Genomic DNA, 136184 nt, shown 5'->3' with positions numbered 1-136184 from the left:
ACATGCATGTGCATAATGTGACAATGTGTATGAGTTTGAGGGAATATGAGTGTGAGTATGTGTGTGCGCATATGCATGTATGTATGTATGTACTGTAGGCATGTTTGTGTGCATGAGTATGTATGGATGCTGCTAAATAGGTTCCAATGAATGGATTTTACATTAAATTTTATCTAACTCTATTTATTTATAATATAAAACATAAAATTACAATTATTTCAGTGTTTTTTAAATTTTTATTTCAACAACATTTTCTGTATAATTGAACTATCAATGCTTAGGTTGCTTAATTTAGTCAAGTTGCATTTACACTAGTACCACTTATAGGGGCAGAAGTTTCAACTGTTTAATGACATTTAACGTGTTTATCCTTTACTGTAAGCCAACTATTTCTGTCACAGGCAGCAGAAGAATGAGGCTTCAAATGCAGACAATCGAGGCAGGGACAGAGACAGTTCAATGATTCAATAACAAAAATAAAGGTACAACACTCGAGGATGCAGTATAATGGTTATCAAATATATATTAAAGATAAGCATCACGCCAAGGTTGTAGTCTTATTTGGCAGTTTATTTCCCTCCTTAACACGCAGATGTGGATAGATTTTCTTTGAAGATCGAAAACTTTTTTATCATGTTTTAGGTGACTTTATTGAGTTAATTAGTTGAGCTTTCCACATATTCCCCTGACACTGCAGAAGTACATGGGTACATGTACCTCGTGGTGGGAATCACTGTAGAAGATTATTAAGTAAAACCCCACATGTGAGAAAGGGTTTAAAATCTGCATCCACAGATGATTTGTAAAACATGCAGCATAACCAGCTTTATGTGAAATGATTTACTGTCATTGCTAATTACATGATCAAGACCAGGCTTGCTAGGTTGTCACTTAGGCAATTATCAATATCAAAGATTCAAGGAGACTCTATCAATCAATTCAACATCCCTAGGCTCAGGAAATCAAGGTCTTCATCAAGTCGTTAGATATGCTCTCGAGTTGTTAGATATTACTCCTGATATATTTCGTTGTGTAACATCATCATAAATGTGCAACAATACAAACATTGTGTTTGGTGAGATGTAAACTAAGGGCTGCTCACGCACGATGGGAGACAACATACAGCATCCTTTAGATCAGCGCTATAACTGTGTTTTTGCTTCACGCTGGCACTATTGAGGAGGCTATATTTCATGTCACTTTCGATAGCGACCAAGTAAACACTCCAGACTCTGCCTTTTTCACCCTTTTGAGTTCAGATAGCGCAACACACTGTTTGACAGGATGTGAAGTTGTCTCAGGCAGTGTCGGTTTGGTATGGCACTGACTGTCATACCACTTGTGGTCTAATTTTGTGGCTGTTCTACACCTGCAGCCATTTATGCAGTATAGCAAGAAGAAAAAGAGAGACTGCTGTCTGTATTTTCCCATTTTTGTTACTGTGTGACTGTAAGAGGGGAAAACTCATTTTTTCACAACATTTAGGAAAAACAGAAAATCCTGAGCCATAATTGTAGCATGGTTGTATGATCAGTACAGACTTTCACCTGCAGTACTCAATACACACCGAAAAATGCCATAACCAGAACGCTATGGCCTAATGGGCCATCATTCTGGCTTTTCCACCACACTGAAACTTAAAAGCCTATTGAGATAAAGTGTGCTTTAATTCTATTCGAATTTAGAACTTTTCTTGATCTGCTTTCCTTGTCAGCAACAAATCCCATAAAAAGGTCAAAACCATCAAGGAATTGGTTGAACAAGTGTTGTCTGTGTAGCCAAAGGCTGATAAATCTTAATCCTCTGTGCCATAACACCATTGTCCTGGGTGACGTGTTGCTCAAATACAATGAACATAGGCACTGTAGTCTAGCACACAAAATATTTGTCAGAAAATCCGCAATTTATGCACTTTTAATCCTGTTTGAGTGACATTTACTAAGAAAAGTTATTTAGCCGTATAATTAAATGAGATGAAATATTGTGCCACAGACAGGGTTGGGAAGTCAGAAATTATGGAGAACACATTGTTGTTTATTGACAATAACACAAATATGCAAAATCTAAAGGCATTTCCTGGCTAACTAGTGACACAGGGGCTGTCACACTGGGGACAGGGGGATTTGTTGTTAATGATATACTTATCTAACACCCCACATGCATCACTCTCACACTCTTGCTTTTCAACATTGGCTTGTTTTTAAATAAAATACAATAAACTGAACAAAGAAAGATTAGCTGACACAGAGGCAACACGTTTCGTTGAGATACGAAGTGCATTTAGGAAATTATTGCTCTTTGTGATATTGAAAATAAAACATCACCCTCTCTTTGTTGGTGCTTAAGCCTGTTCATCAGAAAGGGATACTGCAGCATTTTGGCTCATGAAAACAAACCCTTTTTTTACAGCATAGTAAAAGTGAATGTAACTGAAACATTAGAGCACAATCATTTGTTGCAGTTGTGTGTAAATGTGCCTCACATTTGGACAGCCACCTGTCTCTTGGTAAACAAGAGCGTGATAGGATATGCATGATGTAAATGGTAGTGATGGCCAAATGAAGCTTCGTGAACCAGCGTGTTTATTTTCTGAGCCCACTATGACGCTCTTGGTTTTAAGAGAAAGGCCTAAGGCATTGCAATTCGGTGTATTCTTAACCCTTCGTTGAACAGAGAGCGCCATCTAGTGGGCGCAGTAAATAAAGAAACTGGTTGACGAAGCTTCATTTGGCCATCACTAGTAATTGGGCATGAGGCTAGCACTCCTGTCAGTTGGCTCTTGTGATTTTCTTTTCTTGAGCTGACGCTTCAAGCAGGGTGAAAGCAGTAGTTTCCAACAAGCAAGTTCCAAGTGTTGGAAATTTAGTTAATAAAAGTTTATACAATATGTCTGACAAGCAGATGGTTGAGGGACATTAGATACATATTTTTTTTTCTAAATGGATATATTTTCATTCAAGGTAAAATATGTCATCTTGAAATCTTCCTGTGCTGATGTTGTTGCTTTATCTGATCAGGTAGCTCGCCTCCATATCAAATGTCTTTTGAAAATGTCAAGGCCCTCCGCTGTGATGTTTCAAATTGAAATTTTTTAATTTCAATAGCATTTTATAATATTGAAACATTTTGTTTGGGGACTCAGTATCCTGGAATTCCCCAAATGAAAAGGTGTCTTGGAAATGTAAAGAATGAAGTGCAAAGTTAATTAAGATGGTGCCTTGCGCTAATTGCTAAAGTCATTGTAACCTTTTACTTGAACTCAGTGTTTATTCCCTCCTGTCCCAGAAGAAATCTTAATTACTTTAGCAATAATTGTTCATATTCAGTGAAATGTAGGTGCCAAACATGTTTAGACAGAAAGGACCATACATGTAACAAAAGCATAACTATGAACACTTTCTACCATAAAAGCACTTCAAACACAGAGGAATAAACATAGTTTTGTCCTTCAAGAGAAATGTATAGTTAATATGAGCACAAGAGCATAGCTCCAGTATAGTGAGTAAACAATCTTGCCACATAATTAACAGACCAACTGGGTATTCTGAGAAGAGTGCAGTGGAGTTTGGTCAAAAGCTGCGAACTAATATGAAACTGGTTTAGCACCTCCCACTCATTTTGCTGTTGTGACTGAATCAGCCTCCTTCGATTAGGAGCTCACCAGTCTCCCTGAGTCTGTTGTGCTCCATTAAATCTCTAATGATCCTCTCTAGTTTGATTTAAGAATCTAATATTACTGTAAAAAAACAGATGTGTATCTGCATGATACTGGATGAACAGAGTGGGAAATGAGCTGATCATTTCTCACCAAAAGCAGCAATAGACAGGAAGGAACATGGAGTCACAGTGGTGAGAATAAGATGGTATACCTCATTATTCCTCGTAGTTTCCCAGTTTCATTTCCCCGGAGTTACCATGTTGCCATGCTGTTATCAGTGATAAAAAGTAATTGCATTTTACTCAAGTACTGTACTTAAGTACTTACACTTTCTAGTTATGCTTATAGTTAATACTTACTGTAATTGATTATATCCATTTTTATGTTACTTTATACTTAACCTCCTCTACATTTCAAAGGGAAATATTTTAATATTTTACTTTTTCACCCCACTACATTTATCTGAGAGCTATAGTTAGCCTACTTTTCACGTCTACATGTTACATAGAAACACATGATAAGTTGATAAATTGCAATTTATATATACATATGCATTTTAAAGATTAAGTCAGCATTTCCAACTCTTTTGGTTTGTGACCTCTTTTATAAAAGTTGGATCTGGTTAGGGCTCCTTAACATGTTTCAGATGTCTATGAATTCTTTAGCTGTTTTACCAAAGAGACATTTCTCCGCAAGGTCAAACCCACTATTTCACAAACAAGTCAAAGATTAGCAAAAAGTCTAAATCATGAATACAAATGTCTGTGTGTCAGAACTCTGTTTTGAGAAGTAGGACTTTTACTTTTAATGTATTTCTATTTAATGTATTGCTTTGGGTAATTTTTCTTAAGTAAAATACTTGAATACGTCTTTCACTGTTGGCTATTATGGCTGAGCATTTTGGTGTAAGATGCTAATTATGGTGCCCAATAGGACATTGTTAGCAAAGTGGTGAGTAAGAAGAACAAGGTGAGATGAGAGTAGTGTTAATTTCGTCAGACGAGACAAGACTAAATATGTTCGCCAACGACCTTTTTTTCCATGACAAAGGCGAGACGAAGACGTGACTTAATGCCAAAAACGCTGACTAAGACTAAATTAACATGCATTATTGTTGAAAAAAAAGACGAGACGAGATGTTATGCATTTATACGTAACATTTTTTACAAAATAAAAACTAAGATGAAATCTGTCTTCATTTTCGTCAACAATCGTCTCTCCTTTTTCATCATGAGACAGGACTAGTGGAACAGTACCGGTTTGGAGCGCCGCGGTTCAATCAGGCGCGGCGCGGCGCGGCGCGGCGCGGATCGGCTCGGCTCATCTAGAGATTCGGCGTGTCTCCTTTAACATCTAGCCGACACACATCCAGGTAGCGATGTGGCCCGGGCGGGGCGGGAGATAGCCCGGTTCAGCGTAGCGATGTGCCCCGGCCCCGGGCAAGGAAAGGAGCAGTGCTGGCGAAGCTGCTCTTAAACAACTTGCAGAGCGGCAGGAGAAATGGAAGCAGCTGCTGGCAACAAAACAACGTGCTGTAGATTGTATTTGCATGAAGGAAGGCATTTAACAAAGTCACATCCAACAAAAACCATTCAACAAGTGTATTTTGTACAAGTGTATTTGGTAACTATGACCATTAACCAATATGTCAGATGTGTGAAACATTATTTGACTGAAATGGTTATCAGAAATAATCTCAGAAATAATTTATTTAAAAAAAGACTAAAATCTTTTGATTAAAACTTGACTAAGATACCTTAGTTCTCTTTTGATTAAAAATAGACTAAAAGGAGGAGACTTTTAGTCGACTAAAATTGGACTAACAAAAAAACATATGTGAATGCCTGAATATGACTAAAACTAGCAAGGACATTTGACTAAATTAAAATTAGGTGATAAAATGAACACTAGATGAGAGGCTCATATTATGTATTATTCTGAAAAAAAAATCCTCATCTACCTCACTTTTATTCTCACTTGACAGTAAGTGACTCCATGCTGAAAGGTAAAACGTATCTTTTGTCTCACTGCATAGCTTCTGCCTCAGTGGAGTCCATTTCCAATTAGCCAATCCATGACTAACAGTTTGCAGTCTTTTAAGTGGACAGACTGCCTCATGTCAGTTATATACAAGTCTTTTGAGGTCAACATCATCATTGCTCCTATGATTATTTAGAGACAAATTCTTTATAGAGAAGAAAGTACCAAAATGATGTACTGCACAAAAGTTGTAGGGAAGTGGTGGTCACGCAGCAGAGCTGATGCCCTATGCAGTGCTGCACTACTGGAACTGGAGCGGTGCAAAGTGCTGATTAAAGACCATTTCATTTGAACCAATTGCTATTTGACCACACTTTACATGAATGTAATAATCCACAAATAGCATGCTGGTCTGCGGTTCCAGAGAATGGTACCATGGGAGGGTACATGAAACCTAAAAAAATCATATAAATTTAAAAAAGGGACTTTTCCATTGTTTTAGTTTAATTTAAAGTCCCTTAAATCTTAATATAACTATTTTCTCTAATGTAAAATGGTGATGGTTAACTAAGAAACAATTACATTTAAGCTGATGTTATCAGTTATTATTCAGCACTCAAAAACTTAATCAGGATTGTGTGGGTGTAGTTTAAATATATTCTGTTGATGGTGGCCTGGCAACATAAGCAAACAACCCCAACTGGATTCATAGGGTTAGGGTTATTTTCTCTTCATTGAACCAGGTCACGGCCACAGTGGAGTGAGAAGACCTGGCAGATATAAGTTATAGTCGTTGTCTAATTCCACCAGGGGGTGTTTTTATTTGGAGTTCAAACCACTTCAGCTGTTTTATCTCAGTGTGGAGGAGCAGTGACTGGATGTCAAGGTCCCCCTGAAATTGCAAATGCCTCATCCTGTCTCTCAGAGTATGACCATCTTCCTTTCAGATGCATCTCATTTGAGGTGCTTGTATAGGTAATGGTCATAACAAGATATTGGTCAGTAAATCAAGATCCTTGATTTGTGGTTCCACTCTTTCTTCACTCACAAGGTCTGATACCAAGGTGCTGGTGCAGCTATCAATCACACAATTCTTCTCGCACTCAATCATGACCCTGTGTGACCCCTCTAACTGTGCCAAATACAACCCAAATGAGCATCCATTAAGGCTCAGCTGCAGTGTTTACTGTAGCAGGAGACAGTTGAAGTGCACAGTTCTGCTTTCTGCAATCTCACAGAGGTGTACACAATACTGACCATCTATCATGGAACCAATACTATGCCTGTGCGCATTGTGCCTGTGTCTTTGCATTCACATGCACACCTGTTTGTGACTTTGTGTGCATATACTGTACATATGCTTGTGGGTGTTCCCCTCATGTTTCTTTTACTAACAGAGTTCATTAGCATTTCAAACAGCATCTAAAAATCTGTCACATCTCTTCTTTCAGAAAAACAAGATCAGAGTTGCTCACCCTGGTGTCGAATGCCACTCGGGTCATTTGTTTTTCATTGAGGATGGCAGAGTGAGAAGCATATTAAATGATTGTTAACGAACTGCGCTCTGCTTTGTTTTTGCTGTTTTGAGTTTTCCCAAATGACTCATCCAAAGTGTCCGAATCTGATTTCTGGGTAATGATCAATCTGTGCATTCTGTCTGCATTCTGCGTAGTTATTGCACTTTGTTTCCTGCATTTTAGGTTCAGTTAAACAGACTGATGACAGCCACTGGTGATGCAATTTTTGGCCAAATTAAAGAATAGGCTACTGGTTACTTGCCCCTTGTTTAATGTAACAAAATGGGAAGGGCTCCAACTGTTTTTATTACTATTGTAATCTATTTCATTGTATAAGCCAGCATTTAGAAACTGTGCAAACAGATAACACAGCAAAAAAAGCAAAGCTAGTTTTAAAACAACATGCTAGAATACTGTATTTGACTACTACATCTTGTTTTATGTAGATAGCCTATTTGTATTCATACATTATGAAAATAGAATCCAGTGGTAAAAGGAATCTAAAAATACAATTCAATTTCACTGGTTAAACAAAAATGAAGACAACAGACCTGATTTGGATATATTAAAGCCTCATGTTTCATTTTTGGCTGCTGTTTGCGTTCAAGTAGAGTCTGCTTCACAAAAGATGCTGCTAATTACAAAATTAGTGCCTGTGACTATCCTCTGCGAATGAAGGAAACTCAAAGGCACATTTCAGTGGTAGATTTGTAAAATATAAATAAAATGTGGGTTGCTGATTATGAAACAGAAATACATCATACGTAACAACATTCGTAAACATTTTCAGAGGCCACAATTAAGTAATTTGAGCATCTTTTACTCATGAAATTGTAACAATAACCCACAGTTGTAAAACGCAAATGCAGTGGGAGTCCCTGACTGAAGTTCAAAGGGAACGATAAAGAGATTGATGACCTAAAAAGGAAAGACTGTTTCACACACAGCTTTTGGTGGTATGTGATTGAATGTGTCGACAAGAGCTGATCTCTGTGTGAACCCTGTGGCTGATACATCCTATCTTCCCTTTTTGTTTCAGAAACACGTTCTGACAAACATGTTCTTGACATAGGCTACAGTATCTTTATTCACTTTCCAATTAGCACAAAATCTTACCTCAGCTGCTTGAAAACATCAACTAACCCAACCAAATCTCCCTCTATTACTGATTCCCCCTACAGAGACTCCTGTCACGCTCGCACTTCTCTGTGCTCCACAGAGTTAAGCTAATGGATCCTCATCTGTTAACATCATTGACTTGATTGATTCATCAGCTGTCACCTGTAAGTCTCCTGTTCACTCTTCTTGCAGCTTTGACATTCAAAAATAGTTGCTTGCTGATTCCCAAGTGGGTGTTATGACAAATGACAACATTAGTTTGACATTTTAAATGAATAGTTTGACAGTTTTGGAAATTAGCTTGTTTGCTTTCTTGCCGAGCATTAGATGAGAAATTTGATATTAAATATGAAGTCACAGCTAGCAGACTGTTAGCTAAATTTAGTATTTGAGCCATGTGCTGGGCTATTTCCTGACTATGAGCAATTGCCAGGGACTCCAGGAAGTTACTGGTCCCAGCCAAGAAATAGTTTGCCACATAACCCACCATTAAATGAGATAGCATGTTAAGAAATGAGGTTTAGAAAGGCAGGTAGGTGGATTTTTTCTTAACCTTTGGACAGAACCATGCTAGCTGTTTTCCTCTGTTTCCAGCATTTAGGCTATGTAAGGCTGAGCTAACATGCTGCTAGCTCCAGCTTCATAGTTACCGACATACAAAGAGTGGTATCAATCTTCCCATCTAACTGTCAAGACAGTGATTGAGCGTATTTGTCAAACATTTCCTTCAAAGCGTAACTCTCGCCAAAATGTAAAGGTCTTTTTGTGAATGTACCCGAGTCAAACTTTCGTTTAAATGCACAATTAGGACAGAAACGCCACTTTTAAGATTTACCGTAGTTTCGTTTTTTGGTCAAATGGCCTTTTGAATGGGAGAGCTAGGGGCACTACTATGACATCATCAAAATCCCTATTTTTAAAACACAAAGAAGGCTCGACACAACATGAAACTTTGCTCGAAGTATCACCGGGGCTCTACACATGAACTTGAGCATTGAGAACATTGTTTGTGTACACAAAGTTTACTAAAAAGAAAGGTTTTGAATGGCTCACTTTAGCAGGTGGTGTTTCCTGGTGCTACCATCTCACCAGTCAAAAACAGTTGATCTCCGAATGCAATGTAACAGGAAGGAGAGTAAAAATGGAAAGCTGCTAAAGCTTAGTTCCATATAAATGCATTCATTACTTATTGTTTTGTCAGTATTGGAAAAACAAATTGACCTTGTAATTGAAAAAGGAGAATGACATAAGAATGACATTTCCTCCTATGGAGTCTATTCATTTGCATTTGGAGATCGACACTTTTTGACTGACAAGATGGCGGATAGCTTAAACAACAACTGCTGTTGAGTCGTCCAAAACTTTTCTTTTTAGTAAACTCTGTGTACACAAACAATGTCCTCAATGCTGGAGTTCATTTGTAGAGCCCCTGGTGATACTTAAAGTTAAGTTTCATGTTGTGTCGATCATAATAGTGCCCCCAGCACAAGGCCATTTGACCGAAAAACGGAAATATTGTAAATCTTAAAAGGGGTGTTTCCATACTAATTATGGGTTTGAATGAAAGTTTGACTCGGGTACGTTCACAAAAAGACCCTAGATTGCATTTTGGCGAGAGTTGCTTTAAGTAGTAACTGTGAGGATCACACATCTCCAAAAATATGTTTTCTTAATGGTTATGCATTATTTTGCCTAGATTTTACTGCTGTAGGCCTTTTCTCAAATTTAACTTCTGTGTTGTCTGCATAATCCAGAGACAACTGGTCAGAGGTTATTGTTTCGTGATTACATTGTGAAGTAAAGTGAGAGGTTCAAAAAGTAAATATAACTTCATTATTCTGGGTTTCAGCATGGAAAGCAATCTATTATCCGAGGCTCTTCTAATTGAGTTCTGTAAGGACATTCAGAAATAGGCTATTGATGGATTTTCTCCTGCAGTGTATATATACAGAGGATTATATCTTATTGTGTGTGTGTGTGTACCCTTGATAAGTTCAGAGTCAGGTGGCCATGAGACCTTTTCCTTCTAAAGCACATACCATTAGATCATTGCTTTCCATCTGCTTGACAGATGTTGTTATGCCAGATATGATTAATTTTGGATCTAGGTCAGCACAAGCTTTGTACATCAAACACACGATAGCATGAAAATGACTTTAAAAAAGGGATTCAAACGGATATAAAGTATTTCTTCTACTTTAGTTGAGCTAATGTTTCAAATGCAGTATTGCTCTTTATGTTATGTTATTTAAATTATGTCTGATTATTCATACTATAGACTGTATGTATATATATATATATTAGAAATGTAGTGGAATGCAAAGTAAATCTTAAAACGTGAGTTGATTGACAGATTGTGGGAGACAGGTGCAGAGAAGCAGTGAATCTTATCTGCGGTCAGGATTTCAGAATAGCACACACATGAAAGTGACAGTCTTTAAGTTTCATGTTAATCCAAAAAACAGATGACACAACAACCCTGATGTCTATAATCTGCATGAAACCCAATTTTTTAATACATAAACTGTGCAGAGCTCTTTGTGTTTACTTAGACAAACTGAAATCTTAGTATAATTCCAGTGGAAGAACAGAAGCAGGATAATCTTCAGCTGCAGAAGCTTTTATGATCAATTTGTGTGTTCCGGAGGATCTTGTATCAAATACAGCTCTGTGCACAGGAGGACAAGAATAGAAATAGAGTTTTGCTTCAATGCTCATATGATGTCTTTCTCAGCAGCGCTGCAGGAGTGGAGAGGCAGAGTCTAAATCCAGATTTCAGTGATTAGACATTGTTGGAGTGTGTCTGTGATGCGAGTTCAGGAACTGCAGCATTTTCTACTCATTTAGAGGAAAGTCTCTGTCTGAAATTCCTCAGGCCAGTGTTGTCAGGGGTGGGCATTGTTAGTGAGGCAGACCTTTGTTGTCACAGCAAAATGGACCATAAATATGTTTGATCGAAACTGATGTAACGTGTGTATGACAAGCCAACACACTTTCACTACCAGCATGTCAAAAAGCTTCTAGCCCTTTGGTGACAAGAACGGATTGGACCACCCTATAAAGTGTAATCTTCAGAATAGGTTTTCTGGCTTTTCTCTGATTAACTTGTGAAGGATCTACTTGCAAAAACAAATTTTGATTGGAGTTTATTTATTGATTTGAAGTCAAATCTATTGATCAGATGTCAAAAATGTGTAGACAGAATTACAGATGGATAGTTGGTAAAACAAAAGACATACAATTAAAAGAAACTTCTAGGTTTCATTCAGAATAAATTATTCAGCAGGTTTGATTCAGTAAAGTAAATCAAGACCCTGATCAGTGACTCAGTAGCATCTGATACCTGCTTCTAAAAGAGGGATTGTATTCACAAAGACTTTCCACAGAGGCAGGCAGATTACCTTCAGTGAGAAGTTACTAATTACTGCAGTCAATACCCATTTTCACAGTTTAATTTATAGACTTGCTTTTGGAGCCATCACTGTCAAAAGCCAGTTAAATTAAAATGGATAAAATGTCACAATATGTAAATCGTCTTACTTACTTATTGAATCTAATAGTAAAGTACAGTGAGATTCCAGCTGCTCAAGTAGTGCGCCGTATAGCTTTATAAAATATGTTTTTGATTCAGTTGACTGGCAGAAAGCTAAACTATGTAATATTAAGGCTCATTGTTTTAATTGCTTAAAACAAAATGAATATTAATGAAAAAAATACCAAGCCTGAAAGATTCATGCAAGGAAATGTTTTTAAGCTGCACAACAGTAATTCATATGTACAATCAATCAAAAGATTATGTGAGATGTGCCATGTATAGTGCTGAACCCACAGAAAATCACCTGACTCTGCAGTTCCCCTCAGCTCTATGCAGCATTTCACCTTCTTTTTAGCTCATTGTTTTGGTTTTCCAACTTGCAACTCAACTGTAGTAAGCAGCATTATTTACGGCCAGAGCAGGCAGCTGTTTTTGAGCAAAAAAGCCCCACAAACCCACTGTACGCTACCTGCCAAGTCCTGAACAGCCAACAGACAAAGTTAGCTACTGGCTGGGGAACACAGTGGAACATTTTGGGCTAATGAGCCAGGTATTTCTCTTATGAGTTGGTGGAGACAAAAACAGAGCTAAAAGAAGAGGAATGTTAATCTTCACAGGTAGCCAGAAACATGAGCTCCCTGACTGCTGGATTCTGAATTTCCAACGTTGAATTAATTATCGTATCTTAACTTTATAAATTAATTACTAATTCATTCAGCAACTTTAAGTGGATTGAACTTGCAAGAAATCAAATTATTACAAACTATTTAGGTCTCTATGTTTTTTTATTGTTTTTTTTTTACTCTTTTATGTCTTCTTAATACCTGTACTTAAAATACTTGTTTATATTGTTAAACTGTATCTTACACCCCAATAAAAAAGAGTGAGAAAAAAGTAGACTATGGTCACAGAATAAAACTGCATTATGTCAGTAGTCAGTAGTTGTGTATCCATTTTTACATTTATTATTGGCATTTCTATGTGAGAGTATTTAATAGTAAATTTATGTGCGTGTGTTTGAAATTATATTCTGGGAATGTTTACACTATATTATTAATACCAGTAACCTGTTTACTTGCAGAACTGTAAGAAATCTCCTGTACTGGAACATGTCTGCCTGGGTGAGATTAGAGATGATTTACCCCTCACTCTCAACCTTTTCATTATGACTTCAGGCCTCCCCATTAGCTTCATTTCCACTACAGCAAATCCCTTATCCACCATTACACCCTTTTACCTCACATACAGCACGGACAGATATGCACAAAAACAAATAGATTTGTCAGCTTGTTCATTTGCATAGGTCAAAGCATTCAAGCATGACATAAAAAGGGCAAAGATTAAAATTACATCTGCATCTGCGGGCAATTACATTCAGTCAGGTCTTTTCAGCTAATGTGCTCACCTATGGCCAGATGCCTGGGGATATCTGAGAATATGCAGATAAGAACTTGTAGCCATGGCAACGCAGTTACAAATTAAATTCACTGTCACAGAAAACAATTGACAGCGATTTCTCCACATGTGAAGCATTTTGGCTTTTTTCACACCCACACACTTTTTTTTTTTTTTTTTTTGTAAATCTTTTAAAGGTTTTGCTTAAAGCCTCTTGCCTATAAAGCTGTTGTCTTTCTGTAGATTGTAAATGAAGAGTCATGTCATCTTTGGCAGGATTTATGTTTAATTTCAACTGTCAAGTATAGCTGCATGGACTATTCCCATGTTTTGTTTCTATGTGTTGTCCCATATGCCCTGCAGGTACTGACAATTTCCCCTCAGCTACCTGTGGCTCACCTGCAGGAGAGGGAAAACTTCCTCTCTGCTGGATCCTGAGGGGCGTTCAGATATTCTCACTTCTCACAAGCTGCTTCCTTTTGCCATATGGTATTCAAATTTCAACTGATTCCCCTGATCACACCAAGATTTTCAGCCAGAAATATATTCCTCTATGTTTTATGTCACTGTGTCAGGGGCAGAAAATAATGACAAGACATGGTAAGTTGCCTCTCAGAGCTTTTTTTCCCCACAAGAGACAAAGAGTCAAAAGTTGAATTATAGAGGTATAGAGAGAAACAGAAACACAGGGGGGAGAGAGAGCAAGAGAGAGATAGGGGGGCAACATTGATTTTATTTTAGGAATAGTTGAACATTTTGAGAAGTACGTGTATTTGATTTCTGTCAAGAGGTAGAGAATATCTATACCACTCTCATATTGATACGCTAATAATGAAGCTACCGTAAGAAACAAGTTGGAAACGTCATCATTGAAGCACTTCATGGAAGTTTCATGGAAAAATAAAACACAGGCATTAAAAAATGTAACACTTGTTTTTTGCATTCTGATGTGTATTTCAATGACAATCTTCTGTTTTATTCTTCACATCAATCTTCATGACAGTTTTGTTTAGCGACAGAGGTTTTCAGTTTCAACTCTGTCATCATTTTGATGTGGAGGGTAGAGGTGTGAAGGGAAAAGGGAGAGGAGAGCGTGATTTCAATATAATCTGCATACTAAGGAGAGAATTTCTCACTTCCTGAATCTGCTGTCTGTTCTGAAACCAAAGCCTTTGGCATTATTAGACAGCAATGACTTCAGTGGGTTCACCTGGAACTCCCAAACCGCAAGTAACGCCAAAAACACACCAAGCAGCGTTGAGTGCTCACCGCCATAAGTAAATAAATTTGTGCTAAGCTAAGCTGACTGACTACGAATGGTATCAATCTTCTCATCCAACTATTGCTTAAGCTCATTAACCGGACTTTAATGCCATACTATGTGAGCTACGGTCAGGCTTTAAATTACAGCCTGTAAATTACATTGTGTAGATACAGAGTACCATTAAAATACCTACTGAGTGGGCGCATGGGTAGCCCACCTGGTAAAGCATGCTCCCATATACAGAGGCTCAGTCATCAATGCAGCGACCACAGGTTTGGTTCTGACCTGTGGCTCTTTGCTGCATGTCATTCCCCCTTTCTTTCCCCTTTCTAAACTGTCCTGTCAGAAATAAAGGCCTAAAAATGCCACACTATAAAAGAAATACATAATGAGTACCTACTAGTTTTATTAGACCTAGTACAATAGCCTATATGTCCTTCAACAATAGCTATGTCATGAGACACACTATGTCTTGCAGTAGATTTAGTTTTAAATTGCCAGATGGATCTTGTGTTGGATTTCAAAACTACATTTAACATTTAAAAATGAAGCACACAAAAATACAGCATTACAAATTGCTCATGTGAATAAGATGTTCAGGCAGAAGATGTACCTGTCAGTCTTTAATTTTCATATCAAAGCAAATGACTGTAATTTTGCTAATGCTAGATCTCAAAATGGAAAACAGACATTATGACCCTGGCTTCATCCAAATCAGGCCAGAACTTTTCTGAGATATTGTATGTGACTGATGTTCACACAGAGACAGTTCCATCACTGTGATACAGTTGGATGTATATTTTTCTGCACATTTACATGGAATTTAATCCCTGCAGTGTACTTTGTGCCAACCTTAAAATATATAAATATTTCAAATTATTTTCTGGCACAAGATGATGTGGTAAATCAACAAGGGTAATACATGTATGTATGATAATAGAATATTAAACAAATGTGTACACACACACACACACACACAGATGTCCTATCTACAGTCATTTTAAAGCTAAAAGCTAATGTTTGGAACGGGTACCAGCAGGCAAACAGGATGAGTGGTCAACTAAAAGAGGATGTAAGTAAAATGCAGGGGAATACTGTTTTGTTGAACTGCTTTCATTCAAATGTTTGAGCATGCAGAGGCGCTTGCATTGCATATATTAAGAAGTGTCAGTGAGGGAGGTCCTTTTGATGAAAGTGGGTTTCCATGTTTATTTAATGCCATGGTTTGCAGAGCTCTGCTTGAATGTGGATGGTAATGAGGAGTGGCATGTTGAAAACAGGCTGTGCAACTCGTCTCCTCCCCAGATGCACACAACAGTCAGATCAGAAAGCAGCCCGTTTCTCAGCTGCGTTCCCTGCATTTATCATTACAAACTGAGGACATCACTTCCATGACTTAGTCATTTCTAAATACTGTGTGCGCATGTAGATCAGTGTTGTTACAAAAAAAGTTCTCCTTTAAAGGCCAAATGTATGCTGGCCCTGAGAGTTCAACACAGAAAAAAACTGTAAAAAACTAAACTAATGCTAAAAAACACACAACTTTCTAATTGTATTTTAGATACTGCACAGCAAATATCTATAGTGTTCGTAGTGTTCAGGCTAATGAAGCCTGTCATGCTAATGACATGTTTACACGAGGCGTTTCAGCTGTTCGGCCAATGTGCTGCTCACGCTACGCCTCCTGTGGAAACACGTATAAGTCACAAGTAACTATGAGCTACAAACCACTACTTATGTGCATGGGTATGTTCATCAGTTTTGAATGTCCCCTGGAAACTTGTTTTATAACTTAGTTCTGTTTAGTTCTCTGCAATTTACTGTGTTGTGTTTTCTGACTTTGCACTGCATTTTGTTATTCTGTATTACAGTTTTTCTCAATTGCTAAAACACAATTTCTGAAACCTTGTTCCATTTTCTGAAAACATTAAACACAAAACTTCATCTTCAAGCACTATTTACAAAACCTCTGACTTCTTGCAAAATGAAAGTTTCGCCTGAAAACAGTTTTACCTGTGTTCAAAATCAAACACGGCTCTCAAATCATAAACAAAGTGATCAAAATAATATACACTATTAAGCAGTCAGTAAACAATACACTAACAAATAGAAAACACATTGTTCAAAACATATAGTTCTCAGGGAGAACTACATTTTTAATCTCAAAACAAATTTTATATGTTTTCCGTCAATGTCTTTTGATGAACGAAAACATGTTATATCATAGTAGCTCTTGATTTATCAGAAACTACAACTCTGCTTTGCAATTTTTTTGTTCTTTTGTTCTTCCTTCTTCTTGTACCCCTTGGTTTACAGTACTGTAACCTGCATCTCACAAACTTGTCTCTGTGATACTGTAATTCTTGCTCTTTGTTGAAATGAACCTGCAACCAGTTAATCTGTTGAGGAGTCAGTACTGTTACGTAACAAATGGAAAGCACAATGTTCAGGGCCATACCATTTGGTCATTGTACAGTATACAGCCTACAGTGCACTGTACTACAGTATACAATACTACAAGGGACAAAAATCAAAGGAGTAAACACGTGATCAATGTGCTTCTTCTTGTCTGTGGGCTGGGTCAGGTCACAGTACTTTGTCGACATCACAAGCAATATTTTCCCATCTGAGGCCACGGTATATTGGTTATGTCACATCATTTAAAACAAATTAAATAAATTTTGAGTGGTTGTGTTCAATCAATGACATGTGTTCTCTATTTGTATTTGATTGTTGCCACTTGTGTTTACCATTATGGATGACATGTGCATTAGAGTGCAGAATGTGTTTTAAGAATGAGAATGTGATGAGAATGGGTTTTAGTACTTTAGCAATTGAGAAAAACTGTATGTGTTTCAAAATGGTGAAAAGGTTTTGCACATTTGCTTGTGTTTTGTCTATTTGCGTGTATTTTTGTTTTCTTTAGTCAATGCATTGAACTCTCAGCGCCACTGCACTCACAAAAAATCTATTTGGCATTGATAGCAGATTCAAGTACTTTTGAATTTAAATGATAGGGCAACCCTTGATTAAAGATTTGAATCACCAAATGTGCCACATCAAAAGAAAAAAAAGCACATGCACTCAGTAGTTTACATCAGTTATTTTACTGTTATATATTACAAATAATCAAAATATTTACATTTAGAAAATAATCTATAATCTTTTAGATTTATTCCAACCTTTCCCAACAACTGTACAGTATAATAAACCTACAAACCTGAGACACTAAAATAAAATAATTACAGCAGGGACAGGTTTTGGAAAGCTTGCTACACAGTAGCAATTATGAACAAAGTACAAAAACATGTTGGACCCATTACATCTTTTAAGTCAACGAAAATCTGACTGTACTGTATTTACCACAAAATATACTAAATATACTACCTTGTCAAATCTGCAAAATATCCGCCAACTATGGCTGATCATGTAGGCAAATAAAATGTTTAACATTTACGATGTGATGTCGACTCCAGCTAACCAGAGGACATCGTGGTGCTCAAAATGATGGTGTTCAACCACGCACTGCTCTTCTGTTGGACTCCTGCTACTTATCCTTTCACACACATGAACACAAAAGAAACAACTCCATCTATTCACTCCAGTGTTACCTTCAGCAATCAATCATAAGGTGCTGCTAAACATCACGTTTGTGATGAACCATTTTTGTCCAGTGCATTTCTGCAGAGCCAGTTGGTATCCAAACTCATTGTCGCTGCTCGCTACAAGCTCTAGGCATCTCTTTGATTTCCTGTTCTGAATGGATCCTCCCTGAAAAGATAAAAAAGCAGGCTGGTGAAAATTGTGCTAGGCTCCAGAAGAACAATTTGTGTGTGCAATATAACTGGCCTCCTTTAAACCCACACTGCTGTGAATGGATACGGATGTGTGCTGCTGAAGCGCCCTGAAGGTTTTGGCTGAATCACACTACCATTCTCATTGGGCCCACCAGATAGCATCAACATGGTTTCAAGGCAAAAACAACATTGCAATTGCCAGTGTAGTCATTAGTGTTCTTCCAAGCAAGGGCCAAGATTTTGAAAGAATAATAGAAAAGAAATACACAAAGACAATACAGACAAAAACACCTGGTATAGAGGTGGAAGAGAAATTTAAAAAAAGCATAAAAGACATGGAAATCTTGTAGTTTCAGAACCATCACAATATTGTTTAAATCAATCATTTAATTTATTGGCAGGTGAGAAATCTGCCTGCAGGATTAGCAAAATCTTTAGTGCAAAACAATTCTAGTCCAACAATTTACAAACTTTAATAAGACAGCTATTTACAGAGCTGAGCACATCAGCTCTTCTAAAATACTACAGCAGGATTTTCTCATTACAGTGTCAGGGCAGACAAAGGCAAGTGACTGAAGAAGAGGCCTTCAACAGTCAATACAGTGTGGAGAGAGCTGCAAAGGAAAAGCTCTTGTCAATACTATTATCAGTTTGGCCTGTGTGTGTTCCAAGAGACATTTTATTTTATAGATAACAGATTGGTATTAACTGCTAAAAGTGGGCATTTATGGACCACTATGTAGTAGTGTCCTGAGCCAGCCCATAAAAGCAGTAAATGGGGCAATCAAGGCTTTTTGTAAACTTAAAGGTGCACTATGAGTTCCTGTATGTTTTCAGTGCAATTTAATTTTTGTCTGAAATTGTAGGCATCTCTCCTTGATCCACTAACTCCCTGACCCCTGAATACCATGTGAAGAAGCCCAATCTCGGGAGACAACACAGGGGTCGTAAACGTCAAACACTAGGGGTACAGGAAAGGCAACAAAAACCAACAAACCACATTCCAGCCAATCACTCTCAGATACAGATTCAGAAACAGCCTCATACTCTTGGGTTGGTGCATACTTGGATCCCAGCATAACTCCTTGTGTTTTAGTTATTACTGTTGTTGTTGATGTGAAATACTGTTTTGTAAAATGTAAGTTTTCAACGTGACCAGGACACTTCATGGGTGGTGTCACGGACTGAGTGACCCACAACAGCTAATGTATATGATACAATGAAATAAACTATAGTATATATAAAACACTAGACAAGACCAAGTATCATAGAATAGTCTTATGCTACAATATGTTTCAAATACAGAATGACTGCAGAATCCAAAAGGCACTTTTGATTAGATTATTTCATTTAGAGCAAAAGTTCTTTTTTAGACAAAGAAGCTTCAGTAGCAGCTGCTAAGAGCAGTTAACATTAGTTAGTTTTGTAGTTTGACTTGACTTGAACCTGTACAGCTGGAAGTTCTCTATATAGCATCTTCATGCTGCTTATAAACTCAGCGTCCAGGAGTTGCCTAATGAATGTATATGTTGACAGTGAGCGTGTAACATGTGGGAAGGTTGTTATTCGGTTTAGGGTGCTATGGTTTGCAATATTCATATTCTACTCTGCTTTATAGCCCTACAGAACATTTGGTATTTGTTACAGAACAATAAAAAAGCACCACCCACACATATCCACAAAACACGAAAGTAGAACAAACCATACAGTCCCACACCCACCAAACATGTGCTTGTTTTTCTAAACAGCACCAACACATGAAGAATCTTTACATGCAAGCATGTGTATCATTTCTTTCAGAAATCAAGGCTCATCAAGATCACTCCTTCGTGGATAAAGGAGGGTTTTACAGTGGATGAGGTTATAGCTTTAGTAAATTAGGTTTTCTGCAACATTTGAAATAAGATAAAACAAAAACAACATCACAAGATGGACTTGTGCCATATCCAAATTGCATACTTGTTCAAGGCAAAATATGTGTTAAAGCAACATTCTGAATAAGTAGCATGGTTCTGGCCCAAATATCATATTCTACAGAATTAAGTCAATGAAATTGAGAATAAAGACGCAAAAATTATCACTCCCTCCTATATCTTGACTCATATCACAACTGCAATATCAGTCAAAAATAATTGCAATTAGATACTTACTCTAAATGATTGCTAGGTCACTAGTGTACTGTTCTCCAAAGTTGCCATGGCTGCATCAAAGCAAGTCTATTTCAGTTTGAGATTGACACTTTACATTTGTGCAGTCAAAACTGTGTCAATAATTGATGCCGTATTTCAGAGACTTGATACTCTCCAACCTTGCTAATATGTCCCCATCCTGCTTACTAATTTATACAAAAGGTAACTAAAGTAACCACTTAAAACTTGTGAGAGCTATGTGACGTAGGAGCTTAAGCAAATAAAAGCTCTTCCCACTTTGTGTCAACTGCTTTGTAAAACCAAACAGATACACCTGTAGCAGCAGTCCAGCACTGAACATTTGTACTCTGTGTTATAACAAAGGTCTGATATAAAGCACATTTGAGATTGTATACATATTTGGCTGTAACGCAACAAAGTGGAACACAATCTATAATTAGCACTGGACTCACAGCATGGCAGACTTCAATATGAGGTCTTTTGAGCCCAAATCAAAGCATACATTAAATCCATTTCACCCACTGTCATGGGCCATGTTGAGCAGGTGGCTGCTTGTTCTGTTAAAACACAGTTTGCAAGCTCAGCTAATGAAGAAAGACAATCATTAAGTTTCAATGACTCATCCAAATGAACTGAGTCAAACAATAAATTAAACCACTGGCATGGTTAAAAGCTACCACATTCACAGTCACAGTCAACAAGATACCTTAAATGAGGCTGAATAGAAACTGAAAACTGAATGTTGTGCTTTCTGACGATGTGTGGCAGCTGTGTTCATGGGTTGTCACCTGAGTGAAGAGCCAGTTGAGCTTCATGCGTTTGGCTGCGGCATAGCTGCACTCAATGAGGCGCGGCCTGCTATTCACGTCAACCAGGCACTTGTTGTCGTCATCATCAACGGTGGGACTGAGAAGCCCAATATGGAGCTGCTGAGTACTGGTGTAGTACACATTCTGCAAGAAACAACACATAAAACATAATGTAATGTAGGTTGAGACTGCTGTGGTTGGCAGTTAGATAATGGTCCCTCTAGATATGTATATGACTATACAGGTAATAAACTATGCAGCAAATGAGGCTTGCTCTTGGGTTGTCTTTGGGTCTGAAAGAGACATTTACATACACTAAATATGTAATTTTATACAGCTATCCTGAATAAATGGTGGACAAGGAAAGACAAGGCAAGGCCCAAAAGAAGCTCATTATTAATTCAGGAATAGGGAGAAAACGCAAATAATTTTAGTTTCTCTGATAGCCTTTTTCACAGCAGCCTTTTTGCTCATATTCAGCTGACAAAAACTGAAAATCCCTAAACCTAACCCCCAGGAATAAAGCAAGAGAAGAATGCTCAGATAAGAGTAAAAGGCATAGTGGTATAAGCATGAGAGAGCAAGAAAGAGTAAAAAGAGAGGCAAATTATGGATTGCATTTATAGATAGAAATGAATATACCCCAGTGCTGTACTTAAGTACAATTCAGCTACCATTTATTTTACATATTTTCCGTAAAATATATATTATAAGCTTATGAAAACAATGCACTGTTAAAGATGGCTTCCAACCTGTTTGGATTATGTTATTAAAACTTTGTTTCCCCTATTCATTTTCTAATGACCCCTCAGATTATATTTGGGCCCAACCCCTTGGTTGGTTGGAAGTATCACACTATATACTGTTTAATATTGTCAAAATTCGCTCCACCTTGACCAGCAAAATAGTAAAATGCTGCTAACAAAGAATAAGTATTAATCTAATAAATTTATTTATAATAATTCATCAGTGGAGGTGCCTTGACTTATGCTTACTTATGAGTTACTTATGAGTTTTTTAAATTCTGATATTTGATGTACATTTAGCCAATAATGTGCTTTTATTTAAGTAGAATTTTGTTTAGTTTTAACATTCTTGTACTGGTACTTTTGCTTAAAGCTACATTGTATAAGAATTTCTCCCAACTAGCGTTGAGTTTATATATCGCGCCATGCAGTTCAAAGTAGGTATTGCAGTTCCGGTAGCCATCACGCTTCAAAAAGCGGGAGTGTACAAAAGGCCGTCTATTAACCGTGGTTGTTGGAGTGCATGTCAGAGATTGGCGCGGATGCACCCTTCAAATCACAAGCGGGCACGTGCACCACCCAACGGAAAGGAGAGAAAAAGAAAAAGAGAGCTGCGGTCCAGAAGATAATTAACTTGTTGGAATTTGGTGTGTGCGTCCAAAGCCGTTCTCTCTTCTTTCTGATCACTCCACTCTCTTGCTCTTTTCATTATCCAATTTTCTGTGCGAAGAAGAAGAATCCTGTTCCTAAAATTTGGATTTTGAATATGTGTGGTCCTTGTGTTTCCTTTTTCAAACTTGCTGGGCCGGGAAGCGATGATACCCATACCCATACGTGAAAGGCTGAGCAGTATAGCCTGTATTTCCCTTACTGGCTAACATATTTCAAGATGGTGCATGACTATGGAGAGTCTACCCCAGTTAATGCAAGTGCAAATGCAACATTTCAAGCCAATAGGAATACTTCAAATTGATGGTGGTGGTCAATATTCTTAAAAAGGACAAGTTTGTGAACGTGCAACACAGATTTTGATAATTAACAACAAGAAACGTTACACAATGTAGCTTTAAGTAAAGGATCTGAGTCCTCATTCTACTAGCAACTTAAAACAAACAAATGAACAAAAACTAAATGGAAGGGAGGCAACATCATTTTGTTAGCAGAATTCATATTACAAAGATGCGTAACAAGAGAACAAGGGAGTTAGATCCATATCAGAGCAGACAATTCCTGTAAACGGTGACTCTGTCTGTGAAAGTCTATACCTTTCATAAGTGGGCTCAGGCTCTGACTCAGCACCTTCATTAGCTGTCAAAGATATTGTCTTTTTCTGTTAAACAAAATAACCAGGGCCATTTTTGCTTATTCTGCAGCTTGTCTTAACTTTTACTCTGATGCTTCTTTTAATCTAGTCTTATTTGTCTCATATTGCCCAAACAGCCTCCTCCACACCAGATGTTAAACAGTCTGACGAATGTGAATTCTTTATTTGTGGTGTTATTTTTGGAGCATTGCAGCCTGCCAGGGCCGTACGGGGCTGTGCTTTCTATTGTTGCTGTGCTTAAGTCAGTATGTTTTGTTATTGCTTAAGCTGAAGCGCTGCACTCCATGTTTGCTGACAACATGCTCTTGTAAAGTAGGTCACGTGTTGGATTGTTAGCTTTGTAATACCCTTTCCTTTCATGTATGGCTGTGCAATTTTTTTTTTTAGCACGTTGATGTACTGCATTTACTGCAGCACCTCAGATGCAAAATCTAAGCGAATCATTTTGACTGACTACAGCAAACATTTGCTATGTATATGTGCTATTATAGAGGCAATCCAGGGTCTAAGTCCTCTCGAGGATGTAACACTGAAACATTAAAATAGAGCAAACTAGATTTGTCTTGCAGAGGAGATGCCTAATCTGATTACTGTAGGAATGCTGGTGCTACTGCAATCCTTTGTTTGAAATGCCTGGATTCATGAGAGATTTATAACATATCGGTATAACACATTTATAATGAGCAGGTTTTAAAGTTATCTAGGTCTCAGAAAGGGCTGTAGAAGTTTTAAAGGGAACAACATTGTTACGATTACACAAGATAACACAGATTTCTTCTGAATCAGTATTCATTTGCACTGCGGTGCAAATATCACTATAAGGCGTAATGAGTGTGAAATGTCCAACAGAAAGAATAGAATGTGAGATCAAGTCTGTGTCTGTGTTTTAGTGTGTAGTTAGCCTGATGAGGGGGTCAGGACTGACGTATACACAAGGGGTGTGGTGTTGTTGATCTGATTTTACCCAAACCACTGGCACGTGGGTGTGATGAGATTCATTCAGGGGATTCATTCAGAAAAGAAGCAGGATGCGGCAGACTGACGGCTGAAAACCACACGCTACCACATGAAGAACACTATTGAAGACAAAGATGCTGAAAGACTATTCTCCTTTTCCCACAACACAACTTTGTAAATACACCTTTTAAAACCTGAACTACAACAAAGATAGCGGGGGTCTGGCCCGGTGACAACAAAGGAGAGGGCGCTGGAGAGCGGATGCTGAGCGAGTGGCTTCCAGACTGCTGGAGAGTTCGATGCCAGCAATCATCTTCAGACGTGAACTGAAACAGCCCCTGGGTGAGTCAGTTTAACACAGCACAACCCCTCTTAGGTAGTAAAGTATACACTCCTTCAGGCCAGTTAGTCCCATTTTCATGTTTAGCACAACACACAGGGAACAGTAGACGGGGGATTAAGACTAGCCTTTAGTAGCTGGGTTCCTTCATTCAACCAGCCAGGGTGAGCTAAACCTTGTAATGTCAAGCCTCACTTTATAAGAAAAGTTTACAACTGTCACGGCAAGGTTAAACAATCTCTGAAAACAATCTTCTCAGACATTATAGGATCGAGGAATCAATAGGACCTGGAAGAGGCTGGAGAAAGTAAATGATAATCAATCTATGCTAACATTTGAAGACACTTGAACTCACTAGTATTTGGGCTGAGATGTGACCTGAACAAGTAGTCCACAGATATGGTTTTAAAGACATTGACTGATGAAAAACAGAAGCAAGCGGTTCAAGTAAACCAGAAGTCTATCAGGCTGTGTAAAAAAGTAAACTGTTAGCATTAAAGTGAAGAAAGAGACAAATGTTCAAGTACAAGTTAAATTAATCAAAAAACAGGACTTTGTACTGTGTTTCAGCTATAATGGGGTATTTCATTCTGAGCTGGACTCAGTTAGGACATGTCAACCCTAAATGCAGAGATGTGAAACATTGGGGAACAGTTTACTATGTATTTAAAAACACCAAAGAGTGTTTCTGTAAAGGGCGAAATAAAAAAACCTAATCCTGTTTATGAGGTAAAGCTACTGAGTTTGATCCAATCTGAAAGCAAATGGAAAGTTATTTTCTTCAAGATAGAACAGGTTCTATTGAGTAAGAAAAACCCAAGATGGACACAAAATATAGGAGGTGATATATTAAATCTGGCTTTATGCTGCACGCTGCATGAAACAGTGGTGTGGAGATAGAGGGCTCTCACCTGAGGTGTCATCCCGTGACAGAGATACAGTATGGGGACATTGTCATTGTCGGGCCCCTGGTCCAGACACAGATCATTCTTCAGAGAGTTTTTCAGCTGGCAGACAAAGAAAACACACACACAGTTACAAACGCACATACACACACGCATGCACACACATCTTTGGCATATTCATGTGTGCTTTGATACTCTGTGACCCTGGTATGCCATTTCCTTTGTTATATCTGCATGTGTGTGATGTTAATGTACCGTTTCAGGAAGAGCACAGTAAATGTTGTACAATATGCAGGGACAATATGCCATCCTATTCTATTTTCTGAGTATTTGTGCTATGAATGTTTTCTAAATTTGAAAATGCACACCGAGCAAGGTACAGACCAGTGTGAGCTTAAATTCAAGTCCATCACAATTAAAACATGTTGTTTAACTCTTCTCCTGTACACTTTATCAAACAAAAGGTGGACCTCTTTCAAAGAATTCTGTGTCTGATAGATTATGTTTACTCTATTATTTTTTTGAATCAGCTTACTGTAAATGCTGAGGTCCTACAGTAACTAACCTAACACTGTTTTGTGATTAAGTTGTAACAGTTTGGGTTAGTTCACATGATAGTCACACCCACACTGCGTTTTTGATTCTTAAACTCTTACTCAATAATACCTAACAATTGTTTTTAATCTTTCCTCGCTGCTTATTTACTCATGAATATATAATGTTTTAAGATTTCATAACAAATTTTTGAGGGGCTGTAAGATAGACTTTGAAATTATCTAGTTATCCACACATTTTAAGAGATGAAAGAGATTTGGGTATACTGTGTTTGAAAATTCGTGAGGTTAAAAGTGCAAGTTTTTGCTTTGATTTGAAAAATGGATATTCAGCTTTTTACCAATTGAGGGGTTAAGATAAAAAACAGTATTTACTAAAGATTATCCTGAAAGGATGATATGACGTACATTAGCTTTAACAAACTACAAGAGCCATATGAAAGTGCAGCTTCAAGAAATACATACATTGTATATACTTGTATTTATACTGTGTGTGTATATATATATAATATTTTTTTAATAGACTCCATATTTTGAAAAAAACTGAAAACAAACCTTCCTGATGAAGGAAAAATAGCTGTTTGGTGAGGTTAATTAAATGAATGAATAATGTTGATAATTTCTGTGTGGTGTCCAGTCCACAGATAAAATCCTCTTCTGCCAAAACACAGTGAGACTGAGGAAGCTACATCTACCAACTGCTCTTTTCAACTCTGCAGTACATCATTTCCTCTACAGGGAAAACTGTTATTCAAACATTAAGCATTGCCTGCTGCGGTGCTGGCTGTTGATATGAAAATGTATCCACATGGTTGTGTGAGTTGAGACAGGCATTAAAAACCAAAAAAGGGAAAGGAGAAATATCTTTCTATCCCACAGTGACCATCTACGCTGTAGATATAGCTGTAGATTCTACAGCTACATAACAGCATCAGCGCAGCATATTCTTTGAGATTCACAAAAAGAGAATATAAATATTAAAAGGACATTTACAGAAAAATACAGAACAAGCCTGAGCGGGCTGAAACATCTAACACGTGATTCATACACTGAGTCCTCTTACGTTTTTATTTTGTTTTGTAAAATTGTTAATTTAGAAGCGTTACGCTTGATGAACATGACTTAGACTTTGAGGCCCAGAAAGTTATTCATGCGCATCATTACAAAGGTCTGCCTGATTGTGAGATACAAACTGCACTGCAGGGAGCTCGAGGGATGGTGGTTTGCGTCGGGAATGAATGAGGTAAAGATGTCAGATCAGAAGAATATAGCTAGGGGATGATTCATCTCCACATGGGCTGAGGAGATGTCTACTTCTATCTGATAATGAGTAAATTCACAGGCACTGGTAAAAACTAAATATGCAACAGTGACACCTGTGGGGACAACATTAGCTTAGAGTGAAATAGCATTTAGAGCATTTTTAGGTTCTTTCATTGTGACATACTGTATGTCTGAATGAAACATAATATCCTTCAGATTTGATCGTACCACTCTAACATGGCTCAGCGAAAACGTTGCCATACAGAGCTGGAGAAGACAGTTGGTCTCCACCTGCATCTCCCTTCACCCATATTTTTAGATCAGGAGGAGGGTGAGGGAGAAATTAATCATTTAAACCTCAAACACATTCTTTATAAATGTCAACAAGGTTTTTGCAAACAAAAAATATTTTGGCACGGCATGTGACGACCCCTCTAACCACAACTAACTAGCCCGTCAAATGCATGTCACAAATACAGAATAATAAGGTCAAGTAACTTGGAGAAATGAATGTAATGAATTAATGTAATGAGGTTGGCCTACTTCCTTAATATATCCTTTCACCGTTTGTCAGATTGTAATAAAAACATCCTCCATACCACATAAAGCGATATGTGTGTCACTGTGTATTAGGCTGTACCGCAGTGATGTGAGGTGGGAGGACCGTGGAAATAAAGCTGTTTGAGAACAACTCGGAATGGGCAAATAGAGAACACTGCCAGCCCTGTTGGCTGTCACTTTTTCTGGCTTCTCTCACTAATAAAATTCTGCTGCAAAGCCCTCAAGTGGGAAATACTACATCTGTATTTAAAGTAAGCTTCAACTCATCTGTAGATGTATCTAATTCCATCACATTAATCTAACAGGAAATTATTTGTATGTAACTTCTGAAGTGAGAAGGAAAGAGTCAAAGTTTCTGCAGCAAACCTCTTCTTTGTGAACTGTTTGTGCTCCTGACAGCAGCCATCCGAATCCCAACACAAGGGATTAAAATGATTTGCTCAGGAAAGGTTTAAACTTGTTTTGGCTTTTGCAGAGGCTGGATTGCATTTGGGATGAACAGGGAGGCGGCTTACTACTCCATATGCGATGGTGTCGCTGTACATCCTCATCTCAGGGTAGATGTTGACCAGGTACCATCGGAAAGTTTTACACTGCAGCCTCTTCCTCAGAGCCTTCCTCTCAGAGATATCGCCAATATCAATCCCTGGATCCTGGATTGAAGCAAACAGCCACACATAAAGACAGAGAGAGAGAGAGAGAAAGAAGAGAGAGAGAGAGAGAGAGAGAGAGAGAGAGAGAGAGAGAAGCAACCAGATGCACATAAAGCACAACATCGATTAACCACAGCTAGTGCAAAAGCAAATCTGATAATGGGCCATTTAGGAAAATTGTGCAGCCATTTGTTGTGTGTTTGAATAGCATGTTCTTTTTTCCTGAAACCAACAACTGTTCCATTTCAGCTGCTACATCACAGTTAAACCCAGGGCCAGTCTCATGTTACAGGTGATGGAAAGTATTAGAGTACATTTACTCAAGCACTGCCCTTAAATTGTAAGTGAAGGCTATTTTGCTTTTTGTATTTTGTAAGTATTTCCATTTTATATTACTTAATACTTCTACTTCATTGCATTTAAGAGGAAAATGTTGTACTTTTTACTCCACTACATTTATCTGATGACTGTAGTTACTGGTTAAAGCAGTATTTTTCACCTACAACCTTCTCACATGGTTTCATTTACATAACTTTTTCTGGACCAAAGAATCACATGATCCAATATTTGACAAATAAAAATTAGAATCTTTTTCTAACTACCATTGATCATTGACCAAACTAGGTTGGAAAGTACTGGACCAAACCAAACATATCTAAAGTAGATAAACACCACTAGCAGCTACAGCAGTAAAATGTGTCATGCGGCACCAAAACAATCAAGTAATAACATAATATAAGTTGTCAGTCATAGGGGCACATTTAATGCAGAATGAGTAAATTGCTAATGTCTTTTACTTAAAAGGTTCCATGGCATGAAAATCTCACTTTATGAAGTTTTAAAAAATTTATATGAGTTCCCCCAGCCTGCCTATGGTCCCTCAGTGGCTAGAAATGGCAAAAGGTGTAAACCGAGCCTTGGGTATCCTGCTCTGCCTTTCAGAAAATTAAAAGCTCAGATGGGCCGATCTGGAATCTTGCCCCTTATGAGGTCACAAGGGACAAGGTTAGCTCCCCTTTCTCTGCTTTGCCCGCCCAGAGAATCTGGCCCAACAATGAGGGAGAGACATCATGGCTTTCAAATGAGCAAAGTGCCAGTTAGTGAATACCACACCCCCAGCCTCCACCTTGCCCCCCCCCCCTCTCCTCCTCAAAAGCTACAGACTAAGAAATGGCACATTCTAAGAGAAGCTCATTGTGGGACTGGCTCTAGTGGCTGTAATTCTGCACCAAGGCGGAATTTCGGGAAAGAGACTTCAGATATGGTCCACTAAGGTCTGTATTAAAAGCATCCAAAAAGTACCATGTCACTGGACCTTTAAAAGGATACTTTGCAGATTTTAAACCAGCTCTTCGTCATCTTTGCGTGGGCATTGTTTAAATGAACAATGTTTGGCTTCCCTCCATGGCGCCAGTGCACAGAGGAGAGCAGCAGTGGAGGTCTGCAGAGATCTGCCAGATGATGCAAAACGAGCTCCATGCACTGGTGCCACAGAGAGAAGCCAGTTTATCTAAACACACTTCCCACACTGCCATGACACAGAGCTGGGTTTAAATTTCAAAATATCTCTTTAGGTAGGAATTTAAAATCTGTATTTTCACAGTGTGATATTAGTAGTTACTGCCCCATGTTACAAGCTGTATCTTATGTGACGTCACTGATGCCGCTCTTGAAAGTGAGTGCAGATGTTGCAGAAATGGCTTTCTGTTACTCAAAAACAGCAAAAATTCTAACTCAAATGGACTTCATATGAACACTGGTACAGTGTTGATTTTTACACTCTGAGAGGTAAAATTAACAATGACTATATTGCTGTGTAGTTAATTCAGGGGGCTAAAGCTGGGGCAACATTTTATGCTTCTTGAGTACAGACTCTGTTAAACGCCTCATTATTGACTGAATGAATTGCCTGCAGATGTTCATCTATTCATAACGTGGATTTACATATTTAAACAGATTATGCAGGAGAAGAAAAAAAAAGCTTCAGTGAACAAACATTTGACTTAGCCTTTGAGGGATGCTGCATTTAACATAAGACAATGTAGTGAGGTTATTTACTTTAATTTGCTGAATCCAGGTTAAGATCAATTGAAAATCATCACAAATACAACCGTAAAAAAGGCAGCTTGCAGTATATATGTTTTGTCAGTTAGATTAATGTGATTCTGCAAACTGGGGAGGCATTTTGTACTTTCTAAGTTGTTGTCAACACAGCAGATCTCATTGTTCAATCAGTTCAAGCCAAATAAAAGCGATTCAAAAGAATGAACTGTGCGCATTTCTGCCGAAAAATACATAATTGAATAAAATTATGTACATCTCATTTTTCTGTTCACTTCAGTTTTTCTTTCTGTATAATTATTTTTGCTTCATCCAGAGTTTCTTTAATACATCTTTTAAAATGTTATTGTCGTCCTTTTTATCAATTTTCTAAATGTCAGCCTTTAGACCATTTTATTGAATCATATTAAGTATTTATTTACTCTATGGCACATAATTACTTCACACCATTTTGTAAGTAACAGTAAGGCTTCTGAAGGTGTCATCAGCCGGATTCAACTAAACATCTAGGGTAGTAGGAGTACCGCTGATAACACCCAATCTTTGAATTAAGTGGCTGAAGAATGGCGCTGCCTGTTGTAGCTGTATATTTATGATGGTATCATCTGTCTATCATCTATCATTCATGTTTGTGGGTTTGTGCATGCACATCTGACTTGGACTTCTGTAGGAATGCTCCCTTGGATTATGATGCTAAAGGCTGCAACAGCAAATCATGCATATAGGTAACTGTAATGAAGGTCCTCTTCATCACTAATATTTTGCAGCATTAGTACATTATAGCTCATTATGTTATGGGTACATAAAATGAGGCACAACGGTTTTGAATGTTTACTTGAAAATATTAACTGTTCTGTTTTGTGAAGGTTGCAGCCGGTGTTGATTTGAGGCCAGATCTGTCATGAGAAACACATGTACTCAGTTTTCTAGTTTGGTTACCTACACATGTGCAGCATAGCATAGTCTTTGCCTGATTAGTAGAATGCAGGTTAACGTTTGCCGTTTGTACAATAGTAAAGTTTGTGTGCAAGTAAGTCACCTCTGTTGTGTGTCCTTTCCAGAGTGTTCAGCCTAAATGAGTGCCCCAGCGTATCACACACAGGTTGAGGTTTTTTTTTTTTTTTTTTTTTTTTTTTTTTTTTAAAAGGAACAGACTAGTTTAATCTAATGAACTGATTTTTTAAAACCCAGATTGAATGTTCCAACATGTCCAAATATGTTGTACTCCCGGAAGAGACTGCAGTAAAAAAGTCCTTTAATACTGAGCACAGCTCAGAATACTCTTCCAATATAATAGCCTAATGGGCAAAAAGACATTTATCTATAGTGCAGTGGCTCTGCTGCAAAAAATACTGTTTCTAAGTGTTCAAATATTTCATCAGATTTGCACCTGTTTGTTTTCAAAACAAACTCAATACGAAAAATATGGAAAAGCATAGTGTGTCCCCTTTAATACATGGGATCTGGAACTTGCATTTGTTAGAAAAACAACATAATTAACTTACCTCCACAGGAATATTCCAGGCCATGTACACATGGCTTTTAAACTCATCCATCCAAACTTCTGCCACTCTGAGGGCGTTTCGCCGCACATGAGACGTCAGATCCTCGGTATAGGGTTTATGAGCACGCTCTATGTGGGCGATTCGAGAACAAGGCAGGACCTCAACACTGCCGCCACATTGCCACACCTGGTTTTTAGACATTACAAATACAAAGAAAATAGAAAATCAAAGTTAGACAACACACACATCTTTCAAGACTTTAAACTACGGGAGTACCCGTGGTGGGAAACGTTAATGTCCAAATGCCTAAAAGGAGCAGCCTGAGTCCTTGATGACTAAAAGCCTGTGACACTAAATCCTCACATTATTTAGACCTCTGGGAGCCTCGAGACCCTTGTGCAGGGATCTCTGTAAACTTTTCCCCTGACTGTGATACCTCTATCCAGCAATAAAACAATGTGTGACAATAAAAGACTCCTCTGTGAAGTAGTATTAGTATATTTTTATTGCAAGCAATGACACTTTCTGTAGGTTTGCAGCAAAATATGTATGTGTTTTAGTTTTATGTTTTCATGTAACTCAAATCTTTGCATACACTTCATGCAGCAAAGAACAAAGAAACCAGTGCAAGTTGCCTTTTTCATACTGTGCATATTGACAATCGCTGCTCATACACTTAATTACATAACAAGCCTTTTCTATACTCACCACCATAAATTCACATTAGTCAACATGTAATTAAGTATTAAATGTATGACATATTTATTGTTATTCAGCCCTAATTGCCCATATCAGTCATTAACATTTCAATGTTTTTGTCATCTTTTGATTAACATTTATATATAAAAAAGGATGTGAATGTCTGAGTTACAAAACGTTTGAAGAGAACTATACAGAAATAAAGGTTGGAAGGAAATGAATTAGGAAATGAATAAACCCGTATAATGCTGCTGATTAGTATCTGAAGAATTTAAATGGTATCGCAAAGCAATTCAAAGACTCAGTAGAAGAAATGAAGAATGATCTTCAGTTTACATGCCCACATTTGTATGGAGTCACCAAAGGAGATGTCAGAGTTCAGTTTGTAGAGGATCCTCAAAAACCACTTATATGTCTTGAGCTCAACATTAGTCTAGGACACCCGGCGCTTTAGTGTGAAGAAGGTTGAAATCATCACACTGTGATGTTTTGTGAAGATCAAATAGTGCAGCTGACATCCTTCCTGTGTTAGTATACTGGCGGTTAAAAAGCAGATGTGGCAATGGCCTACTGGTGTGTTTTTACTGAGTTATTCAAGAGAAATTTGCCTTTTCAGTCTTAAAAAAAAAGTCTACTTCAAAAAGTGCTTTTCAATATATTCTGCCACAGTAAACCTTGACCCCATTGGAGGTCTCACGGTTAGAATACACAGCTGGTAATTAGCTGAGCAGCTGATGTACATAATGATCAAGCATGCCATGTATTTACACACATACACACACTTAATTCAAGGGGTTGTGTTGTTAACAGGCAGCAAGACAAGACTGAACATGTTCAGTATTTCTACAGTGAGATTTCTCTGGGAGGTCATTAATCAAAATGAATCAATATAACAACTTAGACTGTGAAGCTATATGAGGAACATCTTGTATAATTTATTTCTCCAATTTTAAGATGGACAAATAATGGAGCTAGTCATCTCAGCAAATGTGGCTATTCTGTAAGTAACACTTAATTAGAGCATTATGTGATGGTTAAATTCAATGCCTCAAGATAAACTGGGTAGTTGTGGCAGCTGCGGTGGTGTCCTGGCATCACAGTCAAACTTCAGATTACTGACTGATATTCTTATTTTTGTGCGTTTCCAAAAGCAGATCAATAAAACAGTTTTAACATGGATATATGTGTTACAGCAATTAAAACAAAAAAGCAAGCAGCAACCTCTGGTGCTGAAAAATAAAAGCCAATGCAGATGTGCAAAAAACTGCAGTTCGAGACTTTGACCACTTGAGTCTGGTTCCAAAAGACAGTCAATCATATTTTTTAAACCTGATGATGGCACTAGATGAAAAGCTAAGAGCTCACTAAAGTTAAAACAATTGATTCTGAGGGGAACATAAATGTGTGTACCAAAACTTTCATGGCAATCATTTCAACAGTTAAGTCTTAACCAAAATGGTGGACTGACCCATTCTGCCATTCCTAGAGCAGTACTGCCAGCTTGCTAAAAATGAACAAGTAATTGACAATTAAAATAATCTGTTAGTCTTATCCCTATACGAACCCAACTAAACACATGACTTTGAAGATTTGTTCAAGCTGAAACGCTACAGTGAAACATTGGAACAATTGTGCCATCACTTTCTAAAAGCCACAATCAATTACAGCTTGTATGGAACCTCGGCCCCCAAAATAAAAGTCCTTCCATTCTTCATTGTTCAACTTTCTGACAATGAAACAAATTTTGAATCTATTTTTTCGCCTGTGGGGTGGCCCACTAAGCACTAGCCTGCTGGCTTTTTCTCAATTAATCACAAGAAATGGGTCATTACTGTAAGTCTGCGTACTCCATTACTATGGAGGGCTGTATTGTTATTCCACTGTTGTATATCTATGGTTATACTATTCAAAATACAACAATTTTATACGGTTGGCTATTCCTAATTGTACACTCCCAATGCAAGAAACCATCTAAATTGCATGCATGACTCATGCAATCTGTTTACCAGTGCACTGCCAAAGTGAAAAGCATGGATGAAAAACTAAAAACTACACCACACGTTACTCCTGGTGGCATGATCTTGGATGAGAGGCTCCATGTCTATGCTGTCAAAAAAGTTGTATAATAGCAAATTAGGATTACAAAACTTCTGATACTTTGTCCATGTCATTTTAGGGGTCAGTATCATACTTTACCAACACTGCATGTATAAAAAATCCAATCCCCACTTTTTTGTGTTATTAAGAGTCAGGCCCATACTCCACTCAGTCTCCCTGACTCCCTGGAACAATCTTAGTCCGGACAGCACAACCACTCCCTTCCCTTATAAACTTAAAAACTCATCTCCTCAAGAATGCCTCACGTCCCCTTCTCCCACTTGTATTACACTTATTTTTGTGGCACATTCTCCCGCAAATTTGATCCTGTCTAAATCTGATCTAGCTGTTCTTCCTAATTTCTTTTTGTAGAACTTTTCTGGCAGGCAAAAGGTCTCACATTACAGCAGTGTTTGCTTTGATCTATTATCAGGGCACCGTTAGCCTGAGCCTAAGCTAATTTTTACTGCTGCCCTCATCATAATTTGCTTTGGATAAAAGCAAGAGCTAAATACCTTTAATGGAGAGGAAATGCAAATGGAAGTGCTTTATTCATTGTTCTGTCTATTGAGGAGCCAGTTACCATGCAGAGCATCTAGTGGCATAAAGTGGATTTTGATGGGAGTTCACAAAATGGACATGAAGCATACTACTGATGCAGTTTTATGGTGCAGCAATATTAAATTATAAAAAAAAACAATTTCAAACTTAATGATTAGATTGTCAATCTACTTTAATAATTTCATGAACTTTTTGCAACCTTTTGTTTGTGTATGGTTTGCTGCCTGTGCTCAACACAACATCTATCTTTAGAGTGTGAAGCACCCACCCCCTGCAGGTTTGAAAGGCGGCTGCAACATGTTTGTGTTTTTATTTTTCCCGAGGAACAGCAGCAGCTTTAAGTCGTATCAATTACAACGGATTCCAAACCTTTAGCAGCCAAAAAAGGTCTACATAAAAATGTCTAAAATCACTCCTGCAGCACGACACATTTTATTCATATCCTCAGTATTGTTCTACTGGCTAAACACAAATCTTCTCTAGCTTTTTTCAACAGAAGAAGTGTATTTACACATTTTACAATAATATCCCGCCATTATTTATATAGTAGATTATTATGAAGATACTATGATTGTCAAATCACAGCTTAGCAACTTTAACTAGGCACAGCAGGTGCATGAAGCTTTGGATTTCTCTCCATGTTAAAGCAGTGTGCATGAGTCTGTTGTAAGAGCTATTATTGCTTTACCAAAACCAAAACCAATACAACAGCCAAATTGTAAGAAATGGATTGTTTAAGTTGCAAACATTAGAATTACTTGACTAATCATCTTACTACCTACAGTAGTAAACTTGAGTTACATCCAAGAAAAGAATTAATTCATTTAATTTATAAATTATTATTTTTTCAATTTATTCAGTTTCTGCTCCTAAAATCTGGTATACTGTGCCTTTGGGTTGCCAGGCCAGCTGTGATTAGTCCAGATGTGTGCCATCTCACCAGGGGGGCAGATACCGGCAAATTTTGAGCCACTATAATGCTTCTTTAACCTCTGTGCTATCTATTATTGTAACCATAAAAAATTAATTAAATGTCTCTTTCCTTCTTTCCCCGCGAAATTACGTTAGTGGCTCCCAGAAAATGAGGGCCAAACATTACTGGGCCTTGGGACAAAAAGTTAGAGGCATAAGGCTGCTATAAAATGATGCCAGTATATAACATCCTGGCTGTTTTAAATGTTTTTTTTATTGTTTTTTTTTTCTTAAATGAGTTGGTTGAAAAATACAAGCTGGCTAAAGCTGATAAAATCTGCTAGTGACAGTTAAAAAACATTATTAATATTGAGTGTTAAATCTGCCACTTTTATCATTGTAAACTGCATAATGCTGTTCGCAAGAATGTCAAGTTCAACAAGGCGTAGCAACAGTAACTAAGGTGGGTGGAATCAATTTGTTACCCCCTCATTTCCACACTATTCATTCGTTACCCCATTATAACCATGGGATATTTTTGCTCATCGTTACCATTTTACAGATATTAAACCCTAATTTTATCAAGTTACAGTGATTCCCTCTGTATATATTATCTCATTAACTCATTATCAAGCTTTAGCTGTAAGTGCTGCTCTCACAAATGCATTCCTCAAAAAGTGTTTTACAGTCTCTTTTATAGTCCCTATTTACAATGAACAGTAAGAGTACAGTATACATTAGTTTCCAGCCCTTCTCTGATAGAGTGCTATGGGATGCTGCGTCTTAATCAGGCTTGTGAACTTGACAAACCAGAGGATTCAAAAAAGACGATAGGGTCTCGTTTAAAGCTGGGCGGACTGATATCTGGAGAGAGTTTATGCATCAGTCATGCCATGAGTCACTGCATGCTGGAGGTAGGGATATGATGAGGTAGCGTGCATTTTCATGATACAGACTGTGCCCCTTTATAAAAGCTGATTGACATTTGAATGCAACCAGATGTAAGGATAGAAGCACCGCATCTTTTTTACGATTTTTAGCACGATACCATAAGGAAAAGGACAAAAAGGTTTCAATTTTTTAATAGTCTGCTCAGTCACTACATCTAAAACCAGGTCAGTATCTTTGGGATAAGGCAATTAAGCAATAGCTCCCAACAGGCTGTGGTATGTTGTTTTTATATCACAGCTAAGGGGAGTTGTTCGACCCGGCCGATTTTCAGCCAGCTCTGTTTCATGGCAGTGTGTTTGTGAGTTGTTTTTTTATGTTTTTTTCTCAGATGTGGAGTGATAAAAAAGTAGAAATGAAATGAAATGAAAATGAAAAATAATAATGAAAAATGGCTGCAAAACGGGAGTCTAAAAAGTTGATGCATGTATGACCAACACCTCCTTTGGTACTGAAGTATGAAATGTGTGTAGCAATTATGTTACAAGCATACCATGCCACATCTAGTTGATGATAATTGTCAAACTTGAAAAGAAATGCAACAGAAAAAGAAACCTGACAGAATGAGCAGAACCTGAGGAAATCTTTGCAACATACTGTATTTTCCTGTGATTTATGCAGCTATTGGAAATTTCTGTTTTCATTTCATACCTGTCTGTGCATCTGAAGGTTTCTTCTTTCATCTCCCTGCACCACCTCTCCTGTCCACAAGACGCCCTAAGTGACTTTATAAAAAAAAAACACCCTAATATTTCCCAATGCCTTCATTTCACATTTCCTCAGTATTTTGCGATGATAAAACCCCTCACATCAAAGCAAAAACTTACTTTTAAGGTAAAGCTAAGCTTTCGTTTTTGCTGCCTAGAGCTAAGAGTTGAAGCAGTGCAGACAATTGGCATTGAGTTCCCATTGTATGTGTATCAACTCACTCTGTCTGCTGTCTGAAAAGGAGGAGTACCTTTCCATCCTCTCTACAAAAATGCTGACTCATTTACAGACAATCCTAAATCAACTTGTAGAGGAAGGAAGACATCGTACATCTCCACCACTGTCCTTCAGTCTCTGGAAACACAGTCAGGATGGTACAGAGTTAAACAAGTAAAGTATTTCTAGTATGAGGGATTTGTTTTTTAACTTGACAACATCCACAACCAAATATTGATCTGAGTTATTTCCCATTATGAGCTGCTAATTTTACATATTAGTCTCAGGTTTGAACTAACAGAGCTCTCTGAGAGACTGGACCTCCGTTGAGGCATTCCCTATTTCCCTGTGTATAAAGTGTTAATTTTCTAAATTGGGATCTCATTTTTTCCAATTATTCCAACACCACATCAATGCAGCACAAATGCCCTCTCGCAATGTTAACAAAAGTGAAAAGTAATTTGTGTATCTGCTCTGTGAATTGGATTCTCTTCAAAATGTCTAACCTCCGCTGAGTTTCATGAAAATCAGACCATTTGTTTTTTCGTAATCCTTCTCACAGACAAGTAAACAAACAAACCAACAAACAAACAAATCAAGCTAAAAACATGATCTCCTTGGCAGAGGTAAAAAAAAAAAAAAATGTCATGGCAATCTGATCCAAGAAAACTACAATAGTCATCAGACTGCAAGTCTAGCTAAACATCCAACTTCCTGCAGTGTTAATACCCGACAAGGCTACTAAATGCAACAGAGCACTGTATGCCAAAACAACCAGACAAAAGTTTCTTTCCACTTCTCACAAACAGTTGAGTTTAACATGTGATGTTAGAAAACAATACCTACAGTAACAAAAACCATGGGACAAATTATATTTATTACCGTTGAATATACCCATTAACATTTTATTGACATATTACCATATTATCCCTTATTCTGAATGTAAAACTAAACCGTAGGGTGACGTGTATATGTACATGTAAATACAGTACAGTATACAACTGCCTATTGTATGTATCCAACATAAAGTACCTTATTTCCCATAAAATATTTATTCCATAAAATGTTCTCTTTACACTCCTACGCAGTCTTGCCCTTTTTGAGACCCGGTATGAATACAGAAGTTCTAAGTAGCATTTTGACTTGCAGACATTATATGTTGTCCATTTGTTGTTTATGTATATATACAGTATATTCTCCTACATGTCTGTACATAATATCTATTTCTTTATGTATGCTTATTTCTCTCTTTCTGTGGTGCTTGTTTTAGCTGCATGTCTATGTGTGCATCTTCTTGTACTTTGCTCTTAGCACTGTGTGTGCATTCATTACATTAAGAGCTACTGGAGTCAGATTCCTTAAATGCCTCACCATACTACATGGCCAAAAAAAAGATGATTCTGAACAGAGCTGAAAAAGCTTCACATATAGCACAAGAGCTAATTCCTAAGGTCATATTATTTGTATTTATACTGTTAGACTGTAAGCAATAACATTTTCAACATCATTTTATATTCTATCTAATAAATTATGACATTGATGAGAAAATTCTTCTGGCTTGAAAGACTGTAAGAAGTGCAGACACGCAGACAAACAGTCATTCAACTGCAACGTGAATTTTGAAATCCACTCGCTCATTCACTGATGCAGCATGTGTGTCAACTGAAAATTCTCTTCTTCCTTGATATCATTATTTCTATGACTCACAGCACTCCTTATCACTCACGAGGTGCCAAATATTGCAAATATACATGTTTTAGTTTTTATGGAAAAAAAAGCAAGGCATTCACTGATTTCAGCTTCTCAAATTTAACAATTTGATGCTTTGCTTTGTCTTATATGATAGTAAACTTAATAGGTTGGGGTTGAAAGGGTTGGTTGGACAAAACAAAAACAAATTGAAGAGACTTTGGGCTTTGGCATCTTGTAAAAAGCAGTTTTTACTTTTTTTAATAGGCCGAACGAGTAATCTATTAATAAAAAAAATAGCAGATTATTATCAAATGTCAGATTATTAGCAGATATCAGATAATTATCAGATATCAGATTAATGGATAATGAAAATAATTGTTAGTTGCTGCCCAACAATAAACCTATTTAGAAAACTCAATCCTTCTGTACACCACTTTATTACAACAGAAAATAGCTTGACAATCAGTCAAGCCCTACAATTTATTTCTATTGTATGTGGGTTGAGGCAGAAGTCTTAGAGACAGATCAATCAAACCAAAACTATTAGCATGGCTTGTTACCTTGAGAAGTGAGAAGAAGATATGTTTTTTGTAATTTGGTAACTGACCCTGTAAAGCCTTTTTGTTAAATTGAAATTAAAGTGTACATGCCCATCCAACAGCCTTTTTATTTTTGCTGACCCTCTCTTGGCTCTGAATGTTGCCCTTGAACATAAATCACTAATGAAGAATAAATGCATATAAATGTAATTTGTAGGAGACAGAGCTGCAGTAATCCATGCAGACAGCCATGTGAAGAGTCGTAGCCTTGAATTATTAATGTACCACTTACCATCACATCCCATCTAACTAAAAACATGGAGTTTTCTAGAAGGGTAGAGATGCATATGAGTTTCTTGATTGGCTGTTTGTGTTGTTTAATTATCCAGGGACTGTTATATTAGCCTAACTAGCCTCATTCTTGTTGTGTTATTCTTATTTTTGCATCGTATAATTAAAATGCTTTAGCCTTCAGGACAACCATAGTTTTACAAGCTACTGTCTGATTGATATAATCACAAATTTTAAACTATATATATTAAAAGAACAATACAATATCTGTGATGTAAAGTTCAAGATTGGATATTTTATATAAATGTCCAATATTCTAAATCTAGCCTAAAACTCCAGAGAGGAGTGTGTAATTTTTTTCTGAGTCTATCTTCAGAAGGAACACTTTTTTATTTTATTTTATTTAATGTATCTCTCACGCATCTAAACTGGGGAAATCCCGCCGGTTGCAAACCGGTTGTTGCCAACAAATTTAACGCCTGCAGTTTGAACACACACTAGCTCAAGTTTGCTGTCTTGATGTGAAACTGAACCCACTGAGAACAAAACGTCTTTTAGACTCGGGACTTGATTTATTTTTCAATCTAAGCAGCTTCCTTCCTTCTCACAAGTGTTATCATCAGCACAGAGAAGTGTGAATCTGAGACAAATATTCAAACAGGTTGGTAAATTATACACACCTTCCTGCACACAGGGTAACACTTTCCAGGGTGAAACATTTCACACAATCATTAAGCAAGTTCTCTATCAATAACCTTTATAAGCATCTCATACATAAGAACATGAGATATTTTTATTTATTTGTGAAAACACTAGATTTTGTTCATGATAGCAAAGAGACCAATTTGGAGCTACATTTTTATACTTGAACTTAAATATTCCCCTGGAGCTGTGTGAGGTTGCAGAGGCCTTCCGCAAGATGTTTATTTGAGCTGGTGAATATGTACTCTAAATGCATATCCACTTTCATATGACAATACAATAAAGATAACTGTATGCAGGGTAGAACAAACCCATTAATAATAAATTATTAGAGGGAGATGGCTAAAGAAAGATTGCCCAATGATAAATATAAATTCAGAGATATTGGACAAAAAGCCCAGAAAGAAATGTGAAAAACAAAATATTAACAGGGTTAATATTGCACAAAACTCATACTGTACCCAAAACCTGATCCAGCTGCTTCTTTGCCATCTACCAAATCTGTCAAATCTGATCCATCCACTCTATGGGTATCCATGTTTGAGTTTTAGTATTCGCTCTGTGCTACTGAATCTCCCATCCACAAGGTGTCTTGAAAAACTCTGCTGCAGCCACACTGTGTTCACCCTCATCTAGTCCTCCAATATGACACCCTTCCTGCCCACGGCAATAAGACCGTAAAGGAAACCATAATCCTTCTTTACTCTTCCTTTCCTCGGTTTTCTCTAGCCAGTCTTAACGTTTCTCCACAATGGTGAAATTATTTCCCCAGGCCAATTAGAAACAGCTGAGCTCCCAACATCAGCTCCATCTTTTCAATAAAAGTGTTCTATGACTATACGGTGTAATTTGGCCTGGTTTTAAATTGAGTTAAAAAAAGCCAAAGAAAATTTGCTGGTATGGTCAAATATAATAATACAGTAGGCCTAGGGAATTATAATGTACCTAAAATAAACCATTGTACCCATATTTTAGTCTCTTTTGTTTAGTTACTTGTGCTAAACTGTAACTGACTCAGGACAAACAAGGAAAGGTAAAAACATAATTTGGTCAAATCAATCAAGGGTAGTATGGTTTAAAAAGTTAAGTTATAAGTTCAACAATATACTCAGGAGCTCTGCATCTGAAGCCAGGTAGGAAATTAAAACAATCACTTCTAAAACTAAGCCAAAATGAGCCAGAGTAATAAAGCTCATTAGAGTCAAGTTTGTGGTGGTTTGTTAGACGTCTGGACGCTCACAGCCATTTACTGTTAATAGGATTCTTAATACAATATTGATTCTATTCAGGACATTTGAGCAAACATTGTCATTTTACAAGCATAATTCTGGTTACTGTAAACCATTGTTATTTTTAGGATTAGGAATGGTTCAAAATCAGCACAGTTAAATATAGTCATTCTATTTATCTATTTATGCTGATTTTTGCTGATTTTATATTGAACAAAGTGGTGGCATTTCTTTTTGGGCTACATTACCATTCACATTACCTCTGTTGGACGAAAGACTTTCTCATTGACTGTCCTGTTGGTCTGAAATTATGCAGCAGGGTTCTATAGATTTTCAGCAGCACACGAGTCATGAAACTCAATCAGTTCTCATCTATAATTACAGACTCAGAGTCAGTATGGAAAAACCTTTGTCCTGTATAATGAATTTGCGTGATCCTAGCCAATCTTCTTAGGTACACCCACACAACAAACAATGATCTTGTTTTATGTACTCTGTTCTAATAAAATTGCAAAGTGGGAGAAGTTGCTGGTTCCAGATTACAAACGAAGGAAATCAACAAATCTCCACCCCCAAAAACAGGGATCGGGATCAATCTTCTTTCTCATGTTTCTACATTGCGTTATATTTTCATTTTTTTTTATTTCACTCCATTCTCTCATATCCCAAATCCTTCTAATTTTTCTCATAACATTTGTGCAAACTTGCCACGTACGTGATTTTGGAAAAAAAGATAACTAAGAAAACTGTTGTTTTTACTGTAAACATGGCAATTATTTCTGTTTCTCTACTCACTTTTATGAACATTTTGTACACTGACACGTACAATGTATTTTTGATTTTTATACGTCTACATCAGTGTCAGTACTATGGTTGTGGTTTTTACAGGTTTCTACCACATTCTCACATGTATTTTTGTATTTCTTCAATGTAATTTGTTTTTAGGTTCTGTAAAACAAATAAACTAAACTAAACGTATACTTTCACACACAATCCTCATTTTCATATATGTAAGTATAGCGTGCTATATTATATTTACTGTATGTCTTCCCATCTTCTCTTACATATTATTGTCATTTTATCTCAGCTTGCTTATTGCTGAGCTTACATGTTTTTTTGAACATAAAATTTCATTGTGACCCTGTCCTAACCTACATGTTAGGACACGAATTATACTTGAAACTTGAACTTGAAAATGTTGTGTGTCCTGCTGGACCACACCAACCCTAGACCTTTTGGAGCCTACCGAACCTTTAGGCCGCTCGAAGTTCCAATGGTGCAAGGCGGCTAAAACCAAAATCAGGGTTGGGGTAGAGAAAGATCTCTAATCCCCCTCAATAAACAATAGAACACTGGTCCCACATGTCTAAAAGGTTGTAATAGAAACTAGTGGAGTAATAAATTATTCAATCAACGGTGTAAGGTTTGAAACAATTATCTTCTCAAGTAACTACACTTTCAGAATCCAGCTTAAAATCATTGCAAATACTACCTTGCTTGGTCTACATAATGATCTGATACAAAAACTTGCCTTCATTTTTTAAAGGTCAATAAAGCAGCATATTCTTTACAACACTTTCTATCAAATTTGAAAGGTGCAAAAAACATAATTAATTTGTTCAGAGCAACAGATCATCAACTTTTAATGTATGGATGAATTGATTTTAATTGGTTGTTGATCAAGTTGCACAATTTAGCAAGGTCTGATGAATGAAAATGTGTCAATGTGAGGTCTTTTATTTTTCTGTGCTATCTGTGATTTTCACATGGCTTTTGAATATACAGACAATAATACACGTTTGCAAACATTGCATGCTAAATATTTGGGTCAAATCTGATGCGTAAATCATTACTTTGACGGTAATGGTGTATTATTGCCACAAATTTTGTGCACAATGCCCATCTCATAATTGTTTTTCATAGCACTAAATGATCCCCATTTCTCAACACAACCTTCTTGGCACTGGTTGATGACGATGATGTCTGTTTTTGTGTTTTTGTGATGCATTGTTTCACGCCGGCTTCCCTGGCACAACACCCAATATTCACAGGTGTTTTGGGAAATCATTTGTATTATAATTCTGTTTCAGGGTCCTGTCCAATTTGCTGTCTTTTCCACTGTACAGTCTGACTTGAATGATCACTTCACAAAAACTGTACCTTAGGTTTGCTGCACGTCCATCTCAGAAACACAAATCTTCACATTGCGACTTGATGCTCAAAACAGACAGCTGGTACTTTAACTATGCTGGGTTTTACAGTGGACAAGGATCACGCTTCCCAGGATTATCTTCCAGCAATTTAGTGATGGCACAGATGGCATCATCATAAACTCCCTATATTCACAAGGTTGGATAGATTCTCAGGATTAAAACATGAAGTAAGGCTAGTGGAAGTGCAAATTCTCCTTTGATGACGAATCCGCCAGCTGATTTATGTGTTGTGCTCCCTCACGCTGCCTCTTATACTGCTGTGGTAGAATCAAACAAAGGCATTCACTGTCAGTGAAACCTTAAATATTTGGGTTAATCAATTTACAACTGCTCCCTTTCTGACAGATGTAAATGTGAAGCTTTTCAAGTCTCAAATCAATTGGTTATGACAGCTTTTGTCGACCTCCACAGACTGCAGCCCTTCACCCAGATTCATCTATGAAAGTGTACATATTCTACATTCATACACATTTACTTTATACCCATAAAATATAGTGACATCACGCATAGGGAAAATAACACTGAAACTTCTGTGTTGATGTGTAACCTTGAAAATAAAAGGTCTCTGCTTAATTCACATATCATTTTACAGGATTTTCTAATGCCCTGTTAATAATTTAGTGCAACAACACATGCACCAATACAGTTGCATAAAAGGATGCAAAGGACACAAGGACACGGACACATAAAATTAAATAAATAAAATGTGTGACATCATGACTAATTTGAATAATAATTTCTGTACGTTGTGATAGAAGTAGTCAGCTTCCACTTTGTGACCAAATGTGAGCAGAGAGCAGCGGTTCATTTCACCCTGACACTACCCAGGACATCACTTTCAAGACTCAGCCAAAGCCTGTAGCTGTTGGCCTGGTTTGAGTGTGTCTCTGAGGATCCGTCAGCAGCCAGTCTGTGTGCTGGCAGGTGGTCTGGAGGCATGACCAATACGCTGCAGACAGACAGACAGACCCTGCTGGGGCTCTATGGGACTGCTAATCTGGGGCCAAGTCAGGGTCCTCCAGTCTTGTAGCTCTAAGCTCATTGTGTCACCCTCTGTTTCAAAAGCATTACTAACCTCTAAACTACATTAACCTTCAGGCAAAGGCGAGTTCCTTAAGTCAACACCCAGCAAGTAAACAACATGAGTGTAACACTGAACACATAACTAAAATACAGAACAATGAAGCAAAAGCAAAAATCATTAGGCTAGGACCCTGGTTTATAATATATGTGATAAAATCATTATAGTGTCCAGCTATAAAGCAATCAGTAGGGCTATTATCAGGCCCAGGATTTCTAAAAGCATGTAATTTCTGGAGGAAAATGACTTATGGGGCTAATCTCCCTTCTTTATTGATGATTACATCTCTGTCATTAGCGATGATGGATATTTCCACATTGGGCACACTGTCATAAGCTTATCTCCATTTCCTTCTCACAGTGCAATCTAGTGAGAGTGGAGCTGAGGAGGAGTTGTCTCTTGCTTCTTGCTGTTATTGTTACAGGTTGATAGCTGCATTAATGATCTTTGTACAGTAAATGCATGCTATTATTAGGTATCCTGTTCTTTCGCTGGCCCATCTGCTTGTGGTACTGCTGGACTGAACACAACAACAAATGATTTTTATCCAAGTCAGAGCTGGTGATGGTGTACAAATTAAGTACAGCACTGTGAGATGAATGCAACATAAGTACTGACACAACACATCTATCTGCTCTGAACAATGTTGGTATTCTCTTCACACATCACTGCTAACAATAACAATGAATTTTAGTCCTACAACTCTCACATGTGCTTCAGTGGAATCACCGGGGGAGGAAGGTGATCATTCAGACTTCAGAATTAATTAGTAGAGATTATTTATTCTAGCTGACACTACACAAGAGAGAGCATGTCACAGTGTGTTCTGGATACATTTGCTTAAGGATCATTTCCTCCACTGTGTTCACTTGTTCCTGTCAAAGCATGTACAATAAGTATGGCATTACATAAGTTACCCTTGTGTTAATATTCTATATTTTTCTTATTGTCAACAAATCTTATTAAGAGACCAAAAAGATCCTAGTAACATATATTGCCTGTGTACCCAAAGCCTCTGCGCCATTTTGACCTCAATTCTTGTAAAAAAAATAAAAAAAAAAAAAAAAAAATATATATATATAATATATTATAATAATATTATAATATTATATTATTAGATTGACTATTTAGGGTTTGAGTAACTTAAGCCCTTACAGAAATGAAAACCTCAAGAAATCTAGTCATTTCCTGGCGGAGCCGTACAGTATATGAGAAAGAACATGTCCGAATCAGTTGGATCAGACATCAACCCTGCTAGCTCCCTAGTACAAAATGTTCAAATTCACACAGAGCATGGGCGTGTTGATGACATTTATTGCCGCTCATGCACAACCGGAAAGAAACAAACAATAGGTGATTTACATGAAGACGGCAACCAAAATTTCTAAATGGATAGACGAGATTCGGAAACTTCTGCTGGTAAGAGCCGATATCTGAGTTGTCAGACAAATTCAAGGTATGTCTGTGAAGCAGCGTAATCCATCATCATCTCCTGTCTCCTGTCCCTCGTCTAAACAACAGTATTTCCAGTAGGAGAAAACGCATCTGATGTGATCTCCTGTACTCCAGACTATGTTGGTACCTAATTCCTCAGACATAGTTCAGAGTTCAAATGCAAAAAGGACTATAGATTGAGCTTATACTTTACGATTAAATCTACATTAAAGTACACATGGTTGGTATTTCATAGGCTGATTCAAGTCTCTCTCAATCTCTGGACTCAGTATATTATAAATTGACAATTTTAAGTCAACAAAGAAGAATACATACAGTATATGTCACTCCACCTGTACACCATTTTTAAATGCACAGATCTCATTGCTTGCAGCTAAATGACACTTTCTCAATATTTTACATAAAAAGTAGACAATGAGGCTCTCAGTGACCTTGCCCCTTGCTAACAGCCATCAAGTGTCATTATCATAGTTAATTTCCCACACATTACCTGGATGAACAATAGCCCATGGCCTCAGGGGGTGAGTGTATTACTCACCCTAATGCCCAGCTCCACATTTTCTCCCCCGTACACCTCCATCCCCTCATCCAGCAAACCAATCTCCTCAAAGTACAGCCTATCCACCACAAAGCAGCCAATCAGGGCCGGGCTCCTGGAGGGATGAAAGATGATAAACATCAGTTTTGTTTGTCTTTTGTAGGTTAGCTAAGTTAGCTTGGCACAGTTGCTATAGTAACAGCAGGGAAAAGAAGAGAAATGTGACCTTGCAAAACATAGCCTATAATTTGTTCATGAATGCTGTATTAATTACCCTTTTAGCAGGGTTGACATTTGTAATTTAATTCCAGATAAAAATATCATATAATCATATTATTTGATTTAGGCTATCAAGACATGTTGTGTTCACTTACTGGATTGGTGCACTCTTGTTGCCCTTGTGCCACCAGGACCTTGGTGGGTTGAGGTAGCGGCACCACAGCTCCCAGTCAAAGCCCTGGGCAGACAGCGGATACTCTTCAATCTCAAACGTGTCGTACTTGATGTTATCAAACGATGGGGAGATTATGCGGGTTCTGTCTTCTTTAATTCGCTGCAGAATGGGTTCAGCCCTTTAAATATGAAAGAAAAAGTCATTTTACAGAGTATTTGTTTTGACAGGATTTTCTCCATTCCCTTTGTGATCATGCCTGTCATGTAAAGGCCCTTAAAAAAACAGAGAAAAACTTTTTCATTAAAAATTCCATCCAATGTACTAGTCTCCCAAACCAATATTTCCCATCTAATAAATTGATAGCATCTTTCTTAATCAAAATATGAACCAATAAAACATTTAAACACTACAAAAATATACCCAATACATTTAAAAGGTAATTCAATGTACATGTGGAAAAAACAATCAAAGGGATTCATGATCCCCCTCTAAACACATGGCAGACATGTATGACAAGGCAGTGTGTGATGTTTTTGCCATGAGGTAATTCATTTAAAAGAATGCAATAGTAAGTTGTGAAGCAGTAGTTCTACATTCTGGGATATACAGTGATTTAGTTACTTGTTGGGAGTTAAATAAGAAAATTCACTGATATCACAGTTAAATAAGAGCCATGCTAGCTCTTCTCCCAGTTTCCAGTCTTTATGCTAAGATACTTGGCTGCATGCTATATCCTTAGTTTTGGCAATACAGCAAATAAGCAAATTCCCCAAAAAATATTAAATTATTGCTTGAATAAGTTGATGTCTGGAACAAGAAAGCAGATTGCAGCAGTTTACACATTTAAAATTAGATAATTGTAAAATGAGGAATTAAACCTGGCTCAATAATAGTAAAAGTTTCTCATTACAGACTTGTGCAGTTCTCTAGTGGAGTATGAATATGGTAGATAAGTGTACTCAAGGGGATGTCAAATCACACTGTTGTTGATGTATTCACATGATGTATTTACAGTATCCATACTGTAAATGCCCATTTTAAAATGAAAAAGAAAGAAAGACTGTAGCCAGGCTACAGTCTTCTTCTTCTTTTAAAATGAGTAATTTTTTGATACCCACACAGTGATATGACTCAATTGCGTATGTTGAGCTGTGCCATCGTCATGCTGCACTTGTTGCGAGTGACTCACCAGCCACGTTGAACTCCACGTGGGCATCAAACAGGGCAACAACTGGGGCAGTGGCAACCCTCCACCCACTCACTCTGGACCGGATCAGACCCTCCTGCTTGGCATGACGCACCATCTTGATGAATCCTGGATGCTGGCTGTTAGTCTCCGACACAAAATTCTGCAGCTTCCTCCTTAGCTCATCTGTTCCCCACACCACACCACACACACACACACACACACACCACACACACCCCACACACCACACACACACACACACACACACACACACACCCCACAACACACACACACCACACACACACACCACACACACACACCACACACAACACACCACACACACCACACACACACACACACACACACCACACACACACACACCACACACACACACACACACACAAAATCAGTAAGAGTTTTTTAAGATCCCGTATGAGACAGGTGTGCAAATTTCCACCCACAAGACGTCGTCATGTCCTCCTCCAGTGTGCAGTATTTCATGGTAGGAGGCCAAAAGTACTCGCTGCTTCACTGCTTTGATCACTGGACCAAAGAGACAGCAGCTTGAGCCAGCACTGCAAAACTCCATGGGGCTTACGAGTCATAACGGAATTTTGCAATTTACCACCGTTATTACCTGAGGTATATATTTTATAATGAGTCATACCCTGTTGGATGAAAGAGTCAGTGCTACTATATGAAAATAATCATAGTTCTCCCGACAAGTTATGAGTGGTAGCATGAACTGAATAAACATGGAAGGAGTCTCTGTCTGTCTGTATGTACAGAATGTATGCATGTATGTCTGTCCTTTAGTTTTCTCAACAACCATCTGATTGACTTCACACTTAAAAGGTGTATTGCTGAGGACCCAAGGAAGTGCAGTGTTGAGTGCCAGCTCTTGAGATCTACGGGTCATATTTATTAGATGTGGGTAATATAGTGGGTAGTGGGTACATGTACTGTAGTGTATTGAGAGGGGACCCCTATTAACTGTTACATCGGCAAATGGCATGCTGGGTACAGCTCGCTCTCTGTCACTCGCTAAAGTACATTCAAAAACAGATGAAGAAAGAGAGACCGGAGATGTTACATAGAAGCAACGCACACATACACACAAAGGTGCTTTTCTCTTGACAATTGTGCATAAAGTTGGCTTTTTGTGGGTTGAGTTGGGTTTGTGTGGTTGATTAGTGGAACGGCTCAAACACGCATGCCTCATGCCTCTTTTGCTCCTGGAATGCCGGCATGCTATGTGAGATCACACACGGGGCAACATTATGCCACCTTTGCTTGGTTCTGCGTTAAGAAACCAAGCCAAGCTAAGCTTTCACTTCTAACTGCCGGTACCTTTTGAGTCTGAAGGGAATGGGGAGCGGCTGCAAGCAGACAGAAAGCGGCTGCCGTGAAGTCATGCTGTGTCTGGCTTCTTTCTTGCAGGATGAGTCAATTTTAAAAGTTGAAAAACACTTTGATTTTCCAAACCAACAAAACTTTAAAAAAGAACTTCTGTTGAAGTAGTTCATCTGATCATTTAGTTTTCAAAAGGCATTGGCTGTATTTTTTAGGTATATATTTGTATCTCTCAACTGCACAAAATATGCAGCACTTTTTTGACAAACACCGACACATTCTGTACAGTCCCATTACAAACTTGGCACAGGAACATCCTGCTTGAGCAATTTATTTGTTTACTGAAGTTTTTTAAATATTTTTTGGCAGCTTTATTTTCTCTTTCTTTGCAAACACCTGACAACTATTCGCTGTAAAAAGGCCTCACAGCACATTTTAATTGGTGCCTCCACTACAGTGAATATCAATATAAAATTCCCAAAAAATTATAGGAATTATGTCACCCTCATTTCAGCAATCCCTTAAGAGGTTAGGAAAGTAGTAATTATCTTCACCCTTATGTGGAATGTCAGGTTAGTTCACAGCTCTTGCTAATGTTTTGTTTATAATCTTTTCTTCTAACATCCACACTGACTAAAAACACATCTTTTTAAAATGGCTTATTCTCTTTGATCACTGTATGTATGTTGACATCAATAGCTGGTCAGATTTCTTTTTCCTTTTAGGAAATATTATTATATCTTTTTTAATTAGTACATTGTTTTTGTCTTGTAAGGTGACACGGTTTTTGTCTTTGAAATGTGTCTATAAATAAAACGTATTATTAATATTATTATTATTAACGTACAGGTATGAACAAGCAACAGCATTGCCAGAGGAGACAAGCTGTACTTTACGTCACATTCCCATATAAAAGCATGTACTGTAAATATAGATAAACTGCCTACGGTATCCTGATTCAATAAAACGTTTGTAAAGTTATGTTTTTTTTCCTGGAATATGAAAAAAATAGCAACACAAAGCAACTCAATTAAAAATCAAAATAGTACTGCCCACTATGAATGAGTCATGTGTAATTACATTATCGAATGAACACCATTTAGATTTTGTATGTCAACGACTATAATCAACGATTATTATTATGTTTCATTGTGTGTCTCCCTTAGTCGGGACAAATGTGTTGAATGCATCTACTTGCAGCAATACAAACAAAATGAAGACCCACTTATAAAAGCATTGCTCCACAGAGCTACTAAAGCCGCCTACACACGATCAGAAGTAAACACGCGAGCTAGGGTGCAAAGCATATTGCAGGCACAGAGGCAAAGTGCAGAGCAGGTACACGTCATCATTGCTTCTGGCTTTGGTTGCGCCTTGAAAGGTCAGCGGCAATATGGACAAAGTTGAAATTATTTTAACTTTGAGTGCAATGCCGAGCGAAGATTTTGAGCAGTGTGCCACGCCAAGGTTAGCGCTTCCTCCACGTTGTCTTCACCGCTCTTCCCATAGGAAAACAGAGGTTTTACAGCGGATCATGTGTAAGCTGCTTAATGGTCAAACATTCCACACGGTATCTTTAAATTATAGCAAAGTCTTACTTTTGCCCAAAGCACCGCAGATACCAAAAGTTTTGAATTTGTTAAATTACCTCAATTTGTTTAAACTGTTCCTCAGGCAAGAATTGACCTCATAAGTCAGCTGGGGAAATTAATGCAGACATTTATAAAAAATAAATTAGGGTCTTAGTGTTTCACTCATCCTTATAGTGGATGCAGCTGGTCCATATAACTTAGAGAGATGCTGATATCTTTTACCAGGAGCAGAATATTACTCACACTATACACACCACATGTAACATGAAATTATATGGTACATTTGAAGTATGATAATATCTTATTCAGCAGAGCCTATGGGGGTCGTCTGTTTTTTTCCTGGTTCATCGCAATCAGCAGAACAGAATCGTTTGGGCTGTGTGAAGTGTGTGACACAAGGCCTCGCCCCCTTGCCAACAGAAATCAGCTGATGATTGATGGCCAACAGTCATCAATCTTTCAGGATACTAAAACTCTGCCTGAAAGCAATAGGCTTTGGGATGAACTTGGACTGTAACAACAAGCAAACAGGTTTCTAACATCAACATATTAAAAATGTTCAAAGGTTTTTCTCAAAAAATAAAAAGCAAAGCTAAAGATGAGCTGCTAAAAAGTAAATATGCCATTTTGCTCATCTCTATTCTATCCTCAGTACTAAAAAAAAGTAACAATACTATAGACATACTCCATTACAAGTAAAAGTCCTGCATTTAACATTGTACTGTAGTAAAAGTAGAAAAGAATCAGCATCAAAATAGACATAAAGTACCAAACGTAAAAGCATTAAATCATGCAGAAATGCACATTTAAGAATAAGGTGTATTATATTACTGCAGCTGGTAAAGGTGGGGCTAATTTAAATTACTTTCAATTAATTTAAACACATATACATATATGAATATAAATATATATAACAAATATATTTATCTGTTATTGAATATTGTACGTTCTCTTCATGCATGTTCAAACTAAACACCATTTACTACACATGCGTTATTGCTTGCACAGCAGATGGCAAATTGGCATGGATACAGGACTCACAGTAGCTGTGTAGTTTGCACTACACCACTTGGCAATTTCTCACTACACAACTCTGTGGTTGTTAAAATCTCTGTTTGAAATATCCAACTGATACTCGCTCTTTCTCCAAGTTTTCACCAGTCTTTTATCCAATCTTGGGTTCAATCCTTCGCCCTCACATACTGTATATGCAAGACTCCTTGGTATTATGATTTAAGTTAAAGTATGGAATCATAAGTCTTCTGACAGCTTCTCTGATAAGTGAGCCCTCCTCAAAAGCCCACTCGTAGAAAGACAAGCCTTTCTCGGGCCACAGCTTGGGACATTATCCAATTAAGGAGGAATCAGCTAGGTCAATTTGCCCTTCTCTCCCTTGAGGGCAACACACCCTTCTGCATGCTAATGTCTCTCGGAGGTGAGCTGTGACAGTGGCAGATGACTAATGTAAAGCTTGGATGCCTAGGAGGGGATCTGTGGAAGATGACCCCTTCAACAATCTTAGCAGAATCATGGGTCAACAGACTAACGACATTCAACACAGATAAGATTCACAGCCATGGTGATAATGATAACACCGGGCCTATCAGACAGTGTGACAGACTGCTCAGGCAAACAGGGTAAAATGCCATCAGTAAAATGTCAATGCGTGACTTGGGTCCCTGAAGGAGCTAAAGGCAACGGCTCCCTAGCTCTCATTTACGTGATGAAATATGAATGTTTATGGGGTCTTTATGAGAAGCAAACTTTTGGGTTTTCAACTTTACATTTTTTAACAGATAACTTTGGATATAGTCAACTTTCTGGTCAACATTAACCAGGGGGAGAGTCACAATCTTATTGCAGTGTGTTGAGATAAGTTCCCATGCCAAATTATAGTGATCAGGCTTTAGTTAAGGCAATGCTACATGTTTTGCATTATTGACTTTGGTAAACATATTCTTCCCAATGCCAGTGTTTCCTGTGTTGATTGCCCCTAATAGCTGTCCTTGTTTCCAGCAGCACAGTCCATTTAAAAGTGTATTGCCCATAAATGACCTTGGCACAGTATCATTACCTTTTTATAGCCTGCTTTCTTCCTTTGTAATGTAGTTAACTCTTACACTGTTACACAAATTACCACGTCCACTTTTCACAAGCTACTTTAAGTCTATTGCTCGTGCCTTACATGGCCGACTCAAGTAACCCATCAGTGATCTCACATATCAGTCATCTCAGTAATAAGTGAACAGAGCTCAGTAGTTTAGTTATACATGGTCATCATGTAATGGATATCTTCCCTACCTGATACTGTTTGCACTACATCAAATGCATGCAGATGTAAGAATTAGGGTTTCAAATGCAGACAAGATATACAAACACTTTATCACCTTGCTGGATTGTTATCTGCTTCGGGGCATGTTTTCTTGCTTTGCAGCTAATCAGTGTTATTCATTTAAATCCAGTGAACACAACACTTTATTAAAAACATGAAAGGAAGCCAGAGTAGCAGTTAAAATCAAAGACACAGATTTCTTCACAAATGAGGCCTCTTTCAAAGCTATAGTTTTTATTAATACTGTTTTGTCACAGTGTCACTATATACTAACAAACATAAATAAAAAATTGAAATAAAACAAAAACATGTCCCTCTGCCTCATCCTGGTGCTGTTAAAGGCATAAGGAAAACCACCAATCAGAGCCGAGGAGTCTCTAACGCAGTTTTAACGGCTGCTCCTGAACTGCAATCAAACTGAAAAACTATGACGCACTGCATGTGATACAAGAATTTGTTACGGCATTAGTATGATCGCAGTTCCCGAGCAGTCATTGACACTGCGTTAGAAACTCCTCAGCTTTGATTTTTTTTTTTTTTATCTTAATCCCTTTCACTCTTGTTTTTGGTTTTGTAAAAGCTAAACAAAGACACCACCCCCAAAACTCTTTAAATGCAGAGTATCACTCGCACTGCAGCCCCATGCACACCACCATATCATGTTAGAAAAACCAAAGCCTGACATGCCCGCTGTGCCTAGTTATGGTTGCTAAGCTACCATAACTCGCTGTTTAGGGGAGGGGTTTAACAAGAGGTCAATTGCTGTAATATATAATGATGCTGCTTACTGTTATTGCTGTTGTCGTCCACCAGGATGATCTCTTTGAGAAGGTAGGAGGGCGTTCTGTTGATGGCAGAGTGAATTGACCGCAGGATGACGGAAAAGGCTTCATTCACAAAAATGAACACAATGCTCACTTGAGGGAGGTTTAAAGGATAAGTGAGGTTTCTGCACCTGTGGAGGACAAATAAGAAAACCCTTGGTGAGGCAATGTTTTGACCTGTCCAAAGGATTACCAGATATATTTGGCATTGATTCCTAAAGAGCAGAGTAATGGCAGACCTCATGCCCACCCAGCTACTTTGCTGACAATTTCAGGACCCTATTTTCATGAATCAAGGTATAAATGTAGGAACTAGCACCAACAACCATTAAAGTACAACTGCAATAGTGGTGCACCTGCAATGCAGTTTGAGCCGTATAAGAAGAAAAAATAATTGGTTGTGTGGTAAGGTGTGACATCAATCTAGCCTATCTCTTTTCCTATTAAAATATTGTTATCTGCCACCATATGCTGACATTTTAACTGTGAATAAGAAGTCAAGCCTCTTCTCCCAAAAGAAACTGAAACGGATGACTGTTTCCAGGAAGCTGTAAAAATATGACTATACTGTTACAGTTAATATCCCTTTTAGTTTAATCAAGGTTTTTAAAATTAAAATCTAAATCATTATGTTTTCTGTGTGTAATGACACAAATGCGTAAGAAGGCATTTATGACCTCAATAACAGTATGTAGTTTATTGTAACATTATATTTGGCAAGCTCTCCTCTCAATCATTTAGGTGAATTGTGTCATCTTACCTGTTTCAAATTTTCAATTTGACAAAATCCCATCATCGTTACCACATCACGCTGCCAAAAGCCTGTTTTATCACAGAATGGCGTAGCTCGGGCAATGCTTTTGTGTGTAATTTATTCCCCAAAACAGTTTTGGATGAGTGTACAGAGCCAGTAGGAGTGGGAATGCTCTCGAGGGAGTCTATTGATGTGCAGTGGAGAAAATGCCCTGAAGGTCTTTTAGCTGTGTAAACTTTCACACCAGGACGTCACCTTGTGCACTCCTGTCACATGTAAACATAAAAGCTGTGCTGAAAACAGAGTCACAGCCAACCAATGGGGTGTGAGTACATTCCTGGAAAGATGATGTGTTTGCAGGATTCCTTTTTGTCCAGCACTTAATCAAAGTGACCACAGTGCACACATACTGTAACTGCACAAGGCTTTGTAAATGTATTTGTCCCTTAATTTACATGTTGCATATGGAAACATGTACTTTGTCCTGCCGCCTTCAGATGGCCATAGGGGTTTGAGACAGATATTGATACACTAAGAGTCACCCCTTAATCAAGCCTATGACGTGTAAGAGCTTTCTAAGCGGCAGCATTGGGCTGAATGCTGTAGGCAGATTGGTTTTCAATTATAGGCAATTAGGTGTTAGGAGTGGAAACAACAATGTGTTTTTCACTGTGGCAAGTGCCTGAGGAATTCCTTTGTTTATTACTGAAAATAAAAGAAAGAAAAGGAAACCCAATCTTTTTTTTTTGGACTGTTGGTCAGACAAAACAAGCTATTTGAACATGAAACCTTGGTCTCTGGTAAATAAAATAAGGTAAGTTTTTACAATTCTAAAAAACTATTCTTTGCCATTTTAAAAACAAAATCGATTAACAGTGAAAAAACAGGCAGATTAATCTATAACTGTAATTGCTAGTTGCAGCACTGAGACGATGCAAATTTGTTAGCTGTCAGAGATTTTGCCATACTGTTTACACTGTGGTGGCTCAATGGGTTTGGCCACCATGGGCAATGTTGCAAATTACTGAGCAGAACTGATGTTTGTCAATACTGGATTTTTACAAGATTTCTACTGATGACAATTTCAAAGTATGTTGACTACTTTGGACCAGCCTGAAATGTCTCAACAGCTGACGTTAGCATTTAGCTTAAAGCACAGCCTCACAGTGCTTCTAGCATGGCTATAGATTCTTACGATTATTTATCAATGTTATGTAGTACCTTGATTGTTCCGGTTTAAATTTGCTGCATTATCATAATCTATTGCTATCACATTGCAACATGGCATACTGTTATGGAGGAATTAACCTTATTGCTGAGTACTATGTGGAGGCACACACATATTAGTTGATACCACTGTGTTTTAACGCTGTCATAATACAATAGTACTGAAAAGAACTATTTCTTTGCAAAAGTTGCAAGTATTGAGAAAGGTCTGTTTGCAAACAACTGCCACTTTTACAGCAAAATATGTGGACAAAATACAAGAAAACAACAGCAACATAAAGAATATAGTCAGACATGGGATACTTTATAAATCTATATCAACAAGTAGCACCTAGTGTGTAGGGTGATAGTATGTAAAAATGTTTTGTTGTTTTGCTTGAGCACAATTCTACCTGCTGTCTTACCCATCAGGCCTGAGGTCTGGTATTGGTCTGTCTAAAGAGAGACGATCACTGAGGTAGCCGTTATATCCATAGTACTGGAACATCTTCAATGCCACACGCCGGTTGTCCGGGCCGAGCTCCTGACCCCAGTGAGCGAACAGCGATGAGTCAGAGAATGATGTGTCCGTCTGACCGTCCTTTCCCCTCCCTGGAGTCTCTAGGAGGTACAGGAGGACAAATAGCATGGGTATTTGTCTAGGCCACAGCTTGTGAGCAGTGGGATGAGGTTGTGCATAAGGTGATGTTTAAGAAATGTAGAAAAATGATAGCGCTAATATAATCACTGTGATAAATGCTACTTTCCCTTGTGATGTGATGTATGTTAGCAGGTGAAGGTTGGGCTGTTATTTCCAGAGACAGATTGGTCATCCTTCAAAAGAAACACCGGGAGTTAAAACTGTCCACATAATAAGGAGGTCTGGTGTCCTTAAAAAGAGATTCAATCCCTACCAGCCAAGAAGTTTGGTAGCTAACCTTGCTCTTTGACCTATGCAGTGAGGAGAAAGTGAAACTAATTTCCCTACAGTATTGCTAGAGCAACACACATAAGCTTCCTTTAATAATTCATCAAGTTGTAATGTGTGATAATCTTTGGAGTAAGTGAACTTTCTCTGGGAGTGTTTTTTGCACAACAGAAGATTGCAGTAGAACGACTTTGTGTTTGAAGGGCTGAAACCTGAGGGGTTCAAAATGATTGCTGTCCTGACTCATTTTATAACTGAGCAGCACTGACAGTACTGAGAGTAGAAAGACATCTAACAAACACACATTTAGTGTGACAAACAGTATATTACTGCTTGTGGTCCTTGTTGACAGACTAAGTTCACGTCCAGACTCCATAAAACAGTGGTGGCATCTGTTAAATATTCTGTCCTGCTTCCAAGAGATTTTAATGCACTTCAGAGGCAAACTTCTGAATGTGCTTAACAGTCAGGGGGCTTTACCCACAGCCGAGTGATTTAAATGCAAAAACTAAGTAAAATAAATAAATAAATAAATAAATACAGTATATAAAGGGAATTGAAATGAAGTGATATCATCTTAAATAATATACAATACATTTCCCAACTGCACTTGTATGATTGCAGTATGTAGATTTAAAATCTCAGTGATTACATCTTCTTTTGCACCGTAATTAAAAACGTGTACAAAACATACTGTATGTTTCAGGTTTGTCATTTAAAGCTGGAGTGTGGAACATTTGTCTCCCCTTTCTTACAGCGAGAGTAATTACACTAACACTGTTGATGCATGCTTATGACCGTATGCCTGCATGTGATCTCTCAAACCGTCCTTGTCGTGAATTGCAGTTTTTTGTTGTTGTTCTCTTTACTTTAATCCGTCCTCTGATCACAGAGTTTATAGAACATCCACTCCAGAAACTTTTCTTGGATGATTCTTAATTAGGATTGTTCACCATACTAAAGCTGCTTCCTTTTTTAAACTTATTTGAGACATTTATACAACACCTTTACAATGCCTACAACTTGTTAGATTGTGATAACAATTTAAAAAAAAAAAAAAAAAGTCAAAGTGCTCGTTATGATTTTGGCTTTTACCCCTTTCCTTTATTGTCTTATACATCTTTTCTGTGCATGTTTATAAAGTGAAAAAGCACAAAGTCCATCTCCAACAGAAAACAATGTTCTCAAACTGCTCCAAACAGCTCTATTGTAGCCCAGCCTTTACTTCCATAACAAAGGTGTGTCACTTTGTAACACATGATATAGTGCTTGCATAGCTGCTAGAGTGGCATGCCCTCATACTCTGCTTCTGAGTAGTTAGTAGTCCTTACCTAGCTACTGCGCATCTGCGACTCCCAACAAAGATGGAACAGAAAAGAGATGTCTCACTTTGAAGCTAAAACAGAGTTCAACACAGAGGAGGAAAGAGGAGCTGCAGCAATGAGAAGAATTCCAGTCGATTCCTACACATAGCTATGTTTGTAAATTTGGAGTGCTGTCAGTAGAGAGAAAAACGAAAACATTCGGTGCTACCTACACCGTGTTATCCTCCTGCTAGAGTAAGCCCCCAACAGGCTTAAACAGGGCAAGTTTTAAACATGTTTTTAGCCTCTTAACATGTTCAAAATTTCATTAAAAGTGCCTACGCGTGCAAAGTGATTCCTTCCGAGTGAAAACAGTGAGACTGACTGCTGCACATGTGACAGAAATGCATGAAAGTTGGGCTAATTCAGATATGTTTAGTTCCTGTGTTGAGACGGCAGTTAGTGCTAAGGGACCGTCTACAAACAACACAGAAAAGAGATGAAAAATATGCAAATATGTAGGCTACCAATTTAATGATTAAATAAGGTAGTGTCTCCAAACTTACCTCATTTATAACTTGTCTCCTGCTAGTTGTACTACAGCACTTACTTTACAAAAATAAGCATATCTTTTTTTTTTGAAAATGTGTTTGTATCTCTTTTCTGTGTTGTAGTTTGTAGACAGTACCAAACCACTCCATACAGTATCAACACCGGAACTAAACAGAGCTGAAAAACTTTCATGCATTTCTGTCACATCTACAGCAGTCAGATTCACTGTGTTCACTTGTAAGGAATCACTTTACATGGGTAGGCACCTTTAATGACATTTTGAACATGTTAATAGGCTAAAAACATGTTTAAAACTTGCCCTGTTGGTTGCCTACTCTAGCAGGAGGATGACACGGTGTAGGGAGCACCGATTGTTTTTGTTTTTCTCTCTACTGACAACACTTCAAATTTACAAACAACAGAGCTACGTGTTGAACTCAAATGGAATTCTCCTTTAACATGACATGATTCTTTTTTTTAAATTATTATTTATTATTTTGGAAGAAACGAGGGTCTGCGTTTAAAAACGTTGGCTCGCAGCTGCAGATTCCGCTGCATATCTCTTCAAGTTTAGCCTAACTGAACATCCAGTTTAACTGCGACAAGTTGCTCTTCTTTTAATAAAGATCTCATCAAGGAAAAACATGCTGTATTTTTGTATGTTCATTGCATTTTTAATTTATAAAAAGTTAAATAAATAATTAATTTTAATATAAAAATATTAATGATTAATTGATAGTCAATGGTTAATTCTCCCCACGATCGACTAAGAAAATGTATTCAAATGCCCATCCCTAATATGAGCATTTTAAATAAAAGAGTTGTGGGTATACGTTTAAAAAAAAAATGTTGTTTGTACACATTTATAGACATCCCTCCCCTTCCCGCCCCCTTTGGTTTTGGCTGGTTGACTTAAAACGCATCACTTCCAGTGTGCTAGCGCAGGAATGTCTCCACAACCACAACAACTTGAGTATACTGAGGAATACAGAGAGCTTTCCCTGCATCAATAGTTTAGATCAGCATTGGGTGAACTCGTTTGCCAAGGGCTTGAATGGAACAGATGTTACATTCTCCAGCTTTAATACAGCCATTTCATTCACTTCTAGTACCTGTTTGAACAATATGCAAAGGCTCCAAAGTGTGCTGCAGTCAGGTCTGAATATTGCAAAGCTTATTTAACAGCACAGTGATATCTATGATCTGTGAAAATATGAGGGGGGGTTGGGGGTTGGGGGTTGAGTAGCTGGTGGTGGCAACCCAGTGAATACGACAAATCTGGAATATAATTTACATGATAATAATGTCCTTAATCGAAAAGGACTAAATTCCATGTCATGGACAATAACTGCATATTGTTAATTAAAATGTTCTAATTCGCAGGAAATGAAAGCTAATGAAAATTGGTGCTAGTATCATACTGTATGTTAATAATTTCATTAAGAAAGAAGGCAGCAGATTTAAGGCTATACAACAATACAAAAGAGACATTTCATTAGAAAGCTTCAGTATTTCAGCTTACAGAGGACAGGTATTGGAAAGGTTTTTTTTTCTTTTTCAGAGAAAAATGAAATGCAAGTCAGGACAGGAGTGATGAAGATTGGTTTCTCCTTTTAATTAATACTATTTGTCATAGCTGTGTTTTCTGCTGTTTTTGTTGAAGCTATTTTAAATTAATGTCTCAAGTTTTATGACATGATGAAGTCTAACAAATGCATACTGATATCTTTTTGGAGGAATAAACATAAAGCAAGAAGCCTTAAAGACCAAAGAAAAAAAAACAGACAAGTGTGTGTGTGTGTGTGTGTAAGATGCATGTGTTTGAAGCAGATTGCTGAAGGTAAATATTCATGAGCAAATTGTTTTAACATACAAGTGACAAACAGTCAGCCACAGACAACAATATGGAGGCAGGTGTGAAGGGATTACATAATTACAAAAACAAAAAGAACTGCTTCTGAAAAGGCACAAGCTTACAGTAAATGTCTTTGGAAGGTGAAAGAAATATGGCTTTTATCTTATTTAGTATAGGAAAACCGTAAATCTGCTATTTGCTTAGGCCCTCGAGTAGCCCATATGTTAATTGTATATTTGTTTTTTAATTGTTTTTTAACCCTGTGCTTGTCGTTGTGTCTGTAACTCTTACAGCTAAGTTGCTCAGTGTCCAATGCAAATTTCTCCTTAGGGAGACCAATAAAAGTATTTTGACTTTGACTTTGAAACTAGTGTGCCAGTAGTTACAGAGTTTGCATCCTGTTAAATGAAAACATGCAGTACCTCTCTTACGCATGCGATTATTAAGGGATTGTTTGTTTATTACTGAAGGGGCTATTGGAGGAGTTTTGGGGTCTTTAGTCAAAAATTGACTAAAGTAAACTAGTCTTCACATGAAATAAAACAATACATTGAAACCATTCGACAAAGCACACTGGGTAATAACAAATTAAACATGTGAACTGGTTGCTATGGACTCGTCACTAGGCTTCCTCAGTCATTGTATATTTTAACATAGGTAAAGCTGCCGAAGCTGACAATTATTCAAAACTCCATTTCTCAGACAAGCGTCAATTTGGGGGCTTGCATGCTACCACTCCTTCCTTCTCAAATGCCTTGAAAAAGCTGTAATTTTCACAATTTCACAAATAATCCCAAGGGCCAAAATAATATTTGAGTCGGGTCTGGCTCCAGCCTGGAGAATTCCTGTTATGTCCTCCTAGTTGTGTGCTGTCCGCGAGTATTGACTTTTCCGCTGCGATTTTGTACGCTGGTGTTTTTGTACGCTGGTGTTTTTGTACGCTGATGTTTTTGTACGCTGGTGTTTTTGTACGCTGGTGTTTTTGTACGCTGGTGTTTTTGTACGCTGGTGTTTTTGTACGCTAGTATTTTTGTACGCTAGTGTTTGATGTTTTTGAACTAAACAGTACGGCAATCATGCTAATGAATACAATTATTTTTTCAGCAGATGTCTTAGTTACAACACAATGGAACTAGCAAAGCAGTTTTGTGTTTAAATGTGCAAGCAGGATTTATTCAGTTTGGGAAATCGCATGGTCTATACAAAGCTACAGCTTTTTGTCTGTCTTTTTGTCTCAAATTGTCAGGGAGGGCCCTGTTTAATCAGCCAGACAGTTTGAGCTAACATCAGCTAGCAATGAAGGGCCGAGACGGAGAGAGCAACATGGAGCTACATAGAAAAATATGCACCAAGCAAGCCACTTTGAAATTCTGCTGTTTCCGTGAATACAAAAGGTGGACAACCCTCCTCTCAACAAAGAATAAAAAGACATGACCCTTCCCTAATTTCCTCCCGTGGTCCATTCCATAAATACCAAACGGTCCCTAAGATAACATGTTTAAATTGATATCGACACTGAGTCTGACCTTCACACAGGCATCAAAAGAAAATATTCTTCCATACTTTAGAATATTAAGCCTTAAATCAGCCCCAAATTAGCTTAGCACAAAGACTGAAAATGAGGGAAACAGCTAGTCTGGCTCTGTCCAAAGGTAAGAAAATATGCCTACCTGCAAATCAAACTCTGCCTACCATCCATCTCTAGGCAAAAAGCAAATACCGGTAAGTGTAGTGGTATCAATCAAATAGGATTTATTGCAGGCCAACTTCACGGCTTAACTTTGGCCCTGAGTGGACAGTAAGTTAGATTATTACCAGTTTATGGTTGGCCCTGTGTCGGCTCTAAACTGTTCAGCTGTAAATGGTGAGGTAATGTATATTGCTAAAGCCTTGTTTCCTCATGATAATGTATGCTAATGTATGTTAGTTGTTATGACAGCTTTAGTGGCTACTGTAAGTGATGATGATAATTAAAAACTACCTGAGTGACGAAGGTGTCTCTTACATTTGTAATACCAATTGTGGTAGCTTAATGTATTGGACACACACCGTTTTCTTTCGCACCACAATGACATAGCTATATTTAATTTAAAAAAAAATCCTAACCAATCAAAAAGTTAACCAGCATCCAAGCGCCCAGTGCACAGCCAACAGTATGAGCCTGAGGCGGAATAACTTCAACACACATTTGTTAAAGTTTCACTGCTGTGAAGCAGAGAGGAAGTGTCTCAGCTCTTCAACACTGTGATTAGACTAAGGACAGGAAAAAGTTCTAAAAGTCTTTCAATCGTGGCAAGTACGCCTGAAGGCCTATTCATTTCCCTGCTCGTGGTGGTGATTAATTAATCCCACAGAGACAGTTTCCTATGCAGTGAATCCCTAAAGTAGAGGTTAGGGCAGACTCGTGTTGTTTGGACAGGGTTACCTTGGCTACGTGGTGTGTTGTTTTAGTGGTATACACAGTAGATGACTGACAAACAGGCACTAACCTTGGTGGTAACTCAAGTAAACCACAGCCAAATACCTGAGGCATAAACCAATGTGTACTGTGTGTGTGTGTGTGTGTGTGTGTGTGTGTGTGTGTGTGTGTGTGTGTGTGTGTGTGTGTGTGTGTGTGTGTGTGTGTGTGTGGACTGGTAAAGTAGGGTAGTCTCTTTACTTCCCAGCAGCACTCCAGGCGTGTTTGGAACGTGTGCTACGACAGCAATTCAACTTGAGTTATAGCTGTCTGCTCGCACAGTCACAGAGGAGGGGCAGCAGAAAGGATAACCACATGCAACATGCACATGCTGAAAAAACAAAATTGCTGGAGACCACACTTGGACAGTTAACAAGGAAGTCACTGAAAGAGACCAATAAACCCCAGGTTAAATACGAACTTACTTTTTAGAGGCACAGCAGCACAAGTTAAATTATTCAATTTGATCCCATAAAAGATTTTTCCACATAATTAAACTGCCCCACGATGCACAAAGATTTTTATCAAATTATATTTATTCACCCTCTCCTGTTTGTGGAGAGGAAAATGTTTTGAATTTCAAATGCAAATTGTTATCACTTTAACTACCTTAGAGATAACTCTCTTCCATGCAATGCTAACTGACGGCAGTACAGATGTAGACTTTTGATAAAACTGCTGTAGGCCTAAATTTTTGCCTAAACCAGCCTAGTCATACTCTAAACCCTATTAAGCAGAGGAAAAGAAAGCATTTGGTGGTTGTAACTATTTTAGTGAAAATCCATAAAAGGGTAGAATCTTGGTTGATAGAATTTTACTTTTTAACAAATGCAGCCAACTGTCAAATGGACAACCAACATCAATTCAGGAGTAGTTCATTCTTAAATGCCTCAGGTCGGGTCAAACTTTAATCTGTTTTTTTTGTTTTTATCCGATTCCCTGGGTTTAGATTGTGTTTAAACTTGTTTTTATTTTAATGTTGTTTAATTTCCACATCTATGCACAGGTCTTTATGCTTGTATGTGTATACATACTGTATACATCTGTCTTTGTGGAGCATGTTGGTGCAAAACCTGTTTGTACCAAAATGCTATATAATTTAAATAATCTAGAAAATCTTTGTTTTATGTTATCTGTATATATATATTTATGGTTTTGTTAGGGACCTGAGATATGAATGAAAGTTGCTTTTTCATAGCAAGTAGCTGATTATAACATGTTGCCCATGTGTACGGAAGTGTAATGCATTTACATGAGAAAAAAGAATTAGCCCTGGTTTTTTATGAGATATTTTATATTATATTAAAAATAGAATGTAGCACTAGCAGAGGGCTAAGTATATTTAGAATTTCTCTAAACTATTCTCTGTCAATCAGCAGAGTGAGGCAAGTAGAAGCTGTTACAGACAGACAAAAAGAACACGTTATGTAGTTCCTTTTTGAGGCTGTAGCCTGGTTAAGTCAATGAATTTTAGGAAAAGAAGAGGAGAAAAATACTTTTGGCAGCTAATGCAGAAGTCACAGGTATTTAACTACAAACTAAATCTGACAAGCAAATATTGTTTTAATCACATGAAGATCCCTGTCTGACCTTAACACCCAAACATTTTAAAAACTAGTCTGTAGTTCTTTGTTGCACATATTTCACGTTTAGTAAACACCCTCCAATTACAGCAGACTGTTTGCAATTCAGCCTCATCGTCATTGTCATTTAACATCCAAAATAATGAGAGGGGAGCATGAAGCCACAACATCAAACGCTGCGACAGTCAAAATCTTCATTGTATATTCAGCCTGACACCTACAAAGAAGGAGGAGACAAACTTGATGTAGACTTCCCACAGTAAAAAAAAAGAAAAAAAAAAAAATCAGGTCTCATCATCCACATGAAAAATTTCAAGACACACCGGTGTTTCTACAACCTAATATCAAAGATGCCGTCAGCTAAAAGAGATTTTTTCTTTTTTACATTTAGGGCGGTTTTGACAATGGTGCAGAAAACCCCCTTCATGCTGCCACAGTCACATTTACCATTTTTCCAAATGCATTTCCTGCAGAGCAGCTCAAAACTACACATCTGAATAACAGCTTCAGCTGTTCATATTTGAGCTTCTTTTCTTGAAAGAAGAGGGTCGTCGGTTCAAGTCCCTGTATGGACCAAAGTACGGAGTGTGGATTTGTAGCTGAGAGATGCCACTTCTCCTGGGCCCTTGAGCAAGGCATCGTACCCCCCCAACCGGTCAAGGCGCTGGTCCAGCTGGCAGCCCACTCACTCTGACATCTCTCCATTTGTGCATGAATAGATCCTGAGCATGTGTGTGTATTTCAGACCTGTGTGTAGTGATTACTAACAAACAGAGTGTAAATTGTAATTTCCCCACTGGGGATCAATAAACAGTATAAATTAATTGTTGTCTTCTCATTTCAAAGTAAGTTATAAGTAGCTTGTTATCATACTCGAATAATACTATAATTGAATACATTGTTTAAGTGTTCCGATAATCCAATTTTATTCGCACATGACGCAGATGTGTGAAATGCAGACCAAGTAGATTACTCAAATTTAGTCCCCCACCATTGTGATGCAGACTTTGACAGCAAAGATCTTAATGTTCGCTAATTCAATATTATTTTTAATGTACACACACTTTAAGTGGAATAATACTGTGATGACACATTAACACATTGTGTGACTGTTTTACAGTGATTCTTAGCACATTTTAATCTAAAACAATCAAACAGTCAAATCACGTGCAAGAGCTAGGACACAGTACATGGACTGGTAAGCACTAGACATGACCTTCTCTATCACCTAGCTCCTCAGTCTCCACAGCACATGTTATATGTACATTTCACTGAGGTGTACAACATTTTTCATTGTGTAAATAGTCACCCTTGGTCTAATACGTAAGTAAAAAGTGTTTACAAATGACAGTAATTATAAATTATAAATGTGCAAGCTTGAATAGTTAAAATGGTCTTCTAAACACTACTGTATTAGTTCACTCAAAAATAAGCGGCATAATAAGAAACACACTTGGACTAAAATCCAGTACCAGTTAATTAAAGGCAACAGGACTTCCTGGTAAGTCACCATTCCTGAATGGAGGAAAAACAACATCCCTAATATCTGCCACCATAACTCATTCCAAACCACCATCCTGAAACCTTAAACACAGGACAGCTGATATCACTTATTAAAGGCATAAAACTCAAATGAGTGGAGGTGTGAACTGTTGTGAAATACCCAAGGTAAATATTTTAATTAGGTAAATTTCCATCCATATGCATATTTGGAATCTGAACCAGGACAGCAAATTTATTTATATAATGCCTTAACACTGAAAAACCATCCTGTGAAAACAGCCTTGCATTAAAAGCATACAAAGCAGCAAACAGCAACTCACAGTTTCCCCTTCATCATGTTGCGTTCTCAACAGCTTAACAAAGATGACTCCCCTCCGACCACACTCAAATGCACTTGTCTAAATGTGTAGCTTGTTATGTTTTTCTAACTTGATATGTTTGCAGGTTAAGGTTTCAGTTCAGAAATACTGTTGTGTTGAAAAAAAATGCTCTTATCTTACTGCGACATCGAGATGGTGAAACATGCTTTCATCTTGTTTTTTTCCTGCCATTTTAGCTGCAGGTAGTTGGAAATATTGCTGATAGGCTCCAGAACAGACACACAGAAGCTACTGTAAACAACATATTATATCATATCATTCCTGTTTTATCATCCCTGCCCTTGCTGCCCTTGAGCTGGTTTCGTCTGGTTCCAAATAATTTCTCAGGTCTATGAAGGTAAACACACTGCAAAATGTTAGAGCTTGTAGAACAAAGTCTGAACTTTTATGTTAAAATGTTCCCTTGTATAAAATATTCACAAATATGAGAGCTGAATCTGAAGTCCCAGCTTAAAACATTCACAAATGTGTAGATTAATATTTGCATAAATAAAATGACAGCTGCAAACTTGTATTCATGTCTTGAGTCCATAGTCTGGTACAACTAGAAACTCGGTGTTACAACCTCTCTTATCAGTCATTGTAATTTCCCAAATGTGCTCTTGCATCATAAAGTGATGATTCCGCGCGTCTTGACTTTTAAAACACTTCTTGCGATAAATGTGTTGCAAAACTTGCAATTCTAGCTGTGGAAGTGAGAGAGCAGAGTGGAGGAGGGTGCACTAATCAGAAGTCATCTTTCCAACATACTGTACCTTGGATGAAATCACGCACACTTTTGTATGGCAAAAAAGCCTCAACTGCTGCGTTTGATGAATTTACTGTTTGTCAGTCCACAAACGAGTCAGCTAGCTAGTGCACTCCGCTGTCCCTCTGCGCTGGCTGAATTTGAGTTGCTACAATGCTAACTGAAGGTTTCCGGAACTTCCGTCCGCTATCCTCTTGGCAGTCGTTTTCTAGCATGAGTACAAAATTTCAAAATTTGGAACATATTTAGCTTGATGCAGGTTTGCGAGAAAATAACCTGCAGTCTACAGGGAAACTGGTCCTTCAGTGCTTTTTTTTAAAACACAATCATATAACTGTCTTTCATCTGGGTATGCTGCAACTGTATTGTTTATGCACTCTCTAGAGTTGGATAATCAATTACGTAATTTGTTGATATGGTGTGAGCATACTTGGATGAAAGTATTCCTAAACAGAATGAGTTTAAACACAGAGGGGAAAAGGGATAATAACCTGTGAGTGAGGTAGGAGTACTGTATGTTAGGGTTACTTACAAAATTACTCAACACAAATGCTAATGTTGATCTATGCCTGTTTCTTGATGTGCTGCCCCCAAGAAGCCATAACAAATCAATTAATACAGGTTTGATAAACTTAAAAACCTGCTCGCAAAATAGTCAACAATCGGGAAAAAAGGATAATATCTTGGGAGTAAGGTAGAAGTATGTAAGGCTTACTTACAAAATGATTCAACACTTAAAACAATTTTGTCCAACCACTGACAGTAGAATGTTGTCAAGATGTCAAGAGTGCTGTGCTGTGCACTCTTGACATCCCGAGCGCCACCAGTCTGCCTACGCACTCACGAAAAAGTGTATAATGAAGAAGATTCTTTTTTGCAGAACACGCAGCTCTTACACACTGACTGTGACCTGTGGTATGCATGCTTATAGAGCACAGTTACAGTTTACCCTGTGTTATTAATCCTCTCTCACAGTACTCTCAACTCTGTGACAGGAAATACAGCTAATAACCAATTAGACTGTTTACTGGATGGGAGGCTGAGTCTACCACTGTTTAGGTAATGTATGGGCCTCTGTGACTGGCTCTGGAGGAGAGGGGAATTCTCTCATTAGGACGCATCAGCAGCTGGCACGTCACACTGGCATTTCCTCTTGAAAGAGAGGAGGGGTGTGTGGCTTTGTCTTTGTTTATTTCCATGAGGGGATATGCAGTGGCAGAATTTAGGAGGAGGGTCATGTTTACTCGCAGCGGCCTTTGTCATCTCTAACCCTTTTGTTCATTTCTCCTCATTAAAGCGTTGAGATCACTTGTGCCCTTCAGGAGGGTACAAAGGCTTTCTTTGTGTTTTTTACTCCTTTAGGAGAAGAATTCTCCTCTAGAAATTCAATGGCATTATCGCTAGTTGCAATACTTTCCTTCTTTTGAATAACAGCAACATATTATGAGACAGCACTGACGTTATTTGATATCAAGCTCCGGACGTTTTGCTCCTGCGCTACATTTCTCATTCCCACTGTTCAACTTGAAAAGCTGGATTTGTTATTCCATTAAATTCAGTCATCTGAGATGCTTTTTCTTTAACGTCCGATCAGATCTGACTTCCTCAGCACTCAGCCTGTGAAATAAGTGCTTCTTCACTGTATCTTTTCACTTTTTATCTCGCAAGCCTTATCTATGACTCACACTTAACATAATTTGTCATTCACGGTTGTTTTCTTTATAAAGTGGGTTATGGGATGTAGTCTCCTCTTAGAGAAGTACACATTAGTGTAGGATAAATTAGGTTAGTGTTTGGATGGATCTGTGTTACACAGCAAGAACTCTGGAAACCATAAAATGTTTGTCTTTTGTCTTTTTTTCTTTTTTTAATTTGCTCAAAATGGCAATCAGATTTAAATTTAGAATGAGACAGTTTTCTCTCCTTATCCATCAGATTAAACTACAGGCTTTAACAAATAAACACTTACATGAAGAATAGTTTATGAATCAAAATCAAAGCAGGCTTGGCAGCCACTTCATCAGATCAAATGATATAACATATTGTTCACGGATCGTGACTAACATTAAGGTCTATCTGTGATTGTTATATCATTATCTTTAATTATTTGGCCTTTGGTGAAAGAACTAGACGTATTCCACAGAGGGTCTGCTGAGTTCTCAGAGAATTTCTTTTCTTCCATATTTAACTATTCTTTCTAGCAATGTAAATAATTCCAGCCGAGCTGTACAAAAATGTTCACCTACTGTACAATGGCACCACTCTATTAAGACATTTTTTTTATGAAAAGAAAAAGATCTTAAGAAGTGTGAAAGTTTCTGACATACAGTGTTTAATATTTCACTGGCAAGTAGTAACAGAATCTTTGAAAACACTTTGGAGTTTGTCTTGTTCTACCCGCTGCATAGAAACAGAAGTCTCTGCTCTATATTAATGAAGTCTACATGGATTTGGAGTTTTGTTTTTGATCATGGCCTCTGTAGACGGCTGGTATGGGGCATATATAAATTATTCAGGTGGAGAGCTGCTTGATTTTGCACTCAGAGTTTTGAGTGAAAATATGGCGCAGGTCACTTAACAACCAGAGCGATTGTGAGAGTCTCTATTCAAAAGGCTGCTAGTCTCCCGGGGTTTGTGCTGATGGAAAACCTGACAAACAGTGCACAGCATACGGAAATGTACCATTCATATTGTTACATGTGTGGTACCTCAGTCTGGTACAATTACTTAACTGCTCTAAGTTGGTGTGTTTACATGCACTAAAAGAGATATTTTGCCGATTTAAATCCAGCTCTGTGTCCTTTTTATGTGTACAGTGTGTTTAGATGAACAGTGCATATGCTTAACTCGGACTGTTCTTGTTAACCAATAGTACATATAGCTACAAAAAGTGATGCACTGTATCCTACATATTAGGGGTGCAAGTTCGAGGGGCTGAAGCCTGCGTTTGCAGCTCCCAGTACCAGTGGTGCTGGGAACCCTATTGTAATCACAGAGATTTGTATCATTTTTCGTTGCTAACAGTGTTGCTACAGCCTGGACCGTACATGGTGGGGCGGTGCAATTTTCCGGACAGGCCCAGTCCCCTGCAGGGAACTCAGGCACACAAATTATCACACTTCTGCCAGCAGGGGACACTACAAAAAAAAATAAGGTGCTTTACCCTATACAGGGCACTGCCCCCATTTACGTCTAGACTGTTTTTTGCAAAATCGCAGAATGTGCAAAAAAATTGCAGAATGTGCAAAAGCTACTTTTTCCAACTCTTCCTTGGGTTTTCGTCCAATTTTCATCTTCAAATGGACCTGACAAAAAGTAATAAAAAGAATTTAGCTTGGTTCCAAAATGTCCAAATTGCAAACAAATGTTTGTAGCTAACGACCACAACGCAAATTTCTTCATATCTCATCCAAAGTAAATGCTATCAACACAAAACTTATGATTCTTGTTTGCAATGCCATTCTGAGGCTCTGGACCAAATTTGGCAAACAGTGCCCATTATGGGGCGCTACAAATATGAAAAGTACAGTATATATCTTATGCAATTTTTATGAAATATGGAGGGTATGATCTAGGGCCACTCCTGAGGCCAAGCCTACCAAGTTGTACTGACTGGTCAAAATGGGTGTGGCCTATTACACCCAAAACAATTTGCATTGATGCTTTTAGTACGGATGTATAAAATGATTGTGAATGGGAAGTTCCATTTTCACTTTACCACAGAACATGCAGTTCAAATGTTTCAACATTTCTAATCTTAGTTGTTTTGGTGTCTTGACTGTAACGGTCGCTGAAATGACCAGGTCCTCAATGCACCGTGCCTGGCTCCCAGTAAATTTTTCTCTGCTAAACTTAACTGTAAAAACTGCTAAATTTAACTGTCATGTGACATGTGTAACCAAATTATAGTTGCCTTTCTGCAGAAACCAGATCTTTGAAACATCATGTACTATATATGAGAAACCCGACTTCTGTAACCAGGTTAGGGGATCAAAGAAACATGATTTCCCTGGATATAATTCTTCTAGCCACCTATACGCATAACCAGGTTTCTAATTGGCTTTTTAATGTATATGCCCATGACTTTATACAGCAGTGTTGCAAACAAATGTGTTGCACCCTCCTTACTTGAAAAAAAATTAAACAATGCCACTGGACATAAAATCCAGGCAGCAATTATGTTTCCTATCAAAACTTAAACGTGTAAAAGTCACAAATCAGATAGCAGCATTTTGTGTCATTACTACACTTACTGTGAAATAGGTAAGGAATGCATCTAAAAATAAATGTGGTCGGAGGTTAGGGGAAAAAACTGATAACCGACCTGCTGCATGTATAGACTGATTTACAGTAACTAGATTACTACACTGCAAGCAAATGCTATGTCCAAAATAGTATCCTCGTTTCTGGTGTGCACGTGAACATACAAAAGTTTAAAGAATGTTCTTGAGAAACAACTGAATGCTTAAACTGGTGGTTTCATCTGTTGGCAAGTTGGATCTTTTGTTAGCCACTTTATAATCTTAAATTGAATGCAGGAACTATCCGTTTCTAAACTAAAATAAGATGAAATTTTACTGATCTTGCAGAGGACATTATGAAATATGTATTGCTTGCCACGAATCAACTGCACTTTCCTGCTTGATGGTTGCCTTTGACACAAGTATCAGTGTCTTAAAAAGCTCTCTATCAAAAAGATGAAACTAAAGATTTCTCTCTCACCTGCTGCAAAATTAGGACTTCAATTGACACAAAACCCTTAAGACACATGAAACATTTTCTTAGCAAGTGTTTAGCGAGTGTTTTTTTGAATTTCACTGGAAACCTTAGCTGTAAAAAGACACCTCTATTACAAAGAAGAATGAGATGTGTTAGTCAATCTTGGGGCTTTAAACCAGCTAAAAGTAACATTATTGTGGCTGAGAAGCTCACGAGAAAGTGAAGCAAGAGAAAGTGAGACAAATGCTAGGGTGTAGAAAATGGACTCATGGGGTAGATAGACTCAGACGGATAGTGGTTGAAGCTCTTAAGGTTTGATAACCGACTATCCATTCTCAACATCTGCAAGTTTAGCTGAAGGCCCAGACAATGATATCAATCAAGATTCCTCCATTTCTGGTCAGAGGAGGAGAAATGACCTGTGGGTCACACTGCAGAGCTGCCTTTGGAGGATGGGTAAAATCAGTCTGATATGTGATAAAGTTGTTGTCAAACCCAAGAGCCACTAAATCCTTTCAAAACTAAATGCATTCATCCATTTGATTGGTCATAGACTTAACTGAGATTTTGTCTTAGTTTCTATGTCCTACTGTTGATAAATTGTTGAAATTAGAAGTGTCATATCTTTATGGAGAAGTGGATCACTTAGCCTATATCACCTGTTTTCAACAAGGGCCAAATGTAGTCAGGTTTCCACTCCAAACAATCATAAACTACATCAACTAGTGCTGGAATACATTGATGTTTATCTTATCAAAGATCTTTCACTTCTGTGCCGGCCAATTCCTACTACACTGATCTGAAACAAGATACAAATCACTTTACATGCAGCATAGATATCAGCTCTATTTGTATCTACTTGCTAACTTTATTGCGTCTGTTATTTTACTGGTCATTTCTCCATCTTGACATCTGCCACACCTGATTTTCAGCACAGCTACTGTCCTTATTTGTTGTTTTCCCTTCCTTGCCTTTAATATAGAGACTTTTAATAAGACCTTTGAGGTTTCTTTTTATCTCCTCTGAGCTTCTTATTTTCTCCCCTTCCCTATGTTCTTTCACTTTCATGTAGAAACAAACATGGCAGCCTGTGAGTTAAGAGCTGTAAAAACCAAAGAAAGACTGATGATAGACTGAAGGTTCAGAAACAGAATCAAAATATTAAGCAGGAATTAAACATTAAACAGGAAAAAAATGCTTCTCGTAATAGATAGAGTTTAAAGTATGTTGAATGTTTTAAATGTGACAGTATTGGTAACTCTGGAAAAGCACAACAGTAGACAGCTTTTTATTTCAACCGGTTACTACACTGGCTACACTTACTTACTGACAATGCACATATCAATAAATCAGATGGTGCAGTGATTTGCTGGGGAAAAATCTTGACACTTGATTGAGAACAGCTCCCCTGTCGATGACAATGTCTGTTTAACCATGACCTTCTGACTGTTGGTGAGGAACGGCAAGAAAAACAAAAACAGAGAAACTCTGCACTTGCTATAAATCATAGAGGACAAGGTAATTCAGCGTTTTTTGTAGTTATTACATTTTTGAGTGTAAATTATAACAGTTTGTAATCTAAATCCATCCTAAGTATAAAAAGTAGGGATAAAACACAGTAAAAAAAACAACATTAGTCTTGAATGCAAAATAAAGAAACTAGGAAAATATAATAAAATTTGATGCAAAATAAAATACATTTTATAATCCTTGGTGTCAGTCATACAAAACCTTACAGCCTAGGTGCAAGTGTGAACTGGCATGTTCAATCATGAGGAAATGGTAAAAAATAGCCTCAGGCAGTCTCCATTTGCAAAAGCAGCTGGCTAAATGTGCACCTCTCACATCATCCGTTAAAAGGTGAAGAAACAAGCTTAAGGCCAGTAATGAGGCTTATCAAGCCTCAAGTGAAAAGACACTGCCAGTGATAAACAAACTAGTGAAAGACCAGAGACATCACAGCAGTAGTGAGTCTGCAACAAAAAAGTTTTATCATATTTTAGAGAGGGATTATTCTGGATCAATGGTAGTACATTTCCAGGATAATTGCCTCTTAAAATCCCTTCGCTAGCAAGCTACATGTTGAAAATGGAAAGTTATAAAGATAATTTTGTGCAACAAGGCAGGCCTGCTTGGTTCTTTCAAGGAATTATTGGAAAGATTTACAAAGAACATGTTTGTTTACAAAGAATATTTGTTGTCTATTTTGTTATTTTAGTGTATGGAAATTATGGTTATTACTTAATCTTGTCTCTCAAATTTTGTATAGGGAGGCAGTGGTGGCAAGTGGGGGGTTAGATGGGGAGGGGATGTGTTAAAGTTTTGTTTTAAAAGAAAAAATACAAAAAAAATGTAAATCATAAAAAAAGAAAAGAATATGTTAATCCAACTGGGACGTTTTGGGACCGATTGGCGGGATTGCTGGTGACGAAGTAACGTCACAAAAGGCGATAAATAGTTAAGAGCAAATTCAATTTAACCATGTATCCAGCTAATTTAAATAGCTCATGTTGCTATATTGTGTGAACAGTGAACTTTATTTATTATTTATGCTGTGTTTTCTTTTGCAGGTGCAAATGTTCCACCAAAACAAGTTACTTACGAGACTACTTTGACCTCTGGAGTTTAACCGCCGCCCAAGACGACTGTGATTGGTTTAAAGAAATGCTAACAACCCAGAATATTTTTTTTCTCCTATAATAAACTGTATCTGTGGATGAGCTAGAACCTTATTCCACAGGGCTATGGAGATAAGACTGGCAATGCGAGACTAGGCAGTAACATACCAAGAAAACTAATGTACAGGGTGCTATCGCTGCAGAAAGATAAGACAAAAGTCAAAGCAAACACCAAGGATATATAAACAGGTTTTTGGTGATGCCTTACTCTTCACAACACAGAAAAGGTAGCTGAATTTTTTGGCAGTGTGCACCTCCAGGCAATGTACTGTTTGTAAGCTGTTTCAGCCACCACCCAAAATGGACAAACCTACCAACAGTAAATGTTCTTTCCAGGAGGCAACAATAAGCAGCATTTCAGCCTGTAGAGCCACAGCGATCCCTAAGTAGTCCAGTGAGTGTTGATGTGATGAACCTGAGGCGGCTGATTCAGAGGCACTGGCAAAAAAGCTCTAAGCGCAGAAATATAAAAGTTCAGTTGCTCTATGTTTCAGTTCTGTAATCGGAGCAGAGCAGATGCGTTTCAGCGTTTCATTTTTCATCACTTTGAAAAAAAGGCTTTGTTTTACATCCTGCTGCATTCACACTATAATGACTCATGACATATAGGTTGAGGGAGAATTTTATCTAACATGAACTCCTAGAACAATATAACGAGATATGTATATAATTAGCTCAAAAACTCTGTTCTGTTGCAAAAGTGAAACAGCCAAATCCTTATCACTGCACAGCAGATGTCCCACAAAAGCACAACATAGTTTTTGCAGTGTTGGTTTGCACCTCGGAACAGGCCGATTGAATTGCTGCTGGCTGGTTGCTGATGGCAGCCGCTGCCCTCTGTACCAGACTGACAAAGCACTGCCTGACGGCTGTATCCCCCTATCATGTTTTGTCAGAAGATCCGGAAGATTCTAAAGAGTGCAGTCTTGTGAAAAAAGGGGACATTGAGGCATTTTTTTTAATTTTAATATCAACATTTATGTGAAATATTATACACCTTGTGTTCTTCCAACTCAAGACCACGTTTTGTTAAGTTTATGGATTTGTTAATTAGAAAATTAAAATGTGGATAATATTCTTATTACAAGATAATGTGACCAATAGCCTCGAGAAGAGGCAAATTAACCTGTAACCACAAACTGAAGACAACAAATGCACCAGATCTACCTTTAACGGGCTGTTGATGGTAACTAAAAGTGTTGTAAAGAAATAATTCTGGAGCTGTGATGTTCCGACTGTTCATCAGAGTGCAATGCAGCGGAGACATCCCCGTGCAAATACAAACCAAGCTCTCTGCAATGAATTGGATCTAGTTTTATGCAAAGCTTTTGCATTCTAGAGGCATTTATGAATATTTGATTACTTACACAAGGAAGAGGCACAGACTTGAAATGGGGATGCTGCTGCAGAACTTTAGGCAGCAACTGTTCCACAATACGACCGAAATCAGTTGTGTGCTGCTCACTGTATCGTAGATTTAATGGAAAATGGAGTTCAGATACCAACACCAATCAATACCAATAGTAGCACAGGTTTATTTGGAAGTAGCTTTTTCCATCCTTCATTATTTTCATTTAATACTTATCATTAGATCAGATTTTTAGGAGAGGCCTTTGAATAAGCTTTTAGATATCTGCCCCTACTGTGTAAGCGGTTACTCTAAATTAATTTATATTTGTATATACAGTATGTGAATGTCTTTAAGTACATATTATAATTGAATTTTTTTAATACGCAATAAATCAATAAAAAAGAATTCATCACCTTTTCAGAACTACAATGATGCATTGATGTATTGTATGTATCAGAAGAAGCATTTTAGTAGGAAAATGTAGAAACCACAACGATTAATGTGTGCAGTTTTTAGGTGCTGCAGCAGAAAAAGACTACTGTTTTTACAACAAAAAGTTGTTAAAACTATAGTCCGTAGTTTTTGTTACCCCCATGAAGAATTCTAAGTAATGACAACAACACTGGATGGTGGATTAAAAACATGGACTCTTCATTAGAGGTCCATTGTAGTTTTTATGTCCTCTTTGTCTCCAAAGTTAACCGTTGCTGTTGTTCTTCCTCAGTGGTGACGTAAAACTTATCACTCAAGGTTTTTTGCGTGAAAGTTGGCAGACAGCACCATTTTGTAAGCATAACCATACTGGGAAATACAGAGAGAGTTTTGTGGAGCTGATAGTCTTAATTAACTTTGTATCCACTCATTTGGCAATGGCTTGAATGTAAGGGATGTTCATTAATATAAAATAGTTTTGCACTCTAGCTTTAAAGTCAATTGTTTTCTCTAGAATATATCAGAAACTAGGGCTGTGTCTCAAATCGCGCACTTCTGTACTAAATACTAACTATTTGAGTACATAGTGCGTTCACATTGTCGAAGTGCGGTCAAATGAAGTGTACTTAAAATACCCGGATGGTGCACTCAAACCGGTCACAAAGTTAAGTGTAGATGGATGGACACTTTCCACACTCAACGGTCGCCATCTTGGCTACGTAGCGGAAGGGGCGGAGCTAACAACCGTTGAAAAACTTTTGACGGCGGCGGCCGAAGACGCGATAGCGAGACCGACGGAGCAATACAAAGTTGAACGTGAGTCTTTTTGCTATACATATAAGCCACTTGTAAATATATATTTGGTTAATTTTACAGTCGATAATCATTTTTGTACCACGAATTATAACGTTTATTAGTACCGTAATTTGACGTGCTAGCAAGCCAACCTTAGTTAGCTAACAGCGGCAGATTAACCATATTGGCAAATAAGTTATAAGCTAACGTTACATGTGTTGTAGTAGTATACTGTTGTTTGTGTTAAACTTTTGTCCCATTGTAGACGATTTTAGTGTTAGATGTATGATCTTAACAAGTTGTACATAATCCGACGTGAGCGTTAGCTCAGCGAAATAGCGATCAGCTGATTGCCAGTAACGTTAACAGTAGCGTAATGTTAAAACGTATCCACTGTTACTGCCTCCACCTGATGTATATCCTGTATATACTGCCTCCCCCTGATGATTATCCTGCATAACCCGTCTCTTCAGGGACAAACGAGGAATAGAGGTCCGTCATTTAGGGGTGACGATGGCCATCAGACCGTAGAAGGATCCCCTGGAGAGTCTGGAATCCCCCTCATGTCCCTGTCCCCATCAGACTAGCTACGGCCTGGGGGGGAGCCTGCAGAACTACAAGCACATTTTTAAATAAAATTATATTAAAAGTATTTAACTTTGTTATCTTTTGTATTACACGTTGCATGACTGTAGCAAACATATAATGAATATGAAGGAATGGGTCTATTTAAATGTCAATTCTGTTACCTCTGCTTTCACTATTGTATTGTCACTGTATGAAGACCATTTAGAACAAAAATACAACTTATATAAAAGATGTAATGATGGTTTGTCTATTAGGTAAGTTGTAAGGGGTAATGCTTCATAACAACAGTCTATCTATGGGCAACAGTGTCCTCATGAAACCGTTGAGCATTAAAATGAACAGTAACGTAATGAATGAATATTTACTTATTTTTAGAGCAGAAACATAAGTATATACTTAAAAGAGTGGACTGCAAAGAATGGGTATAATTAATGAATTAAGAGAGCAGTAACAAGAACGAATAATACGATACAGTTGTGTGTACTGTTTGAAGCTAATGGGGGGGTGACATGACGGCGGTGTCGCAATCGTCATCCTGGCGTGACACGGAGCAAATAAATATATCACATTTATTGTTGTTAAAATATCAAAAACAAAGCAGGAATTATTTTTCGCGAAACACAGCAGCAGACTGGAATGCTCTCCCTGGTGAAATTCCCAATTGTACAGAAGAAGAAGGGATGAAATGTGATCGTCATTTCCGGTAAGTGCACATGGAAGTGCGCGATTTGAGACAACACTCCTCTGTCCAAATTTACGCACTATGCAAGACAGTATGTAGTGCACGAAGTGTACTTCTGTAAGTGCACTAAGGGAAGTGCGCGATTTGAGACACAGCCTAGTTTAAGATGCCCAACACAAGTTCCTAGCGCTAAACATTAGTTAGCTCTGTGTGTGTGTGTGTGTGTGTGTGTGTGTGTGTGTGTACACACACACACACACACACACACACACACACACACACACACACACACACACACACACACACACACACCACACATATATACACACAACACACACACACACACACACACACACACACACACACACACACACCACACACACACACACACACACACACACACACACCACACACCACACACACAGTTTGTTGCAAACAGTCAACAATCAAAAGAAATTGACTTTACTATAATGCAGGACAAACAAAAATAATGTGAAATCTTCATCTTCACAGAGGAAGGAAGCAGCATTTTTTTCATGAAAAATTACTTTAATTGTTAATCAATTTCAAAATGTTAAATTCCTGTATAAGGACTAATCAACCAATCAATAAACCAATCAATCGACTAATTGTTACAACTGTAAATAACACATCTTCCATCATAGCAAAAGCAAGTTCTTAAAAGGTAAAAAGAGTCAGGCCCCTAATACAGTAGCTTCACTCAGTTTGTCATGACTATGAGGCATCTGACACTGAGTCAGAAACAGCAGAGGACATCGGAGTCATGGAGAAACGTGATCTCACAGTTAATAGATACTAAAGATGCTCTTTGACAGCAACTGTACAGATTGTTAAATTTGATCCTGTGTGGAAAAGGTTGAGTAGTTTGAAAACTTGGGGAATAAAACACTTTAACACTTTATTTCACAAACATGACCTAAGGTTTTTCTCAATGGTTTAAAGGTGCCCTGCCAGACGTATTTCATTACTTTGTGGTAATTTATGAAGTTCTACCATGGAAAAAATGCCTTGTTTACTTTGTTTCAAGCCATTCTACTTTGGTATAGAAAGCCCAGCGCAACTGGGCGAGCTCATGATTAGTAATTAGCTCAAACAACATGACTTCAGACTGACCAGCTTTTGTAATTGGCCTAAAGAAATATGTGGCTTTCTCTAATTATTTCTTTCAGTGACTAGAGCTGACAGCGGAGGTAACAGTTCATTTTCATAATTAAGACATAACACTAGGGCTGCACAATTAATCGAATTTTAATCGCAATCACGATTTTGACTTCCCACGATCAAATTTGCGTGATCGAGGGATTATTTTTTTTAAAGCGTCATTTGATTGAACGTTGAGGTTTTTTGCATGGCCCATCTACCGCTACTACCGTCTGATCATGAACCAGTCAGAGTTGTTCCCTGCACCGTGCAGCTTAGTTTCTAGATGTAGACAGTCACAGAGGACAGAGTAACGGAAAGAAAACTCAACAGATAGCAGTTGGATATACATCAGTCTTAAGGTTTACCAGTTTAACAGTGAACGCAACACTTTGTCCCGTCTGTTGTTTTTCAGACAACAGCAGTGACAGGTGTTAGTCGGTGCTAGTTAGCGTCTGTTAGCTGTTAGCTCCTCTAGGACGCACCGGTGCTAATGTCCTCGCATCCGCTGTAATGCTGTTTTTACGGATATGGTTTAATTTTGCGTTACATGACCCATTTCTTCTGTAAAGCCGTGCCTGTGTTGGATCTCTCCTCTACTCTCTCTCCTTACTCTCTTACTGTCCGCGCCCGGCCACACAGCGCCGGTCCACACTTCTGACGTTTGTCCACAGTTTTAATTTTGTATTAACACAGCTGTATATTGTTAAGTATGAAGGGCAAACCTGTATTTTTACCAGTGTTTCCATGGTAACTGCTATCGCGGCCGCCACGGCGAAGAACACAGAAGAAGTTATTGAATGCAACTAACTTCAGTTGGTAGAGTAACAGCGTGTGAGACGGAGCTGCTGGACCAAGACCAGGACCTGGACCTGGGCCAGAGATGTGACCCATTGACAAAATATCATAGTTCATAAAAATGCAGCGCAGTGAAGATACAGATGTTTCATACACACGACGTGTGTGTCCGCCATTCGACCCGTGCTGGACCCGTTCATAATGAGTCAGCCGTCTCTCGGTGAGTAGCGTCCATCACACTCCCTCTCGCAGTTATAAACAGCCTATGTGACGATAAAATTTGTTTTGGTTAAAATCAACAAATAATCGTGAGAATAATCGCGATCAAAATTTTGATCAAAATAATCGTGATTATCATTTTGGCCATAATCGTGCAGCCCTACATTACACATATGGATCGAACGTATTTCAAAAAATGTAAAAAGTTAAAACGGTTTTGTGTGGCAGGGCACCTTTAAACCCAAACAGAGTAATAAAAACTTCCAAAGGACAGGAGGTGGATCTCACTTTGGATGCTTATGAGAACGTATTGAATGTTTTTAGATGGAAAGTCTAAAAAGAAATCGTTATAATTATCATACAATATCTGCCCAAAGCCCAACTCAAACTTAAATAAAATTAGCCGGGGAATTTATGTGATTAACAACCAGATTTACCAAGTCTTCTGCACCATGTTTGTGTTCTGAGGCACACTCTGCCTCTCAGCAGTGCTTTTGTCTTTATTGCAAATGTATTTTGATTAAGGAAATATGTGTGACTGGATTTCTAAGTATAAGTGTCAAGTAATTTGTTGGGGCCAAATTAGTTTTTTTGTGTATCAAAAGTGCAGTCGTATAACAGCAAACCCTGTAGTGAGGGAGAGAGACTTGGATCTCTGTGAGTGCGTGGAAGTTTGCATCCACCAGTTTTCATGAGCATTTTTACTAATTTGCGCATTAAAATACCTGATTGGAAAAGTCAAAATATCATAAAAAAGTTGATACGCTCAGCAGAAGTAGAAAAGTTGGTGTATCGATAACAGCATAATGCGACAAAGTACAATGTGCAACAGACTAAGTGAATAACTCATAACGTACATGATGAAAACGAAAGAGGAAAACATCAGATCTGTGTGGAGCGATTAGTAGACTAATTAATACAATACATACAAAAACAGAAATGCCATATTTCCATCATGTTTTTTTTTAACATTTTCTCTTTCTATGAGGTTTGACTGTGCTCTTTTAAATACATAACCTTGTTGTGCTGCAACCAACTCCTTATGTATTAATTATTATTTTCTTTTTCAGTTTTTCTGGAAATTCTGAAAAGAACATGCTTGTTAGGTTGTTGGCATTTCTTTAAACCAATCACAATCATCTTGGCTGGCGCTAAACTCCGGACCCAGAGGTGGTGGCTCTGCTAAATAGTCCCGGCAAGTAACTTGTTTTGGTGGAACATTTGCACCCGCAAATGAAAACACCCCATACAATACTAAATAAAGTTAACTGTTTACACAATAGATGGCCAGTTAGATAGTAAATTACATGAATGTAAATGAAAACGGAGTTTGAGAAAGGAAACACACTAAGAGTGGAAGGTGAGGGATATGCAATTATCCTGGAAATGCACTTCTGTTAATCAAGACTAGACCATGAGAAAACCAACTAATTCACTGCATGGAAAAGTAATAAATAGGGACTGTAATTATTCAATAGGGTCGTGCATGGGTTAGTGCAATAAATATCAAACACATATGCATATGCAGCCTTAAAATTGCTCTCCAGTTCATGTAATATTAAAATCACCCAACCTCTTTGAGAGACATAAATCCTGTTCTGTTAAATTTTTATTTAAGAGATTACTAACCCAGCAGATTAACATGGAATGAAGAACACTGACAACCTTATTACAAATCGCAAGAGGACCCCAAGTAATACTTGTCCTGAGTGACCGGTGCTTCAGTGTGATGAACTGTAGAGATTAAAATTGGTGGTGTGTTCAAGGACGCTCAAACATTTAAGGTTTGAAAGTCCTTCAACAGCAACCTCTGTAATGGAAGAAACATACTGTAACATCCATGCCTCCTGGGTTTTTTCTTAATTTGAAATGCAATGCTTTGTGGCAGATAACTACAGTTGAAGTTTCTTCTACATCAGCGATGAATTAATGAGGAGTGAAGGTTGGGAAAATGTATTGTGATAGAAGATCTCAATTAAAGTTAGCAATGATGAATCTCGTTTTGAGGCCACGATAATTCACTTCTGTCTCATCGAGTCTCATCCTGTAATCCATCTCCACCCTCCTCCCCCATCATAACCTCACCTCAGCACCAGCTGACTCAATAAAGACAAATGGAATACTGACAGCTGAAGTCCACTGTCTTATGGATAGAAGGAACTGTGGAGTGGAAAACACGCGACTTCAATCTACTGCATGAAAATGTTCCTTTTAACGCAATTGATTAGACCTGCACGATTAAGTGTTATATATTTGCAACCTCGATTCACCCGGTTCACAAATTAATTTTTAAATACCTTTGACTCTCATTTAATTTTAAGAGCCGACTGCATCACAAACGTTACTACTTTCTTCTGTGAGTTTTAAACATAGACTATATAACAAAGGTTTTAAAGCACTCACAATCACTGCAATGATCTCCCTTCTCTTCATTGAAGCCTCTATGTTTACAAGCCTGTGATGATGCAAAAGGCCTACAACTGATGTCGTCACATATAAGAGGTTAGTTAACAGTAGGACTGCCCCCTCTTAGTCGATTAGTCTACTAATCGGTCATTTTGGTCTGGACTAAGAATTCTTTAGTTGATTAGTCTTTTCGTATTGTTCATTAAATCATGTTTTATGCTTTTTCATTCTGAATTACATATTTACAAGAACCTTATCAGCACATCTTTGGTAAACGCAAGATTTAAAGTGGTCAAACTTAAGGAAGCTTAAAGAAGCTGTTAACAGCATGTGAGCACTCGCTCGTAAGTGCTGCTTTGAAAAAGGTGTGCGGCTATCTGTGATTGTTTCACTGCTTTTTATTGTTGATTCTATTTTCAATGCTTTTATTCTTAATGTCTGTTAACTATTGCGTACCCAGGGTCTACAGATGAAAAGTAGCCTTTCTGGCTAACTCTGGCATGTTTTCAGAAATCTTGTATTAATGCACTTTATATGCACGTCTAATAGTGGGTTTTTACGAACTAATGAAATACATACAGTATACATACAGTATTTTGAAAAATAGGATATATGTATACACTCACCTAAAAGATTATTAGGAACACCTGTTCAATTTCTCATTAATGCAATTATCTAATCAACCAATCACATAACAGTTGCTTCAATGCATCTAGGGGTGTGGTCCTGGTCAGGACAATCTCATGAACTCCAAACTGAATGTCAGAATGGGAAAGAAAGGTAATTTAAGCAATTTTGTCTGCTCAGTTACTGGGATTTTCACGCACAACCATTTCTAGGGTTTACAAAGAATGGTGTGTAAAGGGAAAAACATCCAGTGTGCGGCAGTCCTGTGGGCGAAAATGCCTTGTTGATGCTAGAGGTCAGAGGAGAATGGGCCAACTGATTCAAGCTGATAGAAGAGCAACTTTGACTGAAATAACCATTCGTTACAACTGAGGTTTTTAGCAAAGCATTTTTGAAACCACAACACGCACAACCTTGAGGCGGATGGGCTACAACAGCAGAAGACCCCACCGGGTACCACTCATCTCCACTACAAATAGGAAAAAGAGGCTACAATTTGCAAGAGCTCACCAACATTGGACAGTTGAAGACTTAAAAAATGTTTCCTGGTCTGATGAGTCTCAAATTCTGTTGAGACATTCAGATTGTAGAGTCAGAATTTGGCGTGAACAGAATGAGAACATGGATCCATCATGCCTTGTTACCACTGTGCAGGCTGGTGGTGGTGGTGTAATGGTGTGGGGGATGTTTTCTTGGCACTCTTTTGGCCCCTTAGTGCCAGTTGGGCATCGTTTAAATGCCACGGCCTACCTGAGCATTGTTTCTGACCATGTCCATCCCTTTATGGCCACCATGTACCCATCCTCTGATGGCTACCTCCAGCAGGATAATGCACCATGTCACAGAGCTCAAATCATTTCAAATTGGTTTCTTGAACATGACAATGAGTCCACTGTACTAAAATGGCCCCCACAGTCACCAGATCTCAACCCAATAGAGCATCTTTGGGATGTGGTGAAACGGGAGCTTTGTGCCCTGGATGTGCCTCCCACAAATCTCCATCAACTGCAAGATGCTATCCAATCAATATGGGCCAACATTTCTAAAGAATGCTTTCAGCAACTTGTTGAATCAATGCTACGTAGAATTAAGGCAGTTCTGAAGGCGAAAGGTGGTCAAACACAGTATTAGTATGGTGTTCCTAATAATCCTTTAGGTGAGTGTATGTATGTATGTATATATATATATATATATATATATATATATATATATATCACACACATATATACATACATACACACACACACACACACACACACACACACACACACACACAGTATATATTATAAATTGTGTTTATGAATTTGTTTGCATGTTTCATTCACTCATTTAGCTGCTGAGTTTTAATATTAAAAAGTCAATTTGATTAAACACTCTTTCAGACATAAATGTTTAACAGTATTTACTGTTTGTTCCTTTGTTTTTTGGCATACAAGTGGGCACATTTACAGATTTTGAAGTATTGTCTATTTGCAGCTTCACCCCCAAAAAGAGGAAAAGGACTTTTGCAATCAAAAATGTTTCAATAGATTTGAAAAGGTGTGCTGACAGATCATGATCATGTAGTCAGAAAGGGTTTTAACACATAAAAAAGAAACTACTGTGCTCTACTCCTGCGTGATTAAATGTCAACACTATACAGTAGATGAAAAGACTTTGTACATTATGGCATGGGCGTGTTTTAACCAGAGCTCACTTCCTCACTTAATGCCATTAAATATGAAAAAGAAAGAGTAAAAAACAACTGACAAATCTAGAAAGCATGAAGCAACAAAGCACTTCCATTTGTCCCTTCTGTTGCTGGCTTTACTGAAGCGTTATGAGATTTCTCTACTAGTTAACAAGCATTTAACTCATTTGTAAGTTCCTCCCAAAAACATGTAACGTTTTTTTAACCAACTCTGAGCAGTGAAGTTCATATCAGTACATCATTGTTTATGAATGTGTGAAGTTAAATGGATTGTTGTCAGCTTGAACTGTGATATAAATCTCAGTCTCAACTAAACCAAATTTTAGGGTTGTTTTCATTTTTTCTAGTGGCTACAGAAACTCAGTAGGGGGAAAAATTACACTGAGAACATTTGCAATAGTAAACTGATCTGTTTAGTAGAAATTGTCAGGGGACGACCTTTGAATCGACACTCTTGTAAGAGGCTTTTAAACGTCTAATTTATTCTCTTCGTGATGACTTTGCCCTCTGGAGGCAGAATAATTAATTGTGTTCATTACCAAACATTCTCTTGTGCATTCATATCCCTGTATTTCAATAACTTCACGATTTATTGGAATTACCACCCAGAATACCTCTCTCTCTCTCTCTCATGCACACACCATCTGCATCCCTGCCTACAGGCTGCAGCCTGCGAGTGCTGACAGATGAGACAGACTTGTAATAAATCTACAACAGAATGTTTATAGAGACCGTGGTTACATTTATTTCTTATTTATCAGTTATGAAGAACAGTATAGTCTCTTCTCTTTACTCTATTTCAACAGATGCCAAGCCCCGATAATCACTATCTCCGTACAGTGATGAATTCACAAAAACTTTTAAAAAGGAGGTTGGTCTATAATAAAATTAAAATATATTTGTGTCCGCCTGTCTAGCGCTCTACATGTGCCCAGAGTCCTACCTTGCTGCTTCCTGAATAAGTCATGAAATCTGCCAACATAGCAAGATGGAAATATTCCCTCAACAATTTTTTAATGAAATCACATAATCTTTAACAGTGGAGCCCGACTGATAAATCAACTAGCCAATACCTACCTATCTTGTATGCGTGAGAGCACAGACAAGTTTATTTTTAAACTGTAAAATACCCCACATAAAATTTTAAATTGAGGCAACATTTATGACGATCCCATGTACTTTTTGTGATAATTAACATGTTAGCATGTTAGGGGAACTGAGAGTTTTCTTGTTATGTTTATAATCAGTGTTACTTAACCAAAATGCATTATGTGTATCCTTGAGATCCAAATTGTGCTAAGTGCATTTCCTTCTTCATAAAACATTTTGGAAGCCAATTTTTCAAGTATTTTACATTTTGAATTGTTTACATTGGTGTTAATTAGCTTGCAGCATATCTTAGTGTGTTACCACCACCTGTTGATCAGCGAATAGGTGTGAAAGCATTGGTAGGATTGTGTATTGCGTCACCTTTATACACAAGTATGTGCATCCTAAACATTAGCATGTTAGCATCGTTGTTATGAGGCATATTAGCGTGCTGACATTATCCTTTAGATTAAACTACCACTGGGCCTCAGTGCAGCCTCACAGAGCCGCTAGCATGGCTGTGTACTCGTTGCATGGTTTTAATTCTTAAATATCAATATTGATATTGTGCTAAAATAAAATCTTCTATCTGGCAGGCTCTGTAATAGACCATTTTCTATTTTTTGTTCATCAAAAAGAGCTGTCTAAGTTCCATATTAAAGTTGCTTGAGAACATCTGATATCAGAAAGTTGCAATGTAGTTTTATTCTACTGAAAAAAAGACTGGAACCATTGCCTAAATCCTATATTTATTAAAAATATGCACTCCCATATACACTTAATCTATACAATCTAATCCAGGTCATAGTGCTGCATTATAGTTAAATCCACTTCAAATATTCTTCCTCCCTCATGTTTGTTAATACAGTAAAACACAATCCAGTTTACACCACCACAAACAGCAACAACAACAACAACCTCTGAAAGGCACATCAAAACTGAACAATAGGATCTTTTTAAAGGTAGAATTCATGGCTGAACTGTTGGATTGCATTAAATGTTAAAGGTGTACTAATGAATTGGCCACTGAGTGTATATTTCTGGAAATTAGTGCCCGACCGATATTAACAGCCGATATTAGGCATTTCTTAAACTATCTGTATTTATAATGGCTGATAGATTATATATATATAAATAAATGAAAAAAAAAATCAGACTGTCAACCATGTTATGAGTGTTGGCGTTGCATAGTTTGTCCACCGGAGCACACTCTACAACGTAGAGCAACACTGATTTTGTTTTGGTTATTGTGTTTTTGTTCAAAGGACTTTAAGTTTCATATTATTTTAGTGAGAACTCATAACTAACTAAAAATAAGTAATGTTAGGAAAATCGGTTTAAGTTTTGTTACGCAATTCTGGATTTTTTAAAAATGTTTAATATATATGGGCCGATACATCGGCATATCGGATTTTTTATTAGCCAAATATCTGTATTGTATCGGCCTTAAAAAAAATGTATTGGTCATGCTCTACTGGAAATTATACTTCGGGGTTTTTCACTTGCGGCCCTGCTTTCACTCTGCATTAGTCCTCAGCTGCTCCTGCCGTTCCCCAATCACCTGCCAGCACACCTGTCCCTCATTAACTTTAATTAGCCACCCAGTTTAAACTCACTAACACTAGAGTCTGGCTGATTTAATTGTGCCACTGTAGGAGTAAGACCCAATCAAATAACTACTAAGAAAGATATCCTTAATTTATTTTGGTAAACATCCCCTGTCAACACAAGCATCATGCTGCATCTGTAAAAAAAGGGGAGACAAAATAGAAAATGAACTCTAGCTGCCAGATAAAAATGTGTTGCAGAAGAAGTCACGTGACATGAAGTAGCACAATCAACACTGACTGCAAATACTGTGGCTGTCTGCACCCAAAGCCCATTTTAAAAACATAGATGTTCTCCTATTTCTGTCAGCAGTGGATATAAACAGATTAAATATATACTCATTGTGCCCTTATAATGTTGTATTTAATATATTTTTATATCGGCTTTAGAACCATTTGGACATCTTATTTCTAATAACATTAAAGTAGTAAAAGAAACCAAGAATATTATAGAAAAGGGTATTCTATAATATTTTCTTCTGACTACTTACATGTTATTAGAAATAATTCTGATGGTTCTAAATTCGATATTAAAATATATTAAACTGACAGTTCCACTCCACTGCTGACAGAAATAGGAGAACATCTGTTTTTAAAGAAACAAAGTTGCCTTCATCAGTCTTTTGATGGTTCTTTCTCCCAAAGGAATGAGCACTTTAAAATGAACTGAAGTATGCACGGGTGTAACTGGTACTTTTCCGAGCTGCATACCACAGCCTGCATGCACAAGCATGCACACAAACACCTGGGCACATCACATGTGCTTTCACCTCTCTTACATTTCACTTATTTATTCTACAGCTGCACTTGTTGCTCTGGAAAATCACATCAGATAAATATCCAAATGTAACTGTCCTCTGAGCGTCAAACTCTGAATTACTGAGCTTCTCAATTGACTTGACGGGTGGATTAGCTTAAAGCCATCTTGGGAACTGTCAGCATCATTTGCAGCTAAATCAGCACAGCGTTAATGACTGCCTCTCGAAGGCCTCGTGGTCGGTCAATCAGACTACAGGCTTGTAATACACATCTTCAAAAGGTCAAAGAACCCATAAAAACAAACTGCTTTTTCATGAACAACATCCTTATAAAACAGCATGTTTGACACACCATAAATTCATACACACATCTTACTCTGTTTTCTTAGACTAACAATGTAAACCTTGCATTGGAAATTTAATTATCAGAATTACACAGTTTTGATTGGTTTAGCTTTTTTATACATAAACACTAATCACAATGCAACTGAGGCATTGACTGTATCTAATTAAATTCTTATGCTGCAATAATTAGTCGATTAATCGATTAGTTGACTTGAGGTAAATGAATCGATATACATTTTGGTCTAATTGTTTGAGTAATCTTTCAAGCACAGGTGCCAGACAGACAGGGGCTTTTTTCACATACAACAGTAAATTGAATATCTTTAGGTTTTGGACTGTCGGACAATACAACTAAACAAATTAGAAGGCATCACAGTGTGCTCTGAATAGTAGTAGATGCAATTTCATAGATTAATGAATAATCAAGACAATGATCGACAGTTTGTGAAATAATGAAAATAATTGTTACTTGCGGGATTCACTTATATTCAATACTGCTTAATGCATCCCTGCAAGAGTTAGTGTACGCAACAGCTAATAACTCAGGTCAACAAATCAAAGTGTTACAGTAAAACAAAGCAAAAACAAACAAAACTATACATGGAATTCTAACAGTATGTAAATTGATAAAAAAATGTAATATCCACAACTGTGTAAACATTTGCACAATTATGTGTCTGTGCATAATATATTAGAGTACTTAATGTACTGTATATACAACAAATGTACAAACATTAAGTACTTTAATGATTTGTATTTTAATGTAAAAGCTGGAAAGGTCTTCTATAGATGGTCACTTAGTGCAATAGCATGTAAAGAGCACAGCAATCAGCCCTCATGGTGGGCGTGTGTGAACCTGCTCAGTCCAACTTGCCAATAAATTCTCCTCGGCTGACTGTACTTATTACAACAAAGAGCTCAGCCACGTTTATGTGCAGTTGCCGCGTTACTTTATTCTGATAACAGGCCACTTAACTTCATCACACAGTTAGAGAAGTGGAATATTTTTGCGCATCCCTGAGTGAGACCCTGACACCAGATACATCTCTTCTGTCTGTCCACAGTGAGTCAGCTGCAGTTAATGTTTCATTCTCAGTAATGCTTTGTGGTGCAGGAGCTCATGTTGGTCTTGTAGTGCACTAAACAAAGTACATGTGGCTGAGTGAATAGTGCAGCAGGACCCTTTAGAGTAAGTGTGCAAGTCCCCGTGCTAAACTACAGAATGCAAGAGCCAGAATTTACAATTTCGGCACTTGTCTCACAACGTGATATAGGAGAAAGATGTATTTTTAGAGATGTCGTAAGTGCACTAATGACTCTCTGGCTCTGCCCAAAGCTCTCTGACTGTTGACGCCGTCGGCCACTAACAGACTCAGATTATGGGTCTCTATTTGCAGGGGATGCATTCAAAGCAATTATCAGGGAATTCCAGACAATATAGCTCGTACTTAAAGTGAAAGGTCATTTTGTTAAAATGTATGACAAGCATTACTTCTTTTCTTTTCTTTTTTAAAACTGGCATAAAAATACAGTGAGCCACAGCTAGTTCTTAAAGGATGACTTCGACATTTTGGAAAATTGATCAATGACTAAATTGATGCTATTCATATGTCTTTACAGTAAACATGAAGATACTGTATGGCCAAATGCAGGTTAGCTTAGCTTAGCATAAAAACTGGATCAGGGGGAAACAGCTAGGATAAAATAGCCACCTACCAGCACCTCTAAAGCTCCTTAATGAACCCGTTATATCCTGTTTGTAATCTATTCAACACCAAAGTGTCAAAAGGACAAGATGGGGTTATGCGTGGGACTATGTCTTGGACCAGCCTGGTCTCACAGAACTCTGTGAAATGATCACAAACTGTTAACACCACATTACGTGGTGGTGGCATGGAATGTGTGAAAAGTCTGTGTGGCCACCACGGAAAACAATGCCGATGTAAAGTCAATGAGAACATGACGTAGCATAAGAAGTGACAATGGTAGCGAGTAGTATGAAAGCCCGAAAATCCGCAAAAGAAGTTTGATTGTGGTGGTGGATGGGTCAAGCACAGGACTTTCATCTGGGAGACTGGGGATCTGTCTCCCATAATGTTTTCTAAAGTCGCTTTCTACTTTTTCTAAACCCATCCGTACCGTTCTTCCCGCGTGTCACAGAACCGTAAGCCCACCCACGACCTTTTTCTGAACTTAAGGGGCCGTGTTTATTTCACGGAATTCTTCAGATTTTGAGATAAGGGACCTTGTTCTAGTAAAATGTTCTAGACCTTGTATCTTGTAAAGTTCTGTGAGATCAGGTTGTCTTGGACAGGTGCAGTAACTTCTGAGATATGACTTGTTAATTAGTGCGCTTTAAAAAGGTGTTCCAGGCATAGTTTTTTTTAAGCAAAGTTATCTGTTTTATAATTATTTTAAATGTTAGATGAAGGACTTCTAAACAGTGTTGGGCAAGTTATTTTTTTAAAGTAATTAGTTACAGTTACTTCTTCCAAAAAGTAACTAAATTAGATACTCTGTTACAAATTATAAAATTTACTTCAGAAAGTAACTGATGTGTTACTTTCAAGTACATTTTTAAATGCTCCAATGTGAACCCACCTCCACTCCTCTTTAACGGAACATAAAATACATGTGGATGTTCAATTATTTACGGTGAATCTGAATATTTTAATGAAATGGACACTTAATACAATACATTATTAACAGAAACTGTACACAAATCTAAACTCTTAGATGTTGCTGTGTGACAAAGTGAGACTAGCCTCCAATCAGATGCCATGTATGTAGATATTATGTCTAGTAGATCGATACAAATAACAACAGCGATGTTTTGGAACTTTTGATATTTGTTGCCCCTCAACAGGCCACAACTGGGCAAAATTAAATAATGCTCGTTAAGCACTATAGCAAAATAAATAACAAATATATACACTCTTTGTAGTGCAAATAACATAAGTGGCCTGATGTTTATACTTTTGCGTCGAGCTGGCATATGTGTGTGTGGGGTGTGTGTGTGTGTGTGTGTGTGTGTGTGTGTGTGTGTGTGTGGTGTGTGTGTGTGTATATGAGGCTGACAGAGCGAGGGAGAAGTGAGAAAGTGACCGTGATTAGCTTCGGAGCGAGTAGCCGCTCTAGAGTCATAGTGCCTAAGTTTTCTGACCACGGTGGGAAATCTTTAGCAGGAAAAGTTTCCCCTCTCCTAGATTTCATAACAACATACATGTCTCTCGTTGACTGACTCGCCTGTGTTGTTTGTTATGTGTCCGACTATGCGTGTTTATGAACACCAACTCAACCTCTGATTGGCTTACCATGAAATTTGACTCTACCTCAGCCAATTGTTAGCATTTATGCGCTTGTCTCGTGCACTGCCCACTAACCAAGGAAGAAAAAAAGTCTTTTCCTCTCAGCTCAGAGTTGAAGTAGGTCTGATGAAAAAAACAGCTTCAATTATAGTAACGCGCAGCATTTTTCTGCAGTAACAGTAACGGCGTTATTAAGATGGGAAGAGTAAACAATTAGATCACTCGTTACTGAAAAAAGTAATATAAGTAATATAATTCCCATCACTGCTTCTAAAGTGGAAAATCCCTGAAGAAAGGTTACCAGACAATGCAGATGTTTTAAAGCACAAATCTATTATGACATTATCTTTCCTGTCAAAGTATTAGAACTAGTTGAACTAGTTTGGTGGTAAGTCACGTGAACAAAGCTTTGTTCAGCAGATGCCTATGGGTGCCAAGCTGAAACGCAGACCTGTCTCCAGGAGGAATGTTTACCCGAGCTTAGCACAAAGCCCTTATTGCTCAAAGCAGCATGAGCAGATTTCTGTCTGCATTTCACTTCTACACCAGCTATGTGCCATTTCAGATTGGGACCTGCCCAAAGTGAGCCCCTGTGATGACAAGAATAGCTCTTTTAAAGACACAGAGGGGAGAGAAATTAACTGTGTGTGATCAAGGGTAAAGTAACTTAACACCAGAGGAGAAGCTTGAAGGAATTTGAGAAAAAGGATTCCTGACATTCCTCAAAGTACGGAACACTTTGGAGTTAAATAATAAAGAAGGAGCAGTGTTTTATAAATATGCCCAATTGACTTTTCTAAAATATAAAGTAAGTGAAGGATGAATGGAAAATTATCTTAGGAACTCATCAGCAGTCATAATCAGACTCCAGCGTGGAATCTGAACAAAAAAGTTGAGTTGTACCTATATTTTAGTGTAGCACTTAGATTGTAGATTCTGGCTCTCAATAAGGATGCAATATGTTGTGTCACACTACATTTTCAAGTGAGTGGAGTTCAAGATATAAGAAGCTTAATTTTGTGTACTTTTGTTAAAGAATGTTCAATATTGAAATTAACCATAATAAAAAGACACAATCATGTATTTGACAGTATTTAACAGACATTAGACTATTTCAATGTCTTTAAATTAGGACAACACTGTTAAATAGCGTGCTTTAAACTGCGCTCAACGACAGTAAGACTCAAAGGAGAATTCTGTTTGATTCCAACTCTAGCTCTGTTGTTTGTAAATTTGGAGTGCTGTCAGTAGCAAGAAAAACTAAAACAATCGGTGCTACCTACACCGTGTTATCCTCCTGCTAGAGTTAGCACCCAACAGGCTTTAACAAGGCAAGTTTTAAACATGTTTTTAGCACCTAAACATGTTCAAAATGTCATTAAAAGTGCCTACCCATGTGAAGCCATTCCTTCTGAGTGAACACAGTGAATCTGACTGCTGTAGATGTGACAGAAATGCATGAAAGTTCTGCTAATTCAGCTCTGTTTAGGTCCGGTGTTGAAACTGCAAGGAGTGCTTTGGGACCTTCTACAAACTACAACACAGAAAAGAGATAAAACATATTTTTAAAAATAAGCATATGCTTATTTTTTATTTTTAAGTAAGTTCTGTAGTACATCTACCAAGAGACAAGTTATAATTGAGGTAAGTTTGGAGACACTACCTTATTTAATCATTAAATTGATAGCCTACATATTTTTGTTTCATCTCTGTGTTGTACTTTGTAGACGGTCCCTAAGCTCTCTAACTGTCGTCTCAACACAGAAACTGAACACAGCTTTATTATCAGAACTTTCATGCATTTGGGTCACATCTACAGCAGTCAGTTTCACTGTGTTCACTCGGAAGGAATCACTTTACATGGGTAGGCACTTTCAATGACATTTTGAACATATTAAGAGGCTAAAGACATGTTTAAAACTTGCCCTGTTTAAGCCTGTTGGGTGCTAACCCTAGCAGGAGGATAACACGGTGTAGGCAGCACCAATTGTTTTCATTTTTCTCTGTACTGACAGCACTCCAAATTTACAAACAACAGAGCTACGTGTAGAAATGACCGGATTTCTCCTTTAATCTAATGTGTCTCTATTTATGGCATATAAGATTTACAGTATATAGGCTTATAGGCTATTGCAGCCTAATTATAACAAATTATTTTGCTCTTGTGTAGTGTCATTCTTAAATATGTTGCCTCACTGAACTAATCCTTTCCATGAGGAAATGCTACTTTTCTTTCAGTCCTTTGTCTTTATCACACTCTCCAATGATCTTACCAGACAGAAGATGTTCCTGCTGTATTAATTTCCCGAAACAGACAATACAAATGCACCTTGTTGAAAAATCACATTAAAAGCAAAGCAATTTGCCTATTCAAACTTCATTCTAATGGAGCCAAGATGGTGAAGGTGCAGGTGAAGTAATGAAGGAGGCTTTACCTTGTATGTGCTGGTTGACCACATTCTCCAGCCGATCAAGCCTCTCCATGATCCGGAGAGTGTCCCCTCTTTTGTCACCCTCTAACTTTCTCTCCGGTAAAGGCATCGGAACTTTGATGTAAATATTGGCGATGTAATTAGTTACCCATCCGACATAGAGCAGGCAAACAATGTTGGTCATGCCGCTCAGTATCACGCATGTGGACACCAAAGTTTTGGTTCTCCTGGTGCAAGCCATGCCGACATCCCTCCATACAGCCTGCAGTATACCGTCAAACCTGAGGACAGGGCGACAGACGCCCTCAAAAAACTGGAAAATTGAAGTTATTTCCAGCGACTGTGCAGCGATGCAATATCCGAAGCGCGGAGCCTTCACTTCAAAAGTGCCGTGTGGGTTTTTGTCCCTGGTTAGACACAGGTTAATGTCAAATATCTACAGGTGAAGGTTCGCCCTCTTGCTCCACTGCGAACCTCCGACGGCTCCAGTTGAATGTGAGGATCAAGGAAACAGGAGACACACCGAGCATCCTGCTGCAGCCAATGGGAGGGTTGGTGAGGACTGACAGCCTCCGTGCTGCACGCGTCCCCGCTGCGCACTGATTCACTGTGAAAGTGGATCTGACCGGACTATTTCCAAAGACCTATTTCTGTCCGAAGAGCGACATATTTGCCCCCACACCGACCTTAAACTGCTCATTTGATGTGTAATGCTCTTTCCTCGAGCAGTGAGACAAATCCAGCTGAACATCTGACAGTTTTTCTTTCACAGTGCCACGCAAGAGTAGAAAACACTTTTGGAGTTATTGCGATGAAATACAAACGAACATGAAAGAGTAGATGTCTTGCTGCAATTCAGGATCAAGCCACAAGATAGAGACAACGGAGTCTCCGTGAGGAATCAAGGTGTGGTGGGGTCATGTTGGGCTCTATGTCTGGCTCGGGTCCAACTCACCATATGAGGAGGATGCAGAGAAGAGGCTGCACTCACGCGCTGCTGTAATTAGACCAGTGCAGGGAAATATAATTACTGCAGACCTGCTCAAAGGGCGCAAATGCTGTAGATACAGTGAGCATGAAGACCTGCAACACCTGCATGGTGAGCCTGGTGAGACAATGGCATGGTTATTGCTTCTGTAGCCTATAGATATTGTTTTTCTGGAATGAGACAATTTTTGGATGTTAAATAGTGGAATTTCCTGTTTAGAGTTGTATATACCTAATTGGATATTTCTCTAGCCAATGAAAGATCATTAAATGGCACAACGAAAAAATTAAGCTCAGAATGTAGCAATTGAAAAGGTCTTGTGTATGTTCACTTTCAAAATACCATGCACTGATACTCATATACCGGTATGAAGGAGTCTGATATGTTTACTGAAGTACCTCTGGATTCTGTGTCTGACAGTTGTTTCTTTTTTTTTCTTTTGAGGCTGGTTGACTTGTCATTTCTTGCAAGCCGTCCTCCTACTCTTTAAGAACATCCGATTATATTATTAATTTAAGGACATCTTGCATTTGTCCGTAACTGAAGAACCTTTGAATGAACATGGAAACTGAAAGATCCAGTACTGAATGATCTTTCACTATATTTTTATCAAAATTCTTGATTGATGGTAATTTCCAATATCATCTTTGCCAGATGATTATTTGCTAATAACAACCTTTTTCATCCAATCTGTCAGACAGCTAACACACCAGAATGCCAGAGTGAAAGCATGTTATGATGGGAAAAATAAATGTTACATCAATATAATACATCTTTAATAGAATAAACAGCATTATTATTAGACTTGATTTCCCGTACAGTATTCTTCCTCGACAACTACAGGATCACTCCCTTTTCAGAGCAAAATGCAACTAAATCATCATCTTTGCTGCTAAATATAATACACCTCGAACAAAGTAACAATATGAAACAGCTGTGAATATGCTGTCATTTAAAAAAAACACTTTAAACCTGATTATTGTCAACGCAAGTGCATATCAATGTGGCTTCATTATTTAAAACATGCTTTGGCATCAATAATTGTCTCATTTTTTTCTCAGTCAAAGAGCATCAGTGTTACCTAATTTACCCTTTCATCGGCAGACCTTATGAGAGACCACCTCCTCTGTCCTGCCTGCTCAGCAGCAGCCATTTATGGCTGTGAGATGATCAATGCAGGAGCATGCTGCCCATTCATCTCAGCTAACTGACCTGCCAGAGTGCAAAAAAGTATTTTCTTCTGTTTGCAACATGACGGGTTTTTCTTTTTTGCTATTAACACTGATGTGACAAAAAAGTATTTATTGCCTTTTTCTGCTCATTTCATCTTATCTTCACCCACAAGATTATATTGAAAGTCAATAAACTGTTTTTAGGATTTTGAGCCCTCCAGTTGCAATTTATGGAACAAGTCTTTTACTGAAAGTACATTATTTAAGGTTGAAATGCTGACTTTGGATAGGATGTAAATTACACTTATGCAAGTCTGCTAGAGCTGAAACAATTAGTCAATTCATTCAGTTAATTGACAGAAAAGCCATCTGCAATCTTATGTTTCAATAGAATAAAAAAATATATATATATTTTTTAGTCAAACATTTTCTAGTTTCACCTTCTCAATCATGAGGATTTTCTGCTTTTGTCTGTTTTAAATCTCTGTAAATTGAATAGTTTTGGGTTTTGGTCTGATGGTTGGACAATGCAAAGAATTTGAAGACGTCAGCTTGGTGTGATCAATTATTCTGCCAGTTATTTTCTCATTTAGTAGATTAGTCGCTTGGGCTATAAACATCAGAAAATAGTCAGAAATGTCCATTACTCTTTGTCAAAACCCAATGTGATATATCAGTGGTCGTAGACATATTCAGTTGTTAACAAAATAAAACATAGAAAAGCAGCAAATCTTTACATTTAAAGCTATGGTGCGCGACTATGTATTATCCGTTATATTCTAGCCAATATAAAATAAGTTGATACAAAGTTAATTAAGCCTCTCAGCTCCACAACTCTCTCTGTATTTCTCAGTATGGCTACGTTTACAAAATTGTGTAGTCGTGCAGCAGCTCAAGACTACATTTAAACGTGGGTGGCTAGTTTTGTAAACGGACATTTCAACCTCTCAATCTCACCTCTCTCACTTCCTTGGCTACTTAAACCTCTGTTTGTCTCAGTTTACATGCAAACGCGCAAACGAAGATTAAAAAAATCTCCACTCTTGCCCGAGTATTAGAAAGACTCGTTTTCAGAGGCGAATTCTTCGTTTGCCTGTAAACGAAGGGCACAAACGAAGGGAAATGTCTCCATTTGTCAAAATAACCACGTCTGTGTAAAAAGGGCCCAAGTGATGTGTTTTCCATCACCACTGAGAAAGAACAACAGCACCAGTCAACTTTGGAGACAAAGAGGACATAACAACTACAAGATATTTCTTTGGTGTTGTCCTTGATTTGACGGGATAAACACTACTAGCGCTGCATAGAGGAGGGGAGTGGTGCGTGATCACCAAAGATTTGCGTCATGTGGATGCAACAACAGTGTTGTTGTCATTACTTAGAATTCCTCATGGGGCCAACAGAAACTACGCACTACGGCTTTAAGAAGCTGGAACCAGAGAGTGTTTGTCATTTTTGAAAAATGACTTAAATAATTAATAGTTCATCAAAATATTTGGCTATTGGGCGCCTGGGTAGCTCACCTGGTAAGGTGCGTTCCCATATAAAGAAGCTTAGGCCTTGATGCAGAGGCTGAGGGTTCAACTCTGACCTGTGGCCCTTTGCTGCATCCTGTTCCCCCTCTCTCCCCTTTCAAGTCTAAGCTGTCCTGTCAAAAATGAAGGCCTCAACATGCCCAAAAAACAAACAATAATAATTGGCCATACCTTTCATGTCGACTGACTAATGGATCAATCGACTAATCATTTTGCTCTAGAATATTGTGATGGGGATTTTCCCAAAGTATAATGACAATTAATCAAGAAAATGTTCGCATTCTAGCATGTTAGTAGCATCGTAGAAAAAAATCTAACAAACCAATATTCAACCACCAGTTACCTCACATTAAGGGTCTTTGTGGGCCATTTCCACTTTCAGATCACCTAAAATTTGCTTTTGACATGAGAGCTAGAGAAACATTTCATTGCAATCTGAGGAACATTTAATTACTCTCATCAAATATCCTTCCACTGACTTCAAATGGCCTGCTTGATGTTTCTCAGACTGCAAACTGTGCACTGTGTAGAGATGAACACAATTTAAGTGGATTGAAATCATAATGAGAAAATTCTATCTCGGGCTAAGTCACCAGACAGTTACATTGAAGGACCAATTCAAAGATTAGCTTGTTTTCTAACTTACAGTGTGATGATGTATGAGTAGTTTCAGCCCTTGTTGCACTTCATGTTCATGTTATTTACGACCCTCTTCTATGTTTAATGGGCATACTAAAAAACGAAACCTGTCCTTGTGCTCACAGTCACTGCATGTTGTCGTGATGACAACCTCAAAGCCATGTACGCATTTAATGGACAAGCCAGTAATACCTGCAGGTGTAAGAAGTGCAACTTCTATTGATTTCTTTTGAACTGGAGCCAGCCGCAGGGACTGAGGTTGGTATTAGGGATCTGCCATCCTCTCACTGAGTGATCCACCCGTCCGAGCAGCTGTCACATTCAGTCTGAACAAATGCTCTTCTTGTGGGCTGATGAATTACTGTGTGTAAGAGGTTATCCTGTAATCATCACTGCGAGGTCCCAGAGACAAAGGCACTACCACAGTAAGTTCCTCAGCTGTGGAGACAGTGGCCATTAATCAACAAACCACACACTCAACATGTAAGGATTAGTCCTTGACGATGAAGATAAGTAAATAATTGTGATATATTTTACAACAACCACTTCTGAAGTGATGCCTTTAATTAACTGCTATAAATTATAGAACATGTCCACATTGGGGCAGAGAAAAGACATTGAACCAGCTTGAAAAGGTGCAGTTCTGAGGATTACCCTCTGATTGCCTCACAATCCACCCATTAAACGGTAGAAATGGTCGACACAAATCCACCTTTCATATGGTGTGGGAGGCTGACCCTTTACTCTGAACTCTCCGAGGGCGGGAGGACCGATAAGAAAAAGGAAATTTCCCCCGAGACACAGGATCCATTTCAATTAATTCATGTTTAACTGCCACACACTGCCGATTGCACAGGAGCCTAAGAGAAGTCAATTATTTTGAGTTTCAAAAAATCTTTATAGCCTTGAAATAAATATAGTTACTTTGGTGCCAGGTGTAATGCTGTTCTCCAGGGGTTTCTTTTTGATTTATAACAGTATCTGTTCAGTTTCAGCATCAGTTTAACCTACAGGTAGATACACAGGAATGTATTTCATCATGCTATATTACACGACTACTTACACGTCTACGGCGTTCTATGGTCTGTTGTCCCTTTTTTGAAATGTGTTTTTTATTTATATTTTAACATGATTATGTAGGGGGAGGGGTTAAAAATTAGAAAAAAGGATGAATATTATCAGAAATGTCCATGCATTAATCAGCACAAAATTGGCCAGCAATCATGAAAGGAAAACAAAAATAGAAAAAGATACGAGCATTTGTGTTGCCAGCTAGCCATGTCTCTGCTTTATACAGAGTTCCAAGTTTGAACTGTCATTAAGTAATATTACTTCTGGCATGTTAGGAATGGCTTTGGACAGTATGTTTGATAGGATTTCTGAAATCCTCCAGAACACTGTAACCCTTGGGCAGTCCCACACCATATAACACAAGGTGTGCATAGGGTGCAGTTTGGTGATGGTGAAGCTTTCATTTTATGCAATGTGCAGGGAGTAAAATATGTTCTGTGTGTGAAATTAGAATGAAATAGCGTGATGGGGTTCCTGAAGATAGTTGAATGTTCTGCTAGATTAGTTTCCAATTGAGTTTGAGCTATTTGGTGAGAGGTCCCCCTTTCAGTCTGTCAATAGAAAAGGGCTTACAGGAGGTCTTATGCAAGATGGAATATATTGTCAGGACCAATCTGTCTGTTATTTTTGAAAAAGCTTTGCTATGGATGCCATTCTGATCATAGACTTATACAGACATATTCATATATGTCATGATAGAAAAAAAACTTTCTTTCTGCTTAAAACTGTTCACATGGAAAATTGCAATACCTGTGCTGATATTCTTCTAATTATTGTACTCTTTATGGAGATTACACCTGAGCTATCAGTCTCCATCTGACGTTTCATCACCTGCACCTTGTTAAGAAACAGCTGGAGGGCAAAAAATCTCATTAAAATAGTCCTTTTTTTACTTTACACTGAAGTGTTTTGAATATTTGTACTTTTAAATAAGCCAACGTATTAAGGTGAATCACTGCAATGTGGACATTGGAATTGTGAGATGAGAATCACATTGAGTTTGAGCTCATTTATTTATAGAGCCTTTCATCACATTATGTCTCAGAGGACTTAGGGAGAGGGCAAAAAGAAACGTATCTAGATCTGTCTAATCATAATCATACACATGACAAAATGAAGTGCTGTAATACATGATGAAACAAGTGAAATGCCAGCCAGCAAACAACGCACAAGACTCAGAATAGCCTCCCACATCTAATTAATGTGGACACAATATCACATGTACCTGTACAATCTAATGCAATCTAGTTCAACAAGTCTGCATTAAATGCTAGCATTTTGAATCTTACAGTATATTGTACAATACTGTACAACTCCTCACTAGGGGGGAGGAGGAAATAGGGCAGAGAGGACAATACATACATACATACATACAGTACACATACATACATACATACATACATACATACATACATACAGTGGGTACGGAAAGTATTCAGACCCCTTTAAATTTTTCACTCTTTGTTTCATTGCAGCCATTTTCCAAAAATCAAAAAAGTTCATTTTATTTCTCAGTAATGTACACTCAGCACCCCATCTTGGACAGAAAAAAACAGAAATGTAGAAATTTTTGCAAATTTATTAAAAAAGAAAAACTGAAATATCACATGGTCATAAGTATTCAGACCCTTTGCCGTGACCCTCATATGTAACTCAGGTGCTGTCTATTTCTTCTGATCATCCTTGAGATGGTTCTACACCTTCATTGGAGTCCAGCTGTGTTTGATTATACTGATTGGACTTGATTAGGAAAGCCACACACCTGTCTATATAAGACCTTACAGCTTACAGTGCATGTCAGAGCAAATGACAATCATGAGGTCAAAGGAACTGCCTGAAGAGCTCAGAGACAGAATTGTGGCAAGGCACAGATCTGGTCAAGGTTACAAAAAAATTTCTGCTGCACTTAAGGTTCCTAAGAGCACAGTGGCCTCCATAATCCTCAAATGGAAGACGTTTGGGACGACCAGAACCCTTCCTAGAGCTGGCCGTCCGGCCAAACTGAGCTATCGGGGGAGAAGAGCCTTGGTGAGAGAGGCAAAGAAGAACCCAATGGTCACTGTGGCTGAGCTCCAGAGATGCAGTCGGGAGATGGGAGAAAGTTGTAGTAAGTCAACCATCACTGCAGCAATCCACCAGTCGGGGCTTTATGGCAGAGTGGCCCGACGGAAGCCTCTCCTCAGTGCAAGACACATGAAAGCCCGCATGGAGTTTGCTAAAAAACACCTGAAGGACTCCAAGATGGTGATAAATAAAATCCTCTGGTCTGATGAGACCAAGATAGAACTTTTGGCCTTAATTCTAAGCGGTATGTGTGGAGAAAACCAGGCACTGCTCATCACCTGTCCAATACAGTCTCAACAGTGAAGCATGGTGGTGGCAGCATCATGCTGTGGGGGTGTTTTTCAGCTGCAGGGACAGGACGACTGGTTGCAATCGAGGGAAAGATGAATGCGGCCAAGTACAGGGATATCCTGGACGAAAACCTTTTCCAGAGTGCTCTGGACCTCAGACTGGGCCGAAGGTTTACCTTCCAACAAGACAATGACCCTAAGCACACCGCTAAAATAACGAAGGAGTGGCTTCACAACAACTCCGTGGCTGTTCTTGAATGGCCCAGCCAGAGCCCTGACTTAAACCCAATTGAGCATCTCTGGAGAGACCTGAAAATGACTGTCCACCAACGTTTACCATCCAACTGACAGAACTGGAGAGGATCTGCAAGGAGGAATGGCAGAGGATACCCAAATCCAGATGTGAAAAACTTGTTGCATCTTTCCCAAAACGACTCATGGCTGTATTAGATCAAAAGGGTGCTTCTACTAAATACTGAACAAAGGGTCTGAATACTTATGACCATGTGATATTTCAGTTTTTGTTTTTTAATAAATATGCAAAAATTTCTAAATTTCTGTTTTTTTCTGTCAAGATGGGTTGCTGAGTGTACATTACTGAGAAATAAAATGAACTTTTTTGATTTTTGGAAAAAGGCTGCAATGAAACAAAGAGTGAAAAATTTAAAGGGGTCTGAATACTTTCCGTACCCACTGTACATTCATTCATACATGCATACATGCATACATACAGTACACATACAGACATACATACATGCACACCTGGACTTAAATTCACACCTGGTCACTTAATCACTTTAACACTGGACTCAACACTGACACTTTAATAATAATTTATGGTCTTTTCTTTGTTTATTGACAAATTGTTGTTATTATTATCATTATTGTTATTTTGTTGTCTTTATACTGTCTTTTCTATCTATTTTTTTTATTTATTTTTTCTTGCTAAAACTGCTGCTGGAACTTTCAATGTCCTCGCGGGAGTCATCCCAAAAGGATTAATAAAGATAAGTCTACGTCTAAGTCTAAGTCTCAGTCTATTGTTACTTCTGTATATGTGGATTGGCATATATTATACAGTGTTCAGTGGAGCTGGTGGGGACAAAACACAATGAACACAATTTCATACATATGCTGGTAGTTTTTAATTTATATATTAATTTATTGTGTCATGCACACATGGTTAGCCCACATGGATTTAAAAGACATGAAAAAATACTGTTGCAGTTGTGAAACATTTGTCAAATATGAACATAACAACATACCTGTCTTTTGTCTCATGGTGTACAAATAAAATCAGCCACAAAAAAAGTACCCATCCTGAAACACAGTTCAAGTTCTCATTATCATTCATCCAGAGAAAATAATCAGAAATGAATCACATTTTACATAAAAGAATAGCCTTTATATCATCAAATAACAAGCCCTAAAACATGAAATGGGTATCTTCATGGTAATGACTTTTGGCTAAATTCTTCTTCACTTAAGACTCTTCCTTGTAGTAAATGTTTCAGGACTGTACAAGATTAAGTTAGGCTGTGCAGGTTATGATATTGATATTAATATGATTTGATATTGTGTCTAGCACATACTTAAGCCGAGCCTTGTCTACCTGACACCCACAACCTTGAACCTGCAAGGAAAACCTCTTTTTTGCTTTGTGTCAGTTAAAGCCCTGTCCACCTGGTGAAATCTCATTTGAAGTACAGCATTCCCTCACTAAGAAAAATTTTTATTATCTCATCTCTCTGTTCATTTTCACATCCGTGTGTTAATAACATGTGCTCAGCAGGGGGCCTGTGAAGTGCAGCAGCTCATCTTTTCAAACAAAACCACCAAAAATAAAAAGCCACAGATTGGTAGGCACAATGCCTGGACCAAATAAGCAGTAAGTGTGTGTCTTTAATTTGGTTGTATTATAAAGTAAATGAGCTTAGGGTTGAACATGGAAAGCTAACCCCAGAGGTAACCAAAGAGGGGAGTGGTTTTAACTTTCTCAGGTGGGGAGAAACAATTCTGCAAGATGATTGGCACTCTGATTGACAAGTGTTTTTTTAATGTAGAAAAATGACCAGAAAGTGATGACAGGGGGTTTGTGGAGAAGCAGCACTCAGGTTTGGCAGACTATTTAAGCAGAAATGTAAAGGAGATAGAGTTTACAAGCTCCATTTGGTCCTCCAAATACACACTACACTCCCCTGTAGACATCCTTTTGTCTGAGAAAAACTGAAAAATAGTCTTAACGAATTATTTATTGTTATGCTGTGATGACTCTACCTCACTTTAAACTATAAAAAACATAACAATACACCTTGTGACAGGTTGAATAGAATGTGAAAAGTACAGTGTAAACATGTTATACAACAAGGCCTCTTGATATCTGATATTTTTATACAGACAGAGACACTCTCTTTACGTGCCAACCCGTTGTCACTCCCAACTCATAAAATACTGACACTTGGTCAGTGGCTCTCAGCGTCGGAGACCAACGCAAAAATCACCATTTAGCATCTGGGTGGAACGCAGCAGCTATAATAGCCGCAGCTTGACTGTGCCGTAAGATGATGTAGTGTCAAGAGCTATAACAGTAGTGCATAGTATGAAAGACCAAACATCTGGGTAAAGAGGATGGTTGGATTGGTGGATGGGTCAAGCAACACAGGACTTTCACCCAAGAGACCCAAGGTCGTGGCCCGTTTGTGTCTCTCTTCTTGTACCGCGTGTCACTGAAACATACATTTTGTAACCCACCCACAATCTTAAACATGTCAGTTTAACGTATGTCCTGACCCAGAGCGTCAAAAAGTAACGCCACGAGTCTCGGCCCAGCTCGTCTACATATGATGCCAAAGGGCTAGATGAGAGTCTTGAGAGCGTAAAATAGTGATGCCAAAAGTCCCACCCCCAGAGCATCAGAAGGTAATGCCAGTCTTGACCAAGCGCATCTAAACACTTTGACTTTTAGCGTCAAGAACAAAGCCAAAGGCACCTGACCAAGCATCGCTTTTAGAAGGGATGTGAGTGTGTGTTGCGTGTGTATATGTGAATCCGCAGACTATAAGAAATACGAATCCATATGTGATTGGGGTGACTCTCCCTGGAATACCTCGCCACATTCTTTGACCCCCTCATCTCCCTTGGTGCTGCAGTTCTGATAAGGTTTTCCCTCTCCCCAATTTAGATCTGGATGAATGTGTTTTGAAGTGGATTTTAATCCCTTGTATTTTGTAATGAACTTCACCCACCTGAACAAACTTAACCACATCTCTGGCTTATTATATAAAAAACCTGCATGCCTTTATATTAGTGATACAGTTAAAAATAAAACAAGTCCCTGGGTGAAATTCCCAAGGGGGCATGTTTTTGGGTCGAATTTTCATCTAGACCCTTACTTACTCTCTTTTCTCCATCTGTCGTGTTATTCACGCCACACTACATTTCAGCAGACTGACACACAGTTTATTCAGCTCCTTTCACTCTTACAGTTGTGTTTTTGTGTTTTTGGAAAAGCAATAAAAAATGTGGAAAAATCATAAGCTTGACAGGCTTACTTTGCCTAGTTATGGTTGCTGCTAATCTGTGACTGGACAATAGCAATGAGGGGTAGGAGTTTACGAAGAGTTAATGGAACAGATTATTTGAGCATCATTACATGATTGCAAATACATTTCTTTTTCAAGTCATATTGTAGTTGTCAAATAGTAAACTTTTACATTTATATGTTCTATGCAGTATTTTTGCAGTTAGATGCATTTCTGATCAAACTGCAGAATTTGATAAAGATTTTCAGTCTGGTGGCCTTTTACTCAGTGGCAGAGGATCAGAAATGAACTCATCATCACTGACCATTATATTAGCAGAAACTAATGCCCAGCATAAAATCTCTTTTATTTGTCCTACTTTCACAATTTTTGTTTTAGATTCTTTTCATCTCTCATGCAGGCCAAACTCAGTAAAGTAAAGGAAACTGTCCTCCCCCACAAAACACTCCCATAGGTAGTTTGTTCAGGCAGCAATTAAGACCTATATTTACGTTTATAGTGACGTTACCCACTAGTGGTCAAAATAATTGTGACGGTAGCAAAGCAGAAAGTAAAGTGACATAGTGAGTGCTAAATTTCCACATAAGGAGGAAGTTTGAGTTGGTGGATGGGTCAAAGAAACACAAGCCTTTCATTTAAGAGATCAGGGTTTGACTCTTGTTTCAGAATTACAGTAAATTAATTTTCCATTTCATTCAATTTTGCCTAAACATAAAACTGTGATTCTTTCACAACATTAAAGACGTGTTTAAAACCAAGATCTTTACGTTCAACACCGCAACTAACATTCTTTGGTTTAGAGATGCAAAGTCCTTCCACTTCCGGTTTACCTTATTTTGGAAAACATATGTATGATAGTGAATGGGGAAAGACAAATTATTTTAGGATCCTCTTTGAATTGAGCAAAAGATTACACATATGATTTTCGTCAATTCAAAAGATTGTTTTGCTAGTTAAGAAAGTTGCAGTTTGTTGTAAAACTGTTGAATTAAGACTGAAATTATTGTGTTAGAAAGACTACTCACACCAAAGTCGCATGAGTGACATCTCGCTGAAACTACGATGCTGTGTGTTTTGTTTACAAGGTAGTACTACGCAAACCTACAACAAACTGAAGCTTTCTTTAGTTGCAAAATTATCTTTTAAATTGATGAACATCATATTTGTAATTCATGACTCAATTCCAACAGGATAAAAAAATAATGTTGGACTAAAGCAGTAGCTAGTTTTTGACATCTTGCATTGAGATATATAACCCAAAATGAGAAAGCCTCTGCAGCATGTTTAGTCCGTGGGTGAAGATGAGTAAATCCTTTCATGCTCATGGCAAAAGGCATTGTGTGGCATAATGGGGACTAAGATCATTTCTTTAGTCAATTAAGGCTTTTTTTTTGGTGTAAAATGAACATTCTTTGTATATTTGATTTTAATAGTATGATATTCAGAATGGTTTCCTTTTGTCATTACCACAGTAAATTAACAAAGTAAGTCGCTTTATCCCTGAACACTTATTTCTCTTAAAATAGTGTGTCCTTTTTCTTATTGTACTCACCCTTGGGCGCTTCAAGTTAATCTCGATCAAAATCAGATTTAAATCCCTCTTTTTATAAATGTAAATGGACTGTTCTCATGTAGCACTTATATAGCAATATTCTAGTCTTAACAACTACACAAAGTGCTTTTACATTGTACGGGAACCATTCACACACATTCATACACTGTGGCCGAGGCTGCCGTACAAGGTGCCACCTGCTCATCAGATAAACACTCACACACATTTACACTCCAATGGTGCAGCATCGGGGGCAACTCTTGCCCAAGGATACTTCGACATGGAACCAACAACCTTCCAATTGGCAGACGACCGCTCTACCACTGAGCCACAGCCGTCCCATTTATAAGCCTTTTTATATAAGCCTTTATAAGCCTTTAATCCAGGAATGACAAGCCTAAACATGTCATGCTGAACCTCAATTTGTCCAAATAAAAACCCTCCTTAAATACAAGGTGTAACAAGCAGAAAATCATGCAGCAAATCCACTTAAACAATTTTGACTTATATTAAAGATGACATGTCTGTGGCTGTGGGTGACTTACTTAATAATGAGTTCAACACTTTTGAGTCAGAAAAGTCTTTTAGCAGTTGAGACCCGACATGTTCATGGTTGTGTGTTGTTGTAATGAGAGAAAAAAAGGAAAATCTGTCTTGAAGGATTAAAAAAAAGAATGTGATATGAAAACACAATACAAATGAGGTCACAATCAAAGTCATCCAGCAAAGAACTGGCGCCGTATGTTAAACAAGTGTGGAGTTTAATCGTCAGGTGCTGCTCATGAATATATAATGATCCTCTATTGTATTGAACTTACCCAACTTTGTGTTCGTCCATTGTGTTGAGAGGAAATCTTTAAAACTCTGCACAAGTGCTGAATCACAACAAAAGCAAAGATACAGCATGCGCTAATATAGAATGAGAGTGATGAGTCTTTGAAAAATGATCGGTTGCTGGCATGGCCATATGCAGCTCATACTGCTGACTGCACAGCTAATGATAATACATCAAAGTCTTTCATACTGTAAAGGCATGTGGTTGAATACGTCTGATGCATGTTAAACAATCAATGCTGAAACTAAACTGACAGCTTGAAATAATACATTACAGTCAAATATAAGTTTATCTATAAAAGTACAGCCTGTCCATCTTTATAAGAGTCAGGTGCAAATGCGAGTTTTTATTAACATGTTACAAGCTGTAATGTGACAGCTGTGCAATAAACATTACCCAGTACTTTAAACAAATGGCAGCAGTGTAATGAGGCAAGTGTCATGAACAGTAAATGTAGCCTAATAGATTGAAACCTTTATTGTTTATTACTGTTGATTATAGAGAATAGCATAAGTAGCATTATGTTTAGTGTTTTCACTTTCATGTGTGTAGTCATTTTTTAGTTTTCTGTCAAATGTTCGTTCGTCTGTGGCTGTCATTGCTGCCAATATTGGTGAGAACTACCATGAATAATACTATTTTAGGTATGGTTTAATTAAAGATTCAATAAAAGTGAAGACAAAAATAGCACATTTCACCATGTAGTTGTAGCATTAGTTGAATAAAGATGCATTCACTCACTCACATTGAGATTAGTTTGACAGTGTGGTTCCGCTCATCTAAATGCACACGCCATATGGTTTGTTACACAGAACCATATATAATAGGAAACCTTCATAACTGTTTGGGAAAGGGTAGGCACTTCACGCAAATACCTGGCAGGTGATTGGACGAACCTGACAAGAGGGATTTTCTTGATATGTGATCCTGCGTTTCTCACGTGATCTGGTTGTTAAGGAAAAATTCAGAAGCAGCACAACTCATTTCACGTACATAAAGAAGGTTTGGGAGACTTTGATGACTTACACAGGAGCATTTCATGAATTCCCCATTGATGAGAGAATTAAGCGGGCAGTGCAGTTTAACCATGACAATGTGTTATTGTCTGCAGGACAAGATGTCTGTTCATGTTGCTAGATGTGAAGGAGACTATTACATGACAATAGCTCATGGGATTGGCTCACAATGTTAGTAGTACAGCATTCAGTAATTGAGTCACCAAAAACAGTCATACCAAGTAGCTCTCACTGCAACCGTTCTTCTACAACTATTCAACAACTCTTTTGGTCCAATCGTGCTGCACGAGGTAGCCCATTTCCTGATTGATTCTACCAACACTCCAGTGGAGGCAATAATGAGCTAGATTACTACACACATAGTAGCAGAAGTAGAACAGCTATCTATTCTAGATAGATAGATGTTTATTGATCCCAAGAAAAATGGGAAATTCCTGTGTTACAGCAGCAAAATCAGTCACAAAGCACAAAATGTAAATATAAATGAAATACTAGTAAAAATATACATACATACAATATACATGAAATAATAATACGAATAAGTAAAAAGAACAAATATTTGAACATGTACATATCTTTCTATCTATCTATCTAGATAGATAGATAGATGTTTATTGATCCCAAGAAAAATGGGAAATTCCTGTGTTACAGCAGCAAAATCAGTCACAAAGCACAAAATGTAAATATAAATGAAATACTAGTAAAAATATACATACAATAATAATACGAATAAGTAAAAAGAACAAACATTTGAACATGTACATATCTTTCTATCTATCTATCTAGATAGATAGATACAGTGGTGTGAAAAAGTGTTTGCCCCCTTCCTCATTTCCTGTTCCTTTGCATGTTTGTCACGCTTAAGTGTTTCGGAACATCAAACCAATTTAAACAATAGTCAAGGACAACACAAGTAAACACAAAATGCAATTTGTAAATGAAGGTGTTATTAAAGGTGAAAAAAATCCAAACCATCATGGCCCTGTGTGAAAAAGTGATTGCCCCTAAACCTAATAACTGGTTGGGCCACCCTTAGCAGCAACAACTGCAACCAAGCGTTTGCGATAACGTGCAATGAGGCTTTTACAGCGCCTGGAGGAATTTTGGCCCCCTCATCTTTGCAGAATTGTCCTAATTCAGTTACATTAGAGGGTTTTCGAGCATGAACGGCCTTTTAAGGTCATACCACAACATCTCAATAGGATTCAGGTCAGGACTTGGCTAGGCCACTCCAAAGTCTTCATTTGTTTTTCTTCAGCCATTTCGGTGGTGGACTTGCTGGTGTGTTTAGGATCATTGTCCTGCTGCAGAACCCAAGTTCGTTTCAGCTTGAGTACACGAACAGATGGTCGGACATTCTCCTTCAGGATCTCTTGGTAGACAGCAGAATTCATAGTTCCTTTTATCACGGCAAGTCTTCCAGGTCCTGAAGCAGCAAACAGCCCCAGACCATCACACTACCACCACCATATTTTACTGATGGTATAATGTTCTTTTTATGAAATGCAGTGTTCCTTTTACGCCAGATATACTTGGACACACACCTTCCAAAGAGTTCCACTTTTGTCTCATCGGTCCACAGAATGTTGTCCCAAAAGTCTTGGGGATCATCAAGATGTGTTGTGGAGAAATTGAGACGAGCATTGATGTTCTTTTCGCTCAGCAGTGGTTTTCTCCTTGGAACTCTGCCATGCAGGCCATTTTTGCCCAGTCTTTTCCTGATGGTGGAGGCATGAACGCTGACCTTAACTGAGGCAAGTGAGGCCTGCAGTTCTTTGGACGTTGTTGTGGGGTCTTTTGTGACCTCTTGGATGAGTCGTCGCTGCGCTTTTGGGGTAATTTTGGGCGGCCGGCCACTCCTGGGAAGGTTCACCACTGTTCCATGTCTTCGCCATTTGTGGATTATGGCTCTCACTGTGGTTCGCTGGATTCCCAAAGCTTTGGAAATGGCTTTATAACCCTTTCCAGACTGATAGATCTCAATTACTTTCTTTCTCAATTGTTCCTGAATTTCTTTGGGTCTCGGCATGATGTGTAGCTTTTAAGGATCTTCTGGTGGACCTTACTGTGTCAAGCAGCTCCTATTTAAGTGATGCCTTGATTGTGAACAGGTGTGGCAATAATTAGGCCTGGGTGTGGCTAGAGAATTTGAACTCAGGTGTGGACAACCACAGTTATAGTATGTTTTAACAAGGGGGGCAATCACTTTTTCACACAGGGCCATGATGGTTTGGATTTTTTTTCACCTTTAATAATAAACACCTTCATTTACAAATTGCATTTTGTGTTTACTTGTGTTGTCCTTGACTATTGTTTAAATTGGTTTGATGTTCCAAAACACTTAAGTGTGACAAACATGCAAAGGAACAGGAAATGAGGAAGGGGGCAAACACTTTTTCACACCACTGTAGATAGATAGATAGATAGATAGATAGATAGATAGATAGATAGATAGATAGATGTTTATTGATCCCAAGAAAAATGGGAAATTCCTGTGTTACAGCAGCAAAATCAGTCACAAAGCACAAAATGTAAATATAAATGAAATACTAGTAAAAATATTCATACATACAATATACATGAAATTATAATATGAATAAGTAAAAAGAACAAATATTTGAATATGTACATATCTTTCTATCTATCTATCTATCTATCTATCTATCTATCTATATATATATACGCGACTGATTGAGTGACTCATGAGTCCTGGAGTGAGTCCCATGGTCCATGAGCTTGCAATGTTGGGGAAGTTCCTATAACCTGTCTCAGACTGTCTCTCTGCTCACTCAGTCATTTGAGTTGACTTGTGGAGTTTTGGTTGCCTAAAATTGTAAGTTTAAAAGCTTTTGGCAGCTAAGATGGCTAGACCTAGTAGTACCTAATGTTGCAAGAGGTTTGTGTGTGGTGCTGTTATCATTTTAGATTGAATTTTAGTAGGGCTCAACTGATCCAAGTTAATGATACTAGAGACTCGCGACTCATGATTTAATCTAGAGACACTGGTGAAAATTGAGAGTGAGTCCCGAATGAAACAGGTTTACAATGGAGCATACACCAATCGCACTCAGCTTGAGCGAAGCAATGAGGTAAGAAAACAGGAGTGAGTCGGTTCATTGACGTATGGCACTCGACTCGACACTATGACATGACTGGGGTTAATTAACCGGCTCTTCAGTCAGTTCGTCAACACTAATGCAGAGTTCAATCAGTATAATGGTTTATATCCTATAAAATGGTTTATGTAGCCTCATGAATGTTCCTAAGGTAAGTAGCTGTTGACACACACACACACACACACACACACACACACACACACACACACACACACACACGGTAAAGCATTATTGACCTATACATTTCATGAAAACATCTGGTTACACCCTGCATGCCCTCAGTGCTGTGAAATGGTTTCTGGTGTACAGTCTGCTCTTTCATACATCAGTAGAATCTGATTTACACTTCAAAGCAACCCAGCGAGGGACAGGGGGGAGGTAGAAAAGAGAGAGAGAGAGGAAGAGGGAAAGAGAAAGAAAGAGAGACTGAGTGGCTGCTGGCTTAGTTTTGATTTGATTTTCATTAAGGAAGAGAACATAAAAGCAAAATCAATTAAAGTGTGAATCTATGTTCCCTGTGGTCACTGCAGGTTAGTTTATCTCTGCCATCAGGGCAAGCAGAGAGGAACTCTCCACACCCAGCTGGTAGGGTTACAGATCCAGGCGCAGCTTTGATAAGCGTCTCTAGCTTCCAATTACACAACTACTTCTGTTTCTTTACTTTGTTTCCTTTGTTGCTTGGAAAAGGCATGAGCAACTAACATCTGCCTCTGCTGAAAACGCACTGCTTCCTTGTATTAGAAGCTGCTATAAAGTTAGGACAGTGAACTGTCTTTTTTGTTGATATATATTTGTAAATGGGCTGTATATGCTTATATAGCATCTTTTTAGTCTCAACGACTACTCAAAGCACTTTTACATAGTACAGGAACCATTTACCATTCACACACTATGGCCGAGGTGCCACCTGCTCATCAGATAAACACTCACACACATTTACACTCCGATGGCACACTTCAACGGTTCAGTGTCTTGCCCAAGGACACTTTGACATGGGACTGCAGGGTCAGGAAACCACCAACCTTTCGATTGGCAGGCGACCACTCTACCACTGAGCCAGAGCCGCATGGTTGCATGGTTTCAGATTAAAATCTACATTAATGATCTAATAATGAATTGTTTTTTTGTGGGTTTTTTTTTTTAGCAATACACAAATGACCATACTGATAAAAAAAAGTCTAATTGTTATGAGGCAATGCATAATGATTTCTTGGACTTTTCAAATGTAGTTCTGTAACACGAGATCCTGCAGAAAACAGCTTTACTCCATAAATCACATACAGACCCTTTAGAAGGCCTTGGAATAAGCTTTATTGCCAGACACTGACTTTGTTCTTTTATTCGCTAATTCAGCATCATATCAGCATCTAATATACAGTAAACCATTTATGCCTGACAAACAATATGGGACCATATGTTGCTTGACAGATGTTCAGCAAAAATGAGATGACAAGACAAAAGTGCTCATTTGGTTTAAGTGTAATTTGGAGAGAAACTTTCCTGACTCAAGTCATCCTTTAAACCATCAAAGGAAACAGGGAGACAACAAAGAGCTATTTATAGGGAAACAAACAGGTTATCTATCCTCCCTACATTGCAATTATTGTTGTGTTTTGAATTTATGATCAGAGAGGTTGAAACAGTGACCCAACAGGAACATTAAATAACAAGCCTTGCTCTTTGTTTGTCTTAATTATGGGGTTTAAACAAGAGAAAAAGATGAGTCTTCATGCAAAGTTATTTCTGACCTGTTTAGGCATGAAGGGTTTTATACAGTTTTGGTCTTCTATTCTTATACCCACAGCATCTCCATGCCAACAGTTGTCACAGTTTTGCATGACAGAGGAATTACTCCCAAATTAGGGATGTAATTATATTTTAGTTATACATACAATAAATGACCACTACCATAGCAAAATCATAATCTTAATTTAACAAATGCTCTACATATATACCTACTTCATATATCATATTGTGTTTGAAAGAATACCATAAAATGTCAAGTCATGGACAGAACAACGACAGCATAAGTTGTTTTAACAATGGTATGGTCCAAAGGAGGGGATTGTTAGTACATTGTATATACAGACCTTATCTGAAATTAAATTGTTATTTTTAACGTCATCTGTCTGTCCACTTCTTTGCACCTTTTCTGAAGATACTAAATTATCAAAAATCTAAAAACATTTGGACAAAAACATTTGCACACAGTATAGAATAATTATCACATGTAAAAGCAAAGTATAATGTGAATGTCTTGTAATGAAGCCAACTGTGTTATTGTAGATGTCCTCAGAGTCACTGCTTTACTTTGCAGATAATTATGAAGTTGTGTAACATCAACCGTGGCAGGAAATGGAAGTAATCCAACTTTACTGGTGTTTAACGTAAAAGTCCTTGTGAATTATTTTGATAGTGTGAAGACATACAAGTGCTGCTGCAAGCTTCAGTAACATGCATTTCTAGGGACATCTAAAGTCAATGTCTGAACCTGTGAGATCCCATGACTCACAGCTTTAAGTGTTGTAGGAACATCTGCAGTGTCAAAACAGCCTTCTTTTTTATTTCTGCCACTAGATGCTAGAGAAAAAGAACACCTTTCCTGCTGCAAACACTCTTCTCCTCTATTTCAGGGTGTTATCTGCTGTTAATGTTAGCATGTATATGTTATCTGAAATCTCTGTTCACCTGTGAATGTCAGTCTTGTAGTCTTCAAACTAATTCTTCTCGGGTAATGCACAACCATGTGTAGTAATGATGTACCTAAAATCTGTTTTTCAAATTTTTTTGTGGGGGAAAACTTAATCGCAGAGGCAACGCTTTTTTTGATTGAATGAAGTAACATATTTATGCACTGCGCTGGAGAATCTGGGAGGTAGGTGTAAAAAGTGCAAGACTTTGACACCAGAGACCAAGGTTCAGAAGCTGAGTCCTGTCTGTTTAGGCAACAAAAGCTCTTTGGTTAAGGTTAGGGAAAAGTTGTGATTTTTGTTAAACATTAAAGGTACTTTATAATATGCAAATCTTAAAATTGACACAAAAATAATCCCTCTCAATCATCACTTGTGAGCTACTAGAAGTGTGTGGCAGTGTCTGCATCTGCAGAGACCCTAACCCTCTGGAGCCTTTGGGCCCCACGTGTTTGTGTAACCCCCAGCCAATAACATAGAGCAGGTTGTGCCGCCAGTTCACATCCCAAGTACTGACGCACAAGTTTAACCGACACATAGACGGGATGAAGCTTTGCAGTCATACAAAATCCAGCATTATGGCACCTTCCTGCCAAAGTGTGGGTGTGTTTATTTGTGCTTTAGAACGTAAATGTCATGAAATAAACTTTTTAATTTTTAAAACAATGTTTAATTTGTTTGGCGCTGGTGCTCTTCATTTGCTTTCTAGCTGGCTCGACCACTGCTTCTGTCTCTCTTTTTCTCTCTGTCTCTCTCTCTCTCTCTCTCTCGCAATGTCTCTGTCTGTCTCTCTCTCTTCCACTCGCTGACTCAATGATCAGGGCAGAAGGGGCCAACTTTTAACATTGTGGGGTTACAAACAGTAAGTGACATATTATTATTACATATTATATTTTTAATAAAGTTAACACGCTGTGTCTCTTCCCTTTTGACTTGCTTTTTAATTTTAAACCAAGACGATGATCTTACCCTGACCTTAACCAAAGTGCTGCGAGTGCCTAATCATGAATTGCAGAAGTCATATTGCAAGAGCGCCAATCAAGCAACTTGAACATATCAGAGAAAATTTTTGGGATTCGCTCTGATCTGATAAAAAACATAAATCAGGTGCAATTCTTTTTCTCCCCAAACATATTATCTGTTTTAAATTAGTAGTATATGCATATCATTTCCATAGGAGACAGTGTTATAATACATTTAAATGGATTTTTTGTCAACTGTAAGAGCTGTGATACAGTAAAATGACACACAGGGGAACCCAACACATATTGTTGTAGTGTGGTGTTTTCAGTAGGTAATGTATTTTTTAAGTGTGCTGTTACAGCCCGTAGCAGGCATGCACAACAAATTGCTTCAGATACAATTTTCAAGCAAGGAGGAGTTCTATAAACCAATCTAACTTTGTAATCTACAATATATCCAATTCCTGGCTGAGAATTTCATCACAAAGATTATTATAGTTTCATGCCATGAGTGAATTTAGGATTGGTCCAGTTTGAAGGACTCTAGAAACGAGCTTTGGAATTATTCACACTCTAACATGCTGCAATATCAGATTGCCGCTTTCCCAAATGATCAACTTTTTTCTTTAAGTTCCTAGGAGCTGTTACTGGAGAAATCGCTGTCACGTTATGGCTCCAAAAAAATCAAATAAAGGACAAAATAAAATTGCATGACATTACAGAAACAGATGCAGGAGCACCACAAAGGCATTCATGTCAGACAAACTAACTAATGCCGTCCTTGAGGCAAACTGTGCAGTAAAATTAAATTGGCTCCCTCAAACAACAGCATTGAATCTTAATGCCTATTTGCAAATGGGATGTAATGGTGCCTGCTTGGTATACACGCTGAGCTGGCTAAATAGTTTCTCCCCCTGAGCTCCCCGCTGGGTCACTACGGGTGTTTCACACAGCATGAGCACGTTCAGTAGCATCATCAATGAAAGCAGCAATCCACATGCCGGCTCTATTTAACAGCCTGTCTGCCTGTACTATTTCTGATCAGAGAGTTAATGGCCTCTGCAGGAAAGAGTCAAAGGCATTTTGCTGAGCAAAGTGGAAGTTCTTAGTTTCCTGTGACCAATCAATGGTATCTCTACAGTCGCTGGTGCCGCCGTTAAACTAAAAGAAATCGGTGGTAAGTAGGCCTACATGTGACGTATTCCTTTTGGGACTCAATTAAATCCGGTCTCCTGGTGCACAAAGTAAGATTTAAGTGTCTGCTAATGGGATATGCCAATTGAAGGACAATTTCTGAGAACAGAGGGTGAGGAGGACGTCTGTGTATAATGGAGGCGCCTTTGCAAGACTACAAGCAACACTACAAGATGCCAACAATTTACTGAAATGTGACTTTGTATTTTGTATGCTGTATTTTATTACGAGTTTTCATACTGTCACTGTTGTCATTTGGTTTTTCTTAAAATCCTGCATGAGATTAAAATTGCAAGCAGACATCCATGGCTCTTGCACACGCTACAGGCCAAAAATTACAAACATGCAAACATGGTTATTTCCTTTTCATAAACCAAAAAACAACAAACATGTGTGTTGTCTGTTGTGCTAATACTTCTGGCCCCAAAGTTTCAGCAGTGTTTATTAAATAGAAAACAGAATGAGATACAAACAGTCAGTGAATCAGTTGTGACTTAAACAACATAATGCTTATAAATTAATCTGCCACAACAATCTTTTAGTCAGGGCCTTTTTATTCAGAGTCTTGTTCTCTGGTTTTGCCTCATTACTGTTTCATTATGTTTCTAATCATATTCGGAAACTCCTCTTCTGACGGCCTATTAAAGGTGCTCTAAGGGATGTCACTCGTTCTTTAGGCTACAACATTTTCTGTCACATACAGCAAACATCTCTCACTATCCGGTAACTGCCTGTCCCCTGAGCACACTGTAAAAAAAAACGCGGTCTCTGTAGACGGCCCAGGCTCCAAAAACGCCAACACAAAGGATTTGGAGGTGGGAGTTGGGCGGTTAGTGCAAGGAGCATGCAAGGGAAGGAGAGGGGACAGGATGAGGAGGAGGGAGGGGCGAGCTAACCTTATTTTGTGTGAAAATACTGTGCCGTCACCCAACATCGCTTAGGCACCTTTAAGGAAACTTTTTAAGCCCCCAGTAGAGAATGTTCTACCCAAAAAAGGCCCACATAAGTAATTTCAGTTCAAGCAGCATTTACAACTCTCGCTCCAGTGGCCATGGTAATTATGACAAGAGCAAAGCAGAAAGTAAGGTATTTGAAGTATAAGAGCACCAAGTTCTGCATAAGGAGGCAGGTTGGGGTGGTGGATGGGTTTTCTATCTTTACAGAACAAACAGAGCAACAAAAAGTTTTGTGTCACGTTCTGCATCACCTTCTGAGTCACGTTTGCACCACAATCTTTTTTTACACTTAACTGAGTAGTTTTGGTGCCTTAACATAACCAAACTGCCTTCTGTTGTTTAGATATGAGTATAAAAAAACACTCCCATGAGTCCTAGTTCCTGCCACCTGATTTATTAAATGCTCCTGTGGGTCAAAGGTATGAATAAACCTATGGTTTAGAGGACTTATTGCCCCAGTAAGATGACAGCTGATTTTAAAGACTAAATACATCTAAAACATATATGAGGATAACACATGGTGGCGTTGGTCATTTGCTGATTCTTGATTCTTATTCTTCGTGTATTCATCAGATTTACAGTCAGTGAGCAGATGTGAGGGAATCACTGGACAGTGACCTTGAGGAGTGCATCTTGTCAACATAATTAATTCATTACTGTTCCTCCAAGTCCCATAAATCAACTTGTCACTCTCCAACTGGCAACAGATGTAGAGGACAGTAGACAATCTACATTATGTTGTTGTGGATGAGAGGACACGGGAGCCTGATAAGCATAAGTATTTTCTGCTACTTACAGCAATAAAATTTGCAGGAGGTGGTTACATTGATTTACACTGTCCCCTAATATACAATATAAAAAGGACCAAGTGATAAAATCTAATCCTTGAATGATTTGCAACTATATTTCACCTCATAATATATATCAATACTTACCACACACATACATAAAAAATGAACTTCCATAGTGCACCACATTATGATATAGACATTTAAGCTTCAGTCTTTTAAGAAAAACTGCAATAGTTAAAATGGCCATTAAACCATTTATATATTCATCGTATTCTCACAATTGCAAGCTCACATAGACTTATTAGATAGCCTTCATGCCTTCAATGTGCTTTTTAATTATTCAAAACAATAACAAGACAATGATTGTGAAATAATTAAAACACACACATTGAAATTTGAAATTTGGGTCATATTGTGATTATAAAAAATAATATCTGGGTAATTGTAGGATTTCTTTTTTTAAACAGGTTAATTATCTGGAAAAACATTATGTATGACAATTTATTCTCCCAGCGACAAGCCCATACTGTTACGTGACTTTACTTACACTGTTACAAGAACAATTACACTTGCTAATAAAACAACAAAGAAAAAAAAAACGATGAACATGTTAAACAAAACAAAACAGCCGTTTCTTTTTGTTGTTTTTTTGTTGCATCTGTGTCTGACTTTACTATCAAACAGCATCTCACTGGATCTTGTGTTACCAGTGTTGCTGTGAGCTCTGATACTCCTCCAGGACTGTTCATGCAGAATGTTACCGCCCAGTAACCTGTGTCTGACCGACCAGTGCTTTGTTCAGGTGTGGACCTCTCTGAACTCTGCAGTCTCACTAACCTGACTGCACTCCCTGCCCATGCACCCTCTTTAATCCTCTAAGTGTCGGGTATTAAAGCTCTGCATTTTAACAAAGGATGTCCTTCAAGCTTTGTGCTGACTGCTTTCAGGATGTGATTTTAAAAATGTAAAGGTTATTGGAAAAGGTATACATTGTTATTAGCACTCGAAAAACTGAACAAGGTAATAACTCACACCTGTATGCACAGATGAGAGGGGTAAAAACCTGTGTGATAAACACCTCTGGCTACTGAACTTGCTTATGCATGGCTCTCACATCTCATAGATTTTTTTTTTTCAATACTAAAATTAGTAAATTCACGCATGTTGGTCGCCTAGATTTCCCTTTTCTGCATGTCCTCTGAAATACAGTTCTTCATTTTTCCAACTCTAAGCTAAATCAATGTGTCAGTGGTACTAAATTAAAATTTCAAAGTGTTTTTGATAAAGAAACAAGTGCACAGAGGGGAACACTGAATGTGATAGCAGAGCACGCACACTTGTTTTCTTCCTAGACTGGTAATGACTCCAGTGCCGGCTGGCTACCCTCCATATAATGGACTTAGTCAACCATTGATGCAAGAAACATAAATTCTCAAACTTTCCTCTATGCCCTGTCATAACACGAGAGCAATAGAGTGAGAAAGGCTTTGAATACTTCATCATAGAAGTACAGTAGCCTGAAATCCAGTCAGTGAATTTTCAGTAACACTGTTGCCAAGGCGATGTAGCAACAAATTCCTAGACGTAACCTTGATCTAGGTTTTTTTACCTGGTACAGGTTACTCTAACATTACTAAGGTGTCTGTTCAGTGAATGGGACATTTCCTCACTGTCAATCAAGTTATTGGAACTAGAAATACTTTAGCTAGAGCGTTTAAGAGCAGGATCACATCTCAAACTCCCCTCCAGTGTCTACTGTGAAGGCCTTCCTGACCTGCATACTTGCTTGTTCCTTTTTTCCATGGCTCACACTCCCTCTCCCTCTTCTCCCATTCCTCTCTCATTGGGTCCTCTGGAGGTCTGCCAAGCTCAAAAAACCATGCTTGATCTGCCTTTAGCCCTCCCCACACTGCTCCACCATTCACTACTCATACGTTTCATGTTAAATCAAAATCTTCATGTACTTCAGTCGATGGTGTGGTCCTTGCTAATTAAGTGTTACTGGATTGTACAGGTCACAGGGTATGGGAACAAAACAGATCTCAGTTTGTACGTCTTTGCTTTTGTTGCAGACTTTCTAACACAGGAGGATCACCCCAGAGCATTTTGTCTCCACACTTAATAAAGGGAAAACAAAGTCACAGACTGAAAGCTGTCAGGACTATTAATAACTTTTTATAAATACAGCACATTGCACTGCAGCCTGCTGTTTCTGCAAAAACATGTAAGAAAAAAAGCAATAAAGTGAACATTGAAATTTATTGTCAATTAATTATGCCTCAAGGCTGACAATGCAGTTGTGGGTACATGATACACACGTACATCTTGTTTAGCAGAAGAATGTCAATCAAATCGCTGTGCATAACATGTGGGCAGGCAGGGTATTAAAGAAAGATGAGGTTGTGTTTTTTTTTTGATAGGACTTCACCAACTGTTGCCGTATGTATAAAGTAGCTAAGTAAGTGTTATTTACTGCTAAATTCCATAGTCCAAGATTCATTTAGAAGGTGTTTTCATGTTTAGAAGGAGTCAAACTTTGCAAATATTACCCACATTATTTCTGAATTGCAAACAGGAAGGGAAGCAAGAAGAAATAATTTAGAAGTCATGTCATCCTCTGTTTCCTGACATCTGTCTTACACCAACTGACTAACTATGCAAAACTTTACGATATAATGTTCCACGCATGGCATGCTTCTGTTCTACAAATCACATCAATCAGCTTGTACATCTGCTTCTCTGCTTGAAATGTGTCATCTGCTACTGTAAGTGAGAGAGAAAGATTAATTAATGATGATGTGCAACACTGACAACCGGAGATGAAAGCCTGAAAACACTGTGATTGTAAAAAGGATTTTCTCACATTGGCTTTGAAAGTTTAAAAGTAGTGCCTCGACTTTTTCTTGATGTTTTTGAGGAATGAAATAAAGATTTTTTTCAGTCAGTACTGGTAATCCTCTCACTTTTGGGTCTTGAGATAAAAAAAAGCCATAGATCAAAAACTTTATAACCCACACAGTTAATGTCTTAACACAGACTTTTCATTATTTATCTCTTTTGTTACTAATAAGCATCGTCAGCAAGTTTACTGCAGTCTGTTAATTTTGCAGCAGAACTTGATTGCTATGTAAGTCCTCGTCTTATTAACATTATGTTTTTCTCCCTCAGGCCATTGCTCGCTCTATATTTGGAAAGCAAATAAACCCAAGCTATCACCGCATTTGTACCCTGCAGCTTCAATAACATCAGGTTGTCATTTTGCTACAGTGCAGGTAGTGTTGTTTTGATGTGTTCTTGTTTACATCATCAACAATAAATACATACAAAAATTTTAATAATACACGTTTACATTCAATATCAGGATGCTGTTGTCCAGATTATCCAAAATCACTCTCTTACTATCAAAATAGTTAAACTGTTTTCTTTTGCTTGTAAACCCAGTTGTCCAGGAGTGAGAGATATGAAAGGAAATGTTTCATTTACATTTCAATCACCATTACCACATCCTTACCACTTTGCTCTTTAAGTGCTGTAGGTATAATGTTAGTTTTCCACCAGCGTTTGTCTAAAAAAATCTTCTCCGGGCAATTTGTGGGAAAGTACATTTATCACTGACACGCTGGTGATGATAGTGTGTTTTTGTCATACATACTGAATTGGGCTGCCTTATTACAATAGAGGAACATCTAAACGTAATGTTATACCTTAACATCATCACTGATTAGCCAAATTCCCATGTGACAGCTGTTTTATGCTCAAATCTGATAATTCATCATTCCTCTAGGATTATATTTTCCTGGAATGGCTCAGTAAAAATGCAAGCGATTTAAACTCACATCAGGGACTTTGCTTGCAATCAAAATGAGTAGGGGTGAAGACCCACCATGAGCAAATTTAGCAGAAACATGAAAGGCACAAAGGTAAGTATTTGCTGGCTTTCATGTGAAACATTTTGTGAAATCTTTATTTGATTTCTTTGCGAGGAAAATATTGCACCATGCACAGAAGGTGTTCTTAATATCATGCACACTGAGTTCGCTGCTGCAGAGTGAAAATTAAGTTTGCCTCAATGTTTGGACACCAAGAGCTCCCGGCACAGAGGAATGAAAGGCTTTACTTTATCAGTACATTTCACTTCATGAACGAGAGGATCTACTGAGGCAGGACATTTCTTTTTCACTGCAGAGACTTCTAATTCTTTTGCTTAATTGCATTCAGGGATTCTATTGTTCAGTTTTTATCTGCCAGCTTTTTTCCTTCCAAACCATTTTCCCATTTACTCATGGCTCCTTAAAAGACACCACACAGTGTCTGAGGCTGGGCAATTAACCTCAATGAAGTTTATTAATTTGGGGAAACAAATGGCTGGGTAAAAAAAGCATGTGAAAATTAGCAGTAGTTGCTGTCATCTGGAAAAACCTATTTGACTTTAACATGAGTCTATACAATGGTTTTAGTGATGCAACTACAGTAAAATGAAAAAAAATCCATATGTATTATAAGAAAATATTAACTTGAAGCAAGAAGTTTTAATGTTTGTCATAGGGCTGTCAATCGATCATAATTCACAGTTAACTCGTGATTAATTGCAAATTGATCGCACATTTTATATCTGTTCTGAATGTACTTTAAGAGGGATATTTTTAAAGTTTTTAGTGTTTTTATCTATTTATTATTATTTATATTATACACATACTTATACATTTCCTTGGTAAGACCCGCCCTACAAAGCATCCGATTGGATTTTCTGTGGCTTATTATTATGGAGTTAATTTTGATAGCCCTAGTTTTTTACTCTTAATACTTTGCTAGTGAAAATTGTTAATTGGCTGTTAGTACCTTATTAATAATGCCAATATAATCTGTTCAAAATTCAGCCAGCTCACTGCAAAGCACATGTTTTTAATAAAAAAGCACTAAAAACCCACTGTCAGCACCAAAAGTTAGCGCCTAGCTGGTGAGTCCTGAGCATTTAGCATCTTAAAAGGCAGAAATGTAAATCAGAAGTGAAGATGGGTCTTGCATTCGCCAGGTTGTAGAAATGGTAGGTTTGATCAGAAATGTTTGAATAACAGAATATGAAGATAGCACATACCAAGAAGTTTGAAAGACCTGGCTGAATAATAAATATTCCTGCTTCCACTTGACTAACTCAAACCAATTTCACCTTTTCTGACCTGTTTTGTTAATCGTCCAGGAGTTGGTGTTTACTTTTTTATCTGAGCAGCTCTCCAAGTAGAGGAAAATTCAGATTCAGATGGATAGTCCAGTCAAGTAAAATCACTTTGTCGGGTGACACTGAGCTGTTTTTCTCAAATTTTGCAAGTGGATCATGGGTTTGTTCTCACTTGACCAGAGGGCACCTGCTCAATGCTTCAGTGTTTAGACTGTTACTGCAGCATTATAAGTCATAGCTGAGTCTTTTTGAAGTTTGGCTGAGGAAATGTGATTCCTCTGTGAAAATGGAGGCTTAGAAACACACTGCGACTGTATTTAATAAACATGACCACACTCTTCAGTGGATCTATTTGTTAGATAATAGAGCACAGTGGTTGAAATACTGTTGCAATAAAAAAATAAAAAAAAACATAGCACAAAGTCCTGCGAGGTTTCTGCCTATGTTGTTTATTGTTACGACCTAACCCGACTCCAAGCAGCTAAAAAATGTATATTTAGCTTAGAAGGTAGTGCCAGAGGAAAGGCCATGGCATCATAAAATGGATATGGGTTTAATTTCACTGAGAGCATGAATGTAATTTGACATGACACACTTTTTTTGACGTGAGAATGGTAGCACTTCTTTTTTTCCCTTCTTTGTTTTGAAAAAAATGTTGTGGATATTTTAGCCTTAAAGCATAGCTCCAGAGGAAAGGTCAGGAATCCACGAATATCCACAACAAATATCATGGCCTGTAGTTTCAGCGATTACATGTCAAGTGTTTGGCAAGAGGACGTTTGGACCCGACAGTGGTGCTACTTGAAAGGTCAAGGAGTCAAAATTATAGAGAATATTTTTTGGACCATGAATGTCAGTTCCAAACATCATGATGGTGAACTGTTCCATTTAGCCCAAATGTAATTTCCCCATAGGGGATCAATAAAGAGTATACATTATGAAATTATAATTATTATTATTATTATTATTATTATTATTATTATTATTATTATTATTATTATTATTATTATTATGCTTGTAGGTGTAGGTAAGCAAGGCAGATATTTATTTTTATTTGGTATTTTACTTCTACTTTAGGTATTTAAATCACATATTGAAAATCTTTTTGGTCCCCCTCAGTGTGAAATCTTTACTGAATTATTGAATTTGTCAGGCTCTAAAGAAAGCTACGGAGAGTGTCACATTGATTTGTTCTATTAGAGCCAATGGGAGGTGTCATCCTCAAAACCAATATCATGTATACTGTACGATGTACGATATGTACGATAAGGGCAGTGTGCTTATTGAGAAAAATATTAGTTTGTTTAGTAGAATTCTTGTCATTATGTGTGACTGAAGTACCAACTGGGCATGAACCAGGATACCATCCTAAAGAAATCCATAATGGGACTAATGTATTTGTGGTTATTTGGATTGTGGGAAGAAAATAAGGGGAGAGAAAAGTGTCTAGGCAAGGCACTGAAACCACCTAATCACGTCATGAATGAGACAGCTACACACAAGAGACTTTAATGACAAGAGAAAGGAACAGGCAATCGGAAACCAACAGTTTTATCAGATGCTAGAAGCTGAATCCTGAGAAACCTCATGGGACATAGTCGGAAATCCAGTCTTATCAATGGCTAACACTTGTTCTTGTTACAATAGCTAATGTTTTTTTTGGGATGTTATCGTCAATGAAGTAACATTACTCCAACAGCTAGCAGAGTATCAACACATTATATATCAAGAGGAAAATTATTTTTCCCACTGTGCGCAATGAAGCCAGGGGCAGAAAGGGGCAAATTCAGGTCACTCCCTCACTGTCAGGATCTGTGCTTGTTCTTCTGTGCATTGAACAGCTGGCTGTGGAATTGTCATTTGGCGATGCACAAACCAGTGAACCAGTATAGCTTTGCACTTCATCCAGCAGAACCATCCATTGTGAAAACTAAAGTAAAACTTCTAATTCTACAATTTGCTACACGTTTGTATTTGTAATGGTGTTTGTAAAAGTAATTCAACACTTTGTACTGTGTATTATTGGATATGGCTGTCTTTATGGCATATTGCCTCTGTTTACGATTGATTCAACTGGACACATGACTTTCATTGTATTTTACGACAAGGCTTATAGGGAAAAAATAGGTTTTTGTTTAATTTATAAACCATTTTCAATTTAAATTACCAGAAAAAACAGTGAACTGTGACATACTGTATCTTTACAATTCTAAAGATATTGTTATGTACGGTGTATATGAAACAACCTTTGATCCTGAGATTCTTCTCTCTGCTCTCCCTGATGCAGGTGTTCGGTCCTGGAATCCCATTTCGGTAATTAATTCCATCCAACCAGACGGGACCCTCGATGTCCACAGACTGCTCCCTGGCCTCAACAGCTACAGTAAAAGCAACACCTTGGAAACACCTTGACAGCTTGCTGATATAAGGCCGCTTTTATGCCAATGGACCATTCAAAATGTTGGGCTTTTGTCTGCCTACTGTTATTTATTCTATCCAAGTATATTGTTTTACCCGAACTTTAATTATATTATTGTATTTACTGTACTTATTACGGTAAAATCCTGGCAACCACAGCTGCCAGTTAATTTACAGTAAAAACAACAGGTTTTTGGATGTGTTGTTTTCCCTGAGTTACCGCATGAGCCACAGGTGGGAAGTCCAGCGATATCCCAGCCAGTCAAGCTGCTGATGCTGAAACTTATCCTGTCCAATCTCTTAAACCAGTTACTGCACCCCTGTGCAAAGGGACATGCCTAACCTACAGGATAAACAGTGCAACATGTGCCATATAATGGCTTTATTTCTAAGTTACTGGATAGGGAAAACGTGTATAAGCACTTCTGTCTGTTTTTCAGAATTTTTCAGCCTGTCATTATCAGGTAGATGCAATGTCAATTCACAAGGACTGGTTCTGTCTCCCCTGCTTAGTTTACTCTCAGTTTGTAATTTCTGGCAGGTTGAGAGAGGCAGTATCCACATTAACATATTTCCACAGTAATGTGGCTTATGGGCAGCAGAAATTAACCACTGATGCTTTTCAAGTTTACATGTGGCACAACTTAGTCTCAAATTATCTATTTAAACATGTAGTACCTGCCTGTGTCTAAAAAGAAGGTTATTGCCAGCTTCATCATGTGTACGCTAATGACACCTATTTCCTTCCTAGTTTAACGTGTTATTAAGCCCCTGCTAGTGTGAACATGTATCAGGGAAAACTCATTCCTAAGTGCCAGTGACCACAGAGAAGTGCAGCCATGCTGTGCAAACAGTACTACACCTCAGCTGGACAGCTGTGGCATCGCAGGATGATGAAGGAGGTGATCTTACTATTCTGTCCAGTAGACTGCAAAATATGTTGCTGAAATATGGAAAAAAAAAAATGTAATTTCACTACAGGGCATCTGAGGCATCTTGGAAAGCAGCAAGCTGTCAGAGCAGTCAAGGCTGTCCATGCTTATAACCACCACGATGCCATGCACCAATATGTTATGACAAACTTAAGCTTAGGAGACACAATTAGGAGACGGCAAAAAGAGCCAGTTATCGGTTGGAGGGAGAGCAGATTGACAGCTAAGGAGAAGCAAAGTGGTATTAAAGATCAGCTCTGTCAGGAAGACGGGGACACAGCTCTGTCATCTCTCCAGAGCCCTCACTCCATGCTTTTCATTTCCAGGTCAGAGTAAGATATGCTGGCAAGGAGCCAAACTGCCTAAAGAGGGCCAACTTGAGACAGCAAGTCCTGCCCTGTCTTATCCTGCACTCAGGGTGGAGATATGAGCAGAAGAGTTTTGGGCACAAGCTCTCACAGATGCACCACACGAATAGAAAAAACAACAAATCACAACAGTAAGACATGGAGGGCAAGACAAAAAAACACCATATTGCTTTAAAGTGCAGAATAAAAATATCAATATTAAATTTAGTGCCTTTTCCCAACGGAATGACAAAAGCATGGCGTCAATGGCATTTGTTCAATTTTAACCTGCAACCAACAACAAGAATACATAATTTTTCACCGGAAACAGCTCAAAATTGCACACATGTTGGTATGTACTTTATATTGGCCGTACAACAGAAGCAGTCTTTTAACGTTGTCTAAAGGTTTCGCTTCCATGGCTATATAATCATTATGAATGGCACACCTGTGTTAGATAAGAACACATCTAATACAGACACAAGACTAATCTGATGCGCATCATATTACTACACCTGCACTGACTGAGATTAGAGGAGAGCAGGTGTATCTCACGTGTCTCCTGCATTTTAGTATGTCAATGAGCACAGAGCATGAGTCTAAGTGTACTGTTAAAGAAACAGAGAAGACTTTGTGTGCAGAAAAAGTTGAGTTATAGTTCAGTGGGGTGGTTCCACTGGGAGCCATTGTTTATTGTGACAGCTGAGGTAGTGGTTTCCAATCACTGGAGGGGAATATTATTGAATCTGACACTCAAAAGCCTAATCTAAAATTGTGAACTGATTGTGAAAAAAATCCCAAGGAAATTTTTAAAATAATTTCTCTCACCGTGTACCATTTTTGTCCTTGTATTGAAATGTAACTCTACAGGATGTTCTTTCTCAGCTGTTTTACAATGCATTGCTCTTATTTAGTGTTTTACTGCATCTATCCTGTTCCAAGGTTTGTCAGGCGTATTTAAACTGCAAGCTGTTGAATTTGAAATGGCCAACCACAATTGGTAAACAATTACATAAAGTACACATAAGTGAAAGTGAGGGCTATGAAAGATATAAAAAGCTTATTTTCTATTCACAAGCTCAACTTTGCACTGCAAGTGGCTACATGAAGAAGCTTAGTTGTAAAGAACGTTGGGGCATGGAGGCTTCTAGGATTAAATGTGACATTAAGATTTTGTTTTCAAGGGTCTCTCACGAAGCTAAAGTTGGGTTTAGTCCTGGCTTTTCTGTCTCTTGACAATGACTCAGTTTGAAGCTAAGCTTACCTGCTCAGGTTGCGGGGATCCACATATAAAAAATGTCATAAATACTGTGGGAAAAATGGGGCAGTCCTGAAGGATGGAACGTGATGATTTATTGTGACACATATACATTTATAAATGTTTTTTTTTCCGAATACAAAAGATAGTCATGCTAGTGTTTTACTGAATGAAATTTACAGTTGCATAATTCCTTCATTTGAGTGTTGAGAGTGACTGAAGAAATAGATTACACTCCCATTCACATCAGCGCAGCCTTTAGGGGACACAGAGCAAAGCAAAGCTTTGTTACTTGAAAATCCTTCCACCACCTCAGTGTAAAGACATCATACTTTATAAATGAAAAGAAAAATCCCCTCAGTGCTTTAATGACCTGGCAGTGATAAGCCTATTTACTTACACATGCAGTTTTCCTCCAGCCATCTCGTTGGGAACTTGACAGAAGTGGCAGAGTTTTACTGTTGCAATTTTGTGTTGCTCATATTTGTTCATAACCTTTGTTCATTTTGATTATTATATGTTTTTCACAGACAAACATAGTGTTTCTGATCCACCTCTCACGCATGTGTCCCATTAAGTAGCCAACAATCACAGAAATAACTAGACTTTGTTGAATTTGCTAAATGAAACGGTGCTGTATGGTCCCTTGTTCTCTTCCATAAAGCATATGTGTATCATTTCAACAATTTTGTATTGTTGTGTTACATTAAGGACTTGTTCTTGCCTCAGTACAGACTGTTATTCCAGTGCAAAAGAGAGGGGAACATTTGCTGAATTAATGTTTAGTGTAAATCCTGTCATTTGTGGTATCCATCTATCCTTTGCTGCCTGGATCCACTGTGCTGCATACAGTAGAGCCCTACATGCATCTCATTAAACCACATATTGTCTGAGTTTCCATTTAGCTGCAGCTGTTTTTTTGCACCCTCTAGTTTAATTTCCATCTGCCTCCCAAAACAATTCAGGTTTTCAACTAAAAGAAAACATTTTTTTTTGTTTTCATAAAGGTTTCTATGGTCTTAGTGTCATTTTTTGCTTTTTAGCTTTGGCATGTGATTGTGATCTCTCAGTCTGCATTGTCACTGTCACATCTCTCAGATTTTTCACATTTACTTCTTGGGCATGAAAACTATGACGAGAATTCCTTGTTTGGTTCATGCAATACAATTATGAAACTATTTCTTTCATTTAAACCCTTTCTTTCATTTAAACTTGATTGTTGTAATGTCCAGTTAGCTGGCCCATTGTCCCCAACCTTATTATCAGAAACTTACATTATTAAAACCTCAAAAAACATCCTGCTGCTAGAACATTAATTAAAGCTTTATCTGAAGTATTGTAGTCATGACAAGTCAAATGACAAAGTCCTAGAAGCTGATAAACTCTGAGAATGGAACAAAAGAAAGGAGCCAGATCAGCAGCTGCAGCAGAGTCAAAGCTGCAGTGAGTTTCAGAGAGGAGACAGTGCACTCAGCTGACACTCTGGCACACATAAGAAAAAAATAATAAGACTGCACTCTAACTAACCCAGAGAAAACACACGCGCCACCAACAGGTGCATGACGGGTGTGGCTAACATGCTAAATGCTAAAATACAATAACAAAGTATTCTAGTACTTGTTCCAACCCTGTGTGAATTTCTGCTGAGATCAACTGCAGTTTCAGTCAGCTTCTGATTGAATCAGTGAGTAATAATTCAGTGTTATCAGTTCAGCTTTAGAAATTGTTCGTACAGGACATGCACTGAACACGTTCACTACCCAAATCAAGCTACATTTAACTTTAAACCAGTTCGGTAGTGTGTAAATCATTGCAAGTGCTCACCAACCTGTTTATCTGACCTCTCTGTCCCCTCATGTCCTGAGAGGATCTCAGATTTATTGCTGTCTCAAACCTCAAGAAGAAAAATAAGGAGGCAGCAGAGCATTTTCCTGCCAAGCTCCATTATTTTGGAGCCAACTTCCTCCAGCTAATTCTTCAAAACTGAAAAAACTTCAAACCCCAAACTCAAAACCAATCTATTTTCACTGCCATATAACCAATGCGTCCCCTGTCTAGTTCCCCTGTCTAGTTTGTGCCTGACAGTATTTTTCTTTCTTTCTTTTCCTTCTTCAACACATAGCATTAGTATAGCCACTGACTGTTGTCAGTGGGCTGCATCATTACAGTCACTGCTGTCTGCTGTCGGCATGACGGTGTGTGCTGCTTACATAAGGCTCCTCTGAGTGTGTTGGTCCTGCTTAGTGTGGCAGTGTGTGCTCAGCTGTCTTTCCTCCCTTTGAAACACCTGCTGCATTTCAGTGATTTATTGTCGCAGTGGCAACCTGTCACCGTCAACCTCATATTTCTCGTTGTTTTATTTAATTTTCTGTATCATTGTCAGCATCAATTTTATTGTTTCTACCTGTTGCACACTTTTCAATTGTGTTAAGGTGAGTAATCTAAAACACTTAGTTAAGGTAAGGGAAAGTTACAGTCACAGTTGAATAATAACAATCTTGATTATGTAGGACGTCACCGTGTCTGGTGTCCAATCTAATATACTAAACTTTTTTGTTAGAACTATCTTTTGTTGCAAATCTTGATCTTTGTACGTCCAGTGTTCAATAAGTGGGGCAACCTCATAGTCTCAAGCACTGAAAAATTGTTTGGTTCCCTATTCAGAAAAAAACTATTCTGGGTGAGGCTAACTGGAAGAAGACCCTGTGACAGATCCAGAACACACGTCAGGGATTATATATGCCATCTGGCCTGGGAATGTCTCAGGATCACCCACAAAAATGGGTAGCACATGGCTAGGAACAAAGATGTCAAGGTTGTAGTTTATCTTGTTGCCACTTCAAAGTGGACTCAGGCAAGCATCATCAAATGGTTAATTTTAATATTTTAAAATAACAAATTTGAAAGTGCTCATATTATGCTTTTTGGCTTTTCCCCTTTACTTCATTGTGTTATATATCTTTTCTATGCATGTTATAGGTTGCCCAAAGTCCATTTTAACTAAAAATGAGCATAATGTGAACACTTTAAGAGAAAAGCCTTCAAGGATAAAGACCAAATAAAGCTGATTTTTAGCTTCCATGCTGCTCAAATGTTTCCTTGCACGGTAGGTAGATTCTCATTACATTACAAGATCACGCAATAATTGTGAGATCACATATCCACGAAATGCAAGCCTCAGCCTACCTCTGTCTCTTAACTTTTGCAAGCCCAGCAAAAGCTACAGGTTGTACTGGTAGTTTACACGTCTTCCTTCATAAAAAGTGATGATTTAGAAATTGACACCGGTAGTTTGTGGCATTGCTTCTCTTGACCTACACAAGTCTGCCAGCCCCACCTGACTAATTTGCATATTGCAATCCTATCACAATATCTCACATGGATGTTTTCATTTTATACATTACACTGGAATTCAAATGGGTAAAATTTAAAAAAGACAAGCAACAAACCACAAACTCAGTCATTGGTGCAAGGGTTATCCCTTAATTAATCATCACATTTAACATTTTTTAACACATCTGCTCCAATTCTTCTATCTGATGTCTCCTGTTCTCATCTGCTTATTAAAAGAAGACATCAACTGCCGGAGTTGAGAGCCAACAAATGCAGAATGTCAAACTACATCTTGTTTTCAGTGAAATTGTCTGCAATCTGTTTGATTAGCAGCTACCACCGCAGTTACATGTGACATATAAATGTGCTGGAAATAGCAATGGTTTCATTATCCAGCATCCAAAATGTTCAGTAGCTGGCTGTGATGTTTTTCTTGAAAGAAAGTTTGTATAAATGATGTCATCCTTGTACCTTTAAGCTATGTGGAAAAATGCAAGTAACAAATCACTGAGTAATAACGGCTACAATGTATGATAGCTACCCTGAGGTTCTCCATCTCGAAGCCTCTCTGCCAAACTAATAGTCTAGTAGCCAGCCCATAGAGCCCCATTGTGAACCCGGAATGTGAGTACACCAAAGTTTTATTGCAGAAGTGTGAAGTATGGGTCCCCAGCATACGGAAAATGACGGATGCTAATTTGCATATGTTGAGCAATTTGCATAATTAGCATAATTAGCATTATTAGCTTAATTGTCCAGTTTGACCACAATTTTGCACTGTATGGCCAATTTCTACCAATATGTGAGTGGTTTTAGGGGTTTTTAGAGGATGCTGATTTCTTTTCTGGCATTTTCAGATTTCAAAGAGGTAATTTTAGTACTTATTGTGATTTATTTAGGTAAGTTCCAATTACTTCAGGTGTAATTATAGGTTATTTTCATGGTAAACACAATCTTTACATTTCAGAATCATGAGTGTTTTTGTGAATGTTGATGCACTGTTTTTAGGGTTTAGTTAAGCTGAATCCCCTCCTGACACTTTTGAATATCCAATGCTTTTGGATAAATGATGAATCTTTGTTCATTAGCAAAATTGCAGAATTAGCGGAATCGGCCAGATCGACAATAGATTTTGCACTGTGCCATCAGTTTTTTTACAATATTGGAATGATTTAAGAGGTTTTAAGAGGATGCTGATTCAATTCTGTCCACTTTTAGACTTCAAAATGGCAATTCTATAACAAATTTGGATTAATTTAAACACAATTTTTTATAACTCTGGACAAACGTTAGGTTATTTTCATGGTAAACATATAACCTTACATTTCAACTCTTGCTCTTTGATTAAATGTTGATAACCTAAATTTGGTTGACATTTTTTGAGGTTAGGTCTTTTTTTCCTGAAAATTTAAGATGTGGCAGTTTAGCGTTGTATTTTGTAAAAGGGATGTGGGAAAGCAAGGGAGCTAGTTATTTTTAAGTAGTGAAAATTTTTATTATGGAAAACAAATTTCTTTAAAAAGGAAAGGGGGTTTGCCCAAAAAAGCATTGTCTTCCTTAAACAAAAACCCCGGGCGTTATTAACCTTGGGCCATACGAAAAATTTCAATTAAATTTTTCCAATTTCCCAATTTATTTATAGTATCAAATTCCCCATAAAAAGGGTTTACTCAAGAAAACAAACAGATAGCCAACA

The 136184-nt window shown here is 38.0% G+C and overlaps 1 protein-coding gene and 3 long non-coding RNA genes across 4 annotated transcripts; 1 reads left to right on the top strand and 3 right to left on the bottom strand.

The window, feature by feature from the left end:
• Positions 1 to 17556: 17556 nt before the first annotated feature.
• galnt18b (UDP-N-acetyl-alpha-D-galactosamine:polypeptide N-acetylgalactosaminyltransferase 18b) lies at positions 17557 to 97523 on the bottom strand. Its single transcript, XM_032514605.1, has 11 exons — positions 96615 to 97523; positions 58041 to 58236; positions 55620 to 55786; positions 49554 to 49740; positions 48349 to 48546; positions 47975 to 48089; positions 32094 to 32279; positions 28390 to 28527; positions 25503 to 25598; positions 21204 to 21368; positions 17557 to 18239 (listed from the first exon to the last, which is right to left on the bottom strand). The coding sequence occupies exons 1-11, from the start codon at positions 96850 to 96852 to the stop codon at positions 18093 to 18095; spliced, it is 1833 nt and encodes a 610-aa protein (XP_032370496.1). The 5' UTR covers positions 96853 to 97523; the 3' UTR covers positions 17557 to 18092.
• Positions 63562 to 85925, top strand: LOC116688519 (uncharacterized). The gene is made up of 3 exons (XR_004331789.1): positions 63562 to 63648; positions 71718 to 71723; positions 85912 to 85925. It is a non-coding gene; the product is annotated as an uncharacterized LOC116688519 (long non-coding RNA).
• Positions 68849 to 85131, bottom strand: LOC116688513 (uncharacterized). Its single transcript, XR_004331788.1, has 3 exons — positions 84862 to 85131; positions 81946 to 81948; positions 68849 to 68860 (listed from the first exon to the last, which is right to left on the bottom strand). It is a non-coding gene; the product is annotated as an uncharacterized LOC116688513 (long non-coding RNA).
• A 14030-nt stretch (positions 97524 to 111553) lies between the features above and the next one.
• Positions 111554 to 114504, bottom strand: LOC116691096 (uncharacterized). Its single transcript, XR_004332425.1, has 3 exons — positions 114360 to 114504; positions 112856 to 112859; positions 111554 to 111699 (listed from the first exon to the last, which is right to left on the bottom strand). It is a non-coding gene; the product is annotated as an uncharacterized LOC116691096 (long non-coding RNA).
• Positions 114505 to 136184: the final 21680 nt, after the last annotated feature.

Source organism: Etheostoma spectabile, chromosome 1, assembly GCF_008692095.1.
Source record: "Etheostoma spectabile isolate EspeVRDwgs_2016 chromosome 1, UIUC_Espe_1.0, whole genome shotgun sequence".
In the NCBI taxonomy this organism is placed as follows: Eukaryota; Metazoa; Chordata; class Actinopteri; order Perciformes; family Percidae; genus Etheostoma; species Etheostoma spectabile.
This window is presented reverse-complemented; position numbering and strand designations above follow the sequence as displayed.

Coding starts and splice junctions, on each gene's coding strand:
- galnt18b (XM_032514605.1), bottom strand. CDS start 96,852: ATGGCTTGCACCAGGAGAACCAAAACTTTGGTGTCCACATGCGTGATA. Junction 55,787..58,040: donor CCAGACCTCAGGCCTGATGG/GTAAGACAGCAG, acceptor TGTCCTCCACAG/GTGCAGAAACCTCACTTATC. Junction 32,280..47,974: donor ATGTGGAGCTGGGCATTAGG/GTGAGTAATACA, acceptor TCTAAAAACCAG/GTGTGGCAATGTGGCGGCAG.